The following is a 143,810-nucleotide window of genomic DNA, read 5'->3' on the forward strand; positions in this document are numbered from 1 at the left end:
ATGATAGCCTTTCCATAAGAGAAGCATCCGTAGAAAATCTTTAGACACTTAAGGCGTTGTTAAGAGGTTTTGAGTTGGCATCCGGATTGAAAGTGTATTTCTTCAAATGTTGTTTGATAGGTGTGAATGTGGGAAGGGTGTTTATTGAAAGAGCTTGTGACTTTTCAAATTGTAGCGTGGAAAAAAGTGTGTGATTTTTTTGTGAGCCCGCCACACTTTAAAGATGGTTTAGCAAAATGGAGATGGAGGTTGATACAAAGTGGAAATCCCAGGAAGTTCTTCCTCACAAGTATAGTCATCGGGTGGGTGGATTGTTTGAAGGGGGGTGTGGAAAAGTGGCCTTGGTTTGCAGGTGGAGTTTAGTATGGGAAAGAAAACTTCTTTCCCATGATGGAAAAGTTAAAGCAGGACCATAGATATATTATTTGTTTATTTCAACGGTTGAGATTTGTTACCTATTAACTTTTTGACTGGTCTATCAAACAAAAATCGTGACCCCACCTCATAATTAAATAACCTTTTCTCATTTGTTTAAAGTACTGAGTTTTTTTTGCAAAAAAGTTATGGGCTTTTTACGCCCCCTCTCTGTTTGAGAAATAATGAAAACCATGTTCACAATTTGCTTCCTGAAAAATGCATTGTTGTCGTATAACAACTGCACACTTCCAGTTTTCTCTTCATCATCAAAGCAACTTGTCCAATATCTTAATTGTAATTGAATAGTAGTGTAAACTTAATGTTTGAGTTGAGTGGATGGGTTGAGTTTGACAAGAAAATAAAGGGAGCAGATAGATATGAAAAGCTAATTCAACGTGTTTTCATGAGAGAGGAAAACATTATATGAATGACAATTTTTTTTCACAACTTGCTTATTGTCATCAATTTTTGTTCATAGGGGATGAGCTTTGTCTTCATTTTTTTTTTTGTGTGCAAGTAGAACTACAATTTAGAACATAAAAAGAAACTTTGTTCTTGACTTCATCTGGAGTTAATATGATCATCTAAGAAATGTTGTGGTTGTTGTGATTTTCCAGATTTGAACATCCTAAGAAAGGTTGTGGTTACTATGATTTTCCAGATTTGAATATTTTCTTGTCATGGTTATCTAAATTTGAGCTTTAGAAAGAAAAATTTGTGTGGAAAGAAATGAGTTTCAACTTACTACTTCTCTGTTCTGAAAATAATTACATGTATACATTAGGATTTGGGGGAGGTAAGCTAGCAAAATAAAAAAAGGATTAAAAAACTTATTTCTTTTTTCTTTTCTTAAACATGATGGAACTGCTACCTGTCTTGGGAATTGGAGCTTTTCCATGGTGGGACCAAGTTTCCATTCCCAGGTTAAACTTCACCTGGTTTGCATCGAGGTGGTGAAAGGATATAATGGTGATTGAAGAATCAATGAGTTATAGTTTATTTAATAACACGGTGGTGAGAAAGGTGGGAAATTGGAGGAATATGAGTTTTTGGAAGGATCCTTGGATGGAGAATGCACCTTAAGTAATTTTTTCTCTCATATTTTTTTCGATTTCTACACATAAGGAAGCAAGGGTGGGGGATTTATGGGAGGGAATGATGGGGTGAGTGTATGATCTTTTTCGTGGTGTAGATCATTTTTTGAGTGGGAAATGAATTTGCATAATAATTTGAAGGAGGTCATTCAGTTTTGGAGAGGCTCAAATTTGGAAGATGGGTGGGGGTAAAGGGTGGAAGAAAGTGGGGTTTTTACGTTGAAGTCAACATATAGGGTGAGTCTGAGTGTGGATATATAGTCATTTAAGCTGATCAACAATTTTGTCCCCCTAAGATTTAGCCTCATTGCAAATTTCATCATTTTGATCAATTTTGACCGAGTCAACGCTTATGTGGCACTTGATTAAAGGATTTGGCACTCCACATGTGTATATTGCTATTTTTAAAAAAAAAAATAAAAAGCCATGTGTATAAATAGAAGAATTAAAAAAAAAAAAAAAAACCAAAGTGATTGGCACGTGATGCATCTCTCTTTCAATATTGATTTTTCTCTTTCAAACTCAAAACACAACCTCAAAACTTCTCTTTCTTCCTCTCCTTCCAATTCTTTGTCTCTTCTCTTTTCCTCCCTCACTTCTCTACAAATCTATCTCTCTTCAATAATATTAATTCATTCATTCCTTGACTTTACCCCAATAATAGTTTCTGAAAATTCTAGAAACAAAAATATACTGCATCTTTTAAGACACACCCATGAAAACGAAAAAACATCCATTTCATTCATTCATCAATCAAGCAAAAATAGCATCATAGATTTGCATAAAACAAAGTGAAAATCTGAAATCAATTTTGATGAAGAGAATGGATATGAGATTTGATTGGTTGCTTTTTTGTGTTTGAAATTAGAAGAGGAAGTGAGAATAGATTTGTGAATGAAAACAAAACAATTACAGGAAACGGCTCGTTAGTGAATTCGATTTTTTCGGAGCCTTCGTTTCTTTGTCGCCATTATTGTCTTCGCGAGCCACTGTTGCTTTTTTCTTCATGGTGTGTCGGCGAAAACCTTATCGCCGGTTCCATGGAGGCTTCGAGTGTTGTAACTTGTAACAGCACTTTGAATTGATGATTTTTTCATTGCTTAATGGCATATATGATTTTGTAGGAAAAAAAATATAGAAGGGAACATTAAAGAGATGATGAACATGTTGCTGGGTTTTTATTATGTTTGATAGAGAAGAAAAGGGATTGAAGATCTTGTGGTTGCTGGGTTTTTTTTTTTTTTTTCTGATTTTGTTTTAATTTTTTTTTTATTTAATTTAAAAAATGATTATATGCTATTTCAATTTTTTTAAAATTCAATAATTATACACGTGGCGTACCACATACGTTTTACTTTCCTCCAAAAAACTATCACACGCTTTGCTTTTAGCGTAAGCTAAAAGACAACGCTAACAACAAAACGCTCATACTAATCTTAAATTAATCTAAATGCAGTGTTGGCATTGTGGCCAATGCTCCAAGACTCAATGCTAGATGGTAGCATCGAGACTAGAACGACATTAAAGTTAAACCATATATGACCTACACTAATAATAGTGTCAATTAAAACGGGCGGTACGTAGTCATATGTTAACTACTGAATTTAATTATTTGAAAATTGTTCTTTAAACTTAAAAAATTGCTCTCACACACCCCGAATTTATCTTAATACCTCCAACTGCAGCATTTAACTGCAGTTGGAGCCTGATTCAAACACCCAGATTCAAACAATCACATTTTCATTAGTTGATTAATCTAACACTTGCTGGATAACAACAAGCAGCCAAATACTGCAGTGGCTGCTATTGACTCTTAGTCCAAGTCTTGATGAAGACCATGGAGTTTGTTTATTTCTGTTATGCATGCATGTTCCTCGTAATTTCAATATTATTGCTCACCAAATATCTCTTTTCTCTTTTGTCAAAACTAATGTTCACCAAAACATGAATTCATCATTAACAGATACCATTAAGAGCTCCAAATCATGTATCACCCCATTTATAATTCTATACTTTTCTCATCTATACAGTTATATACTAGAAGCCTAGAAACAAAAGTTTAAATAGTACTGAAATTGAAGTTGTTAGCGCAGAAGAGATCACTTCATTCACAAGCAATCAAGATTGGGAGAGAATTAGGAGAAATCAAGAGAGAAGAAAGAGAAATCAATGTGATTGTAAACTATGTTCTCATTAGTAATGAAAATCTGAGATTACAAGCTTATATACAACTACTTATATGGCTTACTTGCAATACAAGTAATCAATCAAACTAACTAACTCCATCAAAATAGCTAACCAAAAACTAACTGTTTTTAACTACTCTTTTTTTCCAACTAACTTGAATTAAAATACAACAAAAGTAAGAATTATACCATATTTATCAGTTCCTTTCAACTTATCTTTGATTTATTTAGACAACTCAAGCACTTCTAGTGTCTGCACATTGAACAAAACAATTATTCAGCTTGCAAGAGAACAAACATCAATTCCCACAACAACAATCTAATAAGTATTAAAGAGTCACCTGAGTAACTTTGGAGACTGAAATTGCAATTGCGGCCTTTGCATCGTCATCCTCCTCGAGACGATTGAACTTAAAACAAGTCAAAATTGTCCCTAAGGTCTATGTTAAAACATTTGCAGGGATAACTTTTGGAACAAACAATTGAAAGAATTGAATGATCATTGATCTAAGAAAGAATTAAAACCTACTACAGTCACTCCTTTAAACATGCAATATTAATTTCTTCAAATATCTATAAATGAAAATAGCAAACCAAAAATAGATTGCTGCATCTAGACACCAAAATTGTTAGTTCGTTACTAAGTCTGCATTGGTTCCTTATTTTAGAGTTCACAAACACAGATTTTCTAAATCGACAATTTTCAATATTGACATCTAAATTGATGGTGATATATATGCTCATGCTTAACATGCCTAAGCCAAAAATGTTTGCGGCCAAAATAGCTTTCATCATTTCTACTAAAGATCCGTAAGAATAAATGAGCATTGTCAAGAATTCATACAAGAAAAATCCATAATATATAAGAATCCATAAGCATTATCAAGAATCCACACAAGAAAAATCCATAAGAATTACTAAGGGCGTCTAAACCAAAATTCATAAAATTAAAAAAGAACAAAATCCTGAAGGTTATCTCTAAAGTAAAGTTCTCACTTTCCTACAACCGTAACTAAATCTTCAAAAAATCTTATTTTCAACCACAAGACAACTTCAGCGTCCAGTTTCATATGTAATCACTCGTTCTTCCTTAGCTTTCTTTCAACGTCAATTTTAGAACAAGAAGGGTTGCTATGTTTAACCTATAATAAAAAACAGTCATGTTATTTCAACATCAAAATACAAACACCGTATATGACACAATATTTGTTTATCAAGTACGTACCTTCTCTTGCTTTTGCTTTTGTATTTCAACTGGGGTTGTTATCAATAGGCATGGAAGGTGGTAGAAGGCTTTCAACATAAGCATCATTGAAATTAGGATTTGAACACAGGTAACTTCATAACTTTTGAGATAATACCAAAACTCCTTCTTAGAATCACCCCAAAATTCTACTTCCAACAGAACTTTACTTCTATCACTGGAATAACATGAAGGCTTCAAAGATATCAATTTAAAAGGTGAATCGAAATACCATTCCCACAAAGTAAACAATTTACACCAACTATCTCTAAATCCATATTCTTTCATCACCCAAACATCAAATTTATTAGTTCCATAACAACTCACAGTAACCAAGGCCGAACCCTGGGAGGTGCAAGTAGCTCTACAGAACCGGGCCTCCAAAATTAAGGGCCCAAATATTTTTTATTTTTATAATGCAGGTTGGAATAAGTATATAGTAAAGATTTTCAAACTTGTAGATATACTCTAGCGGTTACAATTTGTGTTGATCATTCCATAGTTCTTGGGTTCAACTCCCACTAGGATTAATGTTTTTTTCTTTTCATTTATTCATTAGAACCTTTTTTTTGTTCTTTTCATTTTTTATTCATGTTATTTTTTTGCCCAAACTTATAGTATAAAATAACAAAGCTCTAACAACAAAATTATAATTATTTTCGTAAAAAAATAAAACAAAACAAACGTCATAAACATTTTCTTCTCCTTAAAAAAATTGAGTTTTTTTTTCTTAGGAGCCTCTCTTTGTTTTAAGAATCGGACCACAAATTTCATAGGAACGGCCCTGACAGTAACACTCACAGTCATACAAAGACACTATCCCAAAAGGAAACATATTTAATCTTGCTTGTAACTACTTCAGGATTAGGAAGAGGAACCTCATTGAAAATCTCGTGTTATGTTAAACGCGAGGATTAAACGCGTACCAAGATTCCCAGTCACCACCCAATGAAAAGAATTCTCAACGCAAACCCCCATGGTTTCAGGTGACGAAATATCGTACACTATATCCGGAAGTATTTTCCATGAATTAGTTTTAGAGCTGAAGAGTGTCACAGTGTGGTGCTGTGGAGAGATTCTGAGAAGTTTGTAATCGTCAGTGAATTGATAGAAAGCGAAGCTGCCAGCGGCATCACAGTTTATGTGAGGGATGGAGTGATGATTACGGGTGTTAGGGTTCCAAAAAGAGATATCGCGGCCGTTGGAGATGCTTAGGAGGCCGTTACATGAACCAAGGAGAGAGATGTAACCCGTCAAAGGATGCTTTATTTGAATTGCGGTGGTTAGGTTAGGGAAATCAAGTTGGTAGAGTTTGGTTTTCTGGCGAAGGATGAGGTTGAAGTTGAAGGAGTTTTAATTTTGAGGTGAAGATTAGTGAAGTTGTGCGAATCGATTAACGATTTAAGTGATTTTGAAGTTGATCGGAATCGGAGGAGGGATTGCACTAGTAAGCGGGAGAGGATTTCGGTGAACCAATCCGATGGAACATCAGACATCGTTAATCGGAAGGTTACATGGTTTAAGGTTTTTCGTTTACTTGTTGCCGAAGGTATTGCCGTCAATGAATGCAAAGTCGTTGATGCCGATTTCTTCAATTCCTTTCAAGACGATTTCGACGACGATGCTGATATCAACTAGTTATAGCTCATTGTTGTTATTTCGTGTTTTACTATGGATTAGAAAAGATGAAGCTGAAATTGATGTAGTACTGTTTTTTGGATTATGATGATGAATTTTTTGTGATTAATCGGCTTAATTTCTTGTTTTGAACTGTGCTAAAAAAAAAAACTATCCAAGGAAACTATACTATAATTTTTTTTTAAAGAGAACCTATACTATATAAATACTATATATATTTTTTCAGGGAATAAATAGCTTATATATCTATTTTTTTTGTTGGTCAGGTAGCCTAGTGGCTATAATTCACCTTATAAGATGAATAAATGGAGTGTCCGGGGTTCGAACCCCGACCTCTGCATATGCTCACGGGACCAATACTTTATATATCTATACTATATATAAAGAAAATAACCTCTCTTCCAAAAATAAATAAATAAAGAAAATAACATTTTTTAGCTTTTTTGGGCTGATTTTTCTCTTTCCAAAAATATCCTCAATTTTCAATACAAATAACAAATGTAACAAATAGATAAGAATAAATTTAAAACATGTCTGTTTTATTTTCCTTTATCATTTAAAAAATGTAACAAATTAGATGGAGCATATTTATACTTACTTTTTCATTATCTCAATTATACCCTTAAACAACTTTTTCTATAATAAAGATTGTTGTTGGTGTCATTAAAAAAAATTAGATTATACTTTTTTTTTGTTATAATATACTTTATTTTTTTTGCCAAGTTGTTATAATATACTATTGATTTTGATGTTTTTGTTGGATAATATACTAACGTAGTATATTATCCTCTTCAAACATATTATTTTCAGACTTTAGAATTTTTTTTTTATATAATCATTGTTTAGAATCTAAATTGTAGGTTCGTTTTAGGCCACCAAAATCTCAGAAACAGCCGGCCATGAATGTCTATCAACTTTTCTTAGTAGTGACAATTCATCTTATTGCAAAAGCTACTTTAGACAAGTACATTTATGGGTTCACAACAATAAATACATATACCCATTAACAGCTCCAAATCATGAATCACCCCGTTTATAATTATATTCTTTTCTCATCTGCACAGACATATACTAGAGATTACTTCATTCACAAGCAATCGAGATTGGGAGAGAATTAGGGGAAATAAGAGAGAAGAAAGAGAGATCAATGTGATTGTAAACTATGTTCTCATTATTTAGTAATGAAAATCTAAGATTACAAGCTTATATAAACAACTTATGTGGCTTACTTGCAATACAAGTAATCAATCAAAACCAACCAACTCGATCAAAATAGCTAACAAACAACTAACTGTTTTTAACTACTTTTTTTTTTTTGCAACTAACTTGAATTAAACAATTGTTCAGCTTGCAAGAGAACAAACATCAACTCCCATACAACAACAATCTAATAAGTACTAAAGAGTCACCTGAGTGAGTTTGGAGACTGAAATTGCAATTGCAGCCTTTGCATCGTCATCCTCCTCGAGACATTTGAGAGCTCTGTCGAACACAAGTTTATTGTCCTCATTTTAAACTACCAGGAAGCAAAAGACAAATAAAACATCACAATAGAAGAAGGAAAAGATAACTTATGTTGTTTTTCTTATTTCAGAACTGAACATTTTATGCGTCATAGACAAGAAAATCAAAGTTCCGAAATCATAAAATATCTTAGACATTATTAACCAACCAACACATTCACATTCTTGGCTACAGACATAGTTAGATGAACATCACTCACATGAATAAGCAGATCATCAATTTAGAAGTTCATGATAATCATCTCATTTTTCTAAATATAAAGAATTTGACGAGAACAATAAACACAATAATCTTAACCATTACAAGCATTAAGGGAGTGTTTGGATCATCAACTTATAGCACAGCCGCTTATGTATAAGCTTGCTTAATCTATTTTTATAGCAAAAGATAAAATAGCGTTAAATTGATTTTGTATACAATATAAGTTGCTTTTATAAGCTATATTGAAGAACTTATGAAATAAGTTAAAAAAAAAAACTTATGAAATTGTCATAACTCATAAGCTGTGTTCAAAAGTTTGAACTCAATTCGTCCTGAAGGATTTGTCCTTAATTGCAGCTCATTAACCACAGAGGCCAATCACTTAGTTACAAGTTGAAGTGTTTAACAAGGAATTAAGCTCGGTAAAATCATGAATGGAACTATTGGCAAACACTTCTACCATTGAAGCATATGAAAATAAACCATGAATCTAACTATCGATGAAGTCCACGTGAAATGAGTAATGTAACTAATACTTCATTAATGGAGACAATTATTAGACAAACCTTTCTAAGATAAATTTTGATTGTTCAGCCAAGCACTGGAGATGAACGTTATAACGAATCCCCAAATTTTGGGACCTCGAATTTACAAAATAACATCGGTCAATAAAATGTTATCTCCGTCGTTTAGGGGTGTTCGGTGTTAAGGTGTCACACTAAATGACATGTTCACCTTGGTGTGGAGCATTTTGACAACTTAATTATAAATCATTTAAGTCTTTCAATTATAATGCATAAATCGTCAAAATACTCCATATAACCTGTGTTGGAACAAAATGTGTTTCACAATGAACCTTAATGAGTTTTGATGATAACAAGGTATTAAAAATTGTCAATTGGTTATTACTAATAATTGTTTAAGTATACAAGACCAAAAGCTAGTCAAGTAATTTCAATAGGTCTTGGAAGAACAATGAAAAGCAAAGGAATTCGAAGCATCTGTAGAAAACTGCGTCTGAAGCTTAAAGTGCTTCTGAAGCTGAAGTGCATCTGAAGTGATGACGCCATCAGAAGCAGAAGCTCATCAGAAGCAAGGTTTTCATCAGAAGCGATATCATCACCAGAAGCTACATTTAATCCGTAAATTCAAACTGAAGATCCAAAGTAGTTGTTTCTCATTTCAACCTTATCTAAGAAGAACGAAGAATTGTAAGGGAGGTATCAACGGTCATTTGGATAACACTGAGTATTTGTCCTTCGTTAACAGAGTTGACAAAGTACAAGTGTACAACCACTACCTCCACTACTCTGTTTTGTCCACGCCACAAGACAAGACAACAGCTATGCCTGCAGAATTTGTGCCTTCAAGATGGGAATGAATTTGAAGCTAATTCCTCAAAGGACTACACCCAAATCAGGCAAAGGATTACTGGTGAATGATCAAAGGATTTCAAACGACTCTTTAGACGTGCTAATCATCTCAACGTCTCTTTCACACCTCTATATAAAGGAGTGAAGACTTGAAGATTGTAGATAGAGATACACAAGTTAAAAAGCGTCAAAACTCTGTCAATTTGATTCTACAAAGCACACTGAATTTCTGCACTGATTTGATACATCTTGGAAATTCAAAAGTCTAGAGTTTTTAACGTATTGTATTGTGAACACCACTGATTGTATATCAAGTGTTCAAGTCAAACTTATTTCATTGTATTTTTGTTTGATCAGAAGCCTCTTGCCTGCGTGCTTGAGCATTAGAAGACTCTTGCTTAGTGCTTGAGCATTGGAAGACTCTTGCATGTGTGCTTGAGCATTTTTGAGAAGTCTCATACTTAGAGAGTATTGAGCATTTGTAATCTTTGTGATTATAGTGAAATCTCCTTGGAAGTGCAAGGGGGACTGGACTACTTCCGATTTGTGGAAGGAACCAGGATAACTGCTTGTGTCTTGCTTTTCTTTTCTCTGCTTTGATCTTTTCCGCTGCATATCTGATTCTGATCATTTCATCAGAAGCATTCACAAACTGCTTTTGAAGTTTTATCAGAAGAAGAATTTTTAGAGAGAGAAAGAAAACACAATTCAACCCCCCCCCCCCCCCCCCCCCCTCTTGTGTTTTTCTCACCTTCAACATGTCTTCAACGAGTTCATCTTTGCTCCATTATGAACTCGTCTTCAACGTGAACATGTCACGGTTTCATTTGACACCTTAATTAGCAACCCTAAGAGAGTGATTTGGCTGAGGGAATTTAGATTGACGTGATTAAATTTGAAGGAGAAATTTGCTATTTCGTAAATTTGTGAACTCAAATAACACTAAAGGATGGATGTTGGTTGCTTGAGTAACTTGGGTATGACCAACATTGCAGTTTAAGGATTTGGATTCCATATGATTAATCTTGATCATCGATTTGAAATCGACCCATTCACATTACATCTTTATGAAGGACCCTTTTATTATTATTATAAAAAAAGGTTTTGATACTCTATAATCTCGAAATTAATTTGTATAGATTCTTTAAGAACCATAATGAAAATTAGTTTTTCTTCTTTTTTTTTTTTAAAAAAAAAATCCGTAATAAAAAAATGATATTATGTAGAAACTATTCAAAACACTTCTCATTTTAATTTGATATTATGGGATTGGGCACAATAAGAAATTTGATTGTGGACTCTTATAAATAAGAGAATGCAAAAGGGAAAACAAGCATGGAAATTGTGAAGTCATAATTTGGGATGAATGCATGCATATTGTTGTGTGGGCTTGTGCCTACACAAAATATTTTAAATTTTTATTTTTAAGTAGTATAATATAGTTATAGTTGACATTTTGACCAAATAACCTACACTTATAACACAATATTTCTCTCTTCGCCCACACTTATATCACACAAGATACAACAACTTATTTCCAAATATATATGGTGCCCCCACTTTTCAAAATTTCTTGATTCGTCATTGCTCATAATCATCTTTTCTATCTCAATTCTCTTTCTTTAGATTCTCTCTAATTCTTCTTTCTTTATTGTACTCATTCAAGCTTATCCATTAGCTATGAAACATATTTTACTTCATCAATTCAATAAATGAATTTAAGATTCTACTCCATTTTAAGGTTTGTTACATGTTCTTTGTTTTGAATGATGAATACATACTACTGGATCAGTTAAAAATAGGCTGGAATATATGAGGATGTTGTGACAAATAGTGTTTTTTAGCACTATGGTTGCAAGTGTAAATACATATATATTTGGTTTATTTTTATATATGCGTAACTTAAGCTATTTATTGTCATGAATCATGATAATGATTTACAAAAAAAAAATTCCCCATTTCAGTAATCATTTTAAATTGTTGCCATCTTGTCGAAGATATAAAGAACTTATGCATGATTGTGTTCACTCTTGTACATGGCAGATGCAGGCATCATTGATTTTTTTATTTTTTATTTTTTATATGTAAGCTTTATTATTTTCAACTAACTTTGTGATAGATATTGATTTGATGAAAATGTATAGATAATCAATGTACATATTGGCCTTTTTATATCATGTTGGCAATTGCAACAAGAGTTGAGTGAGATCCAAGTATGCATGCATGCTTAAGAATAACTTTTAATATTGGATTAATCCTCTCTAGACTCTCCCACATCCACTGATTATAAATTCTAGAACTCGTAAATATATAAATCTAAATGATCGAGACATATAGTGAAAAGTCTTGCTCAACTTTATTATCAAAAGACAAAGAATGATGGTTAGGTTATGTTGACACAATAAACCTATCTTTCTAAGCAATCATGAAAAGAGTGATTCCTTTTTTTTTTTTTTTTTCCTTCTTTAGTAAATCACATGATAAAGTCAAGATCAAGGAGCAATATAATTTCCAATATGAGCAAAAGTGGCATTTCAATGATTTCATCATAAAAGGAATTATAGAAGAAAGAAACTAACAATCAACAATAACTTTCCAATCATATATCTTGGGGAAAATTTTGAGCATCAATAGTACAAAAATAAACAAAAACCAAGTATACATACCATGACTAATATATAGTCTTTTTTTTCTTAAATCATTAACAAAAAAAATTTATCATCATTATTTTGTTTCCAAATTTAATCAAAATAGGAAATATGATCATTCGAAATTGAGCTATAACTGGTAGGATTTGTCTGTTGTGTGTAAATGGAAGAAGGAAGCATTGGTAATGATGTTGAAGGTGGAAGAGTAGCAATTGATACATCCTCTGAAGAAGGAAGCATATTAGCTTCCATGAGTTTGTATTTATGTATTTCTTCCCTTATAGCATTAAGTTCACCTATTAATGATTGAACTTGTTGTTGCAAAGATGAAATTGCACCCATGCATCCATAAACTGGATCTCTTAGTCTTACATTTGCTTCATAAACTAAACTATTTGCTGCATCTGCTCTTTGATTCTCTGGTACCTCCTAATTAAACACATAATACTACAAAAGTTACTTTTTTCATACATATAAAAATTAATCATCATGGCTTTGTATTCTAGTAGAATGCACACAAGGTTTAGATATATATAAATAATTTTTTATTTAGAGGGGCTCTATTTTCTAATATCTTCCTGATTTAAATTTGGACCTCATGAACTGATCATATGGTATTAATTTTATATAAAAAAAAATTGAGAGGATTAAGTTTTATAAATAGTAGAAAAAGAAAATATTAACTTGCTATACCAAGTTAAACTCAAAGGTCCACTAATTAGAATATTTTTTAAAAGGTTCATATTAAAAACCCACATTATTTAGTAATCCATTTAGCAACTATGACCCTTTCCAAACCCTACGTATGTGAAAGTTTTAGTTCATCAAACTGACTTTATTTTTAATCGATTTAAAGATCAATTTGTAAAAGTCCTAAATAATTGGTCGACAAATCGATCTCTAAATCAGCCCTAAAAATTTTGTTATTATCAATTTGTAAAACTCATCAAACCACTTATGCTAATGTATATCGATCGACTTGAAATAAAATCAACAGCTAAATCAGTTAACAAATTGAAATATTTGTAATAATGAACTAAGGTTTTATATGTGTATATACCAATAGCAACTTTGAGACGTTGCTAGCACCAAAGACTTTGTGGACAGAAGCAAACTTCTGAGGCTCATGAGGAGAGAAATATGGAGAAAAAGGGCATTCTTGGGCACACCTTCGTCTCAAAAGCTTGCATGCAGCACAAGGAGTAGTTGTATTTAGTGTTCCTGAAGGACCTAACATTCTTCCCTTTTGAAAAGACTCATCACCTTCCCTCTTCTTTCCTATCTCATCAAAAAATCTCCCCCTATAGATATTAAAGAATATATGAAAAATTATTTTTGAGAGTACAAAAAGTATGCTTGAAAAGTTTGGTTACCATATATTAATTAGTAGAAATACTTATTACAAATTATTTTGAAGAGTACAAAAAGTATACTTTGAAAGAGTTTTCTTACCTTTCTCTGGACATTCAAGCATGCTATCTGAAACATGTATAAGAGTTAATGTATGGAAATAATAGCTAGAGAAGTGATGGAGAGTCCAAAGGGGAATTGAAGAAAGAAAATATATTTGGTTACAAATTTGGTTTGGTGTGCTTAAAAGGCAAGGTTGTAAAGGACAAATCAACACTCCAGCTATATTTTGATTTGGAAGTAATATATAGAAAATAATGTCACATTGTATAAAAGAAGAAATATGTTCAATGCTAGTGGTTGAATTGAACCTCTCTTGTTTTCGAGGATTTCAAGAATAATGGTTATATATATTTTTGTTGTACGACAAACTTAGGTCTACTTGCTCACGTGTGAGTTCTTAAATGTGTTTGACTTTTTAAATCAACTTTGTGATTCTATTGGCGTGTGCATGTGGTTCTTGCTTATTATTGAGGACATGTAAATAAAATTGGAAGTCCCATTTTAAACTTATATATATTTCTAACTTTATTTAGTTTGATAGAGGTTAAATTAGTTTTTTTTTAGGGGAGAGGTTAAATTAGTTAGTTAGTTACAACTCTATTAGTTTGTTTCTGAATTGGTTTAATAAGCTTTGTATGAATAGAGCATTTGTATATCAAAGGAAATATATCATAGTGATATATATGCATCTAGTAATAACATGTAGGCCTATGAAGCAGTAATATGTTTTTTTTAAAAGCAAGATTTTATTAAATTGAATACAAGGGTACTCCAAGTCCATTACAATAAGTCAAGAAATTACATGTTTTGAAGATATACAATGGGGTTCAACCACTAATCCGAGAAAACAAATTTTTTATTATGCCCCTCCCTACATATGAACTAAGATCACGATAGACGCTTTACGAGATTGACCACTTCTAAAGAATTTGCAACTTTACTTTTAAAGACAACATCATTATGCTCCATCCAATTACACCATGCCGTTGTTAACGAAGCAGTAATATGTAGACACCGATAATACTTAAAAAAATTAAAAGTCATTAAATGTTGAGACACAACATGATCATTCATAAACATGAAATTGCTTAGAAATTGTAATTCAAGCAAGCTGAAAAGGACTCTTAGTATTATATACCGATCAGTGCAATAGGGGTTGGACACCTTTCAAGATAAGTTGCTAATCTTTAGCAGAAAATGACTTTTGTTATGTGACGGATATATATAGAATTGAGAGAGATAGAGAAATGCCGATTTGAGACATCTCACCCAAACTTGGATGTTATAGAAAATCATTTGACATATAAAAAATATGTCATAGTTTTGATTTCATTAACACTAGTTAATTTGGCATCATAATTTGTGGTCATTAGAACGGAAAATCTAGGTATAAAGAAAATAGATAAATCAACCCACAAAAATATGAAATACCAGTGGTGGAGTGAGGAATTTTATAGAGTTTGGACAAAAAATTTATCGCAAAATGTTACTTCCTTCTTGCGAATAATTTCACATTTCTTGCAGATAATTTCACATTTCCTGCGGATCCTAAAATGTTATGGTATCACCTCACCTAGGAACTTAAACCCTTGGTAAAATCTGCAGGAAATGCGTTTCCTGCTGAATTTACATAAAAATCCGCATGAAAAGTTAAAAGTTCTAATAATGGCTGGGCTTGCTACAAAGAAAATTGGAGCTGAGTCTGGGCTAGTGTCCAGGCTAACTGGGGGTGGCTCCGCCCATGTGAAATACTTGTCACGGAGTTCGGTCAATTATATCTACATCTTTATAAGTGTGTTATGATTTTTTTTTTATCATGCAATTCGTAAGAATATGGTTAAATATTACAATTCAATTTAGACACTCATCCATGAACGATACTGTGGGGCAAACCCACCATATATTTCTTAACTATTTTCTTTTAAGCTAACCCTTTGGTTTCTATAAATAAAGAACATTAATAATTCGGAGTTCGCCCAAGAGATTATAAATAAAAAAACATTAATAATTTAAAGTTCAGCCAAAAGATAAATAAAGTTTGACCAAAAATTATTTTAGCTCGGATTCTTCTGAATCTTAACTATATCCTTCACACTAGTGACAATTTTTCTTTGCAGCACACACTTCAACATAGTATGAAAGCTCTCCCTTCAATTGCATAGCAATTTATTGAAAATACAAAATCTAGAACCATTCTAGCTTGAAATCATGTGAGACCGACACAGCAGCAATTTAATATTGTACTTCATCACAGGAATTGAATTAAAGGAAAAGAATATAGTGTCAAAGTGGGTGGTGAAAGAGAAAAAAAGAAAGGTGACAGAGAGAAAGAGTGTATATGCAGGAGTACTTGCTATTGAACTCTGTGAAAGGTATGAATGCTTAAACTCCAAGAAATTGAATGGCACCATCTCTTACTATTTGACTTGACCCGTATCTTGAGCCTTATGACTCGCTTCATTGAATTTGAACCTAAGGTAAGGTTTAACAAATCACTAACTATATCTAACTCCTAATTTCAATTCTTTCTCAATATATATTCAATACTACAAAGCTCACTTACCCTTTTTCTGTATGAGTACACCAAATGTCACAACCCCAACACTAGACTTCAACTGCTCCACTGGCAGAATATCTGTGTTAATTATAGCATAGTCACGTAATTCTCTTTGACAAATAAGTGGATGAAGATCAAGGAAAGATCAAGAAGGGATTGAGTAGGGGATAAAAGAGAAAAAGGTTAAATATGTTCTTAGTCTATGCAAAATTATGAGTTTTCAAATTTAATTCCTATAAAATTTTAAGGGTAATTTTAGCCCTCCATAATATTTTAGTTTGTAAGAACAGTCCCCATTTTAAAAACTTTTTATAAAAAATGAATATTTTTATTCCTCCAAAATAGTCCTTATAAAATGCAAATAAGGACTAAAAATGAATAAAAAATTTGTAGGGACTAAAAACATATTTAATCTAAGAGAAAAAAACAACATTCAGTGGAGCAAATAAAGTTTGCAGAAAAACCTCGTTAAAACTTATTTGAGAAAGATAATATCTCTTGCAAAATAACACCGATAAAAATGAAAAAAAAAATGAATATACAAAAAAATTATTTTGGAAAGTGGGTTTTAGTTTGTTGTAGTTGGCGAGTATAATCCTTCTACTTTTTTGCAATATTAAGATATATTACTATACTTAATTAGGTAGTACTATACTACAAACTCTATACTCTCATATATATATCGAACTCTTCTCATGTCACGAACCGTGAATCTGTATCCATATCGCATACCAACGCGAGTTGAAAATTATGTGACTAATAGATAATTTATTCAGGAATAAATATTGATTTTTTTCCCAATCAAGTAGTATAATGATTAAAAATTCACCTATCAAAATATAAATAAAAAATCTTGAACTCCAACCATTGAATACCACGATACCCTACCAACTAAGTTATGCTATTGAATTTGGTATGTGAAATTGTAGACTATATTACCTTAGCACCACAGATTGTCAATATTCTAAAACAATCTATTGTATTGTATAAAAAAATGGTCTATTATTTTTGTCAAATCCAACATTGACACTATTCACTTACCAACAGAACGACGAACTTGAGTTACACTTAGCATTTTGATCAATGGATGTTATTTGTTTGTTTTTTCAATAGACAAATATCAATGCCTACTTTATTAGGAGGAAGAGGTAAATGTTAACCACATGATAGAACTCTGATCCTCCATAATAATTCATCAATATCGTAAGTAATGCCGTTGAATTACACCTTTGACACATATTTATTAATTTATCCGATAAACATAATTGCTTTTTTTTTAATCCTCAAAACAACAAAGAACCGCCAACATGAATTATTCATTTATCAAGAAACATGAAAATTTGCTCAAAAAGAAAGAAACATGAAATTAAAATCTTTGAAAAAGGGCTCATTTGTACCCCAAAAAAGTGAGATGTTGTGTATTGCAATAATTGTGGATGTTACGTGAATAATGCTAACACATTATCTGACACTTTTGAACACTCTTTTTAATAGTCTCACCAAATTTATCAAATTTATATGTGACTCGGATAGTTTTCGAAACTCATGTGAATTTTAACCGATAAATAAGAGTATTTTAAAAAGTGTGTATAAAGGAATGTAATGACAACACTCCTCCAGTTACATAAAGCTATATTAGTCCATTGCATGAGCTACTTCATTTACCCCATGACATTTGTTATTTAGGCATCTGGTGATTGTTCTCGGCATTCACCGAACGACAATTAACTATCATTTGACACATTTTATCTTCTTAAAAAAATATCATTTGACACTTTTAAGAATGGATAGTAGACATTTTAAATCGGATGACCGATTTGAAAAGTGTGTCAAAAGGTAGTTAAATATCGTTTGGTTTTTCCTAGGTGCTTAAAAAGCAATTGCCTTACCCCTTCTACCAACATGAGATTGAAATGGGCTTTTCATCGTAGTCTTCTAAAATAAAGCCCATAATATTGCATGACTTTATTTTATTTTTTTAAAACTTTTCAATCCTAACATGAGTTCAAATTAAAAAAAAAAAAAACACACAATTTTTGTATCAGAACTAACTTCAAGACAAATTATGTTGTCTAGGTGCTACATGATGCTAATATTTAAATAGTGAGTAGGGATTCTTATGAATATTGAAAGTAAAATTTGGATGCAAGGTAATAAACTGTATGTTTTGGACTTCCTGGATGGGGCTATGAGGCATTTATAAACAACTATAATCCAGATTTTGTTTAATTTGATATAAAACACTCATCAAATCTCCATGAAAATAAATGAGAAGAAGATGAAGATTAGAATATGAACTTTAATCTAAGCAAGAAGGGATTCCCTCCTCTTAGAAATTCGCACATATACATGGTCAATAATCTTAGTGGTTAATTTATGATCAAACAATTCAAATTACACAATAACAAAGTCAGTGTTAAACGATTTTGTGCCTTTTTTTTAAATTAGACGACCAAACAAACTACAAAGTCTGAGAAAATATCAAAAACCTCCCCCAAAAAATTATAAAGATTTAATGACAACGCAATTACATACTCCAAAACATGTAATGGGTTTTTCCACCATTGAGATAAGTTGCAATTGAATCCTTTCAATTTAATTTAAGCCACCACCACGGTAGAATTTTATCTTGATCCAAAATAAAAGATAAATTAAATTCCTTCTTAGCAAAAACAACATTATTACGAGCTTTTTAAATAGATCAAATGCAAGTCAACCAAATAATATGAAAAGAATCTTTAATTTACACATGAAAAACTTGTAATCCTCTCAATTGAATGGCATGACTTGATACATCATTAACAAAAGCAGAAGAGAAGTCTAACAAATTGTTGATTGATCTTCACACTTGACCGTAGAACACGCAATCCAAGAAAAGATGATTGAGACTTTCCCTAGTACCACTTCCTCTTAAGCAAGAAGAATCATTTATAATGGTTATCCCTTGTTTTACCAAATTATCCTTAATAGGAAGACGATTATTCAATAATCTTTAAGCTAATAAAGACACCTTCAGTAGAAAACTAATTTATAATGAAGGAATTACCATCTTAAATTAGCCTTCTCCACAACTTACTATTTCTTTCTTCTTTGTTTTCCCAATAGGATAACACCCTCTATCTCTATTTGAACCATTATGTTTCAAAAAAGAACCAACAACTGTTGATGAGCACGAGGAAGAGAAGCTTCCTTGATTGTTGTCTCTCCTGGAATATGAGTACGACGATGAAGAAGATGAAGCCGATGATGACGACCCAGACGATGTCGATGATGCATGAGTAGTCTTCCTTGAACCTACCAACCTTAACAAAATGCATGAAAAAATATTGATTTTTGAATTTCTTTTTTTGTTAGTATTGGATTTTTTGGAATAATATGAAGGTGGGGGTGTAAGTGGAGGAATAGAGGTTTCAGATAAAGGGTGCTTAGGAGTACCAGGTTGTGCCTCCCATACAAAGGGAATTGCAACTGATCTTTCTCCATAATACATGACCCTTGATGAAGCGTTGGCACTAGAAGCTTCCTTTGATTTTAGCCTTAAGAAGAATTTATCATCTTGCTTTATTCTGAAAGACTTGTCAATTGAGAGATGATTGATACCATCATTGATCATTTTTTGGGTTTAGAAATATTGTATCTTGTTTTGAACTATGATATAAAATAAGCCTCAAAGGAAAATGGAACTATAGACATTGAGTTATGAGTATACACTCTTCTGTCTGCTTATGGTCCTCACTCCTTAGCACTGTATTATGGCTTTTCATGTATTTGGGAAAAATAAAAGTTAAAACATTTATCAATATAATAAATGGAGTTTTTTTTAAAAAAAAATAAAAAATTACGTACTAGATACTCCTCCGTTCCTTTTTAAGTGTCTCTTTTGGAGATTTTTTTTTGTTTCTATTTAACTGTCACTTTCAAAGTTCAATGCAACATTAAATGATGTTTTATCAATATTACCCTTAATTATTTATTGCGGAGAGAGAAATATATGAAATAAGATATTAAATTAATAAGGTCATTATAGTAAAAATATAACTTATTGCATCAAAAGTAGTAACAACTATTGATTGTCTTGATATGTGTAAAATGTCAAAATGTGACAATTAAAAATGAACGGAGATAGTAGTAATCAAGGAATTGAGGTCAAAAGGTTATTGAGCTTCAATAAAAAACGACTTTTTCAAAAAATTTAAATTTGATTTATAGATAGAACAATTCTTAGTAGATCTCCGAATTATCGGAACTCTCTTCCCCCAAAAAATCGAAGGGTCAATAAAAACAAAACCAATTACCTGGTGGTAGTAGTATAGTGCCCTCTTGTGAAACTTCACTTTTGAGATGACAACTCCATTTGTTTCTAAATACATGTTGCAATCAATCACGACACACATATCAATACATAACTTTGACGGTTAATATTTTTATTTATCTATAATAAAAGAGTATAAAAATTTGATATTTAAAAATATTTATGAAGACAAATCGTACAACATCTAATATACTAACATGTATTTAAGAAGTAATTTGTATTTATATATTAGTTTAAAAATATGGTCAAAGAAAGTTATAAGAATAGTGCACATTGTCAAATTACAACATGTATTTAAGAACGGATGGAGTACAATATATGATGAGTAACAATTTCTAGCAATAATTTTTTTTTTTTATCAAAAAGAACGTTAAAAATTAAAATTGATGTATTTGATCCAAATTTCAAACAAAATACATCAACTTATTAACTTAAATGTATCTTATAAACATGAAGAGATGAAGTAACAATATGACTAAGTTTATTAATTAACATGTTTAATCAAAGATACATGCTATGTTGATTAAGGATAGACATACAAGTTGGCTATATGGGAATTAATTATAGAGTATAGACTAAATCAAGAAACAGGTTGTTTGATGTAGTAGGGATTGTTTTCTGGCGCACCAATTTCATAGTTGCAAAATTTAATGCTTGGTGATCAAACTAAATTAAAAATGATGGGTCTAATGGGTAGTTGTTCAATTATTTTTGGAATAATCTGACCGTTGATTAAGGGACTGGGGTACTAGTTTGGTTTGTTTTGTTACAAAGAGAAAATGTACTTGTACTAGTTTGGCTCTGATTCGTCTATACTAATAAATCAGTGGTGACCAAAAACAGTTGAGGAAAAAGGAATTTGGTTCTAGACCAACATTGTATAATAAATGAAACAGCTTTGTGGTCCATGATTCCATAAATTAGAATGAGAAATTTGTAGACATACATAATTGATTTATCATGAAAAACTCTGCTAGTCTGTTTACATACTTATGACAACATAAATATTTTTAAAAGAATCTTACCATATGAAACAATCTTAAATGAATTAGGATGATGATAATTTTGCATAAAATACAATAAATACTTAAGAATTATATTGAATGAGATTCATTTGGCAAACATAAAAGTAACAAGCTCAAAGGGAAACATGAATTTTATCTAAGATATAAATTGTTTTAGTATTATTTTAATCATACTAGTCATTATTCATAGTTGTTATATAATATAATTTATCTATATCGTTTTTAATTATATAATGTCATGTATTTATCATTGATTTTCAATTATTATCATAAAAATGTATAGTATTAATATTAGTTGAAAATACCTAATTAATAGTATTTTAAATTGCCAAATAGTTAACACCGACAATGTTAATTGTTAATGTGAAGAAGATCTTGGGGTCTATTCCTTAAAAAAAAATAAAAAAAATCTTGGGGTCTATTCTCACCTTAGTACGTGATTAAGGAAGTGAATAACATCATCATTAATGAACAATAGACGCAACTAAGGTACCGTTTGATCCGGCTTTTTTTAGCTTCTCTACATTTTTGAGGAGAAGTTAGGTCAAACACAATATCAATAAAGTACCTTCGAAAAAAATACTTTTTTAGGATGCATAAAATTGAATGGAATGAGCTTTAACCAAAAGTTGTTAAATGCTACTTCAAAAAATTACTTCTCCGTAATTTATTTCACAAGCACCTCTCTTCAACTCACGCAGGTAACCTTTTCTTTTATTTTTTAATATTATTTTTCAATTTGTTTTTTTCTTCCATTTTTTTTAACCGGTCCATATAATTTTTTTTAAAGGATGATCAATTTAATCTTATTATCTATTTTTGAAAGAATTTTATTATCTTTTTATCACTTATATATTTAATTTTAATATCGTTTAATTATCAAAACCTCATAAATATTTTTATTCATGCTGTCAGTGAATGACACCAAATATTTTTATTCCCTTTCTTCAACCTCAAAAATATACACGCACACATTAGCGTTTAGAGTAATATTTTATGTATGTATGTCTGTTTTTTTGTTACGCTAATCTGTATAATTTTTTTAGTGTTGCGTAATGCGTACAATTATTATTTTTATAAAAATTTTATTTTAATTAAAAGTACAAATATAGATGCCTAAAAAAATTATACTTATATATATTTTACACATTTATATTGTAGCAAACTATGTATATATTTTTCTTATTAAAAAAACTAAACATAATTTTTTCAATGACAGCAACAATGTAACAAATATAATACCATATAATATAAATTCTTATGTTTTTAAATGACACCAAAAATATGATATTCTTATAACAAAATTTGTTATACATATAATTGGAAAAGAAAAAACAAACTATTCTCTAGCTTAGCTCAGTTGATATAGACAATGTATAAATATATGCAAGGTCGCGGGTTCAAATCTCAGACACCACAAAAAAAAAAAATCAAAGTTTTGTACAATATTTTACCAAACAAGTTTTAACTTAAAACTGATCAAACGGTACCTGAATGACTAATATAAAAGCCACGTGAACTACAAGCTGATTGGCTATGTGTTTCTCATGTGTCCACATTATGCATGAATAATAAATAAGCCTAACCTAACTATCTGTTTGAAAACCCTAAATTTTGAACCATGACCTCCTCTCCTCCCAACGTCCTAAGCTTCGATAACTATTTGGACTTTGATGCCAAACAATTTATATCCTCTTTCTTTTTACTGAAGAATATTTTATCCTCATTAAATAGCAAGAATAAATAATATGAACATATTCACCTACTTAGGTATCACTGATAGAGACATTTCACATAGTACATTACATAGTGAAAGCTGAAGGGTATTGGAGTATTTATTACTAACAATTTGAAATGTCATATTTATAGCTGTACGTTTTTTTATTTGAGTATTGCTTCTATACATTCATAGCATTAGCTGATTTTGATCTCTACGTGTCGCACGGTCTTTAATCCATGGATTTTATTATTGACTAAATTGCATTTTTGGGTTCCAACTTTCACAAACTAACGATTTCGACTGCTCAACATTTAAAATAGCATATTTGGCACTATCTTTGACCCCTTTTGCAAAAGTCTTACTCCCGCTTAATTTTAACCAAGTAAACGCATATGTAGACACTAACTTAATTAACCTAGACGGCATATGTATAATTCTTTTCTAGAATAAAAAATAAAATACAAAACTCACCACTTAATTGGACAAAAATTAATAAAAAAAATGCTGGTACGTGAACCTAATAAAAAAAAATAGGTTTCTTTAAAAAAGATCCCAAAATTTCTCCCATCTCCATAGTTTTTTCTTCATTCTTAAAACTTCTCACACCTGCACCAGGTCACATTAAATTAAATATGTTTTTCTTAGGGAAAGAAAGGGACTAAGTAAGTCCCATTAACCAATAACAAAATCAAAAACAAAAGAAAAAGAAAAAAGACACGGACTAAAACTAGAAATGAAATAAAAAATTGTCTGATAACGAGTGCTCGAGACACTCTTTAAGTATTTAAAATAAATAATTATTATTTAAAAAATCAAATATTTTGATTTTTAATGCATTGATTACATGCATTTTCATAAACACTTACTACTTATGATTCTAAATAGTACACCTGACGCACTTATTAACATTTCTCTATAAAAAATGCTAACACAATTTATGTAACCTAAACTTGACAAATGCATGCATCTTCCATGTTTGTCAGATTCACACGACATATGATTCACATGATGCATGATACGAAGGATCTGTTGAATGAGTAAGAAACAGAAATGTCTAGCACTACACTCATTCAAACCAAACTCATGACAGCCTTTGAGTCATACTCAATGTCAATAGCTCTAAAATATCGATCAAATGTCAACTTCAGGCCCTTGACGGTAACCCGAAATTTTGTTGATAATATATGTAATTATAGGTTAAAAAAACTTAATAGTTATAAATAATGATATCATATACTACTCCACTTTCTTTGTCCCACTATCGGTCTCATTCATGGCGGAGTCAGGAAAAAATACTTGGGTGGGCCACTACATTATGAAACTTATTTTTATAGTAAAAATGTTAATTGGAACAAATTTTAGTTGACATAAAATATAAAGGAGATTTGAAACGCCCCACAAATTAGAAGGTCTCTGATTCCGCTAACCAGTCAAGCATAGGCGTGACAAAAATCACGTATGCCACCTATGGAATCGCCGAAATTTAAAACCGTTGAAAAATTGTTTAAAATTTCATAAAATATATAGACCAATGATTTTTTCTTTTTTTCTTTTTTGGATGGGCCACTGCATCACTTTACACATATTTGAATGTGCCGAAAACAAAAAACATCACAAAATTGTTTAAAATCTCACAAAATAGATCTATGATCGTTAATTTTTAAAATTTTTCAAGTGGGTTGTGACCCACGCCCATAAAGGGCTCCGCATGAGACTCTCATATTTACAAAGCAAAAATTTCTCCCAAAATGAATATCATTTAAAATTATAATATTAAATTATTGTTTTGATTATATCTTCATCAAAAAGAAAAGAAAAAAATTAGGAATTCGTCAAAAAAATTGACCCCTCCGTCCCTTTTTAAGTATTGTTAAAAATTGGACGCACTCATTAACACCAAATTAGAGAAATCTATTTTTGCACATTTTCTTTCTATTATACTCTTATTTTAATCCACCAATAAATTTCTATTTTTTGCATGCATTTTCCTGTTCCAATAAATTTAATGTGTTATCTTTCTCTTATAACAAAGTAACAAACAATAGTTAATTACTCTCTTTTTCTTCAATTTTTGTTTTATTTTTTTTTAACATATTTTAACTCTCCCGTAACAACAATAATTAGTTACTCTTTTTCTTCAAAAGATTGTACACATATTTTTTAATAACTAGCATATTTATCCGGCGTTGCTCGGGTTAGACATATAACTTTGTATACTCGTAAATTTATAGATGCACAGACAAATATAATTAACTGGATTTAGTAAAATTATTAACATATACAGAATAAAATATACATTTTTTAAGTATCCGGACTTGCAAAAATTTAGAAACGACTGTGTGTTCCTATAGACTGTTGGGTTCACGGTGTCCGCTATAATGGCATGCGCAAATTATGAATGGATGTCAATCCCTACTGCTATAATGACACACACCAATTATGAATGTCCGCTATATTGGATTTACACACAAAACAACATAAAAGATCAACATAAGCAAAAAATACCTATTGCTAAACTAGCGTAACTGGTGAAATAGTAATAATAATAATAATAAAACCAAATAGGAATGGATGCCACAAACTCAATTATTATGAATAAGAATGGAGAGAAGAGCGGTACTGTTGAATCGAAAAGAAAAAAGAAAAAAAAAACACACACAATAGTATAAGTGTTAGTTCAAGGACCTGAAACAGAAACAATAGTATAGGTGTTAGTTCAAGGACCTGAAAGAAAGAAAAAAAAAACAATCAGTAAACTTACTCGTATGTGTTAGTTCCATCTTATATATATTAGATATATAAAAATAAAAATCTAAGCATAATTAGAAGAAATAATAGTATAGGTGTTTGTCAAACTTGAAGAAAGAAAAAGCTTAGATCAAAATAAGGTTTGACTTTCGATTTTTGCTCAAAATATGTGATTATGGTGATTAACAAAATCTCATTTATTTATAGTTAAAAAATAAAAAAAATAAAAAAAACGAATCTTTTTTTTCCTCAATGAAAAAACTAATTGAATAATATGGTGTTAAAAGATTAGATAGTAACTAATTGAAACTTCTTTTCCTAAAAAAAAGAAAGAAATAGAAAAGAAGATTCAATGGATAGTATTGAAGGTATTATATATAGTTTGTTGAGATATTTTGGCTACATAAAATATTAGAAATTAAATAAAATATTTAGTGGAATAGAAAAAATAATAAAAATATTGAGAATAAACGTGGAAGTGACACGTGGAATAAAAAATCTTACTTTATATATATATACTATTGATTGTAAAGCAAAATAAAAATTATTTCAACTTCACATTAATCAAAAGTTAAGAAAAATTTAACTTTATTCCGGACTCTTTTTTTTTTTTTTTTTGGTAGATAGACGAAATGTCAAAGTCATTATAAACTCACACACACAAGTGGAGGTACCGGGGTTCGAACCCCGGTCATGGCATCCGGCCTAACAATGTCGCATTTTTTCAGTTGAGTTAGGACTTCTGAATTATTCCAGACTCCTTTAATCAAAGTTAAGGTTTCAACAAAATTATTATTTTTTTGTTATCTTCAACATTGTGCGACATAATTTAAATGTTGAATATAACAAAAAAAAAAAATTCTAGTCAAGAAAATCTATTTGAAAAAAAAGAAGAACAAATTTTGTATAAAAATAACAAACTTTAGTTTTCCAAACAGATAGTATTCATTAGTTTTATTGAAAAAGATAAGAGTAATTGAGAAAGGGTATAAGTGACAAATCGTACCCTTAAAATCTCAAAACGGTAGTTAAATGTAATCGTTAAATCCGTAGTCAAACAACATTTAAAAAGAAACGGAAGGAGTATTGTTTTAATATATATATATATATATATATATATATATATATATATATATATATAGTATTTAATTGTATTTTTTTAAAAAAAGGTATTGTATTTTGTTATTGATGGGTTTAATTTGACAACCTATCGAGGGTGGGGCAGAGGAGGAATGACGATCCTCCTAAAATGTAAATGATCCGTTTTTATTTTTCGGGGTCCAAACCCCAGAACTTACATATGTTATGTGTTGTCTATATCAATTGAGTTAAGTTCATGAGGATTAAATGATCCGTTTAATCACTCTTGATTTGATTTTGATACCATAAAATGCATCCACACGTATGTTTTCGTATAAAAAGATTTATGTAACAAGTGGAGTTTTTATAAAAATTTAGCGACGCAGTTTGTTACATGTTTGTCTTCCACTCGTATATAGTTTTCATATACTATTAATTAAAAAGGAGAAAAATATAACATGATAGTGATGCAATGCGATTTAGAAGCAAGAATGCTATATGTTAAAGAATTAGTTATCATTCATCTTATCGATGAAAATCTTCTCTATTTCTCAAATAAATTAAGGGTTCGATCTTGAATAAAAGAAAAGAAAATTATAGGGTTCTATTATGAAGACACGTTAAAGATAAGTTTGATGGATCTCACCTAAAATGTGGCCCATCAAATTTCATATTGTTTGGTTCTCTCCCTTAAATGTAGCAATCTATTTATTTAAGAAATGAAGAGGTTCTTGATCCCTGAGCGATACAATCTTCTTTCAAGAAAAAAAGACAAATCCACGAATAACTCTTTATTTTATAAATTATTAATAATTTATTAATTTAAAAAAATAAAATAAATGTATGGATACACATTTTGAGTAGGTTTGCTTTGCTAAAAAATAAGTATTAGACAAAATAACATAAAATAAAACAGATCGACACAAAACAAATATTTATGGTATTGAACAATTTTTTATTCTTATACGATTATTTTTGGCTCAAAGAATATTTTAGTAGTTTAGACATACTTAAGATAAAAAATTGTATTGTGATTTAGTGAATACAAAAATTTCAGTTTTTTCCATATCTCTTGTCCTTCAATTTGTCGGGCTGCACTTCAATGACATTACAACAAAAATGTCACGAAACATTGAACAATATATATTTGTGACACATAAGTGCATTCCAACTATTTTTTTCTTTTACTCTTTTATACAACCTTTTTATGTTTAATAGTACGATCCTAATTTATGATGTTTGTAAAACAAGGTTTTTAGATCAAACATTGTATAACTTAAATTCTGATTTCCTATCCTTGTTTTTTTAGAGACCAAACTCATGTAGCCTTCCTTACACCGCAAATCACGCTCCAAATCTAGCCAATCACAAAAACACGACAAACAAGCTCACCTTACATCCTCCAAATCAATGACGTGTCATATTTTCATTGGCCAAAATTTTACAACAAACATATTTGACTTTTCCTTTCACCAACCAAACAGTGTAAAAGCACCCTTCATAACCGCTTTCCTCTTTCGTTTCTCCTTTTTCTCTTTTTTGCTTTCTCCTTTTTTCGAACTCGGTCCCTCAAAATAATCATCACACTCTCACACACACATTCTAAATAAATGAATGCATTCATAAAGATAAAGCTCAAATCTCCATGCAACTTTAGGAGTAGTAGTAGTAGTAGTAGCTATAGATGCTTCTTCTTCTTCTCTGAATCCAATGGAGAAGAAGCTGATGATGATGATGGAAGATTCATTGGAAAAACAAGAAGAGATGGAAAATGGAATAAGAAGAGTGAGTTCAAGAGCTGAAGTTGATACGTCAATGCCATTTGAGTCTGTTAAGGAAGCTGTTACTCGTTTTGGTGGAAGTGGTCCTTGGTTACCTCTTTACAAGCTTGGTGAAGCTTATGTAAGTTTCTACTTTTCACACCTCTTTTTTATTTATGTTAAAAAAGGTAGCAAAAACGACTTCACTGGGGATCGAACCCAGAATCTCTGGTTCCGTAGACCAGCGCCTTATCCATTGGGCCATGAAGTCCTGTGTTGTTTGTTTTTCTATTTTTGAGATTTTGTAAATGTTGTTTTTGAAGGTTCATAATCATAGACTATAGAGTGAAAAATTGTTGTTAAAATTCAATTATTTATTTGCTAGTGTCATTTTCTTTATATAAGCTATTGGGGGGATCTTATTTCTCTAGAAAACAAATTAATAATTGTGTGGGGCTGTGGGCTAATAATGTACAAAAAAAAAAAAATGCATGCAAAGTGTTATCAATAGTGAACTGCGGACAACCAACTTAGTTTGGTCGGATGGTGTTGGTTTGGATCAGTGGACTAGTTTGGCTTCTTATGAAAAAAATAGTGAATTGCGAAAAATTGAGGAATGCCAAACATTTGCTTAGTAAAATAGAAGATAGAGGAAGCCACATAGTAGTTTAAATAAGTCAGCTAGAATCAACCTGAATGGTGGCCGTTATTTTTGTAATAGCGAATCTAGGATAGCATTGTAGTTTTCACAACAAATTCATCAAAATCTGTTATGTTATAGCGATATAGTGTCCTTATCGTGCAATTTGAAAACACGACATACATCTAATCGTAGTATCTCACCATGTAGATATTTCTTGAATTATTTTATGAACTAACATAACCAAGTTTCATTTTGTGTGATTTGATTACATGCATGTGTAGACTAGTTTTATACTGTCAGTGCAGAGTAATTAATCTGATACTATGATTTATTATTTACTATTTAAACATATAGCATTGAAAATTCGATTTTGAGAACTGAACTTGAACACAAAGCCGCGAGATAAGGAAATGCATTTGAGATAGAGTAAGCAACCGAATTCGACTCTAATCTTACACCTTTCTATTACTTGGTTCTCAAGTAAATGAAGATATTATGCAATAAGCAATTTTTAATGTTTGATCTTATACATTCTATATGACAAAGCATAATTTATTTGTTCAAACACCTTTTGTAATTCACTCTGATGTTTTAAGATTGTCATTAGCAGAACAGTATTGAAGACTTTGACATAAAGAAAATAGAGGAACAAGCAGCAAAGTTGGAAAAGGATTTGATTATGAAAGAACTCGAAACACTTGATGTGCTTGAAGAACTCGGATCTGCCAAAACAATTCTCGAGAAATTAAAGCAGCAGCTACAATCTGAAGCATTGAAATGTGCTTCAACTCAATCGTGCGAAAATATTGGAGCTCTTGTTAAAAATTCTGAAAAGATTGTCCACCGTCAAGAGAAAATATTGCAAATTTCAAGTCCATGCCATACTTCATCGCCCAATATGTTGCTAACCGAGTTAAAAGAAGCGAAGATGAACCTTGGTAAAACTATAAACGATCTTGGGACAATACAATCTTCTGTCGAAACTTTGAATAAGAAGATGAAGAAGGAGAGACTTTTTCTCGAGAGGACACGGGAGAATCTGCAATCAAAGTTTGCAGCTATCTCTGCTCAAAATGTGGCCAAAAAAGAAGCAATTACAAAGCCACCAGAAGCTCCTGTAGAAAAGGATTTTACTTTTGACACCCCCCAAAAGGTTGTGAAGGATTACCAATTGGATGTTGAACAGTTCAATGGAATGGTTGGAACAAGATCTGCAGAAGTTTCGAAGCAAGGGATTGAGTATGAAGAGAATGAGTTTAATATTAAGACTGCTGAGATGAGGTGGTTTGCAGCTAAAAAGATGGAAGAAGCTGCAATGGCAGCCGAAGCCGTTGCTCTAGCTGAAATCAAGGCTCTATCTGGTTGTGCTGATATATCATCGCGATTTTCTATGCGAGAACATCAGAAAGTGACTTCTGCATTAGAGGTATACTCTACTCTAAACCCCGAATTTCAAATACCTGAAGAGTCTATCTTGAAGAAGGTAATACATGCCAATTTCAAAATGGATGAAGTAAATGCTTCTAAACACAATATTCTTAAAAAATTGGAGGAAGCAACCGAAGAAGTTCTACGCAGCAAAGAAATTTTAACTGAAGCTTTAAACGGTATTGAAACTGCAAACAGAAAGCAACGTGCTGCTGAAGAGGCTCTAAGGAGATGGATTCCTGAAAACTATCTAAAGGGCCGAGCTATGCATAACTCGATTAAGCGAAACAAGTTCAATCAAGTTGAAAAGTGTCAAACTATGAAGCCCGCTGTAAGATCCTCGGTTTCAATGAGAGATCTACTTAGTAGAAAGCAGGTTCCTGACGAATATACTACGACAAAGGAGATGGAAGAGCATGCTGAAACAAAGGTAGCATTGAGTCAAATGCTTCGAGCAATGAGGGAAAATCAAACTCTTCCAACTGAACATGAGAATGACGGGGGCGACCAAAAGCAGTCCATAGCACATCAGAAGAAGAAGGTTGGATTCATTCGAATATCATTCCCCTTTGGAAAGCGAAATGATAAAAAGACATGAATTCAATTCTAATGCTTATGTCACAGCTCGTGCATCAATGTCTCGCCATTCGTTATTGGTTCTTATATTTTGTGAGCTTTTTGGTTGGTATGTGTAAAAGTTTGTGTTGGTATTTGATTTTGTAAGTTATGTTGTTCCTAACAAAGTACTCTCTATTGAAAATTCAAGTGCAAGTTTGGAGTTTGGTATAGTCAAGAATGAGTTTCATGAAGATAATATAAGAGGAAAAATTCTTTTGCCTAATAGTTTAAGGTATTGGGAGGATATATGGTGTCATGCTCCTTCACTTGAGGGGGGGAGTATATATTGAGGATTTAATGTGAGTTTACAGTCCCATATTGGTTAACAATGGGTTTCATGAAGATATTATGAGATGAAAAATTCATAGTTTTAAAATTTTAATGAACATCTTGGTGTATATGCTAGTATGAAACATGGGAGTTTCACGTGATTTTTTAATTGTTCTTCACTTTTTTCATATGCATTCTTTGTGATTGAATTTGTACTTATGTTGTGATGCATTCTTTGCAATTCAATAAAATGTTTTGATATTTCATATTCACAAACTGTGTCATACATGAAGTTGTTTTGAATTTATTTTGGTTTCAAATATAACAAGTTACAAACCTTAAGATGTGTTTTTTTCTTAGCAAACAAATTTTATCTTTCACCTTATATTTGTACACCTTACCAGATTTATCAAAACCATTATATGTACACCTCACTTTTTTTACACTCGATCAATATTTCATTTTCTCTTTATCTCTCATTTTTTTATCACATCACTTACTTATCACATCTACCAGATCAAATTCTCTAAAAGGTGTATAAAAATAATTTTCCTTAAATTTATTTTGTCTCCTTCCCTTACTTCCTCCATTTTTCTTTGACCATCAACACACCTCCGAAAAAACATGTATTGATCTTCTGCCATATCATGGTTGTCAACTTTTTTCTCCTTTTCAACTTCTTCACAACCTTGATGGACGTACATGGTTGACAAAATTCAAACTCTCAATGCCAATTTCTCTCTTCCACATGACCATTGTTTCCCTCATATCTAATTTGTGTGCAATCAGGGTGACTGCATGCGGTCAACAAGTTTGAGATCAACCAATCAAGATCGAATGGTTCATATTTCAAACCCAAAATTTTATATTAAACAAAAATAGAATATGCGTTTAAATTTTAATTGTAAATTTGTATATTTCAAAGAGATAGCCACCAACGAGATAAAACTGGGAGGTAATTCCCAGAAAAATGAAAGAAGACGACCTAGAGCCCGGCGCCCTATAGGCCCCCAAAGAGAAGGAAAATTGCAATCCCCAACTTGGAGGACCCTTTTATATAGTCAAAGAAAGCTTCACTGGAGAAGCAAAGAGGTTAGAAACACTCAATGGGGAAGAGCTTCCAAGGAGGTGCAATTCGGCTAACCTACGTTTGTATTAAAGTTGAAAATATTTTGCTTGTTGAATAAGCAGGACAATAAAGATCATTGGATTGTATCTTCCTGCATATGATTTTTTTTTTTTTAATATAAGCATATATGGATTGCTGGAAACAAGTTAGATTCATTATTGCATGCTATCAACGTAGTATGCATATGGATTATTTTTAAAAAGAATATACCCATTGAATTCCTTGATTTATTGTCCGCCATAAACTTTATAAATCTGTATGATCTTTTTACTTCAAACTCATAAACTACTTTAATGTCAATTTAGCCTTTATTTTTCTTAAATTACACATTTTTTATGAAACAAATACCTCTTTTTGAGATTTATTATATAGGTAAAGAAATATTATTTTAATTAAAAGTTTTGTAGATTTAAATGAATTTTTTATTCATCTGGGATATAACATAACTGCAATTTGTTTATTTTAATACATGAAATAATAGTTTACAAATAATCTATATTTTAATTATATATTTTTTGATGATTAATTTATTAATAATATTTAAAACAAAATCTTATTTTATTTTGATCATTTAATTCAAATTATCATATTTCGGTGAGTGATCGAGATAACAATAATGCAACTATTTTAATCAAATATGCATATTTTAAAATATTGTAGGGCTATCTATTTTATCCATTAACAATATAAAATTTAATTTTGTACTAAAAAAGATGTGGCCCTGCATAAGCATGAGCACCTTGCGAATAAATCTAAAAAATTTGCTTATCTTTGTTTACAAACACATCCCAATTTACAGCTCAAAAGGTGTTGCTGCCCCAATATTCTCACAATAAGTCAAATTGTTACCATAAAGACTTGCTGCTTGAATTCATATTTGAGTATACAATTAAACATTTAGTTGATCAAGGATGAAAACAAAGTATTTCATCTTCGTGGTCTCTCTTTGTGCACTATTGCTTTTCTCTGTTGTGGCAATTAGGCCATCAAAAGATGAAATACAATGTATATACATAGACATTTTGCACGATTTTTTTTCTTCTCTTATTATATATAATAATTGTGTTTTTTTATTTGCAGATGGTGCAACTGAAGAATCTAAAACAAAAACTAGGGTAGATACATATAGAGGTTGGGGAGGAGGTGGACAGGGTGGAAATCCGGGAGGAGAAGAAGAACCTGGAGGAGTTCCAGGAGAAGGTGAAGTATGAGAGGTGGGCACAACAAAAGAGGTTAGGGAGGATGAGAAAAATAAGGAGAATCGGGACAAAGGTAGTGCAAAGGAGCGATCGAAGAAGGTTGAGGAGGAGGAGGAGGAGGTGGAGGCGGTGAAAATGGAGAGCCTAGGGGACATGCATGAAAACTAGACACATGCATGTAGGTATTGTATCGTATCTCTTGCAAATGTAAAATAAAAGCATGATCTCTATCTTCAATAAGATAATCACTTTTTCCTTAAATCAAAATGTGTTGTTTTTGTAATTTGAAAATTACGACAGAGCTTTGAAACTATTACCGGGGTGAGTCACGACCAGGTCGCTTTCTTTAAGACGTTTCGCGGCACTACCTAAGTTGTGCAAGGTAGACTAGCAACCGCGCCGCCTCCAGGATAAAACAGCCCAGATTCTAACTGTACGATTAAAGGCTGCACTGCTAGAAATCGCTCGAGAATAACACCTCAATATGGTTTCGAAAAGTTTCGAAAAACCACTCTAATATGGTACGCAAACCACTCGAGAAACCAAAGAAGGAGGAAGAAAAGAACGGTTCGTCAACACAAACTGAGGGAGATGAGAAAGGGAGAAAACTAGAGAAGAGGATTCGATTCTCGGTTTTGGAGTGAAGAATCCCATTCCCAAGCTCTCTATTTATAGAGGGGAATTTTCCTCATTTTCTCCACCGACCCGGCTCGCGACCCGCCAAACTCAGCCCACGTAACGGTAACCACGACGCGGAAACGTGGAGCGGAAGCTTGCGCGTGTGAAAAACGTGTGAGACTTGGTCTTCCGCGTGCGGGAATCTCAGAGCAGCAAATTATTTTTCATTTTCTGAGCACCAAAAAAATATATTTCTTTAAGGCCCAGCCCAGACGGACGGCGGTGGCATCGTCGCGCGTGTGTCTTATATAATTTTTGGCTAGCGCTCACTCCGTTCACAAAAGTGGGTACCCCAAGGGCACACCCTTGGAAGTGATTTCCCACATATATAAACACTACTAGAGTGTGTGATCTACCCAATGTGGAACATAAAATTTTCAATTCACACTTTACACTAGTTTCTACATCCTTGTGTTTACATTCCAATGTCTCCACATAACAACTAGTATACTCCAAGTTTTTGCCAATATACACTAGTGTTTCAACAAAATGTCTTTCAACCATTATCGTAGATTGTACAACTTATATTATCACTTTTAAATGGATAATAAGTAGTGAGTACCATAGTTTCATGTCATGTTATTTTGTTCTTTAATTATATATGATATGTTATATAACTTAATAGTGATTAAATTGCGATAAAAAATTATAATAAGTAAGTTCAAATTATTATTTGAATGGACAATAAAAGATCGGTTGAAAAACGGGACATATAAAGGATATTATAATTTAGGATTAAATATCTTTTTGGTCCCTATAAATATGTCAACTTTTCGTTTTAGTCCCTCTAAAATTTTCCTTCAACTTTTAGTCCTCCAAATTTTTTTGAATATAATTTTGTAGAAAAACTTATAATATTATAAGGATCTCTCCCAAAAAAAAATTAGAATTTTTTTACCAATACATGAATTTAATAATGAATTTTTATATTTTTAATGGTAAAAAATTTATATTTAATTTATATTTTGTTAAAAAATTCTATTTTTTTTTTTGGACTGATATTTACAAAATTCTATACATTTCATTAAAAAATACAAAAATTTCCTTAAAAATAGGTTTTTTTTTTTTAACAAGCAAAAATGGATTATATTAACACTGCACATATAGCCCTTTCAGCACAAGGTGTACCGAAAAGACTACTTAAAACGAACCAAACAGTTTACAAAATTACAACAAAAAGTTAACCAATGCCTAAACAGGACAATGGATTCGACACCCCCATCTAATCATCAAACACAAAAACAACCTTATTAGCTTTCAACCACCACAATGATTGATACTTTACTTTATCTAATAGTTGCACTAATGAACAATCTTTTTGCTTAAATATCCTGTTATTTCTTTCATTCCAGATAACCCACATCGTCAATAACCAAATAAGCTGAAGAAAGGATCTTCTTTCTTTCAAACCACCTGTGTAAAATGTAAAATGTGAACAATGATTTGAAATATCACAATGATCAACACCATTAAAACCTATCCAAGATCTCATCAACGACCATAAAGTACCAAAGAAGTTGCAGGACAAAAATAAATGTCGAGCGTCTTTCAAAAAACCACACCCTGACACACATAAACAAGCCTCTGAATTCAAAATCCCACGATATGCTAAATTAGACTTTGTAGGGAGTCTATCTCGAATCAATCTCCAAGCAAAAATAGACACCTTAAGGGGAACCTGTTTGTGCCAAACCAATTCTTCACAAAGACTATCTTGAGACTCCTCTTGATTAGTAAGCAAAGCATAAGCGCCACGAACTGTGTACCCTTGACTAGGGTCCGGTTGCCACTGCCACACATCATAAGAAAGAGGCTGCAAAGAAACATTAGCAAGTAATAACCTACACTCCGCAAGAAGCTCCTCCTCCCACGCCCACAACCTCCGTCTCCACTGCCATCCCCCTCCCTCCTCCCCCCAACCTAAAGAAAACATCTCTTTAACACTTATGGATTTATTTAAAGCTAAATCAAATAACCTTCTAAATCGAATCCTGAAAGGGACATCTCCACACCACCGCTCATGCCAAACAAGGTATCCTCCCCATCACCCACACACCTAACCACAAAACCCTCAAACCAACCAACACCGCCCCCACCCTCCCCTTCTCTAATCCTACCAACCTCTTTCCACCAAAAAGAACCACTCCGGCCCCCATCCTCCAACCTCCCATCCCTAACACCATATCTAACAACCAACACCCTATACCACAACCCTCCACGATCAACAAGTAATCTCCAACATCACTTCCCTAACAACGCCTCATTAAACTCTCTCAACTGCCTAACTCCTAAACCACCATACTCATTTCTCAGACAAACTCTGCCAACCCACCCAAGATATTTTTCTATAATCCTCATCCCCCCCAAATTTTTTTTAGATAAAATAGAATCTATGGAAGAGATTGCACCTGTTGGAGCCTTGAAGAAGGAAAGAGCATAGACAGGTAGCGCGGTCAAGACAGACTTTAAAAGAATCAAGCGACCTCCAAAAGAAAGAAACCGACTTTGCCAACTAGACAGTCTAGATTTTATACGGTTAACCACAGGTTCCCAAAAAGACAGACGACGCGGGTTCCCACCTATCGGCAATCCCAAATAAGTAAAGGGCAAAGTACCAACCTTACAATTCAACAACGACGCTGCTTCCGTTAACCAAGAGTCAGAAACATTTACACCAACCAACAAACTTTTATGGAAATTTATTTTTAACCCAGACGCCACTTCAAAAAGAATTAAAACCGCCCACAACGCTCTAACATTCGCCCAACTTTTCTCACCTAAAAGTAACGTGTCATCTGCAAACTGAAGATGTGAAACCACCACCTCATTATCATTCCCAACACTATAACCTCTAAAAAAATTAGCATCGACCATAGCCTTCATCATAACATGCAGCCCCTCTGCAGCCAGTAAAAACAAAAAAGGGGAAAGGGGGTCTCCCTGACGCAAACCTCTACCCAAAGAAAACTCATCTGTGGGACTACCATTAACCAAAACGGAAGCTGTAGCCGTTGTAACACACTCTTTGATCCATTTTCTCCATAATGTCGGAAAACCCATTTTAGCCATCACCGCATCTAAATAACCCCAATCAACAGAATCATACGCTTTCTCAAAATCCACCTTAAACATCAACAATTCCTTCTTATTTTTACGAGCCTCATCCACAACCTCATTCGCAATCAGAATGCCATCTAAAATTTGTCTATTCTTAACAAACGCAGTCTGAACATCAGAAATGACACTACCAATGACCTGCCTCAACCTATTAGCCAACAACTTAGCCAGAATCTTATACAAACTACCAACCAATGATATAGGACGAAAATCACTTAAAGATTGAGGAGAATCTACCTTAGGAATAAGAGCTATAAAAGTAGAATTGATACCTTTGATTAACTTACCATTCCTATGAAATTCCCCAACGAAACGCATCACCTCATCTTTCACATCAAGCCAGAAATCCTTGAAAAAACCCAAATTTATTCCATCCGGACCTGGACTCTTGAAACTGTCACAATCCCAAATAGCTGCTTTCACCTCCTCGACAGAAAAAGGCTTAATAAGACCGCCCCCTTCAACAAAAGACAACCCCCGAAACTGTAAACCTTCCACCGACGGCCTCTGCACTCTAACCGCCTGAAAGTGACTCGCAAAATGAGAAAACGCAGCTTGACGAACTGGTTGCACACCTTCTACCACAACTCCATTCACGTTGATTGACACCAAAGAATTTCTACGCTTCCGACTACCCAAAATTGAGTGAAAAAACTGCGAATTAGCATCACCTTCTCGAAGCCACTTAAGTCTTGACTGCTGCCAACATATACTAGTATTAATACGTGACAAAGAGTGTAAATTTGACGAAATACGACGTAACTCCCCTATCTCTTCTTCAACCAGATCCTCCTCTTCTCCCCTTCCATCTATAACCTAGGTGGAGCAAACAATAACATAGGTGGAGTTGATATCTCTATAACCATGCCAATATCTAAAATCTAGATATGAAAACCAACAAAAATCATATATATATATATATATATATATATATATATATATATATAAGGGGCATATCACATGAGAATGAGTATCTTATGTGAGAATGGTGAGAATAAATTACAACCGTCAGATTAAAAGTAATGGGTAAGATTAAAATATCACTTAAGTGACTCATGTGCCAAACATGTGACCAATTCTCTCCCCCTTTTCCATCGTTCACGCGCTTATATTTGTACACTTAATAACTTATCATTTCTTGTAAAACTTAATAACTAATGGTAGTTACTAACTTATATATATAATCAATCTTTTTTTCTTTTTCTTATGTTTATCTTGTCTCGTGATCAGTATAAATACTTTTTCACCTATTGAAAATGATTAATTATGAAATTTAAATCATTTTATACCACTTAACATCAATCTAAACTTTTTCATTTTCTCCTTCTCTATTTTTAACTAAATTTCAAGTTCACGTGTTGGCAAGAACAATGTATTGTTTATATGCAGGGATCGAAGTTTGAATCTCAAACATCCCACTTATTCATTTTAAAAGATGAATTCTAACCGCCAGACCTCGACAAAAAAAGAAAAAACTAAGTTCAATTTTTCTCTCTTCTCCTAACAATTTAGTTACCTATTATTCATTTGCCTCATTTTTCGTTTCTCTCTTTTCTCAATAATATTTATCGGTTTTCTTCAAAAAAAAAAATTATCGGTATTTTATAAATATTAAAAATCTGTCTATAAATTATCAATTTTTTATACAATCTTAACAATATTAAAAATACATTATTTTCTTAAAAAACATTATAATTTTAACTTGAGTTTTGAAGATTTAATTTCAATTATTATTTCAGAGTTTTTTTTTTTGAAGAAAAAATAAAATTAATCATATTTCAGAGTTAAAATTATAACCATTAGTCACTTTAATTAATCATATTTATAGGTTAATTAGTAGTCTGATCTTCCAATCTCGATACAAAAAAGGTGGGGAAAAATGTAAAACATCAGTAGAAAATTATAGAGATTAGTTTATACTAACTTTTTTCTCTCGCACGATCTCTAATACAATAGCAACAGCAAAAAGGACAAAAAAAAAAAAAATTCACCTTTGAATCAACAAAGAAACCTTCAAAGGTGAAGAATAAACCTCAAACACATTCGAATCACTCACAAAGGAACTAATTTTCATAATCCTTGACCTCGTTGAACCAAACAACCTTTTCGAATCACAACAATAAAAGGAAGAAAACTATAATAGAAAAGAAAAAAAGAATATGATGAGGAATATATTGAAGGTGATGGAAATACAAGAGGGGGGAGGGGGTTTGAATAGTTTTTCTTCATTTTAAAAATATTTTCGAGATTAACGATTATTTCTTTAAAACTTATCATCAAAAGGTTTCTTTGATTGAAAAGTAAATTTAAGAGATTCTTTATCAAAGTATTTAACTTCATTAAGATGAGTAAACCAAAGTGAAGTTAAACCATAAAGAACTTGATATAAAACAAAAATAGAAATAAAACGCACACATAGCGATTTATTTCAAGTAATATGCTTTACCCTACCTATAGTGATTTTACGTTAAAACCCACAATGTGGCACTGCACTACTATTCAACTATTTGTAATTTTTAGGTAAAATGTCGAAATTGTTAGGCCGGATGTCATGACCGGGGTTCGAATCCCGGTACCTCCACTTATGTGTGTGAGTTTATAATGGCTTTGCCATTTTCGTCTATCTACCAAAAAAAAAAAAAAAAAAAATTGAAGCTCTCTTATCTCAAATGCCATAATTCTATAGAATTGATGTATTTTTTTTTTTCTTCTATTGTTTTCTCACTTTTTTCCTAATTTTTTAGCAACATATTTCTTTTCTCTCACATATAAAATATTATCTTATTTATTAGCTTTTAAATACAAACTCAAACTCATGAACTACATTCACGTCAGTTTGTTATTTCTTAAATTAAAACATTTCGATGAAACAATCACCTCTTTTCAAATGAGAGAGATAGCATATATGCACTTTCTTAATTTAATCTTATATTGATATTTCGAAATTTCATAGAACTATATGTGTATTATTTTTAACTACGCAATTTTTATTTTTATTTTAAACATATACTAGAACCAAAGTGACCTATGAGAAAGCACAAATACCTTTCTAGTAATCTTTTTTTTTTTCCTTTCTTACGTCACTAAACAAGCACACCCCAATTTACCTCTCAATAGGTGTTGATGGCTCATTCTCACCATTAGCCAAATTGTTACTATACAATATATTGAATCTAATCAAGCTCTTTTTGTTCTTCATATATTTATCTTGTCCCATAATCATTATAAATAGCTTCTTATTAAATTCATAATGAACTACAATTAAACTCTTAGTTAATTAAGGATGAAAACTAAGCCTTGTACATTTGTGTTCTTTCTTTGTGAAATAATTATAATCTCTGTTGTGGCAATTAAGTCGTCCATAGATGAGAAACAATGTATATTTATATATCTGTATATAAATTGTTCGCAAAATTACATTCTTCTTTAACTATAAATTACTAAATGTGTATGTGTTAATTTGCAGCTGGTGCAACTAAAGAATACAAAACAAAAATTGAGGTAGATATGGATAAATATTGGGGAAGGAATGGAGGGGGTGGATACAGGGGAGGAGAACATTATGATGTAGATATGGGAGGTTGGTTAGGAAGAGGAACACCTAGAAGACGAGGAAATGGAGGACCTGGAGGAGAAGGTGGAGGAGGAGGAAACAAAGGAGGTTCAAAAGGAAGTGAAAATAAAGAACCTGGAGGAGGAGGAGGAGGAGGTGGTGGTTCAAAAGGAAGTGAAAATAAAGAACCTAGAGAAGGAGGAGGAGGAGGAGTAGTTCCCGAAGGACCTGGAGGAAAAGGTCGGGGAGAAACAAAAGGACCTGGAGGAGAAGGCGGAGGGATCGAAAATGGCGATCATGTGGAACATCCATGAAAACCAGATAGATGAATGTGTGTTTTGTATCACATGCACTATAGAAAGAAAAGCTTGGACTCTACTACTCTATGACTAGTTTATAATTGGGTGAACATCTTTCCCTGAAATTGAATACATTTCACTAATATCTTTATATTGTACCATTTATATTAGCACATTTGAATGAAAAAGTACCACGGTATTATGTCATTATTTTCTTCAATTTTGTGGTTTAATTTCAATCGTTATTCTTTTCATGTTATATAATTGTATAGTGATTAAATTACTATGAAATGATAATGAGTATGTTGAGGCTGTTTTTCATTAGAAAATAAAGAAATATTGAAAATTATTTTAAAAAAAATATTAAAAATGAAGTACAATGGATACCATAAACCCATTAGCCATTACACAATAATTCAAGAAACAAAAGAAATACGCCAAAACAAAATGCTAACATTAAAACCAACATAAGTGGGAAAAATATCACAGAAACAATAACCATAAGTGTAAAACCTTATTATAATATGTAATGAAAAACTGTCAACGCAAAAAGATGTTTTGGTACATGTTTGCTGCTGACAAGACTTTGATAATTGAGTACAAGCAAATACAAAAGGCACAAGATGAAGAACCTTAATTTCATCTCCTATGTAATGAAGCCAACTCAAACAGATATATCTTTGCCAAAGAGATTGCTAATTCCCTTTCCAGGATCACTTTGTTTCACAATAGACTCTCCCACCAAAACCTGTGAAAAAATGACGAAAGAGTTTAATTTCGATACACTGTCAAAGTACAAACTTAAAAGTTTTACACCGTCAGCAAATCAGAAACAATTATATGTGACTTTAGAAGTAGTTATGATTAAAGCCAAATGTTTTTAATGATCCAACGATTAAAATGGACTGACTATAAAAAATTGTATATGGATTAAATCTAAATTGTATAGGGACATTGATACTGGAGTTACTAAGCTGTTCAATTTTGACATTAGTAACTTAGTTACTTTTAATATAAGATAAAGCCTCATCATGGTTGTGTGTATGAAATTTTTGATTAGCATAGAAATGAAATTTTCAATACTTACAGCTTTAACTCCTGCTTCTTGTACATAAGCAATATCTTCAGGTGTGAAAAGACCAGATTCCCCAACCATCTAAACAAAACCATATAATCATCAGTTCAAATTAAAATAAAAAAATTCAAGTTAAAATAGAATAAAATTTATTTGAAAACGTACAATTATGTTTCTCTCACGGATTATTTTGCCTCGCTCTCCTTCAAGAAGCTTCTTCGTGGTGCTGATATCTAACTCAAATGTTTCTGTAACCACACAAAAATTAGAAGCCACGGTTGATGATCTTTCAGATCCTTAAGTATAAATATTCAGAAAAAGACAAACACACAAAATTACGGTTGATATGACATACCAAGATTACGGTTGTTGATGCCAATAAGCTCAACGCCCTCTATTCCAAGAACACGATCGAATTCCATCTCATCGTGCACCTACATTCAAACATAAAATTTCCGAAAAAAATATATAAATCAAGGATCCAGCACAAATAAGAAACATGGCATACAGATCGAGAGATCTAAGAAAATCATATTAGCGACTTCTGTAAACGAGAACCAGCAACAGTGTAGGTATCAAATTCGACAAATCAATCATAAAAGTTCAAGGTTTAAAATTTAAATTGAAGTTAATTTTGTATAGTTACGGTTCTTAAGTAAATTTCGCCTATCTGTGGATTTCATACTTGTAAATATAATAAACAGGCTTTAGTTCTTGCTTCCAATCACAGTTTGAATTACACTATTTCAAATTCAATCAACTCACTTCAGGACCAAGATTACACTAAAATAGCTAAAAAATATGTGTTATTCCAACCGGGCGTCATTCACATTTAGGAAACAAATAAAGAAGTAGTGATCTTTACCTCAACAAGAGCTGTCAGTCCAAGTAATTTGCATATCTTAACCATGTATTTGATGTCAAGATCAGGTAAAACAGCAGCAATTAGAAGCACTGCATCTGCACCTTTCGATCGAGCATAGTAGAGCTGCCAAGCATCTATGATGAATTCTTTGCACAACAAAGGGCACTGCGTATTTTTTTCTAGTGTTATAAGCATGGTCTATATAAAGTATTAGATGGTAGAATCAATCTTATATCAAGGATTAATGCAATTCACTTAGCAAACCTTTACTCCAGCATTTCTTATTAACTCCAAATTTTCAAAGCTTCCCTGGACAAGAAAACAAAAATTATGTTAGAGTTAGTTATCGTTTAGCTGCAATATAATAACTCTCAATCTACCAAATATTAACATTTAGCAGTGCTTGATTTGTAAGAATTTTTAAACAAATTTTGAAGTTAGTTTACCTTAAAATACTTCTCATCTGTTAGAACACTCAGACATGCTGCTCCACCTTTCTCATAAGATTGAGCAATTTCAACCTGTAAGAGAGAATCCATTATGTTGTGAATTCAACCTCAAACCAGACCACAAACTTAGATGTATGGAACAAATATAAAAGGCAACCATTAACCAAACAGTCTCAAGCAACAACAACGGATCAAGCAACTAAGTGTAAATCAACTCCACAAACATAATCCAAGATTACAGGTAAGAGAATAGAGGAACAACACACCGATATTTGTTTACCCAGTCCGGCCCAATATGACCTATGTCTAGGGGAGAGAGCAGCTCTCCAATCCACTATGAAATGAATGATACAAAGTTACATCCAAAAGCTCTTCTAGAACAAACCCTAATTTCTAACCCTTTTCCAAGTCGTTCAACCCACAATGAGATCCTAAGAGAAATCGAGAGAAAAAGCTTCGATCCTCCCTCTAATGAGATCTAACCACCCGAGGTGAATGAAAAGTGTTTCCCAACCCAAGAATCTCATCCAAAAGCACTTAACCCTTGGCCTCTAAGTTTCCTAAAAGTTCCCTCTTTTGGTCTCAAAAGATTACACAACAAAATGAAGAAGAAATCTTAAATAGTGGTGCTGAAATCGAGACTAGCGTCTAGTCCCTGCGCCTAGAACCCCTGCCCAACGGTCCATTGGGCGCCTTGCACCCCATTGAGGCCGCCTTGCAGTTTTTTGGCAGTGAAAAAAAATCCCAAAACTGAATCAACAATTCAGCCTTGCATCCCTCTGTCAACGCCTTGCTGAAATGACCAGTTTTGCACCAAAACTTTCAAACTTCAACGTTTGTTTTGTGAAATTTTAAGGCACACACACTAAACAGTGGCATAAACCGTGAAGAGAAGAAATAAAAACTGACAACGGTGTTTGATAAGTTGCATGAAGGGTTTGGTAGGTGATGTGATGCAAAAATACAAGGAGACCAGAATAATCGACTTAATAACATCTTTGTAATTAAAAAAGAAAAAACGGAAAAGGCCCTTATTTTGAAGCAATACTTTTTTAAAACCATGAACCTGTACTAGTTATAATCAAATGAACTTCCAAAAAATAGGTATGCCCTACTTGATATCAACTGATAATTTTAAGTATTTAGTACATATTTTGTTGATGCTTGTCTAAGTCATGTGGCGTAAGCGTAACACAACAAAAAAAAAGCAATATCGCCTTCATAAGTTCATATTTAAATTAACTGGGCTTAATGAAAGCAGACTTGTTTTTACAAAACTATAGATTTGACTCTAAATGCAATAATAGTAAAAAAGCAAACTATGAGCCTGCATTAGATGATCAAAACAAGAATTTGATATGCACCATAATAATTTATGCTCTCCGCAAACATGACTCAAATAAAAGCTTGTGTTGTAGCAAGTAGATTTAGCAAAGGCAAATAAAAGGAATAGTTAAATAGTCTAGCCTGACTTTAAACAACGAGATTCAAAGGGGTCTATGTTGTCGATTGCTGATCACAGAAACTAGCGGTTTGATTAAATTCTGCTATGCTACAGTATTGTAGCACTACTACAACCGCTATTTGACAACACTTTACTAAACCGCGTATCACGTAACAATAGACGTTAAATGGCCACTACCCTATAGTGCTAGAGCCGTTATTTGACAACACTGAATGAGATATAGCCAGTTGGAAACAAAACAAACATTTCCCGCATGATATCAGTAATAACTTCAGAATTACAAAAATAAATTAGAAAGATAACAGTTCTATCCTTAAAGATCACAATGGAAATCAAAATAAACTTACAGGATCAAAATTTTCTCTCAAGATGCCTCTACTTGGTGAAGCCTTCTTCACTTCAGCAATCAATCCCGGCAATCCAGTTCGCTCATTAGCCGCCCTTAGAGCCCCGATAAAATCCCGAACAGGAGGTGCATTTCCAAGGGCCTTGCTAATCGTAATAAGGGGTTTTCTTTCTTTGAGCTGAAAACCAAATAGTTCACATTAGCACAAGCTATCGATTTCATGAAAAACTTAATAGAAACACAAAGCAAATAAAAAATAATACTTGTGCGACTTCGTTGTCCTTGTTCCACACGATCTCTTCCAAGATGTTACGCGGTGTATTGCCCTCATTCTGCAACCGGAATTGAAAAGGTCCTACATAATGATTAGGGGGTCCAGTTGGTGGTCTTCTCCTTATTCTTATTCCTTGGGTAGCAGCAACCTCATTATGAAACATTCCTACTTCCCATTCCTTAACTTTGAGAGCTTCAACCACAGATTCACCAGATGTGGCTATTGTAGCCGAACCTTCATTTGGATCCACCTAATCAAAACACCAAATAATCCCAAAAACATGATGAAAATCAAAAAGGGCTATTCACAATTAAATACAAAAAATTGCAGCAGAACCTTCATTATACTACACCTTAATCAAAACAGCAAATAATACAAAAAACATTACATAAAACAAAAATGGTTCCTCAAAATTAAACAAAAAAATAGTATGCATCAACACAAACTACAAATGAACACATGTATCAGTTAAAAATCAACTAAATTCACAAGATGGGGTCATTTTAGCAGAACCTTCATTGTGCTCCAGCATAATCATAACAGCAAATAATCACAAAAACATTATAAAAAAATCAAAAGGGTAATTCAAATTAAACTAAAAAAAAACAAAAATCATCAACACAAACTCCAATTGAACACATATATCATTCAAAATTCAACTAAACCAACATCCCCAAAAAGAAAAATGACATTGACCCAGATAAATATACAACAAAAACAATAAAACAATACATAAAGGTAGAAAATTTGAAACAAAAAATTCACCTGTGCTCGAACAGATAACGTAAAAATTGAGTTTTTTCTATACGTAATGACTTGAGTTGGAGGAATAGTGGTTCTGGGGTTTGAAGAGAATGAAGGGAAGACATGAAAGTGACCCTTGAGAGAAATCAACGGTTCCATTGAAAAGGGTAATGGAAAATTTGAAGCAAGAACAAAAAAAAACACAAAGATGAAATTTTTGTACTGAAGAGATTGTGTTGTGTTACATTTACAAAGGAACAAGAAGTGTTGTTAAAAGGAAACAGGATTTGTTATTTTGTTTGTTATGGAAAACGTGTTCTTACCGATTTCACAGATTGTCGTTCATGCATTTTCTGGTTCAAACATTCAACTGGGTAAGATTTGAATATAGAATAATATGGTATACAATAATAATATCAGTCAATTAAATAACATTTTTAGGTATATAATAAGGTTTTTTATTTTTTTTAATCTATACCATATATAAAGAAAATAACCCCTTTCAATACTTTTAGGTTGATCTTGTCAAAAAAAAAACAAATTTGGGCTGGATTTTTCTTTCAAAAAATAATCTCAATTTTCAATACAAATAATACATGTAACAAATAGATAAGAATAAATTTAAATATTAAAATCAAATGTAACGAACACGATATGAATATATATATGTCTGTTTTTTTTTCTTTTATCTTTACAAAGTGTAACAAACAAAATGAGTATATTTATACTTACTTTTTTATTATTCCAATTATACATTTGAATAATTTTTTCTACAATAAAGATTGTTGTTGGTGTCATAAAAAAAATTAGTTTATATTTTTTTATATATTGTTGATGTCATTGAAATAGATAACCATGATTAGTTTGGTTTGTTATAACTTTTTTTTTTTAAGATAGTTTGTTTTTTTTGACAAGTTTTAAGATAGTTTGTTATAACTTGAAAGCAACAAACATTTATATTTTTAGTTTTAATCGAAATTAAAATTTCATAAAAAACATCGTTCATAATTTTCAAACCTTATTATATGTAGTATAAAACTATAAATACATCCAATCATAATCCAATCATAAAGCAAATACATCCAATCATATTTGATAATTTAGATCTTTTTCTAGTATTTAAGTAAATACAATATTTAATATTTGTATCTTGACCAAAAAAATATATAATATTTGTTTGTCAAAACAAAAAATATATATATATATATAATATTTGTATTATTGTGCGAATGTTTTTTTGAGTTATTGTATATTGATATAAAATTGCACTCTTTATTTTGCTACTCATGTTATTAGATTAATATAGATATTTATAATAAGTTTGTCTTTAATTCTTTTTTATGTTTTTTTTAAGATTGATATAGAAAATTAGATATTCATAACAAGTTTGTCTTTTTTTTTTTTTTTGTTACATACTATCATTTAAATCGTAAAATATCTACATCATTATCATATTTTTATTGTCATCAATTGAAAAGTGTTTATGTGGACACTTAAATTAAGTTGGTAGTTCTAAATTCATCGCTCTCAAAACTATGGTTCATATATCTATTATTCGTTCTTGTTTTGAAACAAAATTGATTGATAACTTGATTAATAATAGTGTTGATTAAATACTTATTTGTAAAATTATGTTTGAATTCAAAAACAAGAAGAAAATAAATGTAAGTAATCATATTTAATATCACAAGCACTTTTGAACCTACCACATCAATATTAAATGGTCAATAAGCACTTTTTTATGAAGTTGATTGAAAAAATGGATAACAGTGTAAATTTTATGACTTAAAAAATAGATTTGTAAACAAAAAAAACTTTTTGTAAAAATAAAACTTAAATGAACAAGTTGCTTCCGCATAAGATAAATCAAAAGCAACATGACCAAAAACAGAGTACAAATAGCAATCTAAAGCCTAAAAAGGGAATGACAAAAGTGCTATAGACTAAGTAACTACAGTTAAACAGTAATTATGATTAAGCCTTCATAGTTGGTAATCAAAGTCGAATAAAACATATTTTGACTTAAACCACCAAATGGATCGAAGCTTCACCCTTTCACAAAGCGCCTACAAGTTTTCCTCCATCTACTGAAAAATCCGTCTGTTACACTCTTTCCAAATAACTCAAACAACAGAAAGCCAAATGATATTAAGGGATAATCTAACCAAATTGATTTAGATGATTCAATAAACTATAATGAAGAGACGAAGAGAAACCAATCCAACTAGATATAAGAGACCAAATTCTACCAAAAAATCACATTTAACAAACAAGTGATCTTTATCCTTGTTCGAACCACAATTCGTAGGACATCACTGATTATTGATTGCTACTTTCAAGCAACCTCATACGCTACTTTTAAGCCTCGTCATTCACTCCCCAACCCAAAGAAAACATTTCCGCGACCGTTGCCAATTTGTTATCAGCTAACTGAAACAAACTTCTAAAACTATCTTTCAAAGATCTACGATCCAACCAAGGATCATTTCAAAACAAAGTAGAAGACTCATCACCAACCTTCCGACAAATATTATCAAGCAGTCGACCTCAATCTACTAGCGCAACACCCTCTCTAATATTATTCACAGTATGCCAACACACTGACCCACCTCCCCTCCCTACACACAACTTTCCCCCTTTCCTGCATGTAACACTCACATAACACCTTATACCATAAACTCACTGTATCCTCCAACAACCTCCAACACCATTTATCAAGCAGAGGTAAGTTAAACTTCTTTAACCTCCTAACCTCAAAACACCTTGTTCTTTTTGCAATCAAATAGTATCTCATTTAATCCAAGATACTTTCTTAAAACCCCCTCCCTCCACACACCCCACCTCACCCAAAAATAACACTAAAAATAGAATTAAGGGAAGAAAGGATACTTGAAGGGGCCTTGAATAAGGAAAGAAAGTAAACTGAAATGAAGGACAAAACATATTTAAGAAGAATCAAATGACCTCCATAGATAAATTTCTACTCTTCCATCCTGATAATCTTTTTTTTTTTTTTTTTAATTCGATCAATCAGCGGATATAAAAAATTCAACTTCCAAGGATCCCCACCAATATGCATCCCCAAATATAAGAATGGAAGACAACCATGCTTACAATGCAAAACCAAAGCAGCCTTATGTAACCAAGAATTCAGATATATTAACCCCCCAACAACATACTTTTATGAGAAATTTCTTTTTTTTTTTTTTTTTTGAATTTTTGTATGATTGTCGGCCATCTTAGACAAGTGAGCTTATGCCGAAATTGGTTAAACTGAATATCTGACTCAACTCTTCTCTCTATCCGTTTGAATTAATCCGGCGATCGACGACTGCAAATCTACTCTTCATTGTTTCCAATCTATAGTCACACAATTCAAATTTCGCGTTGATATGTGGTACGGGTTCGCGGTACGCGGCATGAGAAGAATTCGATATGTATGGGGGTATTGATTTTCGATAAGCGTAGTACTAGCCAGTACTACTTAATTAAATACAATAAGTTATCTTAATGTTGCAACAAAGTAGAAGGATTATAGTAGCGAGTTACAACAAACTAGCACGAGCTTTCCAAAGTATTCTTTTATTTTCACCTTTTCCTTTTTATTGATGTTATTTTTGCAAGAGACGTTATCTTTCTTCAACTTTTAAAGAGGAAATTTATTTGCTCCATCAGAGGATTTTTCTTTCTCTTTTATCTCCTACTCAAATTCTTCTTCATCTTTTTTCGATTTTTACCCATTTGTCTCGGTTCGTCCGATTCATCATTTTTCATGAATATCAAGAAAATTTGTATGAATCAAGTTGCAAAAGTATCACGAACAGGTAAGTAAGTATCAATTCGCGGTTTAAAGTTGTATAATAATAAAATAAAATTGAAAAAAGGATTCGAATGGAGGAAATATAAAATGGAAAAAGTGAAAATGAAATTAAGAAGAAGAAAAAAAAGCATTCGGTGTGGTTGGTGTATGCAAAGAACTATGGCACAAGGAGACTTTTGCATTTCTTCTTTCTCAACATCATCAAAGGGCACTATGTGACACTAAATTTTATCCTTTGGTGACAATTTTATATCATGATTGTATCTATCCAGAATTAAATAGCTCTTTTGCAACAGAAGAATGATACATCGAGAATGAACTCAAAACATGTAAATTATCAAAATAAAATAAGTACCAACAATATATATATATATTTAATCCTTTAAAAAAAACAATATATATTTAATCTATAAATTATTCGCTCCTTTTTTAAATAAATGTCGCAATCAACTACTAGTATATACATGTCAATATATAACTTTATCCGTTAATATTTTTATTTATCTATATAAAAAAGTATAAAAATTGATATTTTAAATATTCATTGGTCCCCGTGAGCTTAACTCAGTTGATAGAAACATTGCATATTTTATGCAAGGGTCGAGGTTCGAACCCCGAACATCCCACTTCTCCACATTTAAGTGTGTGAGCTCTACCACTAGTCTACTAGACAAAAAAAAAAATATTCGACAAATTGAAGAACAACTTATATGCTAAAATTTGCATTTATATAATACTTAATAAATTTGAAAATTTTATTGATTATGTGTAATAAACACACGTCATTACTGGCTAACAAAATGACATCGACATTTTTTTTTGTGGTGGCAGATGTTTAAATCCTGGACCTTGCGTATTTTATACATTGTCCATACCAACCGAGTTAAACTCATAAATGACGTCGATATTTAATATAAAAAAGAAGAGGCAGAAGCTAGATACACATTCATAATATCCTAACGATAAGCATGTCTAATGTTTTTTATTAAAGGGCATGTCTAATGTTGTGTATGTTTTTTTAAATATGAGTATGGACTTTGAGCAGCTTGTAACAAGTTTATTGATTGCATCATATGAACTTAATCGGCATATGTTTTATTAAATATGCACATACCCTTTAAATGCCTTGATACATTGTTAGCCATAAACTAAATCAAATCACCAAATCAAATTATCATGTTCCTCAAGAAATACAAGATATAGTTATCTTCTAAAATTGTGCAATGCGAGGAGGAATATCTCATTGTCTTGAACAGTTTGTTTGTGCTTGTTTCTAGAGTGCTAAAAATAATTTTGTAAAAAAAATATGTATGTTTGAATATGTTTATGTAAAAGTGAGTTTGATGAGTGTGAAAAAAATGTTTAAAATCTTTATAATCACTTTTAGCTCTCCAAATATGCATTTAATGTGGTGCTCGTGGAGGAATCAAGTAGTCGAAAAGGTTATGTATGTTCAACAATTGATGCATTTTGTACTCTTTGTTTCGATGTATTTCTTTTAGCTATCAATATCGTTGGATTATTTCTTTTGGTTCTTAACTTGTTGGTATAATATAACATTGCACTATGTTTTTCAAGATTTCTCATCCTTTCGGGGACATCGATCCAATGTTTTTCATCATTGAACAAAATAATGTGACATAAAACGGTGGCACTTCTTATATGTGATAATATAAATGGTAGTACATTCTAAGAATATCAATAAAATATATTTTAATTTAAGTGAAAAAAGTTCATCCTAATAAAGACTAGACATGGAGTAAGATAAATTGCATATTTTTCTTATACATACTTTATGGGACGCAACACTTGCATTCATATCTCTATTTGTTATGGACATTCCCAGGGCCCTTGATTTTCAAAGCCTTCTTGTTCTCCTCCTCTCATATGAGGCATTTGATATTCTCCTCCGCCACATCCTCCTCCATAACCACTATATTCTCCTCTTCCCATAGCTACTTCATTTTCTCCTCCTCCCCAACCTCCCATGTTTCCTCCTCCTCTCCCTCCCATGTTTCCTCCCCTCCCCAACCTCCCATATTTCCTCCTCCTCCTCCCCCTCCCATGTTTCCTCCTCCTCTCCCTCCCATGTTTCCTCCTCCCCCTCCCATGTTTCCTCCTCCTCCCATGTTTCCTCCTCCCCCTCCCATGTTTCCTCCTCCTCCCCAACTGACTCCAAACCCTCCTTGGCTTTCTCCTATTCCCGAAATTGCTTCGTTTGCCATCCATTCAAACCAACCTTTTAGCCCTCCCAAATTTCCCCAAAATCCCAAACCTCCATCGACGTGTCCTCCTCCATGGTCTTCACCATGACTAACTCCTTTCAAACCTTCATCCATATCTACCACAATTTTTGTTTTGAATTCTTCAGTTGCACCAACTGCAAATAAAAAAAAAAACACATTTATTAAATATGATTAAATAAGAAAGGATTTGAGAAAATAATTTATGTGTGTCTATATATATATAGAAAGAGATTTACATTGTTCTCCATCTTTGGAAGAATTAATTGCCACAACAGAGATAAGAATTAGCGCATAAAGAAAGAACACGAAGATAAAATGTTTGATTTTCATCCTTCATATACAAAGAGTGTAAGTGTAGTCAATTATGAGTTCAATCAACAATTATTTATAGTAATCATGTGGGAAGATAAATATATATATATTGTATAGTAACAATTTGGCTAATCGTGATTACTAGCGAGTCCATGATTGCATAATTTACCTCTTAATAGGTGTTGATGTGTTTCCACATGATTACCTCTTAAATTATGTAAGAAATTATTTTAGATTACTAGCGAGTCCATGTGTTTCCGCACCGGTCACTTCAACTTTATTTTATTTTTAAAATAAATTTTTTATATTTAAATAATATATATATATATATATATATATATATATATATATATATATATATATATAGACATCTCTAAAAAGTTTATAAATATGCATATTAGTATAAAATAATCGCGGTTATATCTTATCTCACTTATTAAAATAATAAATATAAATTAAATATTTAAAGTATAAAAGTTAAATAAGTATATAAAATACTATTAAAAGTTGTATCAGTTTCTTTTTTGTTAATAGCTATGCTATTCTAATAAATTTGTAAAATATAATTTAATGTATCAAATTACATTGTCTATAGACTATAGTAATGTGATCACCAAGTTAAATATGATTTTCTTTTTACCGATATAAATTTCAAAATAAGTAATTGTAATTTAAGAAAATATAAACTATATTTGCAATCTCAAATGACAGAATTTAAATCCAAGTAATACAACTGTAATTTTTTTTTTTAATTCCACTTTGTTAATGGGTAAACACAAATGTACCCATATAGTTTGGTTGAGTATGTACCTTCATCCAATCAATCAATGTCATGTCATATTCTACAAAAAATAAACCCAATAGCTTCATGACCGAAATGAGGTCTAACAAAAAATGAAAAAGTTGAACTTTTTAAAGAAGGGGGACCAAATCAATATGTGGGACATGAACTTTATCAACAATGCAAGGTGAAGCGAGGTAGAAAATGTTATTGCAACATCGGAGAATGGTGATGATTGTGTCGTAGTTGCGGTGGTTGATTTGGAAGAAGCAAATATTTGTTTGTCCATTGAGATTTTTAGATGTGTTATAGTTAGATCTTCTGATTTTTGGATGGAGAATGATTTTTATTTTCCCATTTATTTACGAAACTCATTTTGATTTTCGGCAATTCTCAAACCTATGTTGTTGATGATGATGATGAAGTTGAAGTTAAGAAATTGTTAACTATTAATTAATTTAATTAAAAAAAAATCGTTTGATTTAATTAAACGTTTTAAGTTATAAACATCAATAATTTTTATATTAAATTATAAAATGTTGATGTGGATCCCAGTCAAGAAGGACACATTAGTACCACGTTATTAAGGATGATGTCACATCATAATAAATTGAGGTGGACCAAAATATCCCACAAATTTTATAATAGAAGGATCAAAATACTTATTTTAAAAATAGGGGAATAAAAAAGGTATTTAAGCCTAAATTTTACAATTAAAATTTAAATATGATTAATTTTACCTATAATAATTAAAGAGAAAAAATGCAGTTATCTCAACGAAAATTTGTGATTAAGAAAGAAATAAAATGACATTAAAGTTTTTTTCTTTACGTTGAAACACATTTCATTATGAAAATCTGGCATCAAATTGAGAGCATACACATTAAAGATACAAATGGAAATTTCCAATTGAGACAAAATCAGAGTTGAAAATGAATTTTTTTTGCCAAATAGTGTGCAACTTAATTAGCAACACGCCTAATAAGAGAAAATTGCGAACTATAAAGACTAGAAAATAAATTGACACAATCCTCCATTATGACACCTAAATAGTAGTGGTTTTGTTGCTAGTCTGCAATTACTTTAATTGTCCGAAGAGAAAGTTGTATACGAAGTTGAAACTTTTTTTTTAAAGAAGCTAAAATGAAATATATTAATCAAGCCATTTAGTCTTTTCATAAGAAGAAGTACCATAAAATATCTAACGAAGAAAAGTATCTATTACATCACTAAATCAATAAAAGGTCGAAGCGATAAAGCCACATAGTAGGAATGCTAAAAAAACAAAGATGATACTCAAACTATATGAGAACTCCCAAGCATTGAAGGGGATTAAGCGAACACATATGGTAATTAAAAGCAAAACTAGGATGATCTGCCTTCAGTCACCAGAAGGATTGTAACTTAAATTTCTCTATAATTTTGTGAATAGAGCACCCCTATTGTTGAAAAATTCTAGCATTCTTGTCACGTCAAACAATCCAAACAGAAAAGAGCCAAATCAAGTAAAAATCAGAACAAATGTTTTTTGATAAGCCACCCAACGATTAGAATTGAAGCAAATGTTCCTTAACAATAGTTGGATTGACTCAAACCAATTCGAGACAATTGTAGATTTCAAACCAAAATTGACCAAAAAAGTTGCAATTCAAAAACAGATGATCCACATCCTCGTGAGATCTGCAGCCGTCAGACCAAAAATGAGTATTTGGTTGAACTATCATTCACCTGATTAAGTTGTCGGTTGTTGGAAGACTATTACGTAATAAACTACAAACAAAGATGTTGACTTTTAAAGAAACCTCTTTATGCAAAATAATTGTAACGTGGTCTTTGTTTAGAGGTTGATCCCTTGATGTCAAATAATTGTAAACAGATGATCCATCTCCCACCTTCCGTCATAAGTGATCGTTAAACCAACTATCAACCCCTCTTGAGCGCCTCCCTTGATAACATTAGAGGTTTCAAGATTATAGTGGAATCTGTTGATGATATTGCTTTAGGGGGCGTTTGTTTTTGGGAAACACAAATTATTTCCAGGAATAACATACTCGGGAATGAAAATATGAAAATTTGATTCTTGGGTATTTGTTAAAAAAAGTGTTTGGCAAATAACTTGACATTCCTGGAAAAATTGGAAGTTACAATTTTTTTAAAAAAAATCTATGCATAATATCATGGGAATGCACATTCCCATATCTTATGGGAAGTTACTCCATTCCGAGGAACCTTTATACCCAGGAATATTTTTTCTCAACCTCATAACAAACATGTGTATAATCATTCCCTAGCTATGTATTTCAGGAAATGTCATTCTTAACCTTGAAACAAACATCCCCTCAAATGATTCTCGAATTAAACTACCGCAATTTGTGGAACTAGTGGCAGTATTATGATAGCCATTGACATTTAATTTATAGAAAGAAGGAGGGGCAGGGTGCCAAACAATATGAAACTCAATTTTGATGTTAGTAGAGTATATAGAAATACTGTGAATTGTGTCTTGCATAATAAGATGGACCATAATATTGGAGGATTCAAGAATACCTATCGATAATAGTTTTACCCTAAAAAATAAGATTGTTTCCACAAATTTCAAATCATAACAACAAGAGGACAAAACAAACAATTCAGATTAGTTTTATAAATAACAATTTTATTTGATGAAAGATTCCAATGTAACAAATCTCTAAGTAAATGCATATTTTTTTCTCTCTTATCACCACGTAGCTAGGGAACAAATAGCATCATTTTTCATGTGATGAATTTTGCGTTGAGGACTCGGCCAATTCCAAACCAAGTTGGAAAGAGAGTCGATATGAGAGGGCAAATCTAGAGTAAGATATTAATAAGTTGATTAAATATAGAAATTGTAATTAGTAATCATAGCCCAACAAGGACGATATACTAGAAGTTCATTTAATTTGTTCCATTTCCACTCGCAACCACTAGTGTAAGGGAAAAGTATTTATTTATCTTCCACATAAAGAATAGCAGAGGTAACATGATCCATAAAATAGAGGTGTTGGGGTTCGAACCTCGATCATAACATTCGACTTATTAATTTTGACATTTTTATCGGTTGAGTTAAGATTTTACTAGAACAAAATGAAATAGTATTTTGATTGACGATAAGTGGCACAAAAACTTAAATTTTATAATTAGTAATAAATCAAAAACTATTTATACCGATCATGTGGCATGATAAATATAAAAATAACAAAAAGATCTTGATTGGATAATATATATTGCTCATAAACAACTTTTTTTTTTTTTTTTTTTATATTATCGGGCCATCAACACCTATCGAGAGATTCCCTAAAAAAAAAACTATTGAGAGGTAAATTGGGACGTGTTTGACAACTACGGTAAGTAAATTTTGCAAATTATAATCAAGGTTGGGCACTTCTGTTTTTGCATTTGTTTAAAATAAATTTTAATACAAAATAAATGTGTATATTGTTAATTAATAGATAACAAACATAACTCCACAAAATTTTAAAATGTGCATATTGGATTAAAAGGACAGCAAACATGTCATCTATCTCATTAAAATAATGAATAGATCATTAAATTAGTCTTTGATTTTATAGGATACTTTCAAACACGTTCATGAGATTATGAATATTTGAAAAAGGACCGTAACTTTGTCGAATTTTATTCATGTTTTTCTTTCTAAAAAATATGTCAAGGTCTAAATTGATAGTAAATAGTTTAAGATAAAGACCAAATTGATAGTAAGTTGAAAAAATATAGGGACCTAATTGATAATAAATGGTTAAATTTGAGTGTTAATTTTGGTGGAGTAGTTTGACTTCTTAAAAAAATGGTTAAATTTGAGGATCAATTTGATAGTTTAATAAAGAAACGCTTTAGAAATATTCATAATCCCAATGACATATTTAAGAGTGTTTCACAAAGTCAGGGAGTAATTAGTGAATTATTCTTAAAATAATAATTGAAATTAAATAATTAAAACAAAAAGTAAAATAAGTCTGTGTTTTAAATTCTCTATAAATAATTTTTCTAAAAAATTATATTAATAGATAAATATTTCTAACAAATTTATAAAATATCATTTTATATATTAAATTAAACCGATTGTAGTGAAATCAATTTATGAGTGAAACAATTATTGGTCAGACTTAATTTACCATCCAGATAAACTTCAGATTATCATGGCCAATTTTCCCTATGAAACGGAGTCCCCTTATCTCTAGAAATCGAAGACTTAATAAAAAAAAATATTGTAGTTATTGTATCACCTCTTTTCTCCATTACATACTCGAGGATTGCACATCAGTGACATTATCACAAAAATATCACATGTCATTGACCAATTCAATTAACACATAAGATAATTCAAATACTTTCTCCTTTTCACATCCTCTTATGTTTTAAAAATAAATTATATTGCCACATGTCACAGTTAGATTGACCAATCTCATGTGATATTATGTCACTCAAGTGTAATCCCATATTAGAGGGGAAGAAAAGTGAAGGAAGATGATAGAATGTTCCACTCTATTCAATTTGTATATTTTTTTAGGCTAAAATATGGTTTTGATCCCTGCAAATATGTTTCATTTTAGTTTTAGTCCATGTAAATTTTTTTTTTGTTATTTTTGGTCACTACAATTTTGGCACCACTGTTCAGGAGTTGCAGCAATTTTTATGTTTTTAAGGGCTCCGGGAGCTTGTTTTTTTCAAGATAAAGAGCAGATAAGGGTGCCAAAATCTGATTGAAATATAACATGTTGCAGCTTTTGCCCATTTGGCCAGCAGTTTTGTTTTTTTCTTTCAGGTTTATTACTCACTTTTATCATTTAGTCCTAGATGCCAATCAACAGCTAACATTACCAAAGAAACACCCATTTGATCCTTAAAATGGGAGACATTGGGCAATTTATCTAAAATGGAAAAAACTGCAACCCTTGTGGTTGATTAATTTAGTCATGTAAGTGTCTCAAATAAAACTACTGTATTCAAAACATTTCAATTTCAAGAATCATTTTGAACTAAATAAACCAATGTTAATATTGTCCAAACTATGGTGGGAGTAGTTGAACTCTCAATTTAGCTATCACTCTACTTCTTAAACCGGTGTCATCAAGCCAATCTAATATCTCCAGAATCATTCTAAAATACTGATAATTTCACATACCAGAGTATCTAATCTCTAGAATTTTATTAACTAAATCGATATTTTATTCAATGAAACTATAAAACAAATAATCAAAAGCAAAAGCACAAATCCTTGTCTAAACTTTTTCCTCATTGAACAATTTGTCAAAAGTCTAACACATGGAAAAATAAAATTTTACATGTTCAATAAAACTGTAACCCTATCTTCCGATGATAAGAAATATGGAAAAAGAAAATCTGAAATACATAACTAAGATTAAGTTCTTCTGCCTCCTTCTGCTTCACAACATGAATTCCCGAGTCTAGTTTCCCCCATCCTGCAGAAATAACCATATGTTATGTACATCATTCATTTTACACACTATGCTCAAGACACGGAATTTTGAATCCTATAAGACATATGAGGCCATTCTGCTCGGCGCTCAATCACAGCAACCAAGTAATTTAAACGTCAACTAAATGTAAATAACAATCAAAAGAACTGTGCATAAACAAAACAGTTGACATCTATAACAGGCAAAATAAAGATAAAAATCATTATATCGAGAATAAAAATTAGTTCCAAAAACATCCTTTGACATATGTTGCTACAGCCTAATGTAAATACTAAATTCTCACATTGCTTTACATAAATAGTTTCGCAGGCTCATGAGGGAATAGGTAGTAAACAACCAGAGAGGTTATTAAGAAAACAATTCTACACATTCTCTAGTTTATGCTATGAAGAACTGACACAGACACAACACATCACTGACACTGGTAATAATTGGAAATATGGTATAATTAAATGTAATCAGAAGTTGCTGCATCTTGATGTTTACAATGCACGGATGCAACATTGGTAATAATTGGAAAAAATGGTATAATTGAATGTGATCAGAAGTGTCGATGATGCATAGTATTTATGTATCAATCAGTTGCTGCATTTTGGATGTTTACAATACATCATGATTGATGAATAACATCATGGCAATTGGCGATTGTCAATTGATGAATCATAAACCTTATTGTCGCAGATATGTTTATTTATAAATTAGAAGTTTAGAAATAGTAGTAGATTTAAAACAAAATTCACTTCTATCATTGACTTACTGTCAGTTTGTGATGCTAAAGAAAATTCAACATCAAAAGCAATACCATTTAGACGAACATTATAAAACCACAACCAATGCAGAGAAAATCACCAATCAATCATAACTAAGAACAAACTAAAACAATGCATTGTAAACATACATGCAAGCTACTTTTTTCCATTGTAAATCATACAAAAAATTATCACAAGTAAATCCATTATGCATGAAAATCATAAATACAACCAAACAGATCACCCACTTCAAAAATCCCCTGATTCATATTAAGATCTCAAATCAAATTGTCGATGTAGCACCGACACTTCCAATGGAAGATGTGTCTGGTGTCAAACACATGTGATCACATTAAACTAAACCATTTTTTTTTTCAAACTTTTAGCAGTTACCATGCATTGCAGCAAACATGCATGCTATTTTTCCTTTGTAAATCATAACAAAATCTCTCACAACTAAAACCCATTATGCATAAAAACCATAGTACACCCAAACAAAATACCCACTTCAAAAAAAACCTTAATTCAATCAAATTATTTCAAATTACCAACATTTACATCAGAAATTCATACAAACCAAATTCCATAATCAAACAAATTAAAAAAAATCACAAAACAAAGATAAAAAAAAATCATAATTTCAATACAAAAAACAAAGAAATAGATCAAAAATTGAAGTTTTACCTAACCAGATCCAACGATGATGTTGTTGATTGGAATAAAGATAAGCTTAACGAAAAACCCAACAAATCCCATCACAACGAAACCAATCGCGGTACGAACAGCAACCTTAGAGAATTCTACAAAACAACAAAATCACAATAAAAAATCAAGATCCACAATATAGAGATTTAAATCAAGTAAATCGAATTGAGAATTTAGGGTTATACCTTTGCGATCGGGTTTGTGGCAACGCTTAACGAGCCTAACGCTGTCTTTGGCGAATTCTCTGAGTGGATCGAAGACGGAATCAATGGCATCCATTTTCTCGCGAATTGAGAATTTGAAGTATGAGAAATTGAATCGAGTAGAATGAGAAGGTTTTTGTTGGTGAAGAAGATGAAATATGAATTGGTTGATATAAAGTTGACGAAAAAGAGAAAACAAATTTGGATGGGAAAACACGTATTGTGAACCAATAGTTTTATGACATGTTGGAAATTTTTTAGTGTGTTGACCAACAAATTGTTAGTTTCACATTCAAACATTTATTTTATTGATATTTTTTTTATTATCATTTTTTTGGGTAATTATCAAAAAAATATTAGTAGTTCCATAAAGATTATTTCCCAAAAAAAAGTAGTTCCATAAAGATATAATTAAAGTAAGATTTGATAAAATTTATTTTATTTTTTTAAAGAGGCTAAAAGTTAAATACAACAAACTTTAAAGTTCCATCAAAAAAAAAAAAAAAAAAACTTTAAAGTATGAATGCAAGGTCTGAGGTTCAAACCCATTTTTATGCATTGTCCATACCAACTGAGTTAAATTCGGTGTCTAAAAGGATTAAAAAGAGTTAAGTTATATTAAATTTTAAGTGGATAAAAATAACATGAAATTACATAGTAAAAATGTCAAATCAGTGCAGCAGAATAAGCTACCACAAATAAAAATTGACAAGAGTATTATATTTGTCGGTCTTCAACTACCATCATGAGTGAAGGTTTATGCTATCAAGTAATTGTTATAACAAAAGCTCTATATTACGAATTTTTTTAGCATTGTGCTCTTTTCACATAACCCAGATACAAGTCATCCAGATTACATGAAGACAAGACCAAATATCCTTCACGAACATATGTGCACCACCGAAATGTAAAGCATGGTCACTAATGTCAGTTGTATTTTTTTTTTTTTGTTACAATGTCAGTTGTATTAACTAAAGAGATTTCAATCCGACGAAAAACACAGTTTCAGATATTACCAAAGAAGTCATATCCAAGAAATAGATGATTAATTGTTTCCTTCTTTAAATACCATTACAAACATAGTAACGAAGCGGTAGGCACCACATTAGGGCAAAAAATATTATTCTTTGATGGGATTCTATAATTGAAAATCTCCAAGCAAATAACGATACTTTTAAAGGCATAACTTTATACCAAATTATGTGTGACAGAATATCAAAGTTGGAATATTCAACTCTAGTAAGAATCTGATAAGCACCCTTTACCAAATAACCATCAATGAAGTTTTATAACCAAACTCGTTTATCTGTCACGTTGTCCTGCAAAAAAATGATATTTAACAAAGAACCACATTGTTTCATTTAATCCTCTCCCATATAAAAAATTAAATAAAATAAAAGTCCTCTCCACCGCCATCATGCCTCTCCACCCCCAACATAGCCTCTTCATCTCAGCTATAGTAACACTGCTTTCAACACAAAGCTCAAATAGTCATGTAAACCTACACCATAAACACCCTCCCTCCAATCAAGGATCATTCTAGAATAAAGTAGTTTCTTCGTCATCCAAATTGCAACTAATCCCTTCTTTAAACCAATTTCCCTCACCACTTGACTCCCCTTCACCAAGCACACAAATCCTTCCACCACATTGACGCTTTACTCCCTCCTCTCCTAATACGATTATTATATTTGAAAATTGAACTCAAGTTCCAGATTCTTCTTAGTTTAAAGAAGAGTTCTAGTTTGCAATCTAAATCAATTGTTGAGGATAAACTTTGCCCGCGTTCTAATTTATAAAGTAAAACTAAAACATAAATAAAAAGACGTAATTTAGCCTAAAATCTATCCTTCATCCTCTAAAAAATCTATCTCTTTGTAAGAATTTGGATTCTCTCAATTTTTCTTAAATGAAATCTCAACCTTCAAACATATGAGAGAAAACTAAAGTTAAATTACTAAGAAAAGTAGTAGGAGCATTTTAACCATGTAGATTGAAAATGGAGAAAAGTCGACAAAATTTTCATGAGAGAATTGTAATCCTCTTCCTCTTTGTGTACATGCCTCTTCATTTCCTAACTAATTAAAAAAACTCTCCTACTTTACATTTTACATATAGCTAGTCTATAGCACCGCCAAACCGCCACCGCCCACTATCTCAAACAATTAACTTTACCAAATGGTTATCATCTTCTTTTTAACTTCATATCATACTTTCCCACCGTATTTCACCGTCACTGTAAAATCCTACCACCGTTCATATTTCCTCTCCTTTAGGTACGTTTTCCTCTTCCATTTCACCTCTAATTTTATTTACATTTCCCATATCCCACATTAAAACCCTTGCATGGCCAAAAGAAAACTAGAACTAGAAGAACAAGTTGATAGGATCAGTAGTTTACACAATGAAGTACTTGCTAATATCCTTTCATTCCTACCAACAAAAGAAGCTATTGCTACTAGTGTTTTGTCACGTAGGTGGGTTTCTCTTTGGACACTTACTAATTCTCTTCATTTCCCAGAAAATTGTCCAACAAGAAATAACTTTGTTCAAATTGTGAAAAGTGTCTTAGCTCAAAGAAAACCAAGTTGTATGAAAAGAGTTTCATTCTCTATCCACAATAACTGTTATATCCCACACTTGGTTAGTTCAATAGTTTGCATGGCAAGTAAACAAAAAGTTGAGGAGATAGATCTTTCTTTATATAGTTTAAAAGTTTATTTGCCTTGTGAGATTTTCGCTTGCGAAACACTCGTTGTTTTGAAGTTGGTTGGGAGATTTTACCTGAACCTTCCTTCTCATCTTCATCTTCCTTTGCTGAAGATTTTGCATTTATGTATTTCGTGCATTGTTGAAGATAAAGCTCTTATGAAGCTTTTCTATGGCTGTCCTGTTCTTGAGGAACTTTACTACGAGGATGTCGAGTTTAAATGTAGCTCTTTGTTTGGAATATGTGTGCCTACATTGAAGAGGTTACATGTTAGGAGTTTTGATGAAAAAATTCATATTAACACTCCTCTTCTTGAGTACCTTGTACTTGAAGAAACTAAGGCGAGTAATTATGAGGTTGAGAATTTGAACAAATTGAAAGAAGCACGTATTGGTATCTATTTTGATCATGAAAATAAAGAAGTAAAACAAAATATATCAAATCTCCTCAATGGCATTCATAAAACCAGGTTTCTTTGCTTAGATATGGATTCCACAGAGGTAAGAGCCCTATTTACCGATATTTTTAATATAGGAATTGTGTCTTATTTTTCATAACTCTTTTGTTATTTTTATCCATGTTGCAGGTGCTTACTTATGCTTGTCTAGAATTTCCAACATTTAACAATTTGGGTTATCTACAATTATATTTAAAAACCTTTAACTCACATTTTCTAGTTAAACTGTTACTAGAAAAATGCCCCAATCTTGATGTTCTTGAGATTATTAAGGTTGGTTTACTCTTGAGATTTGGTTAATTATCGGTTAACTTTTTTAATTTACTTTCTTTTTCTCATGACAATTATAGATGTTTTGTGATCTCTTTTGACAGGTTGATGACCTATGCGATAATGAAATTAAATGGGCAGAACCAACAATAGTTCCTAGCTGTCTTTCATCACACCTTACTACTTTCATATTCAGAGATTATGAAGGCACGGATGAAGAGTTTGAACTTATAAGGTACATTTTGAAGAGTGGAAAAGTGCTTGAGAGGACCACAATTTATTTCGGAAGTAGCTGGGAACCAAGCGAGGCAAGAGATGCTGTGTCGGAATTATGTTCCTTGCCAAAAGCCTCAAAAGATAACAGGATTATGTGCTTCGAAGTTGCCTTGATGGTATGGATTACTTCCTTATCTATTTTTAGACACTTAACGAGTTTAAGCTTGTGTAGATTTAATGTGTGTATGAATTTAGTTCTATTTTTATCCATTCGGATATGGATGTCCTAAGATTTCTAGATGTCGCACGCTTATGAATTGTTGTAAAATTGCATTAGGGACAACAAAATAACGTGTCTTGTTGTCTCTTTATGGCGCGACTCCTTCAATGTTATTGATTTTTTATGATTCTATAATCTATATGTTAATTTTCATTGTTTTGAATTAGGTGAATTTCTGTTGATGATGTATGTTATATGTTGATTATGAATTGATTTTGTTATTGATGACGATTTTTTTTTCCTAATTTGTATTTTGCTTTGCTGAACTATTAATCGATTTCGTGTAGATAGTTAATTGATCAGGTTATAATTTAATAGATTTGTAGGTTAATCGAATAGAAGATGAATGGTTGTAAAAAAATAGTTGAAGTGATGAGTTCATATAATTTTTATATGATGATAGTCGATTAGGCAACACAGTTAATTGATTAGATGTTAGAGAGGTGCAAGAAGTAGGCTAAGATATAATCATATAATCCTAGGGAAATTGTGGAATAAAAAATCTTGAGAGTTAAGACTAATTGTGAATGGCTTGGATGTGATGAATAATTGTGTAAACTTAAGATAATGAATTGGTATGTTAAGATTAATTTATTCTGGTGATCATTAAGGTTGATTTATTAGGGTGATTTTCCAAATTAGGGAATACCCTTGAGTGTGTTAGTCGATTAAATGGTTTCGTTAATCGATTGTTAAGTTAAATGATTGATTCAGTATCTATTAGGTAATGATCCAATATGATTGTTGCATTCTTAATTGCAGGCATAATTATGTTCTCTGTGCTAGTCTGCAGCATTGTATCATCTCGAAGTTTTTTGTTGGTTTTAGTTTCTGTGTTTCTCGGGTGCTCGCATGCTTAGACTGCCTCCACTTTTCTGCTGCGTTTTTCTTTTGGGTTATGTGATCTGTATAGTTCTGGTAGGGTACTTTGTAATTTTCTCTTGTTTATGGCTGGGTGTTGTGTTGTGTTTTCAACGGGCCGATTTGTGTGCATGTATGCCTTGGTAGCTGCTTGTACAGTTTAATGTACTCTCGGATGTCTATTTCAAAAACGTCTTGTGCTCGAAATAGTCTATTTCAATGAAGATGTTAGCTGTTAAAAAAATTATAGTGTTTGTGTTTCAATACTTGTAATAAAAAAAGTCATAATCATCCCTTTTGAAGTGTATAACTTCTTGTGGCTTCCATAAAAAGAACTATGGAGCGCTGCTGTTTTTGAAGGGTCAGGGATAATCATAAAAACAATGGGTTTATTGCAATAAAGATGATTAATTGCTTTGGCTTTCTAGGGCTGATTTTGTTTGTGGGCTAATGTGCTGCGAAATTTATTAGTGCTGGGATTTAGCAGCATCTATTAAATAACATTGATAGTGCTGGGAGTTAGTGTTGGATCCTCTCATTTTTATAAGGTCAAGATTTCACTAGAGTTCACTTGCAATTATGTCTCACCTTTTCTATTCCCTCCAATTCTATTTATAAGAAATACTTGATTTTTTTGATTCATTGCATAAATGATGTAGTTGGTCTATATTCTAGACATGATACATCAATTACTCAATTAATCTAAAAAGTCAAAAAAAAATTATAGATAAGATCAGAGAGAATATTATGCAATGTCTCTATCAAATAAGTTAAAGACAATCAAATAATTTCTTTAATCCCACTGGTTTAAGATGTGTAATTACAAAGTATAGTGGGTTTGAAAACAGTAGAAGATTAACATTGATCAAAATACGAAAAATTGAGACCACATGATTTGCCGTGATACCTACAAATCAATTGCAGGAAAGTTAGGTAAAATGTCATGAACATTATTCCAAATATAATTTTCCAAATACACTTGCTAATGGGTCAGAACATTATTCATACAATAATCAAGTTTTTATCTCCAAACAAGAGAAATTGACTAGAGAAAAACAAAATTCACCAATTTCCTTTCTCATCATCCTAAACATAAACAAAACACAAATAATTTGTATATGCAAATGAAGAGGGACTAGGAAAACCAATAACATATTTTATTTCAGTGATTTAACAAATTCTATATTTTGGTTCATAGTCTAAAAGACAAAACATTCAACACATTAACATCCGACATGTTCACACATAAAATTGTTTTCAACCTTATAAAATGTTTTCTTGAACTTTTGAAATATATAGGAGATTGTTGGTTATGTTATAGTATTTCAAAATTATTTTTATCAATTGATATATTGAAATATTATATCAATGATTTTTACTCCACCGCTGGGATTCATTACTTAGCATTTTGAATAATAATAACTTGCAATTATGTCTCACCTTTTCTATATGATTTCCTTACATTGGTGTTATGGTTTTATCAATTGTGAACAATTTATTTGGCCTTTTATTCTTTAGAGCTATGCCACCATTTGGCTTTTGCATGCACAATAGGTGTTGATGACCCCACTATTCTCACAAACAACCAAATTGTTCTTATACAATGTGTATATTATCTAATCACTAATCATATTCTATTTGTTGTTCTTATATTTATCTTGTCTCATGGTCACTATAAATATCTTATATGTGAATTCATATTTGACTACAATTGAACTCTTTGATCAAGAATGAAAATCAAACCTTTTATCTTCGTGTTTTTTCTTTGTTCACTAATTATCATCTCTGTTATCGCAATTAGGCCATCAAAAGATGAGAAACAATGTATATATACAAATTGTTTGCACAATTACATCCTTATGTTAGTATATTCAATAATTGTGTTTGTTTGATTTGCAGCTGGTGTAACTGAAGAATCAAAGACAAAATTTTTGGTAGATAAGGATGGAGGTCGAGGAGAAGGTGGACACGATGGAGACTGGGGAGGGGGAATGCATAGCAATGTAGATTGGGAAACTTTAGAACAAGAAGGATTCGGGGAAGAACCAGAAGAAGGAGGTTCAAGAGGAGGAGGAGAAAACGGCAAATTTGGAGAAGGCGAAGGATGGGAAAACGAAGGAGGAGGAGGAGGAGGAGAAGGAGGAGGAGGAGAAGAAGAAGAAGGGTTCAGCGAATATGAAGAGACCGGAGAATATCCTTGAAAACTATAAGCATGCATGTGTGTGTTCAACTAGCTGTTATACTTTCAATCATTAATTGTGTAATGTTCGATAACTCAATAGTGATCAAAATGCTAAAATGACATGAAGTATTGTGTAATGCTTAGGCGATTTTTTATGTCAAATGAAGAAGTATTGAAAAACATAGCACTACATGAAATACTATAACTCATTACGCAACAAGTCAAGAACCAAAATCCCCTAAAAAGAAGAAGTCAAGAATCAAAATAAATACGCAAACATGGCTTATATCAAAAAGAAATACACTGCAATTGTTATGAAAAAAGAAAAATACATTGAAATAAGAAGGAACAAATTCAACCAAAATAAGTGGGAGAAATTTGAGGAGCACACAATAACAAAACAAGATAGGTGGAGATATCATCTCCAATTCCAAAATTCATATAACCAACCAAAATATGACCTTAATATAATCATCTACATCGCATTCGAGCATGCTAAATGTCCTTTAATAGTCCGGATTTAAAGGACAATTAAATCAATTTTTTTTATCAAGTAATTTAATGACTAAAAATTCGACTCCTTTGTATATTATACAAGGTCTCTATCAAATGAGTTAAACTTATAAAGACGATTAAATCATTTCGTGGGTTTGAAAACAATAGAAGATTGACATCGATCAAAATACGAAAAATTGAGACCACATGATTTTCCGTATTACCCACAAATCAATTGCAGGAAAATTAGGTAGAATGTCATGAAACCGAAGTTTAGGCTTGAAGTAGAAACAGGAATGTTTTACCATTTCCTAATTATGTACAATTTTCCAAATACACTTGCAAATTGGTCAGAACATTATTCATACAATAATCATGTTTTTATCTCCAAACAAGAGAAATTCACTAGAGAAAAACAAAATTCACCAATTTCCTTTCTCATCATTCTAAACATAAACACACAAAAAAAACACAAATAATTTGTATATGCAAATAAAGAGGGACTAGGAAAACCAGTAACAAATTTTTTATATCAATGATTTAACAAATGATTATTGTCTTCCTAAAGACCATTTACAAAGAGTTACCCAAAAAAAGTTTAGGTGAGTTGGACTCATATGAACCCTTACAACCGGAAATTTAATCCAACGTATGAGTCAACTTTTTATTATCCGAGTCAATTTTTCGACGCCATATTCTGGCAATCTCTAACCCCATATAATCAACCCCACACCAAAATATAGTAAATTGAAAAAAATAAAAAAACTATAAAAAAAACTATAGTCTATTTTATTAACAAAAAAACTATAGACTATAAAAATGACTAAATAAGAAGATAGAAATGAAAAAATAAAATAAAAAAATGCCTGGCTTTCCCGTGTACACCGCAAGTGATGAATTTTCCACCACAAATGAGATCGATCCTAGTCCTCAAAACCATACCTCGTACAAACAAAGACACACCAAACATTCTTAAACAATTGAAAATGAATCTTTGTGAAGTCCATGAATAGTTTCTTCTTATTCCACTTTTTCACCAATGCTTTGCTTAAAGACCCAAACAGTGATTCCCGAAGGAGAAAGTATCCTTCATGGGTTTGGAAATTTTCTTGTTAGCATTGCATCTAGATCAATGTGGGATAAAAATATGAAGGGAAATTTATTTGGGTTATTGTGTGCATAAAGAAAAAGAAGAATGAGTTGTGAAGAAATGAAGGGGGAAGATGAAATGTTACAGAGTTACAACTTTAAGGGGTGGTGGCGGCTGTAAAAAAGGGTAGAGTAGGGTTTGTTACAGAATAATGTACTGAAATGAGAGTCCAAATGGGGGTGTGTAGGGTACCCCTATTCTATTGGCAGTGTAGGGCTTATTTGTTTAAAGTAAATGGGCTTAATAGTCCAAGATCAATTTCTTTTGGAAAATTGCCCTTCTCATTATCGATTTTTCTCATTTTTCAGCGTGAGTTAGTTCACATTGACACTTTTAAGATCGATTTAATCACTTTTTAAGTCAGTTTAATGAATCTTAAAAGTGTTAGTGGTGGATTAACTCACGCTAAAAAATATCGAGCATAATCTAATTCATGCTGAATCAAGAGAATAAACAATTTTAAAAGAGAGAAGAGCAATTTTCTCTCTCTTTTAGGTTTAATTCACCAAAACTTAGTTTTTTGATACAAACACCGTCAGCTATTCTACTCCTCAGTCCTTTTTAGAAATATATACTAATAAATGATTTGAATAATTATCTAAGGTCCTTATGCATAGTTTTTTTATAAATTAAAATTAAAATGATTGTTACTACTTTTAGAAGGATTGGAATTGATCATGAACGTATAAAATTGATTCTGATATATTTGGTTGTTGTCGAGTAGAATTAATGTTGCATTCATAATTGATTATACTTGAAGTTAAGATTTGTTAGTTTTGATTCCATATTTGATTTTCAGACACATATTTATAGTTCAACTCAGTTTTACACGAATGTATCCATACACAAAAAACTTTTAGTTGTAATTTTTTTTTTAATCAAAATCAATTTTAAATAATTAATTCTATCAAAATCAATTATTCACACCTCACAACCATACACACGCTAAATGAGTTTGGATATCATCCAAAACGTTAATTTAAAGGACGAAAGATCACAAACACAATTATACATTCAAATATTTGAGCAATGTGAGACTTCAATACTCACCCTCATATCTAATAATCGCAATGCAATCATTAACTTGACTTTAATACCATGTTAAATTGGTCTGAATGATCTTATCCTAAAAACTATCTTAAAAAATGATAATGTCTAGTTGTCCACATACTTTAATACATTTGAATTTGTATTAGAGTTTTACATTGCTTGGATTTTCAAACCGCTAACGTATAAATGGGTCAATATCCTCTCCATTTATAAATTTTTTCATTTGTTCCATTTAGAGAGATAAAGACACATAAAAAGTAAAAAATAATTAATGATGGTGGGATCCACTTAGTGATAGGACCCACCACTTATTTTTTGTGTCTATCTCTCTCCAAATTGCAACAAATAGAAAAATTTATAAATGGAGAGGATCTTGACCCGTATGAATATGTCTTATCACCTCATAATTTAAACTATTTTTTTTTTATATTCAAACTCTTTTTAAAAAAGTGCTACATACAACCATTAGCATTTTTATCATTTTAAAGACACCCCACGAGTAAGATGGGAAGCACTCGTTCTATGGTCTAGCATACAATATAGCACCATCATTTATTACACCATTTTCCATTTTTGCTTACCTTTTTTTTCCCTACTACAATTTTCCGTAGAAAATAATTCTACTAAATATTTTGTTATTTTTTAATAGATATTCCTTGTGTTTGCAACTTATTTTGCATGTGGGATTCATGCTTATTAGCAACTATGGAGTGGATGTGAGAATAAAAGTTCAAGCAAGTTATCTTTATTTTAAATTTAAAAAGTGTTGTGGAGTATTTAACTTGTCGGTCAATGATAGAACCAATTCAATTTCCTTTTTATGTCATAATACTTTATCATCGTTATATAACAATTTTTATCTGAAATTTTCTAAGAGACATACTAATATGGTTTCTCCCAGCTTTATTAAGATGAGTTATATACAACTTTATTTTAATATTTTCTATCAATCCTTTTATTATTAATGATATGAATTAGTTTTCTCCAGTAAAAATATGTATGGTTGTATCCAGGGGCGGTTTCACCGCCCGCCGACTCCGGGCGGTCGTCCGGGTTCGATCAATAATTTTTGCACATTAGATCTAACCTAAAAGTTCATTAACACATTTACAAAAAGAAAAATTTGGGCAATCTCAAAATTATTACACACAAATAGGTCTCAGAATTTTATTTAACACACTATTGACGGGTTCATCTCTCTTATTTTAACAGGTTAATTGTTCAAATTGACCCTGTAATATACTTTATGTCTGAAAAATGACCCAATAAAATATAAAACATATATTCTAGCATTGTAACTTGAATTTCTTCTTATTTTTGACCACCCCTATAATATACGTGTAGTCTAAAAATGTGATCTACATGTTGAATTTTTTCACTATTTTTTCATACATGTTTAGCACGTTAAAATATAGCTTTACACAAAAAATTAAATTTCTTCGACCAGGGATAAATTAATTATAAATTTTTATTCCCTCATAATTATGAATTCTTAAACTAACTTATAATTAATTTGTATCTCGTTTAAAAACTATAAAATTTTATTGTGAAGGTTCTTATCATGTTCTAGTCATGCCTACAAAATTAGGGAACTAAATTTGACTTATGAGTATACACTTACGCGGAACAAAATTTCAATTTTGCATGTTTTGGTTGAAAAATCAAAATAAATAAACAACTTCGAAATGCTATGAAACTTTACAGATTCTTTTTATGTATTTTTATAGATGTTTCTGCAAATAATAAGCTCAAAATTCGATTTATAGGTCGAGATTGCCGTTGTTTTGTTTTTTGAGCTTTTGACATTATAAAAATTCATAATTAGTTTGTCATTTGTCGAAAATTTATAATTTTTTTGTGTAAATCCATAACCCGCCTCTAAGAAATCATGAAAAAATTCAATCTCTCAGTTTCTTTTTTGGACTTCTCGTATATTACAGGTTATAAATAATAAAAATCTCGAATTACATGGTCAGAATACATGTGATTTAATTTACAGGGTCAATTTTCAAACTTCACGTATATTACATTGGTCAATTTCAATTAATAACCTTATTTTAAATTGTACTTTTGTTGATAAAATGATAAACCTCTTTTATTTCGATTTTTTTGAGGAAAAAAAATTAAAATTTAAAAAAGAAAAAAAAAATGGATTTATGACTGTTTATATATTGTCAAATGTGAATTTGGGATAAATTTTTCGCCCGGACTCCATAAATTTCCTGGCTCCGCCAGTGGCGGAGCCAGGAAATTTATGGAGCCGGGGCGAAAAATTAATCGTAAATTCACATGTGACATAATATATAAACAGTCATAAATCGATTTTTTTTTTAATTTTTATTATTTTACCTAAAAAAATCAAAATAAAAGAGGTTTATCATTTTATCAACAAAAGTACAATTTAAAATAGGGTTATTAATTGAAATTAACCACGTAATATACTTGAAGTCTGAAAATTGACCCTGTAATTAAATAACATGTATTCTGACCATGTAATTCGAGATTTTTATTATTTATAACCTGTAATATACGCGAAGTCCAAAAAAGCAACTGAGAGATTGAATTTTTTCATGATTTCCCAGCGGCGAGTTAAGAACGTTAAAATATGGCTTTAACAAAAAAATTATAAATTTTCGACAAACGACAAATTAATTATGAATTTTTAAAGTGTCAAAAGCTCAAAAAACAAAACAACAGAAATCTCGATCTATAAATCAAATTTTGAGCTCATTATTTGCAAAGACATCTATAAAAATACATAAAAGGGATTTGTAAAGTTTCATAGCATTTCGAAGTCGTTTAAATTTATTTTGATTTTTCAACTGAAACGTGCAAAATTGAAATTTTGTTCCGCGTAAGCGTATACTCACAAGTCAAATTTAGTTTCCTAATTTTGTAGGCATGACTAGAACATGATAAGAAACCTTCACAATGAAATTTTGTAAATTTTAAACGAGATACAAATTAATTATAAATTATTTAAGAAATTCATAATTATGAGGGAATAAAAATTCATAATTAATTTATCCCTGGTCGAAGAAATTTAATTTTGTGTAAAGCTATATTTTAACGTGCTAAACATGTAAGAAAAAAATAGTGAAAAAATTCAACATTTAGGTCACATTTTTAGACTACACGTATATTATAGGGTGGTCAAAATTAAATAAGAAGAAATTCAAGTTACAATGTTAGAATATATGTTTTGTATTTTATTGGGTCATTTTTCAAACATAAAGTATATTACAGAGTCAATTTGAACAATTAACCCGTTAAAATAAGAGAGATGAAACTGTAAATAGTGTGCTAAATAAAATTCCAAGACCTATTTACGTGTGACAATTTTCAGATTGCCCAAATTTTTCTTTTTGTAAATGTGTTAATGGGCTTTTGGGTTGAGTCTAATGTACAAAAATTATCGATCGAGTCCGGACGACCGCTCGGGGTCGCCACACGGTAGAACCGCCCATGGACTCCGCCACTGATTGTATCTGTAATTGGAGTCATGCTGCTACTCTATCAATCTTTAGTCATCCTTTATAAGTTATTCCCTCATATTTAGCGACAATCACCTTAGACTAAGACGTAGTTCTATAACTTGGTGTCTTCCTACTCATCTATTCATAAATAGTACAATATTCATAAACATTTTTTTTTTTAAATCGGTATCCGATTTAAAAATCGATTAATCTGAGAGGATTAATTTCACTGTCCACTAGTGAGAGCCCCATTTAAAGTCGGATCATAACTCTTTACGAACTTAATCCACCGAAATAGTCACCAGGGAGAATCGAACCTGAGACCTTGAGAGAAAATAATTACTCCATCCATCCTTAATCATAAGAGTTTTTCTAATTACACCATGTTTAATCATGGTTACACCCCAAAATGACAAAATTACCCTTCCATAAAATTTAATTTTCAAAAGGCCTCTTCCTTCTTCCTTGGCTACACCCCAAAACCCCTATTCACTTTAGGTAGGTCATTTGAATTGAGTTTAAATGTACATATTTAAACCCAGTTTAAGTAGGTCATGTAAACTTAGTTTAAGTGTATATCTGAATGTTCAACCTTGTTCAATGATTCTGCGTAATCTCAGTTTAAGTATGTACATATAAATTCAGTTTAAATAGGTCATGTAAACTTAGTTTAAATAGTTATGTAAACTAAGTTTACATGAACCTGCTACTTAAACTGAATTTAAGTTAATATCAACAATGTAATAATATCAAAAATGTAAAATTGAAGTCGTTGTATAGTGCAATTGAACAAGAAGAAGCAAATTGAAACTAGCATTACTGAAAAAGAAGAAGAAATTCACACACTTATATGCAATCGAGTATGGATGAAAGAGAGTGAAATTTTAGAGTGAAAATGAATGAAATCAAGATTTTAAGAAAATTTATATAAAAGGACAATTTTGGTATTATCAAAAACTTTTAAGAAAATTTGGATGTAACCTGAAATATATGAGGTGTGAATAGAAAAACTCTAATTATAAAGCTCTCCTTGAAAAAAAGTTTTGTTTCTAAATATAAGCTCTTATACAAATTATTGGGTGCATTATTTTTTAAACATACTCCTAATAATACTACCAACTTTTCTTAGAATAAGAAAAATTAAATTAAGTACACACTCTAACAAAAACTCATTTGAGGTTAACATAGTGGTTTGTTTAGGATCTTAGAGTTACCTCTTTTCAAGGTCTCATGTTCGATTTTCATGCTGTCAATTTCATCGGGCGAATCCATACAAAGTTGTGCTCTTGATTTAAATGGGCACCCCACAAGTGGGCAATGAAATTTGTGTCATCAGATTAGTCGATTATTGGATCGTATACCAAATTTTAACAAAAAAACACATACAAACAAAAGACAATTTCTTAATATATGTGATATTAGTCAAATGAGCTTATAATAAGAAGGAGGGAATAATATTAACATCATTCTTAATTCAATATCTTACACTTTATAAATTATTTAAAGTGTTTAAAAAGTACCCCGGAGGTACGGTTAACATTTTCCTTTCTTTATTGTTATTTAAGTAAAAAAACTCCCTCCCTTTCATTGTGCAACAGAGAGTAATATTTACCATTAGAAAAAACATTAGTGGTGTTTCTAAATCTTGTTTGAATCGGTCAAACTTTTCAAAGAAATTAGGCACCCCTGGATTTTGAATACAATAAAAGATGATACTAGTCAATTACCTATAAATTCAAGTAAAGAAGAAAACATACATACACGTGCACACAGTCAGGAGACATATAGAGACAAAATATTAAATTGTACATGTGTGAAAGGGATGGAACACAATGTCAAAGATAAACAAAACCCAGTTTGACAATTTTTAATCATGTACAAAATTCGAGACATTTCTGTCGTTGAATGTCCAAATCTTATTGCCAATCCCCAAAACCTCAATTGTTAAACAAAAGCTAAGGTTAAACTTTCAATATGTTTATTTCCCAATCTTGTAAAAAAATGTGTATTTCCCTATAATCACCGTATTCAAATTAGGATTAATACACTTAATAACTTTCTTATCAAGTGCGTCCATCCCACGGGCGTATATGAGGTAGAGTAAAGAGGGCGACCGCCCTAGGTCCCAAAAAATAAGTATAAAATTTGGTCCTCAAATTTTTTTTAGGAGTCTATTAGGTCCTAAAAAAATTACTTAGTTTTTTGTATCAAGTTTGATGTTTATATATACTCACTCCGTTTTAAAATGAGTGTCGCTTTAGCCAATTGCACATGGATTAAAGAATGAAATAAAATAATCAAATGTAATAGCAATTTTACTAAAATAACCTTAATTTATAGGAACAAGACAAACTTAAAGTTGCATTGAAAATTGTGTGAGCGAGAAAAGTTGGAGTGTTTACCGGGAATAAAGTTGGAAAAAAAATTAAAGTTGTATTGGAAATGGAAAGCGATATTCATTTTAAAACAATTTTTTTTTACTAAAGCGACACTCATTTTAAAACGGATAGAGTATTTATTAATTAAGTTATGATCCAAATTGTAAGTTCGTCTAGACCACAAAAATTTATGGTCCAACCTCAGTAGGATTTTTGACAAAATAATTGCATCCTTTTTGGTTGAAGCATACAAAAAGGTGTATTAAGCCAACATGTATACGACTGATTATGCTGAGCATATACACACTTTATGTAAATAGGTTGTACATGTTCAAAAAAATTTAAGGTACAAGTTTAGCCTCTTACATGCCTTACATGTCATAGGTTTATTTTTAGGTTTTCGTCTAATCTTTTTAAAAGTTTAGTTGACATGTTAACTTCGTTAAGGACATATATATATATTTTTTTTTTTTTTTGAAAGATTAAGGACATATTTTTTATCTCCCTAAATAAAACTCTCCTGTAAAACGTTTATATATCCCAACAATTTGAAGTATCATATTCAAAATTTAACACAAAGTACAAGATCTGATATAATTCTATTAATAAAAATATTATTTATATTTTTTTTTTGAGGGGGTTATTTATATTTACTTAAGTTGGCTCCATGTAATAAGTCTATAAAACTTTTATTTTTATTGCATGAAGCTTGCCCATTCATATAAACAGACTTCTCAAAAATCATTGATTTTTTTTTTTTTGAGAAAAAAAATCGTTGATCTTGTATATTTAAATTTCTTTGAACGTAGCTTCGCTTTAACCACATATATTGAAGGTGAAGGAAAGAAGGAACGTTGCAAGTACTCCTAATTTGGTAAAGGAGAAAACTTTCAAAAATAAGCATAACATTGCTCCCTTCATATCACGTTACTAGTTGATATAACCATTGTTCTCAAGCTCGATCTTATCTTCCAACTTGAATTTGATTAGCGTTGCCCAAGCTATGGAACTCTTTCTCCGACCTACCCGGAGAGATTTTGTATATAGAAAACGAATTTGGAAAATATTTTTAGTACTTAGGGTTGTGCCTCCTTCATCGCCATATAATCTCACTTTTGCGAGTGCTTCCTTCGGTAACAAAATTTTGCAAATCAGTCTCTAAATCGACCACAAATTGATTTAGCAATCGATATAAAGACGAATTTAGCAGCCGATTACAAAATTCGGCCACAATGGAGACTAAAATTATTTGGTCACTAAATAAGTTGCTAATAATCACATTTATAGTAGTAAGCTACATACTTTCAAGGTGCAAACCATTTATCGGGGTTTTTTCCTTGCAACTTGGTGTTCATCCTTCATCAGGAGCCAACCATGGCTAAAGCATCCTATAAATTAATCTAGATTTAAGAATGAGTCTTCATAATAAACGCTTTTGCTCCAAATTAGAAATTGTCTGATATGGCAGTGACTATTGATCTGTTTGATAAAAAAATAGTGGATAATTAATAAGTTAACTAGCGGATGAGCTTACAATGGTACCAAATAAACTACATGGAGCTAATAATGTATAAGTTATCATATTGAATTTGTATTGATAAAATTAGCTGTTGATCTAACTGATTAATATGAAATAAGTAGCATAAAAGTTCACGGACTGCAGAAGGCAGAGGCATCATGATGTCTTGCCATGGTTAGGACATACAAAATGGGGCGGCCTCGGTTGCAGTTGAAGGCAGTGGCTGTTAAAGACAAAGGGTGCAAAATGCGGTGTTGAATATTGTACTGTCACTACGAAACACTTATCACAAGTCATAACACCACCACCATGATCTTCATTGTTGGTTCATACATAATACTCCCGCCATTCTAAATCAACGGTTGTTTTAATAAAAGGAAAAAAAAAAATTATATTGTCGATTTGTCATTGTAAGGCATCATTGGTTATGTTCTTTTATTATTGCAACTTTTCATCAAACAAATACTCTCAGATAACAATAAAACTTTTCATTAACCAAAACATTATTGTAAACATACATTTATTAATTTATTTATTAGTAAATAGAGTTAATTCTATAAAACAACTGTCATAATGCACATAGATAAATTAGGTCATTTATTTTGAGACAAATGCAGTATTAAATAAACTAGTTCATAATGGATAAGTTAACTCATAATAAATAAATATGAAATGTCATAAAAAGATATTTCAAATTAATATTCTATCTCTTTAAATAAAGTTATAAGCTAAAACTCTAACTTGAAGTAACATATTGTTTTTACAAAAACGTTATAAGCTAGAAAATAAACAATTAAAACCTATGAATAAAATATTGATAAAACAAGTATATTTTGTGCATATGACCTTAAAAACTATTTTGCTATTAGCTCAAATATATTTTTAAAGTGATGTCGTTAGCATTCCTCTACTGTCTCGTAGAGAATCTAATAGACACAAATTTAATGTATGTACTCCCTACCAATGGAATTATCTCTTTGATTCCATTAATTTCAAAATGTAATTTCTTTAATTAATAATACATATTGAAAAGTATAATTAGTGGGTAGTTAGAATAATAGAAGATGGAGTGAAGACTCTCTTAAAAAACATGAAGCACATATTAGTCCATGAGATAAAATAGTCATTTTTCGTCCCTTCCCAAATGAAACTGGACCAATATTGTAGTTTGAAGCAAAATCCCTAACTCAACCGTCTACCAAATGATGACGTAGACTATTTAAGTTAATGTTGTGGCATTAACCTTGTTAGTTAACATAAAATAAGGAACAATTTCTTACACAATAAAATGAAAAGGAAATATTGTGATGGAAATAAGATTATGAGAAAAAAGTCAAAAAAAAAAAACTTGGCTTTGCCATTGTACCAATTTAGCCCCACAAAATTATGAAAGTAACCACTTACTCTCTAGAAAAAATGAGAGTGTCAATTTAGTCCCTTAGAAGTCAACAAACAATAAAGTAAAAAGGTGAAAAGAAAGGAGCAATATTCGAACTATTGATTTTTGTGACCAAATCATCCCTAAAGAAAATTGTTGTAGGGGCCTAAATGTCCCTATTTTTCATATAAAATACATTTGGACCATTACATGATAAGGTGAAAACCACAAAAGTAGGTCATTATTCAAAAGCAAAAAAATATCGGCTGGAAAAAATTTGGTAGTAAGATTTGTGTGCTCTAATTTATTTTTTGTAAGCAAATGAAAAAGTCTGTTGTTTTTTCTTTCACAAAAACTAATTTGACCTTGGTATTTTCTAAGCGACTAAAATATTTCTTCATCATTCTAGAAGATGAATAGTAGTCACAATAAAGAAAATTGATGTCACATGATTTGCCATGTTACCTACAAACCATTGAAACCAATGCAGGAAAATTAGGTAGCATGTCATGAAAACGAAGTTTAGGTTTGAAGTAGAGAAATAGGAATGTTTTACCATTTCTAAAATTATGTATTACTACTACAAATTTTCAAATAGAATGCAATTTGCAAATCTGCACATTTTCATACAAGAATCATTTTTTCTTCTCCAAACATGAGAAATTGATCACAGATATAAGTTGCATCTTTATGATGTGTTTGGCTCGATAGAAACTATGAGAGGAGGAGCAAAATTCCTCTAAGATGAGAAGGTTTTGAAGGGAAAATATTTAAACCTAAATGTATTTTTTTTTACAGCTTAATTATTTTTTTCTTCTTCAAGTAATCTAGTGATTAAAACTTCCAAATTTTAAATGCGAAAAAAATGGAGTGTTTAAGCTCACGGAGATCTTAAATGTTGTTTTATTCAATGTCATTTTAAATAGAATAAGAGTAAAAAAATAATTAAAAATCACGTTCTTGCTGTTAAATATTCTCCCATGGTTGAATCTAACATAATTGCTTACCTCCCATCCCTTCCCTATTAAAATTCTTCCTTTCTCCTCCATCAATTGAACTAAAACCATACCCTTCTGCATAATTCATAGTAGTAATAATAACTTGTTACATAAGAAGTATAAGAGAGCAATGATGCAAATGAAGAGAGACTAGGAAAACCAGCCACAAATTTTATTTCAATGCTTTAATTTGATGATCATTGATGTCCTAAAAGCCGTTCAAGAATATGGCAATCTCTAACCCCATATAATTAACCCAACATAATATTTAATAAAGTAAGTTCAAGATAAAATAAATAAACTATAGTCTATATAGAAATTAAATAACAAAGATGAAAATGAAAAAGAAAAAAATAATAAAAATGCCTGGCTTTCCCATGTACGCCTGTAGTGATGAATTCTCCAACACAAATGAGATCAATCCTAGTCTTCAAAACCATACCTCGTACCAACAAAGTCACAAAAAACATCCTCAAAAAATTGAAAATGAATCTTTGCAAAATCCTTAAATATTTTCCTCTTGTTCTTCATGTCCATGACCATCTAGTTTCTCAATGCTTTTAGAAAGAACACAAAAAGGGTATCACTATGTTTGAGTTTATATACAAAAAATTTATAATAGTTATTAGAGTGAAGAAAAAGAGAGAAAGGGAAGAGGTATATAGAAGAAGATTGTTTTGTTCCCAAGAAGATGAAGAGTTAGAGGATTTCCCGTTGATGTTGTTTTCAAAGAGGGTTTTAATTTTCCTTAAGGTGGGCCATAAAAGAAGGCCTTTTTGTTTCACACGTTGGGGTGGATCTATTTGTCTTCCCTCTCAAACTTGAGTCAATGGTTTTAGTTTTAGCTATATTAATTAACTTTCAATGAAACAATGAAGTGAACCACCAAACCAAATAATTTAATTACATCTTGTACGTCTGCCGTTTATTTCTTTAATTCTTTCTATGTATGTGTATTTCTTCTTCCACATCTTTATACTCCTTGCTAGCTGTGTACCTTCTGGTAGGGTAGGGTGTATCACCAAAAAGTTTTATTTTATAAATACCTTCAAAGAGGTTTATAAAGAAAAATTGAAGTATTTCATATGAATATTACTATAAGAAAATGTTAACGAGTCCCCCGAAATATTTTTTAAGGAATTATAAAAGAAAATATTATTTTAGAAATTGTGTATTTTACATTTTAAAAGTTAAAAAAGTGTTATTTTTAATAATTAGTTGTGTTGATTTTATGATAAAATTTCATGACTTTAGTTGTTAATAGTTGGTGGATTAGCCATATGATTGAAATACAATAAAAATTATGCTGGCAATGTAATCGCTCTTCCCAACACACTATATCTCTAGTTGGTTTGATTTTAAATGGAGTCTACAAAATTTATGCAGAGTTTACATGATTTAGTAAGATCCATTTAAATTTCAACCAATTAGATAGAGTGTGTTGGAAATAGTGTGTCAAAGTGTATGTTGTTAGGAGATATTCAATTATAATCATAAACATAAATGAGTATGCTTATGCGCGCACAGAGAAAGAGACTTATCCTAGTAGTAATTTTTTATCAATTTATTTTTTTTATTATTAAAAAAATCTCTTTATGCATGTTTGATCAAAACACTTTTCATCTATGCTTGTGACCATAGAAGAATATCTCATGTTGCTATCGCTAAATAAATATATATAAAAATGTTAGAAACACCATCTTTCTAACACTAACTCTTTTATTGAGTGAAATTCATGACGGCCGCACCACCTTATGTTGGATTCATTTCTAAAGTGTGAGACTCACATGAGTTTCATCCAATAAAAAATAGTGTGTTAGAAAGAAAGTGTCTGTAACTCTCCTTGAAGATATCCTAGTGTTAATTTAGTTGAAATAGATAAATATTGCAAGTGAAACACTTATAATTAATACTCCATCCGTCTCAATTTAACCGAGTCAGTTTGACAATTTTACACAAATTAAGAAAAATGTATAAATGATAGAGAGAGAAGATATTTTTACCTCGGATGGAGTAAGAGTATTCTACGAAAAAGATAAAAAGTTGCTTTGAAGTTTAAAAACAAAAATTTGTCTCGGAAATAATGCATTCAATGCATTGAAATTTAAAAAAAAATAACTTTTTCTATTTAAAATTTACCAATTATTTTCCTTTTTGCATCCTTAATACTCCATCCATCCCAAATTGTATGACGTTTTGGGCATTTCACACATATTAAGAAATGTAATTAATATTGTGTGGGAAAGAGATATTATGAGTTGTTTTACAAAATTGTCCTCAATAAATTATATGGGAAAAATAAATGAAGGAATTGAAAGAAAAGAGAGTAATAAATAGTTAAGGATATAATAGGAAAAATAACATTAATTTTTCATTGGTATTGTAAAGCGACATATAATTTGGGACAAATATTTTTTCTAAAGTGACATACAATTTGGGACAGAGGGAGTAAATGTCTTTAGGGCACTTGTTAGCAAGACATGAAAAAACGCTAACAAGTGCTCTTAGAACACTTGTTAAGAAGTTTAAAGAATAAATTTTGTCTTGAAATTAAAATAGTGCATTCAATGCATTGAAACTTTAAAAAATAATTTTTCCTACTTACTCCATCCGTTCCAAATTGTATGATGTTTTGGGCATTTAACACATATTAAGAAATACAATTAATATTGTGTGGAAAAGAGATATTATGAGTTGTTTTACAAAATTATCCTTAATAAATAATATGGGAAAGATAAATGAAAGAATTGAAAGAAGATAGAGTAATAAATAGTTAAGGTTATAATAGGAAAAGTAACATTAATGTTGCATTGGTGTTGTAAAGCGACATATAATTTGGGATAAATTTTTTCCCCTAAAGCAACATACAATTTGGGACGGAGGGAGTAAAATTTACCAATTATTTTCATTTTTATATCATAAACAAGTGCTCTTAGGACACTTGTTAACAAAACTATTGATTTTTGTTTCTTGATCGGGGTAAATAACCTTAAGAAAGGAACAAACAAAACCAATTTAAGTTGGTCTGAAATTTAGGTTGGTCTGATAGTGTTTACTTAGACTTTAGAGTATCCTCCTCCTCAATATCTCATGTTCGATTCTTCTTCATTTCAGTTTAATTGGGTTAGTTTAACTTCTTGAAAGACAAAAAAAACAAAAAAACTAACAACTTTTACAAAAATAACCATTTTTTAGTATTCTACGGGATAGTTACTATTCCTTTTATTTGATAAATACTTCTTCCGTACTTACAAGACTCCTTGACATTATTTTTCCACATATATTAAGAAAATTTGATGGTGCAATTAATATACATATCTTGTCTATAACTATTATTAAATTATTCTTTGTGTATAAATACATTTGATATCACTGTTCATATTCAAAAATAAATTTATACTATCAAAAAGAAATATATTGGTAAAAAGAATAATAATGTATCTAAAAATTTAATTTTCAAATGGTAATGTTTAGGGATACGGTAATGCTTAGTACAGCGATATCCAAAACCACGACACTATATGAAAGTGTACATAAGTGCTATTGAATTGAAAGTTTGACTTCAAAACACCCATGATTCTGTGATTTCCGGCCAAAATACAATTTTATTGGATGCATATTGGTTTTGTGATGCCCTTGTGAGAATTTCTTTGGTAATATATAGCATTGCTCTTATCTTAAGGATAAATAGTTGTTGTAAAAGAATCTTATAATTTAGGATCGCAGAGTAACAAATTTAGACTAGAGAACAAACAATGAGAAAATAATTTTGAACTTGAATTTAAACAATACTAACTTATATAGATGGAAGATCCAACTATTTTTATCGGCCTATATTAGGCAAGTTGAGTCTCAGAATTTATCAAATGTCAAGAAAGTTGAATCACAAAGAGTACTTACATCATGCACTTACATACAAGAGTAGATAAAAAAAACTATTAAATTGGGGGTAAAAAATATCAAAGTATTAAATATACTCTATAGATTTTCACATTGAATTCAAGTTTTTTCCGTTATCTTACTATATGCACGAAGTTTTCACCGTCTGTTGAAGTGAAACACACAAGGTGTGTTCTCACTTTCCAAAAGAATTTTCTCCATATCTTAACCCGTCACCACTTGCTATCACGTAGATCAATCTGTCCAATGTTGCAACTCAAGTTATTATACACTAGATGAGTTTAATCTTTGCAAATTAGATTAACATTAGAAAAATCATTTATATGAAAACAAATGAGAACGAATATTAAACCTACCATGGCTTCTATTTTTGACTGTATATGACACTTGTCTCTAGGAGCATTTTTATTAAACTTGCACTGACATGTCCCTCCATTGCCGGGTACAACAACTTCAAAAATGTGTAAAATATATTGATTATTTTTGGAGTGGTAGATTGATATTCTTTCTCAGACAAGTAATCTTGCTTATTGTAAATATAATAGCTTGAAGGGAATTGGCAGATTCGATCTTATCGTGGGTTGCTTGAAGCTTGCAATATCAATAATTGAGGAAGCAAATAATTAGTGTACTAGTCACTGCATGTGATCATTACATTAATATCATGCCATTAATTACTTAGATATAAATTAAAATATGGGATAAAAAATGTAAAACATGCTAGCTTTTTTTATGTATTTTGTTGTACGATGAATATATTTTATATATATCTATAAGTACATTAAACAATAACATATAGTGTGTCTTGATTTGTATATGTTCCTACAATAGTTTATTTGCTTGATTTTGCAATAAGGCCAGTCCACGGTTTCTGTGTGGTTTACCAATAACCCACTGCCAACAGTAATTAACATATGTAAAGAAGGTAAAAATTTTCGATTTCAGATTGCAAACAATTTATGAGGTATATTTGACTTTTTACTCTTAAAAAATGCCTCAAGGACACTTGATATCATTTCCCTTTTCTTTTATTCAAAAATCCTCTCCACACATAATAGTATAATACCTTACTTTTTTAAATAGGTCAAGAGGTAGGACCGCCATCAAGAGATAACTTCAACATCTTAACTAGATTGACGTCCCAAAAGACACTTATCCTATGTCGCATACTTAAAAAAAAATCAATTATTAAAAAGGGAAAAAATATACAAGAGGGACAATCAAACCAAAACCCTCAAAAATGAAAGACAAAAGAAAAATACAATTCATCATCGAAAAGTTCTATAACTTTCCATTACGTCCTCCTTTTCCACCACCGGGAATGGGTAATTTGTATCCACCACCACCTCCTTCTCCACCTTTACCACCCTTTCCATCGTCACCCCCTTTTGCACCGCTACCCCACCATCCTGTGCTCCAACTTCGCTCCATCTTCCATGAATTGTCGACATACCCTTTTCCACAATGACCCTCTATTCCATCACCACACCCGTCATTGTTTTTCCCTTTGTTGCCATTCCTGATTGCACCTAAGCCCAACCAGTATGAACAACAATCAACTCCAATGTTAGTATTTGATTTTTCTATTTCCCAAGCTAAAAATAAATATTTTTTATGTGTAAATATCTCATTGATCCCTGCACTTTCACCGTATTTTGGCATTGATCTCTGTACTCCGTAAAATTTTACTATTGGTCCTTCTGCTAAGTCCAAATTAAAAAAACTAACAATGTGTCACATTGACCAATCATTCCACGCCACGTGGCACACTAAAAGATAAAAAATATTTCAAATCTTTAACTTTTATTTTATTCATTATTTTTTGACTTAAAAATATCATTAATCCCTGCACTTTCGGTACTTTTTGATATTGGTTCCATCACTTTTTGATAAAAATCATTTTTGTTCATTAAAAAATTAAAGCTTTTAATTGAGAATAATTAAAAGAAAAATATAAACTCTTTTTTAAAGAGTTATTTTATTTTAATTTTTAAAATAATAATTAAAAAAATAATTTTTTTCTCATTAAAGAAATATAATCATTTTTTTCGAACAATAAAAAACGGTTAAAGAAATATAATCATGTGGACCAATTATTTTTTAAAAGAATAATTATAAAATCATTTTTGATCATTTATAAATGATTTATTTTATTTTATTTCTTTATAATTATTCTCAATTTTTTTGAAGGACCAATTATTCTTTATAATTATTCTCAATTTTATTTCTTTATTTCTTTATAATTATTCTCAATAAAAATAATGAACAAGATAATGATAAAGCATAATAATATCATTCAAAGTTTTAAAAAAAGTGCAGGGATCAATATCAAAAAGTACTGAAAATGCATGGACTAATGATATTTTTACGTTTAAAAATAATGAATAAAATAATAATAAAAAATTAATATTTTTGTCTCTTAATGTGCCACGTGGCACACCGTTAAATTATTATTTTTTAACTTGGATTTAACGGAAGGACCAATAACAAAACTTTTACAAATTGTAGGGTCTAATGCCAAAAAAAAAGTACAGGAACCAATGTCAAAATATAGGGAAAGTGTAGGGAATAATCACTTATTTTAACCTATTTTTTATTAGATATAAACAAAAGAAAAAATTCCTACCACTACACTCGTTTGTGTTTCTATCGCCGGAGCTTGCAATACGGTGCCTCTGCCTAGCGAGTTTGCATATATAAAAGATATAAAAGAATAAAACGATTGTGCATATATGAAAACTATTATATATATATATATATATATATATATATATATATATATATATATATATATATATATATATATATAGACACACACATTGTTTACCTTCGGAAGGCATAATTGCCACAAGAAATATGAGTAGTAGTGCATAGAAGCACAGAGAGACAAACAACTTGGTTTTCATCCTTATTACAACAAATTGAGAGTATCTTGTGAGATATTATGAACACAATCAAAAACTATATATATATATATATATAATGATCACGAAACACTAATTATAAGTAAAAAACTAAATATAATGATCATGAGACAGTAACTATAAGGGACCTAAAAGAACGTGATTAGATAAAATACATTGTACAACAAAAAAAAAAAAGATAATATATCTTGATAACAAAAATAGAAGATAATATTTTGTTAACTAATTGCGAGGATAATTGGTCATCAACAACTATTAAGCAATGAAAGGTTAAATCGGGGAATGTTTGGTAACCAAAGTAAGCAAGATTCTTGATAATGACAACTAGCAAATCCTAATGGCAACAAATTCTCAGTATTTTTAGAAAAATGATAATCATTGCGAAGAACAAACTGTTGTTTATTCCATATGATCTATACCATGCCATATTTTTAAGAAATTGATATAATATGCAACCATTTATTTTCATTTCTTAAATTGAATATTAATATACCACAATTAGAACTCTCAAAATGGTTTAGACCCACCGGACCTCTATTTTAGTGTGGGCCAAATAGTTAAAAAAGCACGAAAAAGACCCTTTATTTTTGGGCCAATCCAAGGGTGTTCGGTCGGGGTTAGGTCATTGGCTTTTGGGTTGGCCTTTAAAACTTATGTAGACTGAATTATTTTATTATGTATTGTTGAATTTTATTATCTCTGAGATTCACATTATGAGTTGTGATAAATATACTTTATACTTTTACATTGATGTTTTAGCTATAGTAATTAACTTTCAATGAAACAATGAAGTGAACCACCACCACACTCGTTTGTGTTTCTATAGCCGGCTTGCAATATTGTACCTCTGCCTGGCCAGTTTGCATATCCATGTACCCCAATATCTATCTAATGTGGGACCCGGATTTTCCCAATGCACCCCCTCACGCCCAGCACTCTTTGGGCTTGGTGTGTTAATAGGTAGATGGCCCTTGAATTCGACAAGCTCTGATACCATGTTGAAATTTGAGGCTTAACTCATCCTTACAAATCCGGCTTGCAAGGTGAGGATTGACTCCTCTTTATAAACTCTTTCAAGAGTCTTATCTATCCGATGTGGAACTTGAATTTTTTCCAATATGACGTTTTTAAATCATAACAAGGCTAACATGGCGCTCCAGCTTTTGTGGTTAAAACAAACCAATTGGACATTTAGGACTTTACAACAAAAATATTTCGGGACAGTTTGGGATCTCACAAATCCTCTCCATACATTTTTTTTTAGGATTATCAAATGTCCTAAGGACATTGTCTAAGGAAACCATAAACAAAAAATACTCTTTTAAAAACACAAACCAAACATATGAAAAAGTAATAAATACACATATTTTAATGCAAAAGTTACAACTTTCGATTACTTAAACAATGCCTCAATGACACTTGATATCATTTTATTTTTCTTTAATTAAAAAAATCCTCTCCACACATAATACCTTACTTTTTTGAATAGGTCAAGTGATAGGACTGACATCAAGAGATAACTTCGACATCCCAACTAGGTTGGCGCTCCAAAATACTCTTACCCTTTGTTGCCTACTTCAGAAAAAGTCTATTGTAAAAAAGGGAAAAAAATATACAAGAGGGACAACCAAACCAAAACCCTCAAAAATCAAAGACAAAAGAAAAATACAATCCACCATCGAAAAGTTCTATAACTTTCCATCACGTCCTCCTTTTCCACCGCCTCCTTTTCCTCCACCGGGAATGGGTAATTGGTATCGACCACCACCCACTTTTCCACCTTTATCACCCTTTCCACCGCCACCCCCTTTTCTACCGCTACCCCACCATCCGGTGCCCCAACTTCGCTCCTTCTTCCAGGCATTGTCAACATACTCCTTTCCACTATGACCCTCTATTCCATCACCATACCCGTCATTGTTTTTCCCTTTGTTGCCATTCCAGATTGCACCTAAGCCCGACCAATATGCACAACAATCAACTCAAATGTTAGTTTTTGATTTTTCTATTTCCCAAGCTGAAAATAAATATTTTTTATGTGTAAATATGCCATTGATCCCTCCACTTTCACCATATTTTGGCATTGGTCTTTGTACTTTTAAAAGTTTTATTATTGGTCCTTTTGTTAAGTCGAAGTTAAAAAAAACTAACGATGTGCCACGTTAACCAATGATTCCACGCCACATGGCACACTAAAAGAAAAAAAATATTCCAACTCTTTTACTATTATTTGATTCTTTATTTTTTGACTTAAAAATATCATTAAACCCTGCACTTTCGGTACTTTTTGATATTGGTCTCAACACTTTTTGATAAAAATAATTTTTGTTCATTAAAAAATTAAAGTTTTTTATTGAGAATAATTAAAAAAGATAAAAAATATTTTTTAAAGATTTTTTTATTTTATTTTTTAAATGAATAATTAAAAAAATCATTTTTTCTCATTAAAGAAGCATAATCATGTGGACCAATTATTTTTTAAAAGAATAATTATAACATTTTTGATCATTTAAAAAGATTTTTTTAATTTTATTTCTTTATAATTATTCTCAATAAAAATAATGAACAAGTTGATAATAAAGTATAATAATATCATTCAAAGTATAATATTTATCTTTGATTTGTTTCATCAGCTGCAATTATAAAAGACTTCTTATTAAATATAAAAGAATAAAACGAGTGTGCATATATATGAAAACTACTTTATATATATACATGATTGTTTACCTTCGGAAGGCATAATTGCCACAAGAAATATGAGAAGTAATGCATAGAAGCACACAGAGACAAACAACTTGGTTTTCATCCTTATTTCAACAAATTGAAAGTATCTTGTGAGATATTATGAACACAGTCAAAAACTATATATATAATGACCATGAGACACTAACTATAAGTCAAAAACTATATATAATGATCATGAGACGCTAACTATAAGAGGATCAAAAGGAACATAATTAGATAAAATACATTGTACATAAAAAAAAGATAATATATCTTCATCGAAAAAAAGAAAAGAATATTATATTTTGTTAACTAATTGCGAGGATAATTGGTCATCAGCACCTATTGAGTAATGAATGGTTAAATTGGGGAATGTTTGTTAACCAAAGCAAGCAAGATTGAGACAATGACAAAATGCAAACCACAATGGCAACGCATTCTCATCTTTCTTTAAAAAAATGATAATCATTGTGAAGAACAAATTGTTGTTTATTCCATATGATCTATACCATGCCATAAATTTAAGAAATTGATATAATATGTAACCATTTATTTTCATTTCTTAAATTGAATATTTATATACCACAAGTAGAACTCTCAAAAAACCTCTATTTTAGTGTGGTCTCAACAATTAAAAAAGCAAGAAAAAAAAGACCGAATTCTGCTCTTCCCCAACAAATTTTGCTCACTCCCAGCTGAAAATAGTAAAATGTCTCTGCTTGAGTTAAGTCACGTTGCGTGACTTAACTCACGCTAGTTATATTCCTGCGTGACTTAAGTCACGCACCTCTGGGTGGTAGCGTGAGTTAACTCACGCTGCTTTGACCGGTGGTCTGAGCTCAAGAACACGTTTTTGAACGATGATCAATTATTCAACCTTGATTTTACGCCATTTTACGCATTTCTTTTACACGTTTTTTGACTGCATTTAGTGTAGTTAAAACTTATGTTACCATTCCCCCTATAAATATCCCTCCAACCTTCACCATTTTCTCACACCATCATCTCATATTCTCTCCTCCTTACTCTCTCTCCCCCTATAAATCTCCTTCTAACTTTTTACCCTTTTGGGATAAAAAGAAACCAATATTGGGGTAAAAAGAGATCAATTGACTTAGGGTAAAAAATGTTCAACCCTTAGGATAAAACTAAATCTGCTTCGTTTTACCTCAAAAACTTTTTACCGTAGGTAAAAAGAATCTTCTTGGGGGTATAAAAAGAACCAAATTTAAATTTATCCTAAGGGTTGATGTCTTTTTACCCCAAGATTGGTCTCTTTTTACCCCAAATTAAAGTTGGTTTCTTTTTACACCAAAGAAGCATACTTAGTAAATTCGAATAAAATTTATCAATTATTAATAAAATGAGATTTTATATGTACTATTTTTGTTTCTTTCTTTTTATTTACATTGACATTTATTTTATGATTTTGTCATTTAAATAATATAATGTCTTCGAACACTAATTAAACCCAACGTGAATTTGAATAAAGTTGCGTATTGAATAAATTCGATAAAATTTGCATCTTAAATAAATTTGAATAAAGTTGCGTATTTAATAAATTTGAATAAAGTTGCGTATTTAATAAAGTTAAAATCAATTCAAAAAATAAATGTAAAAAATAAAGTCACAAGTACACATAATCAATTAAAAAAATACACAATTTTATTTAGTTTTAATTTCTTCTATGATACATTAGTTACATTCTTCCTAAATATGTGGTATCATCAGGATGTTGGATTTAAATTAAATTCTTAAAAGTTTGCAGAAAATGGTAGAATTGAAGTGTCATATACTTTGGGTAGAGATTTGCAACTTTCGTTGAAAAGTCAATAGAATGAAGAGAACACAACACATGTATTCTACAAAATCAACTATATATGTTATGACATCGAATTCCTTCATATAAGATGAGTCATCACATAAAGGAAAGCATTCCAAGAGGTTGCTTTGAGTTTAATCTTACTGCCCTGCCAACTGACAAGTTTCAATTGACAGAGGAGCACGATCAAACTCAAAGGAACCTCTTAGAGGTGAATTCTGTGACACTAATCTTATACGAAGGAATTTGATATCATAACTTATATAACTGATTATGCAGAATACATGTTGTGTTCTCTTAATCTTTTGACTTTTCAAACTAACAAGAATTTATTTTAAATTCCAACAAAATAAAGACACTACCTAATTTTTGAAAGGAACAATAGAATTTACGGATGAAGGCTTCAAAGTTGTTGTTTAACAAGTTTGACCTTATCCAATTTCAGAGGTAAGACAATTGTTGTAGTTGGAAGGTGCATTCCCTACCTAATCACGATCTTCTGGCAGAATTAAACTATTGAGAAGATCTTCAGGCGATCTCAGCAACGTGACAAACACATTGATCAACGGGAACATGATGTGGTGCCAAAAAATCGAGAACATGCTCCTCACATCGTCAACGTTCTTTAATTCTAGCCGACTTAACGTTATTCTCCGGTCGTCCAATGTTGGACGTTCATACCAAATGTATTCCACCCTCCTCGTGTCTCCGGGGTTGAGTCCTTGGTTGATTTCATCAAGTTGATCCTTGAGACATTTTAACGTGATATTAATGTATTGAAGCTTGAACATCTGTGGATTTCTACCGTTGAAATGTATGCTAACACTGAACAAATCGATCATTGTTTCAAACCTACACCATAAAAAATTAAACAATCAATGAAAAACTAATTCAAACATTTCATCAAACACTTGGAGTCGAAATTATACATAAACCCTAAAACTCATTACTACAACATAAACATGCAAACATCTAAGCAATTAAACAATATAAGTCATTTACATGTAACATTGTATCATTTCTTGCAAAAAAAAAATCAAAATTTAAACAAAACCCTAAAACTTAAAAAATCTAATTTAAGCGAAAAATCTAACATAAACATGCAAACATCTAAACAATTGAGAAATATAAGTCATTTACATGTAACTGTTGAAGCAAAAATCTTTTTGATGAATGTTTTAATGATAACAAACCTCGTGAAATAAATAATAAGTTTTATGAATGGTAATCTACTGATGGTTGCACTTGAGTTTTTGTTAAAAGAACAGGAATCACATAAGTGGATGAGCTTGAAGCCACTCACGTCAATAAGTGCATTATATCTACTCAACAATGAAAGAATGAATTTATCATCAGTTGAAACACCAATATCATATCTCCATAAAGATTCAGAGCTCAAGAATCATGATAGAAGAACTTGTATCATGATGGAAGAACTTACATAACAAGCTAAAGAACAACGTGCTTGGAGTTATGTGACAAAACTCACAATGAGTGTTATGTTATATGATTTGAAGATCATCCATGGGTAAACAAGATAAAAGGAAATATGCATACAAGTTAGGAAGATTCTCAGAACCTCCTCAAAGTATCACACTTCCAAAGCTTCTAAATATAAGAAGTTTAAAGTTCATAATGTTCATATGAATGGAGTTCATAATGATCATGAACATAAACCAAAATATTTCCAGAAATCATAAGGGATTATTTCATGGATAAACAAGAATATTTAAAGTCATCTGTTACAAGAAATATTGAACAGAAATATTCTTTTGGATTTCAAAGAAAGAATCATCTTGTTTGTCAAAACAAATGATTTCTCCTTTATATTCTTCAAGTAGTTTTTGAAGGAAATAAATAGACAATCTTCATAAGGTTCAAAGTGTTGAAGAACATTAGAATGTCTAGCACAAGGTACAACCGTCAAAAAGGAAGGAACCCAGAGGAAACATTCTGAAGTTCATATGTATGAACCCAGAAGGAGTTCAAAAGGTTGTTCAGAAGGTTGCTCAGAAGGTTCATTAGAGCAAATCCAAAAATCAATGTCCACACCAAGAACATGCAAGAACAGATGTGACATGAACATATCTTATGAAGACAATGATTTTGACTTTGGATCAAGAAATCATTAAAGGCATCTATGGTGATTAAAGGATTAATGGACTTTGATAGTTCTTGGTGTTTGTGCGTTCTTGAGTGATTAACCAAGACACAAACAAAGTTTAAAGCATACCAAGTGTAACACCCCGTTTTCCCAATATGAAAATTTCTAAACATTTATCAGAGTAAACAACATAAACGGGATATCACATTCTTTTCTTAAAATCATAAACTGAATAAATAACTATTTATCCTTTAAAATTCAATAACAAAATCTTAAATACTTTGCAGTGGAATTTCTTCAATAACTAAAAACAATCTTTGCCACTAAGGTCTCTTTATAAATGTCTCATAAAAATCCAATCTAAAAACATAGTCATGAATCTTCAAAAACAATACGTAAGGAATATAAAAGTAATAACAAAGTTCCCATCCCGTTACGTATCAGAGCACCTAAAGACACACATGAGAGCTAATCCACTCACAACAGCAACTGAAACTCGATCACCTGCAAGTTACTCATACGAAGAGCAACATTTCCAAGCAGAAGGGGTGAGATTTCACAAAACAATAATATTAAGCATATAATTCAACAATTATATTTAATCAACATCAAATCATCTTAATATTCATTATAGATAGTACTATATCATTTAGCACTTCAATCATAGTTTGTATAAACAATTACAACTTCACAACTTATCAACTTAAACATCCTTGACTCGACAAATGTGACTCCAACTCGATTATGCAACTTAGACCTCTTATATGCATGTGGTACCAATACGGAGCATCAAGCCCCTATCGCTATTTGAGTATTATTATACTTCCAGAGCATCAAGCCCCAATCGCTATTTGAGTATTATTATACTCCCGGAGCATCAAGCCCTAATCGCTATTTGAGTATTATTATACTTCCGGAGCATCAAGCCCCAATCGCTGAATGCTAATGCATGGACTCGACCTCTTAAACATCTTAATTCAACGACCTCTTATATTAATCCAATAATTTGGAACATCATCATCTTCAACATCTTAGACCGACTCATGCAGCTTAGTTAAATAACAAACAGCAACATAGGTAGTATGCAAACCATCATGATATAATAATATCGAACTTAAGTCATGTAATGTATATACAATTATATAACATTATAACAACATCAAATTATGAACAAAATCGCGTAATATCATAAAATAATTTTCAATATAACTATCATGCCTGTAAAGATATTACTATGAAATTTTAATATATTCTTTCGGCCAAAATAGCAGCAAATATTCGGTGCTCATACATATGCACATAATCCTTTAGAAGTATACTCACTTTATAACCTATTTGAAATTAGCCAAGACACGTAAATAATTACTAGTGTAGCAACTCTATCCAAAAAAAACTACTAATGTAGCAACAATTCATAAATAAAACACTAAATAAATAAATGCATGATTAATGTATTAGCATCATTAGCCTGTTAAGCAGTATATTTCTTTCTAAAGGTATTAGCATCAGACTACGTTAGTTAAAATTAATGTTTTGTGAAACTAGAAATCACGACACAAATAACCAATTAGAGATCAGAAAAGCACCAGTTTCGGTGAACTTTTGAATCGTATTCAAAATTATTAGATAGCCGAAATTAATTTATCAAAACTAGGATTCAATAATATTCCTATGCAGCATCTCTCCCGAATTTCAAATATAAAACAACTTATGTATTTACGACTTATATTTTTGGCTTTTCTAACCCTAATTTCTCTAATCCTCAAACCTAACGACAACTATAAGGTTAAACCATTTTTCATCAATTAATCTCAAATTTCTCACCTTAACCCTAATTCTCAAATTCTCTAAAACCAATCCTACACTTGTTAAATTTAATCATCAGAATTACAGACTTAATAGAATTGAATGCTAGTCTCACCCTTACCTTAGAATGAATGATCGGCGGCTTCTCTCTCTCTTGGTTCTCCTCTTCTCTTGTTTTCTCCCGTTTTCTCCAAAAAGCAGTTTCACGTAAAAAAGTTTCTAAACATAGTTTTCTTCTTATATCTCTCCTCATTTTATTTTTCTTATTTCCTCTATTTTCACTAAACTCCTCTAAATTCCAAAACAGCTCCACATCTCAATATTTATTTTATTTTCAAATCTTATTCTATTAAATACTAAAATAAGCCACTTAATAAATCACATAATCATTTAAATATATTCTAAACTCATTAAAAATAATCGAATAAAACAAATAATTCAAAGAGGGCGTTACACCAAGATACAAAGAATCAAAGGACATAAAGACTTAAGAACTCAGTTAGAGTTCAAAAAGTTAAAAAGAGTTCAGAAGGTTGGACAGAGTTCAGAAGGTTGTTCATGATGAACATCAAGAACCAAACCCAAAAATTCATGAACCAAATAAAGAACATACAAGGTTCACATGACTTAAATAAAATCCCAGTAAAGTACATTGACTAAGATCAATCAAGGAATAAAGACATTTATTTGATTAAAGTCAAAAAGGGCATCTTCAATGTTCATTCAAGACTATGAACATTTGAAGTACAAAACATTTGGAATATTCCATTAAGAATATCATCCTAGATGTTTTCCATGCTGCACTTCATCGATGTTCCACTATTAGGATTTGATTACATCAAATAAGAGTCTTACAAATCATCCTAAGTGAAACAAAAACAACATTCTGAAGTCCCTTGAGTTCAGAAAGTTCGATCCTGCTCCATGCTTTTTCTGTCATGAACAGTACAGTGGTTGGAAAGCAAAAGGCAAAGTCAAAAGCAAGATCAGATCTGATTCAACAAGATCTCGATACATAAGGGAGTTGGTACTGTACAAAGCAAACCAAATCCCCTAAAGCATGGAAGTGAAGTGACAGCTCCACTTTATGAGATCCTGCATGCGCTCCAAGACAGATTTCAAAGAAGATCTGTTCTATCAACATTCTGAAGTTGTACAAAGAAAATCTTCAAAGTACAACCCAGAAATTCATGTGACATTCATCTGCAAAAGCCCAGATGCATATCTGACTGTTCATCCACATGAACCCAGACGAAGATCATGAAGAACGCAACAACATTCTGAAGTATTTCAATTTGCCCAGAATTTCAAATTAAAGTTGGTGGGTCCCAGGACACGTGGCATAAGACCAGTGGTCACTCTCCAACGGCTACAAAGGCTCAAGAACTCTATAAATAGAGATCAAGACCTCAGCATAACACACACCTTTGCAAAGCATACAAGAAAACAACATAAGAGTGTTTGAAGCTTTAGCAAAAATATTGATCATCACAAAGATTCCAAGAAGTCTTCAAAAGTGTAAATCAATATCTCTCTTATCTTTTTAAAGATAAACTTCTCCCTCCATTCTTCTTCTTCTGTTTGTTTCTCAAACATTCAAACTCCAAACATCTTGTAAAGTCTCATCTAGCTTTAGGGGTACTAAAGTGTTAGTCTGAGCTGAAGGTGTAAAAGTCTAAGTGGGTAACTTAGCAAGAAGTAAAGAAAGTCTCATCTAGCTTTAGGGGTACTAAAGTGATAGTTTGAGCAGAAGTTGTAAAAGTCTAAGTGGGTAACTTAGCAAGAAGATGCAAGCCTGCTGAGGCTTAGAGAATACAGTTGGCGTAATTGTTCAGGTGAACAAAGATTGTAAGGTGCAGGATTTGAGAGGTTATCTCAAGCATCATAGTGGAAACTCTCACAAGATTGTGAGGAGTGGACTAACCCACATTGGAGGAACCACTATAAATCTTTGTGTGTTCTTCTTCTCTTCCCTATCCTCTTTATTTTCAGTATACACTACACACACAAACACATATGTATATTTAAATTGTTTCTGTATAACTACTTCAGAACGTTCTGAAGTCAGTTCACTAACTTAACTATTCCAAGTCCAAAATTTGAGAATCAATTTTAAGTTACAGGTTTAATTTTTAAAGGGTCACAATTCAAACCCCCTTCCTTGTGACTATTTTATCTACTTCAGTAACGTTGTATCATTTCTTGCAAAAAAAATTCAAAATTTAAACAAAACCCTAAAACTAAAAAAAATCTAATTTAAGAGCAATAAAATCTAACATATCAACATAAAAAGGTTAATGGTGTTTGATTATGAAAACTTACTTGTTATTGGAGTGTTGTTTGATTTGAAGTTGAAGGAAATTTGTATTTGTGTGATTCGAGAGAGATTTTTGAGTTTTTAGATTGGAAATGAGGAATGAGGTTCTGCCTGCCTTTAAAACAACACGAAACATGAGTTAACCCATGCAAATTTAACTCTAGCGTGAGTTTTCTCACGCAGGTGCATTTTGGTATTTTCAGTTGGGAGCGAGCAAAATGTGTTGGGTAAATAGAAGAATTCAAAAAGACCTATCTCTATTAAAAAAATATGTTATATGTAGCTTTATTGTTCATTACATCTATTTTTTTTTTAAAAAAAAAACATTTTGAAATATGGGTCGGGCTGATCCATTGGATCGTGTAGCTCACTACAAATTGGATTGGGCACAATTTTGGTGCCCATCAATCAAGTGGACCGACCCACTCCAATCCAATTATATGAGCTAGCTCACCGAACCAAGGCGAGTTGGGCCACACTGGCCTATTTGACAGCCCTATCCATAAGCAACCAACAAACAAGCTAATAGATCTAGTCTTTTTGGTCGAACCTTAGGCTTTATTTAGACAGAGCGAAGTGAGAATGAGTTTACTCTTAATGCGGTATATTGGAGATTATACTCTTCCAATATCATGTTAACTTATGTGAGTTTACATTATCTTCTAAAGAGCCAACACTAACATGGGCAAATTAAGTTCATATGATCTTATTTGATCGTCTAATGAGCTCTCTTAATATATACCACATAAATGAATTCAACTCTTTCTTTTTTGGTTTCAAGAGCACGAAATTCACACGCACTAAATACATTGAAAAGAATGGTTAAGAAGCAAAAGTTTGTTACCGTTCTATTGATTTACTCTTTTAGAGAACGGTTTTTTTTTTTTTTTTCTTCTTTTCAATCCAACCTCAATGGCTTCCCAGATCAATAACTCTGAGGTAATGAAGTCAATTACACATGAGGTAATGGAGTTAGGCAATGTTTGGATAAACAACTTCATTTACAATTTATAGCTTAACCACTTATAATATAAGCTCTTATGAATAAAATGATAAAATAAAGTCAATTTGTTTTTTGTATAAGTTTTAAGTTGTTTTCATAAGCTATCTTGGAGAATTTATGTAAATAAGCTGAAAACAGCTTAACAAGATGTAATAAGTTGTTTATTTCAGTTTTCTCTAACAATCTCACCAGTGCTTATGCCAGTAGATAAGCTAAAATAAGACAATCCAAACATGCTCTAAGTATGTTTATTATTTTGGAATATTTGTTAACTTGTTGGAATATAGTGACATTGTGACAACCACATCCCGAATTTTGTAGGATGTTGGACGACTTCATGCTAGACATATCAAAACAATGTCCTCAATTGATATTGGTAAATGAGAGAGACTCTAGAACATATATTTTGGTCAAATTTATTTAGAAATAATCTTTGATCATAACAATATGATTTTTCTTGTAGAAGAAGTAAATGAAGAAGGGTATCAAAGCTCGAGAGCACAAAGTTCTGTTCAACAGGATCACAAGTAAGTTGCACATATCTTCAAATTGCTGTAAAACATAGATTTTTCATGTCATGATGCATTCTACTATGGTTGCTGGTGTGACCTTTTATCATCATCCTCATCAATTTATCTGCATAATTCCTTTCTTCTCTTACCTCATCCTGCTCTCTTACACCATCTCCTGCACTAATTTAAGTTCCTATACTTAGCTCTCTAACTCTCGGATATTGAAACCCTAGATTATCAAATTACTTTTTTTTTTCTTTCCAGCATGATGTAACATGTATTTTTTTTTTTTTTTTTTGTAGATAGACGAAATGACAAAGCCATTATAAATTCACACACACAAGTGGAGGTACCGGGGTTCGAACCCCTGTCATGGCATCCGGCCTAACAATTTCAGTATTTTGCCAGTTGAGCTAGGACTTTTGGATGTATTTGTTTTTATTTTTCAATTGAATAAATACTTGTTATTTAACACTACTTATAGCCCAACTCATTCTTTTCTTCTACAAACATATAAGCTAAGAGGAGCATAAATTGAAAGCAAGATTTCCACACAAAAAAATTAGCCTCTATGGCACATTTGTTGGAATTCAAAGAGATCGTTAATTGTTAAAGATAGTCCTAGAAGGATTTCTTAAAGAGTACTTGAGAGTATATATCATTTATTAGTTATAGGGAGTACATTAGGTGATGTTAGCAATTGGGTATTGGAGGTTTAACAATAAAGCAACATGTGTTAGCAATTGTTAAACATTATTTTATTTTACACTTCTGATTCGTTCTAATTGCTTAAATGGTCAGAAATTATATTTTCTATAATTTATATTTTTATCGTTTTGGAATGCAATGAAGAGCATTATTAATTTTAAATCAATCAATCAATTTCCCGCGGATTTACCTGCAGTTTTCTGTTTACTTGATATCCTTTCATGCGGATTCTCCTGCGTAGTTTGCTGCCGAAATACCTGCAAGTATATTCGCAAGAAAGTGCTAACGGGCTGGACACTTCCAAACACTGACCTAATACTTCTTGCGGATCCTAAAATCCTATGGAAACAATTACCCAAGGTGTTACATGAGAACCTAAATTCTTGATGAAATCCGCAGGAACTGTTTTACCAGCGGAATTTTCATTAAACTCCGTAGGTAATTCTGTAGGAAAACCAAGACTTTCAGTTGTGATAGTATATACTCACTTAATATGGGGCGGACGACATAATTGCCACAACAAAGATGAGAGAAGTAGTGCATTGAAGCACAAAGACATAACACAACTTGGTTTTCATCCTTGTTACAACACTGCATTCAGATGCCATTACATTAATATCATGCCATTACTTGGATATAAATTAACATATAGAGCAAATTGCACTTACCTCCCTTGAGGTTTTATTAAAAAACATTGGGATAATAATGTTTTTCACCCTTGTAATATATGTCATTTCCGGTTTTCGTCCCTATAAAATTTTCAGTTTGATTTGCACCGTCGTAAAATATTTATTTTCCCACTAACTTTTCCGTCTCTTTTCACGGTGCTTATACTGCTTACCAAAATCTTTCCCTTCATCTTCATCCACAGTTTTTAGAAATTCTCTAGCACACCAGTTCAATAAACACAACCATTTAATTGTTTTTCCAATTTTCAGTATTCCTTCATCTCTTCAGCTCTCTTTATCGTGTTTCCTTCACCATCTCTTCAAAGCTCTACGAAGTTTAGATGATCTGATGCTTTTTTTGAGTTTTGAAACTTCATATTTCATTTATTTTCTTGTTGTGATATTCTTCTTCAATTTTATTTTCTGAATTTATTGTTCAAGTTCTTCGACATGGTGCTTATTAATTTGGAACATAAAGTGTTTATTGATTTGTCTGAGTCAAATCTATTTTTCTTATCATCAAGCAATAGAACTGAAGTTGTATTTCGAATCAATGGAACTTGAGACTAGTATGTAATTAAATATATACATGTAGTGCATGGTTGTTGTTTCTATGATAATGCATAAAAGGTGTTTTGATTTTTCTCAATCAAACAAGGAACGTCCCTTATGCAAGTTAATAGATACTCCTAACACAATTTTGTTTGTTATCCTCACTAAAAAATAAGCAAATTAAAGGAACATCCATTTTGTTTGTTTTATCACGACTAAAAAAATTGGCAAATTATACGAGAGTAGCAATGGTGTGAAGAGAAAATGTTAGTCATGTTAACAATGTTAAGTCAAGGGAGGTAAATGTCTTTTCCGAACTAGAGGGAGTGTGAGTGTCTTTTTTTTGTTGTTGTGGTGGTTAGGGTTCGAACCCCCAAACCTTGCATATATTATGCATTGTCCTTACCAACTGAGCTAAGCTCACGAGGACGGAGTGAGTGTCTTTTAATAAAACCTAAGGGCAGGTGAGTGCAATATGCTCTAAAATATACGTTAAAAAATTTAAAACATGCCTTTTTTTTATGTATTTTGTACAATGAATATATTTTATATGAGGTGTGTTATTTGAACAACCATTTGATTAACAACTTATTGAAAAACCATAGATTTACAAAGAAAAATCATGTATTGACACAAAAATAAAAGCAATAGAGATAAAGTAAACATATAATGTAAGTATGAGAAAGAAATTTGTCACAAAAATTATGACAAAATGGTTGTACAAATACATTTCTGTTTTATATCTATAAGTATATTAAACAATAAAATATAGTGTGTCTTGATTTGTATATGTTCCTACAATAGTTTATTTGCTTGATTTTGCAATAAGGTCAGTACACGGTTTCTGTGTGGTCCGATTTCAGATTGCAAAACAGTTTATGAGGCATATTTGACTTTTTACTCTTTATTTCAATGTTTTTCCTGTTCGAAATTGACATTATTAAGCGTGAAGTATCAGTACAAAACATGTCACTTGTTCGAAATTGAAATTTTTAGTTTCTTATAAAAATAAATCGGGACATTCCTAAAAATTGAAAATAAATTGGAACAAATTTTTTTTAAGGAAAATAAAATGGTATTAGACTTTCTATTGGACAATTTTGAACCATAATATTGCTAATGTGGCGCTCCACCTGTCGTGTGGTTAAAATAAACCAAAAGGTCATTTAAGACTTTCAATGCAAAAGTTATACTTTCGTTTACTTAAACAATACCTCAATCACACTTGTTAACATTTCTTTTCTTTTTTTATACAAATATCCTCTCCATACATAATACCTTACTTTTTTGAATAGGTCAGGAGGTAGAACAGAGACAATTTTGAAATTCCAAATAGGTTGACACCCTAAAAGACCCTTATCCTATACGGCCTATCTAAGAAAATTTTTATTGAAAAAAAAGGAAAACACAAAAGCCAAACACAAAAGAAAAATTCAATTCACCATTGAAAAGTTCTATAACTTTCCATCACCTCCTCCTTTTTCACCACCTCCTTTTCCTTCAACGGGAAGGGGTATTTTGTATCCACCACCGCTCCCTTTTCCACCTTTACCACCCTTTCCACCGCGACCCCACCACCAACTTGTTCCCCAACCTGGCCCCTTCTTCCATGTATTGTCGACATACCCTTTTCCACAATGACCCTCTATTCCATCAACAAACCCATCAATGTTTTTCCCTTTTTTGCCATTCCAGATTGCACCTAAGCCCGACCAGTATGCACAACAATCAACTCCAATGTTAGTATTTGATTTTTCTACTTCCCAATTTGAAAATAAATATTTTTTAGGCGTAAATATGTCATTGATCCCTGCTCTTTCACCATATTTTGGCATTGGTCCCTGTACTTTTAAAAGTTTTACTATTGGTCCTTTTGTTAAGTCCAAGTTAAAAAAAAAACCGACGATGCACCACTATGGGGACCTAAGTGCCATTTTCCGCATTTATTACTCGCACTTTAACTATGAAGGACAATAAAAACATCACGATTGGAATAAAACTATGGTCCAAAATTTTTCAAATCAACTCATCAAATAATATGAATCGTAGTATTTAGCCAAATAAAAAACATTCATATTATCCCCCAAAAATTGTACGCCAGCATGAGGGAGTGGTTACTGTGTTAAATTGTTTTTAGATTTAGGCTTAAATAGCTAAATAAATTAATTAATTATACACCAAAAATACATAAATTATTTATCATATTTGGGTTGCTGGCCTGAGTAGTGTAGTACCTTACCCGTGCCCTTACCCATTTAAATTTACGAGTAATTATCTAGACCCAAGCCCGGACCCATGAAAGTGGGGTTTTATCCTACCCATTGCAAGTATTTTTTGCAGTTATCCATCGAGTCTAGGTCCAATTGCCATCCCTAGTGCCACGTGGAACAATCATCCACACCACATGGCACACCAAAAGACAAAAAAAAAATCAACTTTTTATCTATTATTTTATTCATTATTTTTTGATTTAAACATATCATGTCCCTGCACTTTCGGTACTTTTTGATATTAATCCCTGTACTTTTCGATAAAAATCATTTTTGTTCATTAAAAAATTAAAGCTTTTTATTAAGAAAAATTTAAAAAAATAGAAAAATAAAAGAAAAACATAAAATTAAATCTTTTAAAGGATAATTTAAAAAATCTTTTTATCTCGTTAAAGAAACATAATCCTGTGGACCAATTATTTTTTAAAAGAATAATTATAAAATCATTTTTGTTCATTTAAAAAGGATTTTTTTTTAATTTTATTTCTTTATAATTATTCTCAATAAAAATAATGAACAGGATGATAATAAAATATAATAATATTATTTAAAGTTTTTCAAAAAATGCAAGGACCAATAATAAAAAGTACTGAAAGTGCAAAGACTAATGCTATTTTGAAACTAGATCAAATTTCAACCAAAAGTAAGTTTCAATCGCCCCCTTGCAATATTGTACCTCTGCCCAGTTTGCATATCCATGTACCCCAATATTTATCTTTGATTTTTTTGTTTCACCAGCTACAAATATAAAAGACTTCTTATTAAATATAAAAGAATAAAACAACTGTGCATATATGAAAACTACTATATACATATACATTTTTTTTGAAGGAATATATATGTACATACATTGTTTACCTTCGGAAGGCATAATTGCCACAAGAAATATGAGAAGTAATGCATAGAAGCACACAGAGACAAACAACTTGGTTTTCATCCTTATTTCAACAAATTGAAAGTATCTTGTGAGATATGATGAACACAATAAAAAACTATATATATAATGACCATGAGACACTAACTATAAGTCAAAAACTATATATAATGATCATGAGACGCTAACTATAAGAGGTCCAGAAAGAATACGAGTAGATAAAATACATTGTACAACAAAAAAAGAAGATAATATATCTTGATCAACAAAAAAATATAGAATATAATATTTTGTTAACTAATTGCAAGGATAATTGGTTATCAGCATCTATTGAGTAATGAAAGGTTAAATTGGGGAATGTTTGTTAACCAAAGTAAGCAAGATTGAGACAATGACAAATAGCAAACCACAGTGGCAACAAATTCTCATATTTTTTTTAGAAAAATGATAATCATTGCGAAGAACAAATTGTTGTTTATTCCATATGATTTATACCATGCCATATTTTTAAGAAATTGATATAATATATAACCATTTATTTTTATTTCTTAAATTGAATATTAATATACCACAAGTAGAACTCTCAAAATGGTTTAGACCCACCACACCTCTATTTTAGGGTACTAAAAAAATTAGTTTGTAAAATAGTTTTATCATGTATGGTTGAATTTTACTATCTCCGAGATTCACTTTGTGAGTTGTGTAAATACTCTCTACTTTTGTATTGATGTTTTTGTGTTATTTATCCGTTATAGATGTTGATTTAATAGATGTTTTAAATAAAATTTAACTAAGTTTATGAAAACATGTGATTTATTTGATGAATAATAATTTATGTAATATGTTTCTATTAAAAAAATATATGATATGTAGCTTTATTGTTTATTACATCTATTTTTTTTTTTGAAAAAAAAATACATTTTGAAATACGAGTTAGGCTGACCCATTGGACCGTGTAGCTCACTACAAATTGGATTGGGCTCAATTTTGGTGCACATCAATCAAGTGGACAGACCCACTCCAATACCGAACCAAGGCGAGTTGGGCTGGACTGGCCTATTTGACAGCTCTACCCACAAGCAACCAACAAACAAGCTAATATATCTAGTCTTTTTGGTCGAACCTTAGGCTTTATTTAGACAGAGCGAAGTGAGAATGAGTTTACTCTTAAGAGAAATGCTAGAGGCACTATCTTTTCAACACTCACTTTCTAATTGGCTTAAACCAATGTGTGACCCACCACTTTAAGTGGAACCCATTTTAAAGTGTAAGACCCACCATGATTTAAGCCAATTAAAAAGTGAGTGTTGGAGAGAATGTTGAAAAGAGTGTCCTAAAGAGCCAACACTAACATGGGCAAATTAAGTTCATATGATCTTATTTGATCGTCTAATAAGCTCTCTTAATATTAACCACATAAATGAATTCAACTCTTTCTTTTTTGGTTTCAAGAGTGTAACGACAAAATTCACACGCACTAAATACATTGAAAAAAATGGTGAAAAAGCAAAAGTTTGTTACTGCTCAATTGGTTTACTCTTTTAGAGAAATGTTTTTTTTCTTTTTCTTTCAATCCAACCTACATGGCTTCGCAGTTCAATAACTCTGAGGTAATGAAGTAAATTACACATGAGGTAATGGAGTCAACTTAATTTACAATATAGCTTAACCACTTATAATATAAGCGCTTATGAATAAAATGATAAAATAAAGTCAATTTGTTTTTTGTATAAGTTATAAGTTGCTTTCGTAAGCTATCTTGGAGAATTTATGTAAATAAGCTGAAAACAACTTAACAAGATGTAATAAGTTTATTTAAGTTTTCTCAAACAATCTCACCAGTGCTTATGCCAATAGATAAGCTAAAATAAGACAATCCAAACATCTTCTTAGTATGTTTATTATTTTGGAATATTTGTTAACCACATCCCGAATTTTCCTTTAAAAAAAAAAAAAAAAAAAAACCACAATCCGAATATTTTAGGATGTTGGACGCCTTCATGCTAGACATATCAGTACAGTATCCTCACTTGATATTGGTAAATGAGAGAGACTCTAGAACATATATTTTGGTCAAATTTATTTAGAAATAATCTTTGATCAGCAATTATTTTGTTCAACACTTCCAATTCGTTCTAATTGCTTAAATGGTTAGAAATTGTATTTTCTATAATTTATATTTTTATCGTTTTGGAATGCAATGAAGAGCATTTTTTTTTTTTTAAAATAAATCAATCAATTTCCTGTGGATTTACCTGCAGTTTGTTGTTTACTTTGATATTGTTTCCTGCGGATTCTCCTGAGTCGTTTTCTGCCGAAATACCTGCGAGTTTGTTCGCAAGAAAGTGCTAACGGGCAGGACACTTCCCAAACACTTACCTAATACTTCATGCGGATATACTTTTTCTGTGGATCCTAAAATCCTTGATAAAATCCGCAGGAAAAGGATTATATGCGGAATTGTCATCAAAATCCGCAGGTAATTCTGTAGGAAAATCAAGACTCTCTAGTAGTGGTAATATACTCACTTAATATGGGACGGACATAACTGCCACAACAAAGATGAGAAGTAGTGCATTGAAGCACCCAGAGATAACACAACTTGGTTTTCAACCTTGTTACAACACTGCAGTCAGATTTCCTTAAAAAAAAAACACTGCAGTCAGATGCCATTACATTAATATCATGCCATTAATTACTTGGATATAAATTAAATATATGTTAAAAAAATTAAGAACATGCCTTTTTTATGTATTTTGTTGTACGATAAATATATTTTATATCTATAAATACATTAAACAATAACATATAGTGTGTCTTGATTTGTATATGTTCCTACAATAGTTTATTTGCTTGATTTTGCAATAAGGTCAGTACATGGTTTCTGTGTGGTTTACCGACCCACTGCCTACAGTAATTAACATATGTAAAGAAGGTAAAAGTGTCCGATTTCAGATTGCAAAACAATTTATGAGGCATATTTGACCTTTTACTCTTTATTTCTAATACAAATGAAATTTTAAGCAAGAATGTAACTTATTATTCCTTATTCAATCAAGAAGAAAGTTGTAGTCTAATACTTCAATTATGTGTGGTGCATATTATTGCTTCATGCTATAACTAAAGGTTGATGCTTTGTGTTACATTTCTTACAACATTGAATACTGTATCAACATGTAATACATCTTACATGTAAATGTACTAGTTTTGTATGGACTACACTTTCCTACACTTGACTTATATCCCACATTTCTCTATTCATTGCCGCCCGCATTTCCACTGGATCCTCCCAAATTTCCACGTCCACCCCCTTTTCCACCGCCTGGAAAGTGAACGACGTTTCCTCCGCCACCTTTGTGTCCAACAGCAGGAGAGTTTACCGCATTTCCCATGACGGGAAAGTGTACGATGTTTCCATTGTCCTCCTCTTTTTGACTGTCAAGAAAGTTTATGACATTTCCACCAACACACTCGTTTGTGTTTCTATCGCCGCCTTGCAATACGGTACCTCTGCCTAGCCAGTTTGCGTATCCATGTACTACAATATTTATCTTTGGTTTTTCTGTTTCACAAGCTGCAAATATAAAAGACTTCTTATTAAATATAAAAGAATAAACACAATATAATTGTGCATATATGTAAACTATTTTATATATATATACATTGTTTCCCTTCGGAAGGCATAATTGCCGTAACAAAGATGAGTAGTGCATAGAAGCACAAAGAGATAAACAACTTGGTTTTCATCCTTGTTACAACAAATTAAGAGTATCTTGTGAGATATGATGAATACGATAAAAAAAACTATATATATATAATGATAATGAGACACTAACTATAAGAGGAACAAAAAAAAAAGAATACATTGTACCGTAAAAAAAAGATAATATATCTTGATCACCACAAAATGTAGAATATAATATTTTGCTAGCTAATTGCGAGGATAATAGGTCATCAACAACTATTGAGACATGAAAGGTTAAATTGGGGAATGTTTGTTAACCATAGTAAGCAAGATTTCAGGCAATGGCAACCAATTCTCATTTCTTTAGAAAACATATAATCATTGTGAAGAACAAATTGTTGTTTATTCCATATGATCTATACCATGCCATATTTTTAAGAAATTGATATAATATGTTACCACTTATTTTCATTTCTTAAATTGAATATTAATATACCACAAGCAACCAACAAACAAGCTAATAGATCTAGTCTTTTTTGGTCGAACCTTAGGCTTTATTTAGACCGCGTGAAGTGAGAATGAGTTTACTCTAACATGGCACGTTGGAAACTATACTCTTCACGTACATGTTAACTTGTGTGAGTTTACATTATCTCATAACGAGCCACCACTGACATGGACAAATTAAGTTCATATGATCTTATTTGACCGTCTAATGAGCTCTCTTGGTATTAACCATATAATTGAATTCAACTCTTTCTTTTTTGGTTTTAAGAGCCCAACAAATTCACACCCACTAAATACATAGAATTATGAGCTCGAACCCTCAACTTATAATATTAAACTAAAATATTATGAAACACTATGACGCTTTCCATGAGCACCAATTGCCATTTGTATTCGTGTGATAGTATCTTTTTCTTGAAAAAGAAAACTGGGTGTTAATGTTTAAATGACAATATCAAGTATTGAAGGGGAAAAGTGTCAAAAAAAATCACTGAAAAAGTTAAAAAGAGAAAGTTGCTCTTGGTGACATTTTAGAAAGAACATTCTCATTCATTCTTTCATTTATAAAATCGTGCACAAATAAGTTTCACCATTAGATCAATACTCCTTCCGTTCTTAAATATAAATATAAATAAATTTGATTTTTTAGGTTCATTCAATTAATGATATATGTGGTTCATATTATGTACCACATACATCATTAATTGAATGAACTTAAAAAATTAAATTTGCTTATATTTAAGAATAGAGTGAGTAGATCCATTTGAATCAAATTAAATGAGATATGATGTGTCTTATTGATCCAATAATAAAAACAAAAATGTGCATATATAATGTAAGATTATTTTACCTTTTAGTCAATAGACAAAGTCTATAACAAAAGATACTTATATTTTGAATTTTTCTAGTGATTGGCATAACTTTTGCCTAAAAGGAGAAGACAAATAAATATTAAGCTTGGCCAAACATACTTGTAAAGCATAAAGAACCCCATAGTGAATATACTAACATATTATTCATTCCTACATGTTCTATAAAATATGTTTTTGTTAATCCTAAATGATATATTAATAGAGTAGTGCACCCTATTGCGATATTAACAAAAAACTAAATTTAAATTGTTAGGAATAATAGAAGAAGAGAGTTATTCTATCATGACAAAAATTATTGATCTGAAAGCAAATTTTGATGGATCTTCCATGCACCCAATATCTAGTTTGCTATCGTCAGAAGAACGGTGGAGTCACACAAACAATCACAATGCAAAAAAAAAAAAAAAAAAGAAACTAAATTGATGAAGATATAAATGGTAGTTTATTTTATAATAATATAAAAGAGACTAAAAACTACACTAAAATTATTATAATAACAAACTAATTTCTTCATTCATTTCTTTGTCTCGGGACTAATAAAACAGTGCAAAATTTTGATTAAATTGTGGCATTTGCGTCTTATGGTTAAATTGGTTATCATGAAACAAAAATCCTTGGGACATATCAGTAGATGTCACCAAAGGAAGTGACGCAGTTGCATCTTGTACGTTATTATCCAAAATGTCATTTCCTTGGGAAGAAAAACTATCTTCTACGTCAACATTTGTTAGAACAGAATTGACGTCGAATCCATTGCGGTACTAGCAACACCGAAACAAGTGCCTGCATAACTAGACAATTTCTCTGCACAATTTGTTCTACTTTTATTAGAAGTGTCGTTGGATTTACTCAGATTATCCCTTCTTAACAGCATACATCCCATTCTTAAAGTACCTGCAACATGGTACGTTGGAGGCTGTTACAGAAGGGTTTGATTTTTAGACGATTTCAGAGTATAGACGGCACCCAGGAACCGAGGAACAAACATTGGATCTCACACCAACTCATAGTTGGTTCTGATTTATGTATGTTCTATTATTTCTATGTTATTAATTGTTTTGGTTATGAGTAGCTTAGCTTTTAGATTCACTAAGCAATGAGATGAATATGTTGCAATCAATGAACATATAATTTGTTAAGAACTCTCTTCCACATCTAATCTTTATTTAAAATTGTTTGTGTTTAATGATTTTCATATAATTGTGTATGACTACTAGCTCTACCTTTTCAGTTGTATGAATTGATCTTAGACTTTAATTGACTACTAGTCATAGCTGTTAAATCTAAACTAATGATTCTGTTTAACTTTACATATTAAGATAGAGATAGAAAATTGTGAGTTATGACTTAGGGATTAACAAACTAAAGATTGCTTCCGCAATTAGGAATGGACTTAAGAGGTTATAACTTAGGAAATAGTTTTGAGTCAAAAGATTGATCAAAACTATTAGGTTAATCCGTCGTAAAGTTAGGTGAACATTGAGAGAGAAGAGGAGCAAATTATTCACAGTGCGCAACAGAGGATTCGAAAGTTTGTTCATCTGTTTTAATCTAATTTTCAAACCAATTTAATTACCGTGTAATAAGTTTAATGCAACCGATCCAACTGCCTAGTGCAACCACCCAATTTAACATATCCTTTAAGTTAACAAAATTGTTGAGTAGAAATTAACAACGGTCCTCGTGGATGCAAATTTTATTATTACTTCGATAGATTAGGTACACTTGTCAAATCAAATCAATTCATCGTCGAGAATTAAATAGTATAACATAGGAAGATCTTTTATCCATACCAAAAAAAAAAAAAAATTACTTTCTGATGCAATGAAAATTTCCTTTTTCTTTCAACCTTTACCTTAAACTAAAAAAGAAAAAAGGAATCCCTGTTAGAAAAGAAATGAGATTTTTTTTTTCTTTTTTATTTCCTTTCACATACGAAATCAATTGATATTTTTTGGATCTGTATCCATCGGGACTGACGGGACTCGAACCCGCAGCTTCCGCCTTGACAGGGCGGTGCTCTGACCAATTGAACTACAATCCCAGGGAAAAAGTTGTATAGCATACATATTCTTACTATTTCATTCAAACCCTTTGTTTTTCTATTTTAGATTCGAACCCCTGTACTGTAACTGAAAGAGGCAGACTTATATATTGATATTTTTATGGGTCTGCACTTTAGCGAGATCGACACGGATTATTCGCAATCCGTTCCTTATTGCTAACTTGATTGAAAAATCAATGAATCAAGGAAACAAAAAAGACTCTTTTTTTACTTGAATGCTTTCCTAAGACTTTATATTTTAAAATCCCGATAGGAATTTTTCAATAAATAGCACTCGAGATTTTATTCTTCTGTATGGGAGCCCATTGGTGATTTTCAGAGAACACCAAATGGGTTATATCATTGCATGGTGGATCAGTAAATTTTTGGGCCGAGCTGGATTTGAACCAGCGTAGACATATTGCCAACGAATTTACAGTCCGTCCCCATTAACGGCATCGACCCAGGAAGAATCAATTTTAGTCTTTATTGATAATCCTTGATCAATTTCCTTTTGTAGTACCCTACCCCCAGGGGAAGTCGAATCCCCGTTGCCTCCTTGAAAGAGAGATGTCCTAAACCACTAGACGATGGGGGCATACTTGCCCGACCTCAATTCTACTATGTTCATACATAGTATGAACAGTTTTTTGAAATTGTCAATATAATGATATGATTCGATCAGAAGGATCTTTTAGAATTCCTTAAAATTTAGATTTCGAAATTGTTCATTCCAATCACCAATCTATAAAACTATAAAAAAAAAAATAATCTACTCTTAAAAAAAGAATGTGAAAGAAAACAAAAGAAAGAGAGAATCCTTTCAGGGAATGATTGATTTTCTGGAACAGGCACGGCATTAACACCTCATTTCTTTCACTTTCATTCAGTGTTAAGAAGATTGAATTAGTGGGTACATGTATCAATGAAATGAATTTTGTGTTATGATGAAGATGATTTCAATTCGAATCGGTTTTGAAAAAATCCATTCCATTGATATTTTTCAAATCCAATATCAAAAAATCCTTTTTTTAACTATACTTACTAGGTAAATCCAATTTATTGTTCGTTAAAAAGTTGCTATGTAAAAAAAAAAGATCTATTCTATATATATAATTTAATATATAATTTATATATAATTTGAGTATATGCAGTAACAAATAGATGTACTAAACTCATATCCATATTGGATGGTTCCTTATTCGGGAATTGACTCAAATGGAGCCCCTTTAACTCAGTGGTAGAGTAACGCCATGGTAAGGCGTAAGTCATCGGTTCAAATCCGATAAGGGGCTTTTTTGTCAAAAAATGACAACAGTAGTATTCCGATTTGAAGGAAGAATAGAGATATTCTTGATATTTGTAAGAAGTTTCTCTTTGTAAAAAAAACTATACCTATCAAGTTTTTTGCGCCGTTGTTGGGGACGGTTGAATCATTTCGACTTGACAATTTTGTTATTATTTAGGATTCATGTCAGTTACATTTTTTGTATTTATATATTGAAGAAAAAAGTATGATTTATGCTCTTCATGTCTATTATATCATTCTTTGCTACTAAAAAATATATACAAGTTTTCTAGCAATGATAGACATGATCCATCTAGGTGATACATAATAGGTTTTTATGGGGAAAATCATCATAATGGATATTGTGAAGGGAAGAAAGAGGTGATCTACATCGATTACAACTCTCAACTTTAAAATATTTTAGATGAATTCTTGAGGTTAAATCGAGTTTCATTTGATAAAACTGAAGTTCAGTGTGGTGGTTTTGTTGAGAAAGTAAATGAACATGAGAAGAAGTTTGTTGAGATAAAGACCGAGTGTCATGCTATTGTGGTGGAAGAAAATCCGCAAGTAAGGAGTGTTGGTCTCTACCTGAAGTCTCATTCAATGGGGTTAAGGGAAACCATTCAAGTGCAAAGGGATACATATTCCTCTCTATGGTGGGAAAGCTCAAATGACAAAGGTTTAGCAGTTAGAGCATGGAAGCATTTGTTGATTTGCATGAAGTTCATGGAATTTCTACCAAACAACAGGAAGAAGAAGGATGATGCGTTCTTTATGTCATACATGCCACCCTAAAAATGGTTAAGACGTCAAGCTTAATGACAAAAAATAAAGCGCTTGATGGGAGGCAACCCATCATATTTCTAATATTTGTTATTTGGATGTTCTTTTTTTTATTTTGAGTCGTATGTTAGACATTGTGTGACCGTGTCAGTGTTATGTTCTATTGTATTCCTGTTATGTACTGCACAACTTTGTTTATTATTAAAGAATTTGCTTGTTTTTTTGGAAATCTATCAGTCTCATAACAGATGCTTATACCAATGATATTTCAAAAGAGGGGTGATGCCGCATGGAACTTCAACATGAAGTGTACGGCAATTGGAAGTTAGGAAGCCACAAATCCCAGAAAATTTAACTTGTAAGGTCCATAGCCAAATTTTATTTTTTCAATTTTACATATATGAGTGTTTCATGCACCTATCATTTCTAAAACTTTCGATGTTTCTCTATTTTGTTGATTGGTCTTGTTTTGTACACACTAAGGTAAAATGCTTTTTTACCTAAAGACTCTTTTAGCCCACCTTGAATTTTATGTTTATATTTATCTTTTGTAAAGCAAAATTGAGCCTTTAGGATTATACCTCATTGTTCGGTGACTAACCACATTACAAACCTAGAACTAGAAGACCTTAAGTGTGAATGACCCTAATTTTTTTTTGGAGTTAAGCTTTTTAGGTTGTGTGTAATGTTTAAGTTTGGGATTCCTGTTGGAACTACCAACATTCAATGTTTGGGGTAGGGGTACTAGAGAACCTAAGAGATGGAAAATGTCTCTTGATAATTGGGGGGGAGGGGGGATTTGGTATTGATTATTTTTCTCACTGACAGCAAAGTAGAATGAGCTTAACTCCATTGTTTGTTTAACACTACTTTCCCAAAAATATCCCAAGTTACCTACTTAAGCCCCATTATAACCCAAAAAGTCCTTAAAAGGGTGTACTTGACAATGATTTTGATTGACAGTTTAGAAATGTTTCAAACCTATCATAATATGGTAGACCTGCATGTCGAATGTGAGAACTCTTTTCAAATTTGTGCCAGGAGTTGTGGATAAGGAGGATCGAGCAAGGCATACAATACATAATTACACCGATCAGGAGTGAATTTTTGATAATACCATTGGTTGGTAAGATATTATATTACTGTTATTTTCTAATTTATAAGTAGATTCCTTGAGAACTAGGAATGATGCAGGTTTTAGGTTGTGACGATATTAGGTCATACTCATGTTTTTAGTTTGTTTTTATTCCTTTTTTAGTAAGTTAGAACGTCTTTTTCATGAATTGCATGATGAAACAAGCTGATAGTTGTCAAAAGTGTTAAGAGGTCATATGGCTATGAAATGGGCAAGTTTTGCACAATTTTGAGAAGATTTTGGAAGCTTTAGCTACTAGAAAAATCGTGCCACGATACAGGTCCATCGTGGCACGTCTGAAGGAGCATTAGGATCTGGAGTTTGTTAATTCCCCGAGGACCATTGTTAATTTGTACTCAACAATTTCGTTGACTTAAAAAATATGTTAAATTGGGGGGTCGCCCTAAGTAGTTGGATTGGTTGCATAAAACTTATAACACAGTAATTAAATTGGTTTGAAAATTAGATTAAAAACAGATGATCAAGCCTTCGAATCCTCAAGTGTGCATTGTGAATAATTTTCTCATCTTCTCTCTCAATGTTCACCTAGCTTTACGATGATTTAACCTAATAGTTTTGATAAATCTCTTGACTCAAAACCCTTTCCTAAGTTATAATCTCTTAATCTCTTAAGTCGATTCGTAACCGCAGAAGCATACATTAGTTCGTTAATCCCTAAGTCATAACTCACAAATTTTCTATCTCTAGCTTAATATGTATAGTTAAATAGAATCATTAGTTCAGATGTAACAACTATGGCTAGTTGTCAATTAAATTCTAAGATCAATTCATACAACTCAAATTTTCTTCTTTTGCGTTAGCTTATATAGCTCCCTTTCTCAACCCAATGTCCCCTACTACAAGTTAATCACGTCATCTCCTATTGTTTCCTCCAATTACGTTATTCCTTCGTGTACATGTGTCATATGGTTTCTTGTTGTGGCGCCACATGAACAAAAAGGGCAATACATTGACCAATGAGAATGCACTTCTGTTATGTATAACAATTGAGAAAGAGGCCTCACGTTACTTCTATGTTGGAAAAAATGAAATACATGTCCATTATGAAACGTGAGTTAACTCACGTTAGATAGACATCAAACTGCACTTAACTCGCGTTGGCTCAACGTGACTTAAATCACGTTGATGGTATCCATAACTTATGTTGGGGTTATTTTAGACAGTTTAAGGAGGGAATGAGCAAATATGATGGGGAGATGAGCAATTTTCAGAATAGGAAACTATACTTCAAAGCCCATGTTGGAAAACATAAGTATATGACTATCGGGTCAAATATTCTCCAAGCCCAAAACTTTTATATTGGTAATACACAGCCCTAATCTCATAATAGTGTGTGCCACTACATTATCTCCAATCTCACCTATACGATGTACTGTATTCTGTATCTTCATTCCTCACCTTTGAAATTTAATCCAATTTCTACTAGCAAAAGATCAAAGAATAAGAGAGAAATAAGAATGTTTCTACTTTCTATTTTTATTTCTCTACTATCTTCAAACTTAGAAGAATGAAGATGAAATCTAGGTACCTTCGCTCATGTCAAAGGACATTGATTTCTTTTCTTATTTTTTCTTAAAAATTAAAATGCGATCCAACCCATAGAAACGACTAAACCATCGGTTTTTTGATTTTTTCCCTATTGTTGACCGGTTCTTATACTTGACAGTTTTTAGTACTGATCATACTGGATATAGGTCCGGTTTCTGGTCCAATCTATTGAACATGTCGGTCCAGTTCGGTTTTAACTACCTTACTAATAATATATCAAAATAACTATTATAAAATAAATAGTTAAATAGAACAATAAATTGTACCAAAAAATAGGACAACTGAAAGAAGTAATTAAATATAAATATGCAAACACTTATTATTGACCTAATACACACGAAAACATCACAATAATTAACTAATATAATAACTAGTGATTTACTTTACATTTATAACAACATTAATATAGTGTGGCATGGATACATCAATCACACACAAACACATACTGATACTACGAATATACTAGTCTAATTTTCCATGGAGACTTTCCGTACACTTGACTGGTGTCCCTAACTACCCCCATTTCTACTACTGTAAAAATATTTTATACCATTTCCACCACCACCCTTTTTCCATTATTGGTCTCCTTTCCACCCATCGAAAAGTTCTATAACTTTTCATCTCCGCCTCATTTTCCACCACCTCCTTTTCCTACTCCGGGAATGGGTATTCTGTATCCACCACCTCCCCCTTTTCCACCTTTTCCACTGCCGCCCCCTTTTCGACCGGTAGTCTGCCATCCTGTGCCCTTAGTAATACTAATATCCTTATCCCATATTGTTCCATCGACATACCCTTTTCTACAATGAATCTCTATTCCATCACCACAACCGTCATTGCTTTTCCCTTCGTTGCCCTTCAAAATTGCACCTAAGCAAGACCAGTATGCACAACAATAGTTAGTATTTGATTTTTCTATTTCCCAAACTGAAAATAAATATATATATATATATATATATATATATATATATATATATATAAAGAAAACTACAACTTTCAACACTTTTGAACTGACTTTTTTCTTTTTAAAAATACCCTCAACTTTCAATACAAATAACACACATAACAAATATATAACAATAAATTAGATGTTAAAAAATGTGACAAACATGTTATGAATATCTGTATGTATCTGGTTTTTTTCCTTTATCATTTAAAAAGTTTAACAAACTAGATAAATAAAATTATACTCACTTTTCATTATCCCAATTATACCCTTAAACAACTTTTTCTATAATAAATAAAGATTGTTGTTGGTGTCATTAAAAAAAAATAGATTATCTTTTTTTTATATATTGTTGGTGTCATTTAACTAAATAATCATAGTTAGTTTGGTTTGTTATTACTTGAAAGTAACAAACATTTATATTTTTAGTTTTAATATAAATCAAAATTTCATTCAAAAAATACCGTTCATAATTTTCAAACGTTGGCGTTACCTGTCTTTCCGCTAGATAGATATAAACAAAAGAAAATATTTCCACCACCACACTCATTTGTGTTTCTATCACCTTCTTGCAATAGTGTGCCTTTACCTAGCCAGTTTGCATATTCATGTACCCCAATATTTATCTTTGATTTTTTTTGTTTCACCAGCTACAAATATAAAAGACTTCTAGTTAGATACTCCTTCCGTTTCATATGAACCACATACATCATTAAATGAATGAACTTAAAAAGTGAATTTTGCTTATATTTAAAAACGGAGGGAGTATAAGAGTAATGCTATCAACACTATCTTTTGAACACTCTCTCTAATACACTTATTTTTTTTATTGGTTTAAATCATTGTGGGTCTACACTTTGGAAATTGAACATACACAAAATTATGGGACATACATTAATTTCATCAAATAAAATAATGAGTGCTAAAATGAGTGTTGAAAGTAAGTGTTACTAGTAGTATTTCTCTAGATATAAAAGAATAAAAGCATTGTGCATATATGAAAACTATTTTATATATATATATACATTGTTTACCTTCGGAAAGCATAATTGCCACAAGAAATATGAGAAGTAGTGCATAGAAGCACGCAGAGACAAACAACTTGGTTTTCATGCTTATTACGACAAATTAAGAGTATCTTATGAGATATGATGAACACAATCAAAATCTATATATATATAATGATCATGAGACACTAACTATAAGCAACAAATAATATATAATGATCATGAGACACTAAATATAAGAGGACCAAAAAGAACATTATTAGATAGAGTACATTGTACAGCAAAAAAAAAAGATAATATATCTTGATTCTTTGATAAAAAAAAATATAGAATATAATATTTTGTTAAGTAATTGCGAGGATAATTGGTCATTAACAAAGTGGACGGTCCCGTCCCGTTTAGGCTCGTCCCGCATAAGTCTGATCAAAACGGGATGAGACGAGACGATTCAAATTAGGCGGTCGAGTCTAAAATTCACCCAGCCCAGTTTAGTGGTGGACATACGAGTTGGCGGACCGGTCTGTCAAACAAAAAAAAAATTAGAGGAAAAAACTACAACTTTTTTTAATGCATTTTTTTACAACTTAATTGTAACAAAAAAACTAAGTTGCTTTTATCACAAAAAAATATAAAAGAATAGACATCAAATAAATTTATTGTAAAAACAAGATAATTAAAAAAATTGTAACATAAAACAAATCCTAAAATAAATCCAACAATCAAAATAGGGGACTTCTATGGTACACCCGTAAATTACGGTGTACCAGTACTCTCGCTTACAATTTTTATAAATTAACTATCATTTTTTATGAAGAAAATAGGTGTTTGTTGACATGTATATTTTGGAAAATATCATTTTATATGAAAGAACATCATTTCATTTTTTATAAAAATCATACTAATTTTTTTACATTTTATGGTAAAAAAATACTCAAAATTCTCTATTATGAGTAATAAAAATTCTGAAAAATTAAATTTTATTGCGTTGACGTTTTTGGTAAATAAGATTTAGTTATTATAAATATAAATGATAAAAAATAATATTTTTTCCTCAAAAAACAACTCATTTAACCATTAATTTAAAGAATGAGTGTACCGGTACACTCAAATATATTGGGTGTACCATAGAATTTGCCATCAAAATAAATCAAAAATGATAAAATAATTCTAAATAAAAAAAAAAAAGAACAACGAGTTAAGTGGTCTGGCCCGCCCCGCCCTGTTTTTTCAACGAGTTAAGCGGAGCAAGCCAACTATATAAAGCGAGTTCAAAAGTTTAACCCAGCCCGTAAAAAATAGCAGGCTAAACGGGCCGACCCGATGATTAGGCCCGTTTTACCACCCTATATTTTACGAGTATTACTTTTTCCACCCTATGGCCTTCTCGCGCGCCCTATGCAAATTACCAACATGCCCTTCAGATTATATAATCCGGATTATCTATACGTATTTCAGAATATAGAATCCGGACAATTGCGAAGTATAAAAGGAACTCCCCCCCCCCCCCCCCCCCCTCCATTTTTACAGTTTCACTTTCAACATTCTCTCTCTGTCTTACCATGAGTTTAAACTCACTTTATTAATTTTAATTATTTGCAGTGGCGTGGAAAATTAAAATGCATCAGCAACGGAAAGAAGATAGAAGCAATGCATGATGATGACACCAGACCTATCATGGCTGCACGATGGTGAGAGAACAGATTGCTGGGCACCGGCCTTGGTTGGCTCCAGGATACTAGCTCAGGAGTTGGGAGAGATTGCAGTTCATGGTGTGGAGGCAGAAGCAGGATACATCGAGTGGTCTTACCAGGTGTCTCATCCACGCATGATTCTTCCCGACATGCCGATACCGGTTCCGAGGCCACCGGAGTGTGAGATCCTTGATGCGCGAGCTGCTCAGGAGGAAGGAGACCTTGCGTACTTACAACTTAGCGGAAGGATGAGCCGCATCAGAGACCACATCTATGCTGTGATGAGAATTGGTCTGGTGCCAAAAGGGACTGAGGAATGGCAGCATCTGGAGGATGCGTTGAGAGAGGTGCATGATGAGAAAGTTTACCGTCGTTGGGGAGCTACTGTGGGTGCCAGAGGTGGTAGAGGTGGCGATGGTACGGGTGTAGTTATTAGGGGCTGATAGTATTGTATTGTATGTTTATGTTTGAACATTTTGAATGCTTTTGAATTATGTAACACTTGGATAATTTTTAATTATATTTGATTAATGTTTTGTTCAAAAATTATGTTGTGTTGATGATTTTGATGTTTAGAAGTTCGATTTACTGTTAGAACATGTCACCGGCATGATATGTCTATTTGGAACCAAGCAAAATGCGCAAAAACAGAGGGCTTCTGCCTCTGTATTGATGCAGTCCGGATTATATAATCCGGACATGTTTAGCACATTCCGGATTATATAATTCGGCATCATCGTTCACCCCCCTTTTGTTGACTTTCAACGAGGTGATTTACACGTTTCAGATTATATAATCCGGAAGCTATCTAAGTTTTTCGGATTATATAATCCGGAACAATATATTCATAACTGACATCATCATCCATCAGGGTGGATCAAGTGCCAAAATACACGAATAAATCCGGAATTAATATTCGGGAATGGATTCAGATTATATAATCCGGACTAGGGGTATTATGGGAAAGAAATAGGGCGCGTGAGGAAAGATATAGGGTGGGAAAAGTAATACTCTTTTAGGGTCTAAAGTCTATGTTTGTTTATATGGTGAAACTACATTAAAGCCTACGTCCAACTATAAACATTTATTTCTAGCTTTTATTTTATTTTATACTCTTGTGACAAAATTTCTGGAAATTTATTTAGCGTCGCATTATAGGCTGACGCAAATTGGCTGTAAATTTCAACAAATTCCTGGAAAAAATGGATGTATTATATTGCATAGAAGAGTGATTTCAACAAATTCATTGACTATAGCGTTAAATTTTTCTGTAAAATTAATGAGAAGAGAAATTTTTGAGGTTTGAAATGAAGAGAAATAAGGGTCTTTTTACTTCTTGTGTTTCCTGTTTTCATTTCCATTGGTATATAAATATTAGAGAATACATAATGTAAGGTTTTGAAAATGTTGCAAAGGAGATTCAACATTTCTGAAGATTCTAAAAAATGTTAAAACATTGTTCTGAGTAATTTTAGAACTTTGTTCTCTGTGGTTAGATTTCGTATTCTCTCTATCACAATTAAAAAGAAAAATTCCTAACCAAATGTCAATTATATCATCCATTTACTAGACTTTTCTTGCTAGTTTCCTCTACATGTCCTTTTCATTTCTCTATACCACATGGTTTTACCAAACAAATGTCGGAACGTGTGCAATTTGGACTACAACATAAAGTGTTTTGATTTGTCAACGCGGTTGGCACAACCGCGATTGAGGCTACATCAGATATCATGACACGATCGCTCTTGTCCACAGCCTCTATTTAAAATCCTGGAAACTATATGCAAAGGAATAATTATAGTCGATGATTGACAGGTACCTTGGAAGCAAGAAGAGGAGCAGTTTCTCTCATATCAAAAGCCTTTGCTACACAATTAGCTAACCTAAGAAGCATAAAGGCACCACCACCAATACCACTTGAAGCTGAACTGACAACCCCCAAACAAAGAGCAGCAGCCACAACTGCATCAACTGCATGTCCCCCTTCATGGATAGCAGCCATCCCGATCTTTGAGAATCGATGGTCATCGGCTGCAACAGCTCCATGATGAGCAATGATTACTTCGTTTCTTGTTTTTGTGAGTCCATTTTTGGCAGAAGCATAGGCCAAATTGGAAACAAAGAGGAAGCATGTGATATTCTCAATTATATACAGGTTACAACAATAACTTGGCTGATCACAAATTAAAGTCAGCACTGATTCAGAGAGATATTCTCAATTCAAATTCAAATATTGCTAACTGAAAATCTATAGAAAAACTGCATCAGTGATGACTGATGAGCAATTGAATTCTCTAATTCAAAGTTAAATATTGTTAGATGAATATCTGCACAATAATTGCAGCAATCAGTTCACTGATCTTACACATATTGATATATCAAGGCATCTCTTCCATCTTCATTAGTGATTAGACTTTAAGAATATCAAGGCAATTCGTTTGTTCAGGGAGCTAGATGCATACATAACCTATTTAAAATAAGAATGCAAGTCACAAACTCAACTTAATAGATGCAAGCAACATATATGTAGATCATAGAACAAGCACAAATAAATGACATCAAGCCAATATGATTCAACTACTCTTAACTATTATTCAAGTCAAGACGCAAAAATACGATGTTTTTGAAAATCCAACCTGACAAATCATCGAATTCCGCACACACTAATGCAAATATGGCAACCCAAATTTTGCTGCAAACAAGAAGAAAATTTTAAATAAAATCTTTCTCCCAACAATGCACATGTGTTCAGATTGGACAAATGAACACTACCTGAGCACATGCTCATTGAAATGCCATCACCCTCTTAACTTTGACACCTCTAAGTCACATACAAGCAAGGGGAAGTAAAGATCAAGTATGCATGCTTATAGTTTCTGTTCAGTTTTTTTTATTATATTAGAATCAAATGAAGATCACATTAATTAAAATTTTGAGTACATTAGTTCATTATAAGAAACAGAACATATTATGATAAAAATTAGATAAAGACATAAAAAAAAAAACTATAATATTGAACAAATAATTGAAACTCAAGTGTTAGAACACCCTTAATCCCGCCTGAAGATTCACTTGCTTGGGTTTGTGATTATCATGAAGGAGATATTCGCGTTTCAATGGATGATTGGATTGATATGAACTATAATTATTATGAGTTCCTAGTGTTATTGGTCAGATAATTTTTCCATTCTAAGGCATTCATAGATGTCATGATTTGTTGTATGCATGTGTCGTATGGATGTATCACTTTGATTAGAGTCACTTGGAGTTTGTTATTGTAGTTGCAAGTTGGTTAGGATTAATTGCATGTTGCTTAAGATTAGTTAGCTTTGTTAAGATCGTTATATAATAGTGTATCTTACACCAAGTGTAATCAACTTTTCTCATTCTATCAATTCCAAATAATAAATCTGTCTAAATTCATTTCTTTAAGGTATTCTTATTTGGTGTTTGTAATTGAAACCTATTGTACTAGCTGATATAACTTTTGCAATATCTTGCCAAATCTTTTTATCCATCTTTGCAAACATCGATCAAACGAAGTGCTGAGTTAATGTTTCCCTTCCTTATTATCAGTTGGATGGATAGGAAATGACGCTATAACACCCATCGTTGGTGAGCATGATCCTTATATTCATGTATATTTACATTTTTAAATATACATTCATCTATACTAACAAATAAGTAATTAGATTTCTTCAAAAAAAAAAAAAAAAAAACAAATAAGTGATATAATTTACAGACTAATTTGCTAGTAAATGTTCTATTTTAATTTGCATTTGTTCCTTTGCCAAGCAGATAATGATTTATATCCTCACGCAACGTATGAATGTACCAAAGCACATCATACTTCTTCATTGATTGTCACCTAGGATCCTATGATTTCTCCAACTCCACACCCACCACCACAAGGCATACAGAAAGACTTGAGGAGGTTGAGATTGAAGACCCTCCTTAATCCAATCTTTAGTCATCGATATTGAGAAGAAGTGTCGAGTATACCTTATAGAAATAGTTTTACATATCTCTCGCGCAAAGTGACAATCCCTTAAGCAATGTAATGCATCTTCATTAGTTAGAAGACAACTACCACATAGAGCATTATCCGTGAGATTGCACCTTGTTGACAAGAACTGCATCATGGAGGCAGAGTCAAACAAAGTGTTGGATTTTTGCAGGCGCCTTAATTCTCCAAACCGAATTCCAATCATTTTTCATGTTCCAAGTTCTATTGCGAGCTAACAACCAATCATAGCCAGATTTACAGGTATAAACCCTTGTCTTAGAGTCATTCCATATCCACATATCTTGTTTCTCTTCACTATAAGTAACAGGAGGAGGGTGTTGGTCAACAAGTTGAACAATATTAGAAGGTACATTGGTCATTAAAGCATTCCAATTCCAACAACCATTTGAACCAACATCCCTAAGCGTTAGATGAGTATCTGAGATATTGACAAAATCAACCTTGTGACACAATCTCCCCATCTTAGTCCAATCAGAAAACCAAAATGAATAATTTCCGTCACTAATATGGTAACTAAAACCTTCTATAAGATTTTTAGCTGCCTCCAATATACTTCTCCAAACTAGAGAAGGACTTCTCGTTTCTTCGCTGCAATGTTAATGGCCTCCGGATCTGCAATGTTCACGCCCAACTCTTTGATTGAAAAATTAATCTTTCAATATGAATCAAATGAACACCGCAAAAAAACGGAAAATCAAACAACGCCGCACAAGACGACGAACAACAAACCACCACACTTAGATGATAAATCACAAAGAAAAAACTTAGATCCATGTGAAAATAACTTATTTAGATTGAAATATAGAGAAAAAGATGAAGAGGGGTGATTTTAGGTCAAGAATCGACTCAAAACCACCCCTCAATGAAGAAATTGGAAGAGAAAATCTAGAGAGAAAAAATTAGGGCCGACTTGTTGGAGAGAGAGTGAAGTACAATCATCAATTCATAGCAAGTACACATATTATAGAATTGATCGCAATATTACTAATATATCAAGATAACTATTACAAAAAATGAAATTAATCACAATATTACTAATATATCAAGATAACTATTATAAAATAATTAGTGAAAAGAGGACAATAGATTCAGAAAAATGGACAATAGAAAGATGTAACCAAATATGAACATGCACACACATATTATTGACCTAATACATACTAAAACATCACAATAAGTACTGAAGCACATATATACACATAAAATCAACGAAAATAATAATTAGTGATTTATTATTCTTATACTTGATTCATACTAAAACTATGGGGTTCATTCTTTATTTTACATTTATTATAGCTTAGATATTGTGCAGCATGATACATCACACACACACACACGTGGGCTTGAATACATTATACAAGTATATGTGTCTAGTTTTTTATGGAGGGTTTCCCCACACTTGACTGGTGTCCCTAACTGTCACCCCCATTTTTACCACCGTAAAAATATTTAACCCAATATTTAATAACATTTTCAAAACTAGTCGCCTTTCCACCATCGAAAAGTTCTATAACTTTCAATTATCTCCCACTTTTCCACCGTCTCCTTTTCCACCACCGGGAATGGGTATTTTGTATCCACCACCACCCCCTTTTCCACCTTTACCACCCTTTCCACCGCCACCCCCTTTTCCACCACTAGCCCACCACCCTCTACCCCAAGTATGGTCCTTCTGCCATGTTACATCGATATACCCTTTTCCACAATGACCCTCTATTCCATCACCACATCCGTCATTGTTTTCTCCTTTGTTGCCATTCCAGATTGCACCTAAGTCTGACCAATATGCACAATAATGGTTAGTATTTGATTTTTCTATTTCTCAAACTAAAAATAAATGTTTTTTATTTGATATAAACAAAAGAAAAAATTTCTACAACCAAACTCGTTTGTGTTTCTATCGCCGCCTTGCAATATTGTACCTCTGCTTAGCCAATTTTCATATCCATGTACCTCAATATTTATATTTGATTTTTTTGTTTCAGCAGCTGCAAATATAAAACACTTCTTATTAAATATAATATAAAAGAATAAAACGATTGCACATATATGAAAACTATTTTGTATATATACAATGTTTACCATTGAAAGGCATAATTGCCACAAGAAATATGCATAGTGTATAGAAGCACGCAAAGACAAACAACTTGGTTTTCATCCTTATTACGACAATTAAGAGTATCTTGTGAGATATTATGAACACAATAAAAAACTATATATATAATGATAATGAGACACTAACAATAAGTAAATAATTATATATAATGATCATGAGACAATAAATATAAGAGGACCAAAAAGAACATGATTAGATAAAATACATTGTACAACTAAAAAAAAAAGATAATATATCTTGATCAACAAAAAAATATAGATTATAATATTTTGTTAACTAATTGCGAGGATAAATGGTCATCAACAACAATTGAGTAATGAAAGGTTAAATTGGGGAATGTTTGTTAACCACGGCAAGCAAGATTTGAGACAATGGCAACTAGCAAACCACAATGGCAACAAATTTTCCATTTTTTTTTAGAAAAAATGATAATCATTGTGAACAACAAATGATTGTTTATTCCATATGATCTATACCATACCATATTTTTAAGAAATTGATATAATATGTAATCATTTATTTTCATTTCTTATATTGAATATTAATATATCACAGGTAGAACTCTCAAAATGGGTTAGACCCACCATAGATTTGTGCTGGGTCTAACAGTCGTGCCCTACAACCTTATCCAAAATACCACTGCACTAGTTAACTAACACAAATATAAAATTACGTTGATTTAAAATTTTATTTGTTTTACATATACGTGAGTTAACTCACGCTAATATTTTGGGGGAATATCAATATCCCTTGCCTTTATCAACACTTGAGAGAAAATTCTGAGACTCAAGGAATGATATTCTATGTGTCAGGTTCATGTTATCATAATAATTACTCCGTCCGTTTTAAAATATAAGTAAATTTTACTTTTTAGGTTCATTCAATTAATGATGTATATGTATGTGGTCCATATTATAAACCACATACATCATTAATTGAATGAACTTAAAAAATAAAATTTGTTATATTTTGAAACGGAGTACCATAATTTATTCATTGGAATGTGTAGGAGGTAATTGTAGATCTAGAGCACATGAAGAAAGCGAAATGGATTTTAGTCGGGTAATGGACTCAAGTCTCTTTCATCATCATCAAATTTTTTACACTTAATTTTGGATGAAACCAATTAACATTTGACTAATTGTTTAACGACAAAACATGGATCGGTAATGTCTTAACCTTTTATAAATTTAATGTCGGCTGATAATATTTTTTCTTCAATTAGTCCCTCCATCCATATATCTAAGAACTTACTCCCTCCGTCCCAAATTGTATGACGTTTTGGGCATTTCACACATATTAAGAAATGTAATTAATATTGTGTGGGAAAGAGATATTATGAGTTGTTTTACAAAATTGTCCTCAATAAATGATATGAGAAAGATAAATGAAGGAATTGAAAGAAGAGAGAGTAATAAATAGTTAAGGATATAATAGGAAAAGTAACATTAATGTTTCATTGGTATTCTAAAGTGACGTACAATTTGGGACAAATATTTTTTCTAAAGTGGCATACAATTTGGGACGGAGGGAGTATTTGATTTTATTTTTGTCCATAAATGTAAATTTCTTTTCAAATTATTAGATGCATTTATTACCTTTTTCCTAAACATATCCCTAATTAATATTACTAACTTGTCTTGAAATGTGAATAGTCAAATTTAATACACATACAAACAAAAATCAATTTGATAATATTAATACACAAAACAGATACATTAATTACACTGACAACTTTTATTAAGAAATCTGAAAAAAGTAAAGGGTTCACATTAAGGAAGTATTATGGTACATGATTGGTTTCCAAATGCAACATGTCACTGAAGTTTTATGGAGTAGTTGTTTCATGTCAGGAAAGTTTGATATTGCCCCAAAGTACTGGCGTGTGTTAATTCACGCGGCGTGATTTAAAATCACTTATGTGTAAAACAAACGAAATTTTAAATTAGCATAATTTTATACTTGCGTTAGTTAACTAGCACAGGAGTATTTTGGACAAGGTTGCAGGATGCGAGTGTTTTGTGCTGGGTGAAGAGCCGAATTAATAAAACAACCTTATTTTTTGGGCCAATCCAACAAGCCTATATGTTACACGGTTCAGTCTGAGTTGAACCATTGGGCTTTTCGGTCGGCCATTAAAACTTACTAAAAAAATTAGTTTATAAAATAGTTTTATGTAAGATTGAATTATTTGATTATGTATGGCTGAATTTTGTTGTCTTTGAGGTTCACTTTGTGAGTTGTGATAAATCTTTTTTGCATTGATGTTTTTGTGCTATTTATCCCTTATGAATGTTGATTTAATAGATCTTTTATATAACTTTAACTAAGTTTATGAAGTCATGTGATTTATTCGATGAATAATAATTTATGTAATGTGTTTCTATTAAAAAAATATGTGATATGTATTATTGGTCATTGCATCTACTTTTTTGAAAGAAAAAATTGAAATACGGGTCGGGTTGATCCATTGAGCCGCGCACCTCACTACAAATTGGGTTGGTCTCAATTTTGGTGCTCGTCAATCAACTGGACCGACCCACTCCAATCCATTTATATGAGTTGGCTCATCGAACCAAAGCGAATTGGGTCGGACTAGTCTATTTAACAGCTTGAAAATTGCTTTTCTGACATAGAAAACTACCTATTGTCACAAGTAAATGACGCTTTTACCCCAGCGGCAATTAACAACCGTTATCCTAAGCGCCGACAGTTAACAACCCCTGGCTCTAGCGGCAGTTAACTGTCGTTGCTTTCTGTTATATGAACAGAACAGCATAGGAGTTTCCAAAACTCCATTGTTACGTTTTTTGCTTCCATAGATGTGAATTTCACAAAGCATAAATCATTCCAAGCCAATTTCAAGCACAAAATCAAGTAAGTTTTTTGAATTCTATTGCATTGCTATTTTGTGATTGATTTGTTAGTTTTGTTTGGTTAAATTGCAATTATAGAGGTTTATTGATTTTATGATGTTATGATAGTTTAGATTGTTTGAATTGTTAGGTTTAGGTTAGAATTGTTTAGATTGTTAGAATTGTATAATTGTTATGAAATTATGGTAGAATTTTTAGGATTAGATGAATTATTGTATAATCGTTGCGATTAGTTTAGGTTTGTTATGAAATTTTATTGTTATGAATTATTGTAGAATTGTTACGTTGATCGCCAATTTGTTTATGTAGATATGTCTCAGAATCAGGGAAACGTTGAGTTGAACAACAGAAAGGAGGGTCACGACAGGAAGAAAGAAAAATCGCCGATGACATGGCACGAAATCACATGTGGTGGATCCGTCAAAAAGAAGGATCTGAAGGTGCTGGTGTATAATCATTCGAGGTTGAGGAAGAGCGGGAGGACATGCTTTTTGGTCCTCAGCCAAAAGCAGGTGCTCCAGGGACTGTCGAGGACAACCCGATTGACTTATGTGACGATTGAATGTAATTGTTTTTTATGTTTTGGATCTTTTTTACTTAATTGTTTTGGATCTTTTTTATATGTTTTTTTATAGTACATTTTGCTTGACATATTGGTAGTTTGAATAAATTCGCGTTTTGAATAATTTCAATTAAAATCGTGTTTTGAGTAATTTCGATTAAAGTCACGTTTTGAATAAGTGCGTATTCGAATAAAAATTAATTAAATCTAACGTGAATTCAACTAATTAAAATTGCGTAATGACTAAATAAATTCGAAAAGTGAATAAATAAGATAATTATTGTTCCATTCAAAACAACATGTATTATGCATATTCAACTATATATGTTATCACATTACATTCCCAAATGTACCTTCCAACTACAACAATCATCTTACCTCTAAATGGGGTAAATTCAAACTTGCTAAACAGCAGGACTCCAGCATGCGATGAGCATCTTGAATGATGATGGTATTCAAGTATCAAAAGAATGAGGTGCATTCCTTGACACTTGGATACCATTATTCAAGATGCTTATTGAATGCTGGATTCCTACCGTTTAACAAGTTTGAATTACCCCATTTAGAGGAAATAATTGTAGCAGTTGGACGTTTGTACCTTCCAACTACAACAATTGTGTTACCTTTGAATGGGGTAAATTCAAACTTGCCAAGCAGCATGACTCCAATGTTCGACCGACATTCCCATAGTTCCATTCAAAAGATTAAATTCTTGTTAGGTTTGGTTTAAATGATGGTATTCAAGTGTCAAAAGAATGAGGTCCATTCATTGACACTTCAATACCTTCATTTAAACCGGCCTAACAAGAATTTAATCTTTTGACAAGAACAATGAGAATGTTGGTAGAACATTGGAGTCATGTTGTTTGGCAAGTTTGAATTACCCCAACAATTGTTGTAGCTGGAAGGTGCATTCATTCGGTACCTAATGACGATCTTCTGGTGGAATCAAACTTTTGATGATATCTTCAGTTGATCTCAGCAACGTCACCTACATATCGATCCACTGGAACATGTTGTGCATGCTCGTCACGTTTTCGTCGTTCATTAATTCCACCCAAGTGAATGATACTCTCCCCTCGTCGAGCGTTGAACGTTTATACCGAACGTGTTCCACCCTCCTTGTGTCTCTGGGGTTGACTCTTTGGTTGAATTCAGTCAGTTCATCCTGGACACCTCTTAACGTTACACCAAGGCACCAAACCTTCAACCTCTGAGGTTCTTTGCCGTGCATGAACATCGATCCACCCGGCCATTGTTTCAAATCTACACAATTAGAAATTAAAAATAATCAATGCAAAACTCATTCAAACACTTGTAGTGAAAATTTGACATAAACCCTAAAAATCCTAAACAAACCCTAAAAAATTTATAAAATTAAAAAAAATATATAAATTTAAGCAATATAACTTCATTATAACATATATTCATAATATATGTTAATAACATTTCAGATCTACAACATAACTATATTAAAAACAAATATTTAAACCCTAAAAAATTTATAAAATTCAAAAAAATAATATAAATTCAAGAAATATAACTTCATTATAACAGGTATTCATAATATATGTTAATAGTATTTCAGATCTACAACATAACTATATTAAAAACATATAAACACATATACTAACTAAAATGTATGACAATAGCAAAAGTGATAATTTACTTGTGATTAAGTGGAAGAAATTTTGGATGATTTGGTAGAGTTTTTTTTAGAGAGAGTGAAAATATGAGAGAAAAATGGTGATGGTGATGATGGAGTGAATTTTTGGATTACGGCTACTGACTTGAATAAACCACGAACATAACGTCAGTTAACAACCGCTGGCTTTCAGCGGCAGTTAACTGTTTGTGCTTAGACTAACGGCTGTTAACTGCCGCTGGGGTAAAACCGTCATTTACTTGTGTCAATAGGAAGTATTCATTGTCAAAAAAACATTTTTCTAACAGTTTTAGCCACAAGCAACCAACAAAATAAGCTAATAGATCTAATCATTTTGGTCGAACCTTATGCTTTATTTAAGTATAGCAAAGTGAGAATGAGTTTACTCTTGATAATTAGAGAATATATACTAGAGGTCGAGAAACTTTGACTTTATGGAACTCTTATTTATTAATAGAGTAGTGCACCCTATCGAGATATTAAGAGAAAACTAATTTTAAATTATTAGGAATAATAGAAGAAGAGAGTTATACTATCGTGTCAAAAATTATTGATCTGAAAGGAAAAAAACTAAATTGATGAAGACATAAACGGTAGTTTATTTTTACTGCGGAAAGCTTTTCCACGTACCTATTAGGAAATGATATTTTATATATAGATGATTATAAATTGGAAAATGTTAACCGAAGACCCTTACCCTCGTTATTAGAAAAATAAATATAGTATTTTATATTAAAATTTGTGCAGTCAACTATTCAAAAGTTTAAAAAATGGCATGTTCAATTTAAAACTTTTTTTTTTTGGTTCCTTAACCCATGTCCGCGGCATGGGTTAGCAAATTTTGTGCGCATTCAATTGCAATCGAAAAATGAACGTAACAACCAAACATAACCCATTGTCGGTTACAATTAATTGAAATAAAATGCCAACGGTTTCATTTTTTGGGTTATTCGCTTATTTTTTTTGTTGGGATCATTGTAATTCAAAGATTGTTTATTTGTAAACCTTTGAAAACATCTGATTGTATCCAAAGATGATGTGATAGATGATAAAAAATTCACCTAAATGATAGAGGACGGAAGTATCTATAATCTCGTAATTTGACGTCATGAAAGTCTAAAAGAGAAAAATCTTTAAATTACAAGTTGAAATCTAAAAATTCTTTGTAAAGGAGTGAGGGAAAAACTCACTTTAAGCGCTTCATCATTGTGAAATTTCCTTAATCATGTGCAATACCCAACAAACAACGTGTTCTATAATGTATTCCCCACTTTCACCAGAAAATTTGTTAGTTTTGGAATATTAATTCCTCTAGGAATTTCATTTTGTTGCACCCAATCTAGGAATCTATGAAAAATTCCATTGATTTGCATACTCCACATTGAAACAAACCTATTTTGGGCTCGTTCAACGTCTTGATTGACAATTTTCCCTACATCTATCTATTACAGGAGTAGGCACATTTAGGTCATTCCAAATTAGGATGGAGCAAGTTGATATTCAAGTATCATACAATTTTCATGGTTCATACGAGTTGATATTCAAGTTGAAAATTGAAGAAATGCAATACGAAGAAAAATAACCGTTGTCTTAGTTGAATAGAAACTAAAAATGAATTAATGCTTAAATGTTTAAAAGGAAGTCAATTACATGAATTTAAATATGTAAACCAAAGAATATTTAAGAATGATTCATACTCAGGAATCCAACAATGAAAACAAATCAAAACTTAATACATATCAGAAAATGTTTGAAAGTTTTATTGCAAAGTAACTTGTAAAACATGAAGAAAACACAAACTTGAAGTTTAAGAAGAAAGCCTAATGTAAATGAAAGATAAGTAAAAGATTTTTTTTTTTTTTTTTTTATCAAGAACGACAAAAACAAACACTACGTAAAAGGCAAGAAATTTGAATTAAAAAGCAAGAACTTGAATTAAACAAATAAGAAAAATAATGGTATACTTAAGAACTTGCTGTGCAAGAAACTTTATCTTTTGTTCTTGATTGTTTAATCCTTCTTATTCCTTGCAAACATCAAATTCATCACTTGTCATATTTTCGACGAATATAAATTTGTCATCTAACACCATGTCATGGTTATTGTCATCTATCTATCGTCGAACACTAATCAAAGTACTTGTCTTAGATCGATGATATTTTGTAGTGAAAGAAACATTGCATGCTGCTATACAAATCTTGTTTGTTCGATTTAGATTTTAAGGTAGATTATGATATTTGTATTTTAAAATAAAAATATCAAACTTTAAATTTTGAATGTCATCGATCAACATCTACCAAAATGCGTGCATTCATTCACTGGATTGTGATTGCACATCATCCAAATCAAATGTATCTGGGGTTCACGATGTTACTTCAAAATAATCTAGTTTAAAGTCCTCACTTTAGCTATAAAGTCTGAACTCACATCCCCATGGGATGTGGATTATATTCTTATCCCTATCATTAATCGACTAACTTTTGCTCACAAATAAATTATGTGGGTTAGATATCGCATGACCAATCCTTATATAGATATGAATCACTAAACCATTATCTAAAAAAACAAATTATTTTAACAAACTTCATGAAAATTATACTATGAAAAATATTACATAGAGTTCACACACACTGACCTCCAACGTCAACCGATCGATGAAGCAACGACACAAGCATAAATATTAGACACAATACTGCACTAGCTCCTACACAATAATATTTCTTTAACAAAACAAGTGGTTGAACGTAACTATATATATCAGTATCATGTCGGTATCAGACCTCCAATCTGAAGTGTCGATTCTATATAGATACCAACTAGTTGAGAATGAGATCTTCATCTTGTAGCGAAAGGAAACCAACGTTCATGAAAAGAAGACTGATAAGAAATCATAAACAAGAGGAACACAAGCAAGAGTGCCACTCCCCATGGAGATCCACCAGCTCTATGCAAAGATTCACTCTCCTCTGGCAAAGGTAAAGTGAACGATTCTCCACTTGAGAGACAATGAACAACAAGCAACAATAATAGTGGCACAAGGGACAACAAAATCTTCACCTGAATAAACTTGTCCTCGTACACGTACTCATAGTTTATGTACCATGAAAATGCTAACACAAAGAAAAGGATGAACATGAATAAACAAAGATGAACTGGGAAAGAAAAATATTCCCAGAAATAGTAGCTATTGTTGTATCTTGCCATAGATATGGAAATTGTTCCTGTTAATGAAGTAAGGATATTTCGGATATAAAAATGTTATAATCTAAAGTGTTGTCCAATAGGAGGATGCCACAATGCTGTACGTCGAGGTCGACCAAAACGTGTGAAGAAGAGAAAATCAAGGATGAAAAAAACAACTAGAATGCATTAGTTTCGGTTTGTGTCTGTGTGATACTAAGAAATTGGGATCATATCATTGGGAAACCTGTGTCTTGCTTATTCGAAAGCTGGCCCATTTTTTCTATTTTCAAGCTATAATTTGGAGTCATGTCCCTTCATGTATTTAATAATCTAATTGTCTATGTTTGTTTACGTGGTGAAACTACAATAATCGTACGTCCAACAACTATAAGCATTTATTTCTAGTTTCTATCTAGACGCAGAAAATCATTTATTTTCCAACAAATTTTATTTTTTTTTTAAGAAATTTTCGTTTTTGATTGGCCTATTAAGGAGGTAAATCAAAACAAAAATATTTTACAGGGGTGAATCAAAATAAAAATTTGTTTTATATATAATTTAACTATGTTTTGCTCTGCTTTAAAAAAATGTGAGACAAGAGGAATTAATATACATGTATTATATTGTTTTAATAGAATTTAGGTGAGTAAATCTCAAGAATTGCAAATGTACTTATAAATTATAAATTACTATATTAACAAAATATTACATACGGTTCACATGATAGCCTTCAACGGCAACCTATGAGACACATGTCCCTGATACGTAGACATCAATAATAATTTAAAAGAACACAAATAATTTAATGTAATTACATGTCTCTGCATCACCTTGTAATCATACATCACATGTCTAACATGCCGACACACATTCAATCTAAAGTGTCCATTCAACATAGACACGAACTCGATCGATACATTTTGAGAATAAGTTCTTCTTCACTTAGTAACCAAAGGAAACCAACGTTCATGAAAAGAAGACTGATGAGCCATCATGAACAAAAGGAACACAAGCAACAGTGCAACTCCCCATGGTGATCCACCAGCTCTATGTAGAGACTCTCTCTCCTCTGGCAAAGGTAAAGGGAACGATCCTTCACTTGAGAGACAATGAACAACAAGCAACAATATTAGTGGTACAAAGGCCAACAAAATCTTCATTTGAATAAACATGTCCTCGTACATGTATTCATAGTTTATGTACCATGAAAATGCTAACACGAAGAAAAGGATAATTGTGAAGAAACAAAGATGAATTGGGATAGAGAAATTTTCCCAAGAGTAGTAGCTATTGTTGTATCTGGCCATAGATATGGAAAATGGAAATTATTGTTAATGACGAAAAGTTATTTAAGATATAAAAATGATCTATAGTTCGAGAGGTTTCTAGGGACTTTGATTTGAAGAGACTGATTAGTCAAAAAGGTTAATATAAAGAGTTGGACAAGTATGAGTGGATGAAGTTAAAAGTTATACATATATATATCATTCACTATTAATAGTATTAAAACAGTGAAAGTTTGTAAAAATCACTTTATAATATCAATTTTGTGAAGTTTTTATTTTTTTTATTTTTATCATTACATATTCTAATGGAACGATAAGATAATACATTGCCAATACTGTACTATTCATAAAGTACATGAACATGATTAACAAAACTATGTTATTTCAACCACTAAAAAAAACCCTTTATTATTTCAGGAAAGTGGCAAGTTTAAGGTTGTGAGCATTAGAAAACAGAATTCTAACTATAATACATGAAAACATAAGATGGTAAATTCTAAATAGGTAATTCAAATAATAATTTTTTTTACAAAGTTTAAATAGTTCAAAAGCATCATGTTTCCATATAGCATATTCTTTCTCTAACATAAAAATGATATGGTTTCAAAACTGGTCTAAGAAACATTATTAGATGCTTCTTGATAAAGATTGAAGAATGTGTTTCATCAAAATAACCAATTTTTCATGTGTGTTAAATGCTAAGACATCCAAAAATAGAAAATTGTGAAATCTAATGATAATCTGTCATACCATATTTTTATAGTCCTTTTAATTAAGTTTTTACTTTATTATTATTAGTATAGTGTTTAATTTAGAGCCAATTCGAATAAATCATAGTTTTTCATTTATTGAATCAATTATATGTATTATTACTATTATTGTTGGCCACATGATCAAACAAGAGCAAGGCATGATATTCTTTGAATGTTGGCTAGTAAAGAGGCTAAGAAGAAACATGAGATATTGGATGGAAAAAAAAAAAAAAAAAAAAGGATAAGTGGAGAATCAATGAATTGAAGGAAAGGGCAGCCACACAATGGAGAGAATAGCAACACCGTAGTGAAAAGAAATAAAGTGGAGAAGAGAAAGCTCGTGAGCAATACATCTCTGGTTTTATTTTCTTTTTATTATGTTGTTTAATTTTCTAAACATGAGTAGCTAGATTGTGCTTTAAGATGAATTTTGTAAACCATGAAACTCTACGATCTATTGCAATGATTCAAGAGTTAGGTCATGACATTGAAATTAATGTTGATATACAACCTTCAGCGTTAGGGATTCACCTACGGAATTAAAGAGTCATAACTCTAGAGGGTTATGATCCAAGAGATTGAGCGGAATCAATTAGTTAATTTGTCGTGAAATTACGAGAATCGTTGTAGAAGATAGATGCAATTTATCGAATAACGAGATAGAGGATTTGAAAGACCTAGTCATCTTCCCTTTAAATCTTAAACAAATTGCAAAAAGCATTAATAATAATGACTTTGCCGAATAGAAATTGAAACGGTCCATGTGGAGACGAATCTTATAAATATTATTACTTCGATGCATTTTTAGTACACTTGTTAAAAGTTTATTAAGTTTTTGGATTCGTTTTCCAGGACGTTTGAATCATTTCAATGAGACAATTTTATTGTTATTTAAGATTTGTGTCATTTATATATTTTTTTCTACTTATATATTGTGACATCCAAAAAAAGAAAATTGTGACACCAATTTAAATTGACGAAGGAAATGATGGACAAATACAAAGTTTGAGAATTATGATTATCTCGAGAGAGTTACATTAATTATGTGTGATGTAATAACATCAATCTTATAAATACTAATAATATTATTTCATGGTAAGACTATAAGGTCATTCATTATTTTATATTTCTTACAATATTAAGTATTGTGTTAGCATGTATATGCGTCTAATTTTTCATGGAGGTTTTCCCCACGCTTGACTTGTTTCCTCAATTGTCTTTCTCTTTTCCACCACCTCCCATCTTTCTACCAATGAGAAAACCTATGTTGTTTCCATCACTTTCCCCCTTTCCTTTCCTTTTTGCATTTTTGAGAAATTTTACAAAATTTCCACTACGACCGCCACCATCGGGATAGGTTTTATCGTTTCCACCGGTGCAAGCGTCACTGCTTTTGACTCCATCCTTCCAACGCACCCACCATCCATAGCAATTTAGCTCTTCGTCTTCTATTTCAGCCACTGAAAAATAACCAAAACTTTTTATTAAATATTTAGAAAAGGAAAAAAAATGGTGTATACATGGCTACTATTTATATAAAATGGTGTATACATGGCTCCTCTTCTTCATAAGACTCATTTGCCACAACAGAGATAAGAATAAAGGCAGAAAAGCACAATAAAATAATCAAATTGGTTTTCATCGTAGTTACTACTAAGAGTTTCTTATGGAATATGATTTTAATCAACACTTATTTATAATGACCATGGGGCAAGATTGATGTGAGAAGAATAAAGATCTTGATTAGATAAAATATAGTGTACAATAAAAAAAAAATGACCATAGGGGCAAATTGGTTAATTAATTGTGAGGATAATGGCTATTCAAACCATTGAAGGGTTACATTTGAACATTTTTGTAACTCGAGGTAAATAGGTTTTTTTTTTTTTTTTTTGAGGGAAGGTAAATAGGTTTTTTAAACCATGACAACTAGAAAATAATTAAGATGTTTGATGATTTCTTTGATGAATCATAATTTTCTTCTTCTAATTTTTTTTTTTTTTTTTTTTGTAAAAAATGATAATCATAGTTAAGAACAAATCGTTCTTTGTTCCATATCATCTATAACGAGCCATAATATTAATTATGTTAATGCATATGTATCGACTTTGTTCCATATCATCTATAACGAGCCATAATATTAATTATGTTAATGCATATGTATCGACTTATGCCCATAGCTTTCTTTTCTACAAATTGGAAGTGCAGGGATAATTACGAATGTCTGACATCCGAACTATGTTGGCACCTTAAAAATCTTACAATCAATTCAATTAGCTCAAAATATTTATTGATATTAAAAAAGAAAACAAAAGCAAGGGGAAATGGGTTTATTGTGTTATGTTATATTCAAGACTATAATATTCTATCTATATAATAAAAGGAAACTACCCTAGAAAAATCATATACATCATTTTCTCAAATTTGTACATATCCTTTTTTAGGTAAAAGTGGTCGATTTCTTTCTAAATCAAATAATAAAATCTAACGTTCATTGTGTAAGTCATATTTGTAAGAACCAAGTTGGTTCATATACAATTTTTTTTTTTTTTTGAATAAGGTTCATATACAATATCTATCTTTGATGTTTTGATGATAATGAAAATAGGATGAACAATATATATGTTATCTGTTTTACTAAGTGTGTGGATAAAATTATTGGAGCAGAGCAAATAAAATTATTGGAGAATTTTCACTAGTCGTACAATCAGGGTCGGCCTATAACTCGTTAAGGTTGGGCTATGCCATTGGGCCTCAATTTTTTTGGGCCTAAAATATTAGAGTATTACTTTTTTCACCCTGTTGATTTCTCACGCGCCCTGTAAAATTTTCAAAAATGTCCATTTCTAGTCCGGATTACGTAATCCGAATTGCATCAGCACCATGAAAAAGTTGCAAGAGATACAAACCGTTTTCACCATTTTAAAGATGAGTTTTGCTCATGTAATGATGTTTTACTTTGTCTTTTGTTTATCAATAAGAGGGATCATTTAACATGGATTGGAAGAAAGATTCAGGAAGCAACAAAGAGAAAGAAAGATTAGAGCAAAATATATACAACAGTAAAAAAAGAAAAAGGAAGAAAAAAAAACAGAATAATGTGCTACAAAGTGGTAAAGGGGACAATACAAGTTTAAATCCAACACTTCTTTACGTATAATTTTAATGGCTTCTAGATGCATTTTAATTTTTGCAGAACTTTTAAGGACTCAATACTTCTAGAAAGAAATGCAACTGGAAGGAGTGGTTACAGTTGGAATGACAGTGGCAATAGTAGCAACAACAACTGCCTTAGCTCCAGCCATCACACCCTCTGTTTACACAAGAATTGGTGATGGTGTTGTCTGGATTACGTAATCTGGATTGCATCAACACCATGAAAAAAAAAGGTGTTTAGGGGGTTTTCAGATTATGTAATCCGAAAAAATCATGTTACGCGTCCTATTTTTTGAGATTTCTGGATTACAAAATCCGAAAAATTCCGTAACTCATTTTTCACCCTTTAACAAAAGAAAACACCCATTCCAGATTATGAAATCCGGAAACCTTAAGAGCATTTTTGAAAAAAATGTAGGGCGCGCGAGAATGCTATAGGGTGGGAAAAGTAATACTCAAAATATAATTGTTTTTAATATGTAAGGAACTAGATTAGTAGTTATATAAGTGAAAGTATAATACGTTATGCACGGAGTTCTAGTGGCGCGCCCCATTGATGGATTTTTTGAAGGATGAGTGTATTGACTTTTTTGCAGTTACTTCTAATTTTGATGAATGTCCATCTCAAGAGAAGAATTTTTTCACTCTCTATGAGTAACCGATTAAAAAAATTGTAAATGCCAATAGTTTACAGAATCTGACAATATTTTAATATTAGACAGTTTCCATACAAGAGAGAAAAGAAGAAAATCAAAAGGCATATTCTGTTAGAATATAATTCAGTTTGTTAAGTTTAGTTTAGTTAGTTAACAAAGGTTGTTATGAGTTTGTTATGGGATTGCTTGCTTGTGAAGTAACTAAGTGTAACAAAGTATGCTATATAAAAAGTATAGACTATTGTATGCCCAATAGTAATTGAAATCATATATATTATATTGAGAATCAAAAACACTTTCCATTACTCTCAATCACATAATCTTTCTAATCCCATCCCTTTTCTCTCTTCTCTATTCTCTCAATTTCATCAAAAACCTTTTGTTCTAACAAATTCTATATTCTGAAAAAAAATACTTGAACAATTTAAGCTTAGATGAAATTGTGTTAGATGAGAGTGATTAGAACTTGTTGCAAATCAATCAAGTACGCATCAATATAATCAACTTTCTAAGATATATTATATACTTGGAGTGATATATATAGAATTTAAATTGTACGTTCTCCATGAAGAGAGTTAAAATGCTAAAAAATTACTTAGCACTCGCTTCAAATACAAACTCAACCTTTCGTAATTTGGCATATTGGTCGCAACCACCTATGTTTAAAGGTCGTTCTTGACATATAGGTAAATACTTTGTTCGTCAACAAGACTCCAACCATGAGTGTCGATAAGACTAAAAGGTTTCTAGTAGAGCCTAGATAGGCCGAGGAACATTACTTATATAGCCTAGAGAGACAGAAGAATAATACTCAAACAACCTGAGTAACGAATAATGAGGTAGACTAGAGAGGCAACAACAATACTTAACTCAAGAAACATGTTGCTAAATCTTAAGAAATCTAGAATTTGTCATTTTGGTTTTTTGCTGAGTTATTATTAGGCTTAATTGCAGTTTTGGTCCCCTATGTTTCAAGAAGTTGCGATTTTGATCCCCTAACTAAATAAAGTACAAAACCGCCCCCTAAGTATTGACTTTTTTGCAGTTTTGGCCCCCATGCCAATTTTGACCAAGTCAAAGCTGACGTGGACGCCACATATGTATTTATTTATTTTTTAATTAATAAAAAATAAAAAAAATATATAATTTTTTATTTTTTAATTAAAATATATATAAAAAAATATTTTTTTTAATTAAAAAAATATTTAAAAAATAAATAAATACACAAGTGGCGTTCAAGTGTGCATTGGCTTTGTCAAAATTCGTCTGGGGGGCCAAAACTGCAAAAAAGTCAATACTTAAGAGGCGGTTTTGTAGTTTATTTAGTTAAGGGGCCAAAATCGCAACTTCTTAAAATATAGGGGGCCAAAACGCCAATTAAGCCTTATTATTAGAGAGAGTCTAATGAGGCTTTGATAAACAATACTAAACACTTGAAGAAGTGCTAATTAAAATAGTTACTTAATTAGTTGATTAGAATAGATTAAGTCTTTCGAGTGAATAAGGAAAAACTCTATTTTATCTTCAAATGCTTATATTAGAAGCAAAAAGCAAAGAAAAAGGATGGACAATCCAAAGAAAAAGGATTAAGTTCTCTTAAAAGTGTACCTTCATATAAGCTTTTGAACCATGATAATTTCTTTAAAGATGCTATGAATCTACGTGTATTTACATCCAGACCCGTTCTTACCCTCAATTTTTAAGTAGTGGAACAAGAAAACTTGAACAAATTTATATTTTGCAATTTGTTATATGTGTGTTGTGATTAAATTACTTAAGATCTATTTATAAGCCACACACACTACCATCAAATAGGAAGTGTTGACTCATCTTAATGATCTTTTACTTTCATATGGTTAATTATAATGAAAAGCAATTAACACATGTTAATAACATGCTAATTCATCTAAAAAAACCATTTTCTATTAAGAATTTAAGAAGATCATTATATTGACCAATATGCTTTCACATAATTATATAGTTATGTATGTAATATCAAACAATTGATATAATAATTGCTATTTTCTTGGTCGCTATCTTCATCACCACATTACAAGGCTGATTATCCTTTAATCTTTGGTAGTCTTTGGTGGAGTTAGGCGAAGCTCTTTTACAAGAAGATTAGATGCAACAATAGTTGGTTGTCGACTAGTATAAAAATAGTTGTTTCTTTCTCTTTCTCTGCTAATATATCTTTTACTATTTAGCTTAAAGCTTTTCAAAATAACATGTTAATTTAATCAAACAAGGAGGGACGATATATAAAACAGAGATAAATGTAGTATATATTTGTATATAGAATTGTGAATACACCCATAATAGAATCATTTTTAATTATTTGACTAATAGATGAAAGAAAATCATTCAAACAAAAACAAACAAATAAAAGGAAATTTTTTCAAAAAAGGGAGTAGGTTTCAAATAAATTCCACGGTTACATGATATAATAATTTTCATAATACAAACAAAAAAATATCCTAAAAAGATATGATATCAATTTCAGAGAAAAAAATGGAAGATATGGCAAAATTGGTGAACTCTACGGACTTAATTCGATTGAACCTTGATATAGAATTTTAACAATTAATCATTGTTTTAAACGAAGTTTTCTAATCTATCAACACATTTAAAACCTCGTTTTCTTGTGTTTCCCAACACCTTGAATATCAATTTCCTCATTCTCTTCCATTTAAAACCTCGTGATCTACTTCGCTAAAACTATCATTTCCCTTATTTGCATTGACTGTTATTCCACGTTGTGAGGTAGGGAGAGATAAATGAAAACCATTCGATTACAAATTGTGCTTACAATGGTAAACGACTGTAAAAAAACAAAAAGATAAACAAAACAAATAACCCTTGAATTTGAAATACATTGACGTGCAAAAAAAACTATTTCATGTTAACATGTTTTATTTGGCACATCTATTTAAAACTTTAAGGACGTGTTTGGATTGAGGGTTTAGAAGGGGAATGGAGGGGAGAGTTTAATTTTCTTGTTTAAACTAC

The 143,810-nt window shown here is 31.4% G+C and overlaps 16 protein-coding genes, 1 long non-coding RNA gene and 3 other non-coding genes across 27 annotated transcripts; 6 read left to right on the forward strand and 14 right to left on the reverse strand.

Moving 5' to 3' along the window:
* Positions 1 to 12,254: 12,254 nt before the first annotated feature.
* LOC11430462 (LOB domain-containing protein 15) lies at positions 12,255 to 14,034 on the reverse strand. Its single transcript, XM_003616710.4, has 3 exons — positions 13,777 to 14,034; positions 13,385 to 13,625; positions 12,255 to 12,753 (listed from the first exon to the last, which is right to left on the reverse strand). Exons 1-3 carry the CDS (start codon positions 13,788 to 13,790, stop codon positions 12,418 to 12,420), a joined length of 591 nt encoding a protein of 196 aa, XP_003616758.1. The 5' UTR covers positions 13,791 to 14,034; the 3' UTR covers positions 12,255 to 12,417.
* Positions 14,035 to 18,864: 4,830 nt separating this feature from the next.
* LOC11434085 (uncharacterized) lies at positions 18,865 to 20,049 on the reverse strand. The gene has a single exon (XM_024784569.2). It carries the CDS (start codon positions 19,905 to 19,907, stop codon positions 19,350 to 19,352), a length of 558 nt encoding a protein of 185 aa, XP_024640337.1. The 5' UTR covers positions 19,908 to 20,049; the 3' UTR covers positions 18,865 to 19,349.
* Positions 20,050 to 28,781: 8,732 nt separating this feature from the next.
* On the forward strand, positions 28,782 to 32,086 carry LOC11434546 (WEB family protein At2g40480). 2 transcript variants are annotated; one of them, XM_024784568.2, is made up of 2 exons: positions 28,782 to 29,081; positions 30,190 to 32,086. In XM_024784568.2, the coding sequence occupies exons 1-2, from the start codon at positions 28,890 to 28,892 to the stop codon at positions 31,606 to 31,608; spliced, it is 1,611 nt and encodes a 536-aa protein (XP_024640336.1). In that variant the 5' UTR covers positions 28,782 to 28,889; the 3' UTR covers positions 31,609 to 32,086. The 2 variants fall into 2 exon arrangements, with proteins under 2 accessions (XP_024640336.1, XP_003616760.1); XM_003616712.3 differs by having other exon boundaries at positions 28,823 to 29,081; positions 30,193 to 32,086.
* Positions 29,138 to 29,210, reverse strand: TRNAR-ACG (transfer RNA arginine (anticodon ACG)). The gene has a single exon. It is a non-coding gene; the product is annotated as a tRNA-Arg (tRNA).
* Positions 32,087 to 33,878: 1,792 nt separating the features above from the next.
* On the forward strand, positions 33,879 to 35,056 carry LOC120580517 (uncharacterized). Its single transcript, XR_005646250.1, has 2 exons — positions 33,879 to 34,032; positions 34,108 to 35,056. It is a non-coding gene; the product is annotated as an uncharacterized lncRNA (long non-coding RNA).
* A 6,086-nt stretch (positions 35,057 to 41,142) lies between these two features.
* LOC11424375 (glycine-rich protein DOT1) lies at positions 41,143 to 42,093 on the forward strand. Its single transcript, XM_003616715.3, has 2 exons — positions 41,143 to 41,398; positions 41,488 to 42,093. Exons 1-2 carry the CDS (start codon positions 41,305 to 41,307, stop codon positions 41,886 to 41,888), a joined length of 495 nt encoding a protein of 164 aa, XP_003616763.1. The 5' UTR covers positions 41,143 to 41,304; the 3' UTR covers positions 41,889 to 42,093.
* A 213-nt stretch (positions 42,094 to 42,306) lies between these two features.
* On the reverse strand, positions 42,307 to 47,517 carry LOC11429687 (indole-3-glycerol phosphate synthase, chloroplastic). 2 transcript variants are annotated; one of them, XM_013598812.3, is made up of 10 exons: positions 47,415 to 47,517; positions 46,337 to 46,597; positions 46,075 to 46,251; positions 44,260 to 44,334; positions 44,078 to 44,122; positions 43,814 to 43,978; positions 43,304 to 43,382; positions 43,114 to 43,196; positions 42,961 to 43,029; positions 42,307 to 42,621 (listed from the first exon to the last, which is right to left on the reverse strand). In XM_013598812.3, the coding sequence occupies exons 1-10, from the start codon at positions 47,439 to 47,441 to the stop codon at positions 42,538 to 42,540; spliced, it is 1,065 nt and encodes a 354-aa protein (XP_013454266.1). In that variant the 5' UTR covers positions 47,442 to 47,517; the 3' UTR covers positions 42,307 to 42,537. The 2 variants fall into 2 exon arrangements, with proteins under 2 accessions (XP_013454266.1, XP_003616764.1); XM_003616716.4 differs by having other exon boundaries at positions 47,113 to 47,491.
* Positions 47,518 to 52,547: 5,030 nt separating this feature from the next.
* On the reverse strand, positions 52,548 to 53,551 carry LOC11424022 (acanthoscurrin-2). The gene is given in 3 exon segments (XM_003616717.4): positions 52,548 to 52,935; positions 52,938 to 53,291; positions 53,394 to 53,551. Coding segments are annotated over 3 exon segments (642 nt in total). The 5' UTR covers positions 53,488 to 53,551; the 3' UTR covers positions 52,548 to 52,741.
* A 5,943-nt stretch (positions 53,552 to 59,494) lies between these two features.
* On the reverse strand, positions 59,495 to 61,568 carry LOC11424024 (protein transport protein Sec61 subunit gamma). Its single transcript, XM_003616720.4, has 3 exons — positions 61,370 to 61,568; positions 61,164 to 61,279; positions 59,495 to 59,712 (listed from the first exon to the last, which is right to left on the reverse strand). Exons 1-2 carry the CDS (start codon positions 61,461 to 61,463, stop codon positions 61,164 to 61,166), a joined length of 210 nt encoding a protein of 69 aa, XP_003616768.1. The 5' UTR covers positions 61,464 to 61,568; the 3' UTR covers positions 59,495 to 59,712.
* Positions 61,569 to 63,562: 1,994 nt separating this feature from the next.
* LOC11425566 (F-box/LRR-repeat protein At3g59200) lies at positions 63,563 to 66,407 on the forward strand. The gene is made up of 4 exons (XM_039834215.1): positions 63,563 to 64,597; positions 64,684 to 64,827; positions 64,929 to 65,216; positions 66,083 to 66,407. Exons 1-4 carry the CDS (start codon positions 63,734 to 63,736, stop codon positions 66,086 to 66,088), a joined length of 1,302 nt encoding a protein of 433 aa, XP_039690149.1. The 5' UTR covers positions 63,563 to 63,733; the 3' UTR covers positions 66,089 to 66,407.
* Positions 66,408 to 67,856: 1,449 nt separating this feature from the next.
* LOC11423077 (heterogeneous nuclear ribonucleoprotein A1) lies at positions 67,857 to 68,543 on the forward strand. Its single transcript, XM_003616722.4, has 2 exons — positions 67,857 to 68,005; positions 68,081 to 68,543. Exons 1-2 carry the CDS (start codon positions 67,912 to 67,914, stop codon positions 68,380 to 68,382), a joined length of 396 nt encoding a protein of 131 aa, XP_003616770.1. The 5' UTR covers positions 67,857 to 67,911; the 3' UTR covers positions 68,383 to 68,543.
* Positions 68,544 to 85,869: 17,326 nt separating this feature from the next.
* Positions 85,870 to 87,686, reverse strand: LOC11419952 (eggshell protein 1). The gene is made up of 2 exons (XM_024783614.2): positions 87,535 to 87,686; positions 85,870 to 86,236 (listed from the first exon to the last, which is right to left on the reverse strand). Exons 1-2 carry the CDS (start codon positions 87,611 to 87,613, stop codon positions 85,989 to 85,991), a joined length of 327 nt encoding a protein of 108 aa, XP_024639382.1. The 5' UTR covers positions 87,614 to 87,686; the 3' UTR covers positions 85,870 to 85,988.
* A 1,332-nt stretch (positions 87,687 to 89,018) lies between these two features.
* LOC25494902 (protein FAM98B) lies at positions 89,019 to 90,508 on the reverse strand. Its single transcript, XM_013598814.3, has 2 exons — positions 90,359 to 90,508; positions 89,019 to 89,582 (listed from the first exon to the last, which is right to left on the reverse strand). The coding sequence occupies exons 1-2, from the start codon at positions 90,435 to 90,437 to the stop codon at positions 89,320 to 89,322; spliced, it is 342 nt and encodes a 113-aa protein (XP_013454268.1). The 5' UTR covers positions 90,438 to 90,508; the 3' UTR covers positions 89,019 to 89,319.
* A 12,549-nt stretch (positions 90,509 to 103,057) lies between these two features.
* On the reverse strand, positions 103,058 to 105,177 carry LOC11429506 (putative glycine-rich cell wall structural protein 1). 4 transcript variants are annotated; one of them, XR_003012097.2, is made up of 3 exons: positions 104,976 to 105,055; positions 104,794 to 104,855; positions 103,986 to 104,219 (listed from the first exon to the last, which is right to left on the reverse strand). XR_003012097.2 is itself a non-coding variant. In XM_024783611.2 (2 exons), the coding sequence occupies exons 1-2, from the start codon at positions 105,052 to 105,054 to the stop codon at positions 103,302 to 103,304; spliced, it is 336 nt and encodes a 111-aa protein (XP_024639379.1). In that variant the 5' UTR covers positions 105,055 to 105,177; the 3' UTR covers positions 103,058 to 103,301. The 4 variants fall into 4 exon arrangements, 2 of the variants coding, with proteins under 2 accessions (XP_024639379.1, XP_024639380.1); XM_024783611.2 differs by lacking the exons at positions 103,986 to 104,219; positions 104,794 to 104,855 and adding an exon at positions 103,058 to 103,549 and having other exon boundaries at positions 104,967 to 105,177; XM_024783612.2 differs by lacking the exons at positions 103,986 to 104,219; positions 104,794 to 104,855 and adding an exon at positions 103,058 to 103,549 and having other exon boundaries at positions 104,976 to 105,172.
* A 2,781-nt stretch (positions 105,178 to 107,958) lies between these two features.
* Positions 107,959 to 108,738, reverse strand: LOC25494903 (uncharacterized). Its single transcript, XM_013598815.3, has 2 exons — positions 108,654 to 108,738; positions 107,959 to 108,565 (listed from the first exon to the last, which is right to left on the reverse strand). The coding sequence occupies exons 1-2, from the start codon at positions 108,736 to 108,738 to the stop codon at positions 108,246 to 108,248; spliced, it is 405 nt and encodes a 134-aa protein (XP_013454269.1). The 3' UTR covers positions 107,959 to 108,245.
* A 3,287-nt stretch (positions 108,739 to 112,025) lies between these two features.
* On the reverse strand, positions 112,026 to 112,099 carry TRNAD-GUC (transfer RNA aspartic acid (anticodon GUC)). Its single transcript has one exon. It is a non-coding gene; the product is annotated as a tRNA-Asp (tRNA).
* A 1,223-nt stretch (positions 112,100 to 113,322) lies between these two features.
* On the forward strand, positions 113,323 to 113,394 carry TRNAT-GGU (transfer RNA threonine (anticodon GGU)). Its single transcript has one exon. It is a non-coding gene; the product is annotated as a tRNA-Thr (tRNA).
* A 3,774-nt stretch (positions 113,395 to 117,168) lies between these two features.
* Positions 117,169 to 118,991, reverse strand: LOC11424080 (eggshell protein 1). 2 transcript variants are annotated; one of them, XM_024783964.2, is made up of 3 exons: positions 118,858 to 118,963; positions 118,317 to 118,473; positions 117,169 to 117,747 (listed from the first exon to the last, which is right to left on the reverse strand). In XM_024783964.2, the coding sequence occupies exons 1-3, from the start codon at positions 118,900 to 118,902 to the stop codon at positions 117,506 to 117,508; spliced, it is 444 nt and encodes a 147-aa protein (XP_024639732.1). In that variant the 5' UTR covers positions 118,903 to 118,963; the 3' UTR covers positions 117,169 to 117,505. The 2 variants fall into 2 exon arrangements, with proteins under 2 accessions (XP_024639732.1, XP_003616778.2); XM_003616730.4 differs by lacking the exon at positions 118,317 to 118,473 and having other exon boundaries at positions 118,858 to 118,991.
* Positions 118,992 to 125,753: 6,762 nt separating this feature from the next.
* On the reverse strand, positions 125,754 to 126,838 carry LOC11421281 (glycine-rich cell wall structural protein). Of its 2 annotated transcripts, none has more exons than XM_024783939.2 (3): positions 126,631 to 126,838; positions 126,471 to 126,536; positions 125,754 to 126,324 (listed from the first exon to the last, which is right to left on the reverse strand). In XM_024783939.2, the coding sequence occupies exons 1-3, from the start codon at positions 126,704 to 126,706 to the stop codon at positions 126,065 to 126,067; spliced, it is 402 nt and encodes a 133-aa protein (XP_024639707.1). In that variant the 5' UTR covers positions 126,707 to 126,838; the 3' UTR covers positions 125,754 to 126,064. The 2 variants fall into 2 exon arrangements, with proteins under 2 accessions (XP_024639707.1, XP_013454270.1); XM_013598816.3 differs by having other exon boundaries at positions 126,429 to 126,536; positions 126,631 to 126,790.
* An 11,137-nt stretch (positions 126,839 to 137,975) lies between these two features.
* Positions 137,976 to 138,701, reverse strand: LOC11420749 (uncharacterized). Its single transcript, XM_003616740.4, has 2 exons — positions 138,541 to 138,701; positions 137,976 to 138,449 (listed from the first exon to the last, which is right to left on the reverse strand). Exons 1-2 carry the CDS (start codon positions 138,629 to 138,631, stop codon positions 138,199 to 138,201), a joined length of 342 nt encoding a protein of 113 aa, XP_003616788.1. The 5' UTR covers positions 138,632 to 138,701; the 3' UTR covers positions 137,976 to 138,198.
* Between the last annotated feature and the right edge of the window lie 5,109 nt (positions 138,702 to 143,810).

This window comes from Medicago truncatula, chromosome 5, assembly GCF_003473485.1.
Source record: "Medicago truncatula cultivar Jemalong A17 chromosome 5, MtrunA17r5.0-ANR, whole genome shotgun sequence".
Taxonomy (NCBI): Eukaryota; Viridiplantae; Streptophyta; class Magnoliopsida; order Fabales; family Fabaceae; genus Medicago; species Medicago truncatula.

What these genes read in the sequence shown, in the direction of transcription:
- LOC11423077 (XM_003616722.4), top strand. Translation starts at nt 67,912, where the DNA reads ATGAAAATCAAACCTTTTATCTTCGTGTTTTTTCTTTGTTCACTAATT. An exon ending in ATCAAAAGATGAGAAACAAT is followed by an intron (nt 68,006 to 68,080) that starts GTATATATACAA and finishes TTTGATTTGCAG; the next exon opens with CTGGTGTAACTGAAGAATCA.
- LOC11425566 (XM_039834215.1), top strand. Translation starts at nt 63,734, where the DNA reads ATGGCCAAAAGAAAACTAGAACTAGAAGAACAAGTTGATAGGATCAGT. An exon ending in TAGATATGGATTCCACAGAG is followed by an intron (nt 64,598 to 64,683) that starts GTAAGAGCCCTA and finishes TCCATGTTGCAG; the next exon opens with GTGCTTACTTATGCTTGTCT. An exon ending in ATGTTCTTGAGATTATTAAG is followed by an intron (nt 64,828 to 64,928) that starts GTTGGTTTACTC and finishes CTCTTTTGACAG; the next exon opens with GTTGATGACCTATGCGATAA.
- LOC11419952 (XM_024783614.2), bottom strand. Translation starts at nt 87,613, where the DNA reads ATGAAAACCAAGTTGTTTGTCTCTCTGTGCTTCTATGCACTACTACTC. An exon ending in GGCAATTATGCCTTCCGAAG is followed by an intron (nt 86,237 to 87,534) that starts GTAAACAATGTG and finishes GGTTGGGCTTAG; the next exon opens with GTGCAATCAGGAATGGCAAC.
- LOC11429687 (XM_003616716.4), bottom strand. Translation starts at nt 47,250, where the DNA reads ATGGAACCGTTGATTTCTCTCAAGGGTCACTTTCATGTCTTCCCTTCA. An exon ending in CGTTATCTGTTCGAGCACAG is followed by an intron (nt 46,598 to 47,112) that starts GTGAATTTTTTG and finishes TGTTTTGATTAG; the next exon opens with GTGGATCCAAATGAAGGTTC. An exon ending in TCCGTGAGAGAAACATAATT is followed by an intron (nt 43,030 to 43,113) that starts GTACGTTTTCAA and finishes GGTTTTGTTTAG; the next exon opens with ATGGTTGGGGAATCTGGTCT.
- LOC11420749 (XM_003616740.4), bottom strand. Translation starts at nt 138,631, where the DNA reads ATGAAAACCAATTTGATTATTTTATTGTGCTTTTCTGCCTTTATTCTT. An exon ending in TTATGAAGAAGAGGAGCCAT is followed by an intron (nt 138,450 to 138,540) that starts GTATACACCATT and finishes GTTATTTTTCAG; the next exon opens with TGGCTGAAATAGAAGACGAA.
- LOC11434085 (XM_024784569.2), bottom strand. Translation starts at nt 19,907, where the DNA reads ATGATCAATGATGGTATCAATCATCTCTCAATTGACAAGTCTTTCAGA.
- LOC11434546 (XM_024784568.2), top strand. Translation starts at nt 28,890, where the DNA reads ATGGAGAAGAAGCTGATGATGATGATGGAAGATTCATTGGAAAAACAA. An exon ending in ACAAGCTTGGTGAAGCTTAT is followed by an intron (nt 29,082 to 30,189) that starts GTAAGTTTCTAC and finishes GATTGTCATTAG; the next exon opens with CAGAACAGTATTGAAGACTT.
- LOC11424375 (XM_003616715.3), top strand. Translation starts at nt 41,305, where the DNA reads ATGAAAACTAAGCCTTGTACATTTGTGTTCTTTCTTTGTGAAATAATT. An exon ending in GTCCATAGATGAGAAACAAT is followed by an intron (nt 41,399 to 41,487) that starts GTATATTTATAT and finishes GTTAATTTGCAG; the next exon opens with CTGGTGCAACTAAAGAATAC.
- LOC11421281 (XM_013598816.3), bottom strand. Translation starts at nt 126,706, where the DNA reads ATGAAAACCAAGTTGTTTGTCTTTGCGTGCTTCTATACACTATGCATA. An exon ending in GGCAATTATGCCTTTCAATG is followed by an intron (nt 126,537 to 126,630) that starts GTAAACATTGTA and finishes TTATATTTGCAG; the next exon opens with CTGCTGAAACAAAAAAATCA. An exon ending in TAGAAACACAAACGAGTTTG is followed by an intron (nt 126,325 to 126,428) that starts GTTGTAGAAATT and finishes CATATTGGTCAG; the next exon opens with ACTTAGGTGCAATCTGGAAT.
- LOC11424024 (XM_003616720.4), bottom strand. Translation starts at nt 61,463, where the DNA reads ATGGATGCCATTGATTCCGTCTTCGATCCACTCAGAGAATTCGCCAAA. An exon ending in CCACAAACCCGATCGCAAAG is followed by an intron (nt 61,280 to 61,369) that starts GTATAACCCTAA and finishes GTTGTTTTGTAG; the next exon opens with AATTCTCTAAGGTTGCTGTT.
- LOC25494903 (XM_013598815.3), bottom strand. Translation starts at nt 108,738, where the DNA reads ATGAAAACCAAGTTGTTTATCTCTTTGTGCTTCTATGCACTACTCATC. An exon ending in GCCTTCCGAAGGGAAACAAT is followed by an intron (nt 108,566 to 108,653) that starts GTATATATATAT and finishes TTATATTTGCAG; the next exon opens with CTTGTGAAACAGAAAAACCA.
- LOC11424080 (XM_024783964.2), bottom strand. Translation starts at nt 118,902, where the DNA reads ATGCACTACTTCTCATATTTCTTGTGGCAATTATGCTTTCCGAAG. An exon ending in GGCAATTATGCTTTCCGAAG is followed by an intron (nt 118,474 to 118,857) that starts GTAAACAATGTA and finishes TTATATTTGTAG; the next exon opens with CTGGTGAAACAAAAAAAATC. An exon ending in TCTATCTAGCGGAAAGACAG is followed by an intron (nt 117,748 to 118,316) that starts GTAACGCCAACG and finishes GGTCTTGCTTAG; the next exon opens with GTGCAATTTTGAAGGGCAAC.
- LOC11430462 (XM_003616710.4), bottom strand. An exon ending in ACGTCTCAAAGTTGCTATTG is followed by an intron (nt 12,754 to 13,384) that starts GTATATACACAT and finishes GTGTTTAATTAG; the next exon opens with GAGGTACCAGAGAATCAAAG.
- LOC25494902 (XM_013598814.3), bottom strand. Translation starts at nt 90,437, where the DNA reads ATGAAAACCAAGTTGTTTGTCTCTGTGTGCTTCTATGCATTACTTCTC. An exon ending in GGCAATTATGCCTTCCGAAG is followed by an intron (nt 89,583 to 90,358) that starts GTAAACAATCAT and finishes GGTCGGGCTTAG; the next exon opens with GTGCAATCTGGAATGGCAAC.
- LOC11429506 (XM_024783611.2), bottom strand. Translation starts at nt 105,054, where the DNA reads ATGAAAACCAAGTTGTTTGTCTCTGTGTGCTTCTATGCATTACTTCTC. An exon ending in GCCTTCCGAAGGTAAACAAT is followed by an intron (nt 103,550 to 104,966) that starts GTATGTACATAT and finishes GGTCGGGCTTAG; the next exon opens with GTGCAATCTGGAATGGCAAA.